The sequence below is a fragment of the Tenrec ecaudatus genome, chromosome 1 (assembly GCF_050624435.1).
Source record: "Tenrec ecaudatus isolate mTenEca1 chromosome 1, mTenEca1.hap1, whole genome shotgun sequence".
Classification (NCBI taxonomy): domain Eukaryota; kingdom Metazoa; phylum Chordata; class Mammalia; order Afrosoricida; family Tenrecidae; genus Tenrec; species Tenrec ecaudatus.
The window spans coordinates 86,498,038-86,642,216 of record NC_134530.1 but is presented as its reverse complement, the minus strand read 5'-3'; the positions used below and the strand labels follow the sequence as shown (position 1 = coordinate 86,642,216).

Sequence of the window (144,179 nt, the reverse complement as noted above, 5' to 3'; positions counted from 1 at the left end):
ACGGTCTTTAAAAGGCTTATTTAAAGATACATCCAGAGGCTACAGTACAGATGTAAGCCCACCTGGAATAACAGCTAAAGTAACTTTACTAGATCTTACCAATTTTTTTTATGTCATCCAATAGGTGGGCTCTGAGCATATTCCAAACAAGTAATGATGGCTTTTTCTTTAAGGCTGCTCCTGGTCATTGGTTCCAAATTTCTTCTAGAGCATTTTTTTGTTCTGTCTTCATCCATCCAGCCTTTAACATGTGCTCACACAGTAATTTTGGTGGTAAATTGATCTTTTAGGCAAGGTATTTCTTTTAAAAATAATGACAGGATGCAGCTTAGTTCCATTAGCCAAACATGATAGAACAACTGTAAAGTGGTTTTTATTTTCATTTCCTGTGGTTTTGAGAAAAATGACTTTTTCTCCTAAATTTGCCACAGTTCTGTTGCTTAGAAGATCAAAAGTCATGGCAGTTTCACCCATATTCCCAATATCTGCCAGGTCGTAATTATAAATCCTTCTTTGTTTTGTAATAAATGACTGGAATGACATACAGTAATTTTTTCTTCAAGGTCTTTTGGCAATTTCTGGGAAATCTTTGTTCTTTGTCTCAAACATAGGCCAAACCTATTCATGAAGTGGGTACACCATCCTGCTGACACAGCAAATTTTTCAATACCTGGTGCTTTATATTTGTCATCCTTAGCCATTTGTAGAGCACTTATGCAGATTCCCATGCGTGTTGCGCAGTAACCATTTTGACGACACTCCATAACCCATTTATGCAATTTACTCTCTAGAGACCCATAAAAAGACATTAAACCACAATGAGCTTCTTTAGCTTTAGGAATCTGTTCCAAGTCATCCTTCATTTTCCACCACTCCCTCACTTGCTTTTCATCAACACAGGATTCCCTACTTGCAATACTGTTATTGCTCTCTTCTGCTCTTGCCACAACCTTTATTTTGAAACCAGCCTCATATGACTGGCATTTTTGTTTTGGTTCAAGAGTACCCATTTCTAATAGGATAAAAAACAAGACTTTGAAAAATAACTTTCATGGTAATGCACCCCCACCCCCTCCCTCGGCCCTCCACCCAGCGATGTGTTTAGCCAGGAGGAGGGCGGGGGAATCTGTGAGGGTGGGGAATGCAGGATGTGAATTAACACAGAGACCAGAGGGGACAGATGGAGCACAGCCACAGAAACATCCTTTCTAGTTCAGCTGCCAGCGTAAGCATAAGTAAATCACTACGGGTGCTTCTGTGAATTGGCGCCATCCACGTCATAGAATGGCTCTGCAGTGTCAGCAGGGCTTTGAATGAACAGCAGAGAAACAGCAATCACCCATGAGATAATGGGCACTCATCCCATTACTTCAGGAGGCCCCAGCGAGATGTTACACCTCGCTGGGGTACCAGACCCATGTATAAGCCAAACCCCAGTTTTTCAGCATATTTTTTGTGCTGGACATTTTTTTGTGCTGAAAAACTTGGCTCATACACGAATATATATGGTAAGTTACAGAAAAATTGAACTTGACGGTTTCAGGAATTGAGTTTAGGATCTAATTCTACTTTGTTTATACTGATTTCTTCTGCTCATTATTGTTGATATAATTATTGATAGAAATAATTATTGGGAAGTTTGAAAATAGAGATTGTAAGCCTTGCCTCAGCCATTAAATTTTGAATCTTTAAATGAGTTTATAGCACTCCTGCAAAGAAGGTCCTGAAAAGATAAGCGCCACCCAGTGTCTTGAATGTTCAGGACATTCAAAGGTGAAAAAACTTGCCTAGGAGGCTGTTAACAGATTGAAGGGAAAACAAAATAGCATGCTTTGGCTTTTTGAATTTTGAACTAGTGGTTTGTGCTTGAGGCTGGAGAAATCTGGAACCATGAACAAATGCTCCTCTCTAGGAGCGAAGGTGAAAGGGAGTCTGTGGCACCCTGACATGCTTCCTAGGTGACCACCTGGATCCTCTTGTTGAGTGGAAGCGGGAGAAAAGCAGCAATGGGAGATGGGTTGAGTCTGGCCACTGACATCTGTGGACCTGGTTCACAGGGACTAGAGGAGAAGACAAGAGTGGATTGACTGGTCTGAAGTTCATGACCTAATCCAAGGGCCTAGGATTGTTGAAAATTTGTGACAGGCCCATGGTCTAAAGGCAAGGTGAGCAATGGACACCCTGGTGAGGCTAAGTGAGGCAGCCCACATTGAGTTGACCAGACCCCAAACAGATGAAGAGATGTTTGAGCCTGTGAATTGGTGCATATTGCTGCTGACTTTAGGGATGGAATGTCCTGATTAGAGTGCTTTTGGATGCAGATGTCACAGGTTCTAAGTAGAAAGAAGATGTTTCACATAAAGGAATGTGATTGTATCCTCAGAGCACTGGGTGGATGTAAGTGGCAGTATAAAATTTGGATGCCCCAAATTGGTCAGATAAAAGCATGAAGTGGCTGGCTTAGAAACTTTCATAGGTAGGGGAATATATTCATAGGATTATAGAATTAAGATGTAGATATATTTTTGTGTTGTTCACTTATAGAATATTATGCTTAAATGAGGATTTGGTACATATTAAATTGTATGTATTTTAGTTTTATCCTCTTAGGTACAGATATGATTTTACAATTGTTTTGGTTAAAAACTATATATGGCTAAAGAGTGGTGTAAAAGCGTCAAGTTGACAAGGGGTGGTCCATGGTGGTTACGAAGGGGTAGAGTCTAGCATGTTAATCAGGTAGCAGCTATGACCTCATTTGGAGGCACAAAGGAGATAAATAACTAATTGGAGGGTTGACACACTCTCTGCTTCATCTTCCTGCTGACAAGCCAGATGTGCTACGCTGATGGAACCAGAGGCCTGGGGTTGGAGGAGTCACCTGGAGACCCACACTAGCACTGAGATGCTTCTAGCATCATTGGATCCACAAGACTTTCCACCCACTGGCCTGTGATCTTCCTGCACTTTTCATTATTGCATGTGCTGTGTTAATCTGAAGAAAAAATTATAGACTGGTATGGGACATATGAGCAATATCAGACTTTTGGACTTGATCTGGACTTGGCTGGGATGTTTTCTTAATATACAATTACTCAAAAGAGGACCTGATACAAGAGGCTTAAGTGGAGAGCAAATGCTTTGAGAATGGTTGGGGCAGGGAATGTATGGATGTGCTTTATACAATTGATGTATGTATATGTATGGATGGTGATAAGAGTTGTATGGGTCCCTAATAAAATGTAAAAAAAGAAAAGAGGAGAAAAAATGATTAGGGCAGGGACTGTACAGATGTGCTTTATACAATTGATGTATGTATATGTATGAACTGTGATAAGAATTGTATGAGCCCTTAATAAATTGTTAAAATTAAAAAAAAAAAATATATATATATATATATACAATAACTCTTTGCTGTAAAGTTGTTTCTTATATACATATGAGTGTCTATGACTTTATTTCTCTAGACTACCCAGACTAACACAATGTGTAAGATGAAACTCACAGAAGCAGATCATTCACATCAATTTCAGAGGAAAATTTAATCTTGTTCGTGCTGTTACCTTTTCACAATAGATATATCATCCCATAGCTTTCTTGCTGCCATGATTTGTGCTGAGAAATCTGAACTTAGTGTTTGTTGTTAAGTCTCACTGTTAATTTAGAGCTAAGTCTTAAAAATTAAAGTTGAACAAACATTCCACTCAATAGGTGTTCAAAATATTCCTCCAAGATAGATGTACACAATAGCAGAACTTTCGATAGAAATTATAAACAAGGGATTCAAGATGATGACACATTTCTTGAAATAATTGTAACAAGAGATGAAACACAGCATTGCTAGTACTATCCTGACACAAAATATGATCATAGAAATGACTACCAAGAAGTAGAGATGGTGTAATCAAAGCAAAAACAGCTGAGTCAAGAGTAAAAGTCCTGTAATAGCTGCTTGGAATGCACATGGCATTTTGCTTGTTAGCTTTCTGTAGGGCCAAGAACGGTAACATCTGCTTATTATGAGAATGTTTTGAGAAAGTTAGGCAGAATTTTAGCAGAGACACATGGCAAAGCTCCACCACAGAGATTTTCTCCGCAAAAAACAATGCTCCAGCTAGTTCCTCTGTCTAACAAAGGGCAATTTTGAGAGAATTTCAGTAGAAATGCATTAGGCATCTACACTACAATCATTACTTGGCTCCTTCTGACATCTTTTTGTAACTTAATCTTAAAAAGTCTGTAAAGGGCACCCATCCTTTCTTTAGTTTCTAATGTAAAGAAGACTGCATTGACCAGATTAAATTTCCAGGACCTTCACCAAGGCCTGTGGTATTGTGGTTATGAATTGTATTGTGATCCTCATGCATTGTTCTGTGATCCACAAAGTTGGCAGGTTTGAAACCACCAGCCGCTCCATGGGAGAAAGACTGGGCTTCCTACTTCTGTAAATAGTTAATGTCTCAGAAACCCACAGAAGGTCACTATCAGTCAGCATTGACTTGATGGTGCTGAGTTTTGGCGAGGTTTTTGTTTGTTTGTTTGTTTTTTCTATTCTTTGGAGATAGACTAGCTAGGTGATATCATCGCTTACAAAAGTGTCCTGAATTTGATTGAGCTTATATTGAGAAATAAAGTTTTAATTTTAAAAATATATCTTTTATTCTATTCTCCATGAACATATTGACGTCTACTCATATAAAGACCAATTAAATATTAAATAATAACACTACAGTGTCTCAGAGACAAGAGATCCAGTTAACACAAAGATATATTACTCAAACAAATAACCAAAAATATAGAAACATAATAGATTTTTGAGAAAGAAATGACATTGTAACTATCTGAAAAGAAATTCAAAAGAAAGATATTTAGTTACGTTCAACAAATTGAGAGAAAGGTCACAGAAAACACAGAAACAATCAAGGAAAACACAGACAACATTTTAGAAAAATTCAGGGAAACATTACATAAACAAACTTATAAAATATATGCAAATTTAGAAACCATACAAATGCAAAAAACCAGAAACCCATCAGATTAGTAGTAAGAATGTGGTATCTGATAATGTGTTAGCAAAGGATTAGAACTGACTCAGTAGGACACAGAATTAATAGCAATCAGTCAGAGGAACAGTCAACAAAGAACAACAGCAAAAAAAAAAAAAGAAAACAAAAACAGCCTCACCATGTGGTATGGTTATTCCATCAAGAGGAATAACTAATGTGAGTTTGAAAATCCAAAATGAGAGGAATAAAACAAAGAAACAAACCAGAAAATATTGTAAAAGATTTTTTGGAAGAAAACTTTACTAATATGAAAAATTAGAAGATATACATTCAAGAAATTCAACAAATCACAAATAAAATAGACCAAAAGAAAAATCACCAATATGTAATAAAATTTTCCGAAACAAAGAAATAATTCTACAAGTAATTTGGGAGACATGAAAAAACACCTAGGAGTGAAGGCAATGAGACTAAGCTCTATCTTCTGAGCAATAAGTATGCAGTCAATAAGGAATTTGGACTTATACCTAAAACTTTGAGAGGAAAAATCCGTTTTTAACCCCTCAAAAATTGTATACCCAGACAAATATCCCCTCAAATATGACAGAAAAATTATGACATTTCCATTAGAGAAAATACTAGTAAATTTATAAAAACCTGGTCAATCATACAAGAAATACTAAAGGGAATTCTTCAAAGAAGTAAGAATAGAACAGCCTGAGATTGATGTGCATGACAACATCACCCAGAAATCAATGCAAAGATATAAATATCCCAAGTAAAATAAAACCTATAAGGCTAAAAATAAAGACATATCAATTTGTAAGTGAGGTCAATTACAAGCCAAAAAGAAGAAATTAATAGAGCAACTATAAAACTTACAGATGTAAGGAAGACAGTTAATTTTAGATAAAACAGAAATTAATAAAGTATAGGCTAACCTCATAGAAAGTTAATAAGCTTTATAATTAATATAAATATATATATATATGGTAAACATTTAATAAACATGAAAACAAAGAGATGAGAGAAATTATAAGAAAATCTATAAACAAAATTAATTCAGTGCAGAAATTTGTTTGTAATAAGGAAACCAGCAGAATGACATACACCAAACACACATCCAAATGAGGGCAAGAAATTCCTATCAATCAATAATATCACTGAAAGTAAGCAGATTAAATGCACCAGTCAAGAAGCAAAGAATAGCAGAATGGATAAGAAAACAGGACTCATCAATATGCAGTTTACAAGAGAAACATCTTAGACAGAAAGACAGAGTAAATTAAAATAATTAAAGATGAAAAAATTTTTTCAAGCTAATAAAAATCAAGAGTTTAGGAGTGGTGATATCAATTCATGATAAAAGATTCTTAGTCAAAACCACAATAAGAGCCATAGAACATTATACATGGAGAAATGGGTAGAAGAAACAGGAAAGCATGGTCATAATAAATTTCTTTACACCCAAGGAAAAAGATTTAAAATAAATAAATAAGACATTAACAGAATTGAAATAACAATAAAACAACTCCACAATAGTGTAATAGAACTTGTTGCTATTTCCATTGTTAGATACCATCATAAATGTGACAAAATAAACCTCAATAAATTTCAAAACATTGAATTAATGTAAAAACATCCTTACAGATCACAATATGGAAAAAATTAAAATGAATCAAATGGAACATCATGGGAGAAAATATCAAATACTTAAATACTGAAGAATAACATCTTGCTCAAAATGTATTGGATAATAGAAGAAAATCATTTTGAATACAACTTTTAAGAATCTCTTCGGTAAAATGAGAATGAAAAAAGATAATGTTCTAAAACTTTTAGATGTAGCCAAAGCAGTGTTCAGAGGGCAGTTGATGAGAAAAATATGTACACATTAACAAAAATAAGAACAAAAATACACACTTTTACTCAAGTTCTCCAAAAATTAGAAAAAAAGACCCCAAAGTAAGCCTAGTAGAAGAGACATAGTAAAAATTAGATGAGAAAAAATGAAACAGAAAGCAGGAAAACAGTGGAAAGAATCAACAAGATTACCAGATTGTTCTTTGAAGGAATTAATAAAATTGACATGCCACTGGTAAATTTAACAAAAGTAAAGAAAGATACAATACATATAACATGAATAAAAAAGAGATATATTTGACATCACAACAGAATCAACTGAAATCAAAAGGATAAATAACAATATTTAATTATGAATAGTGATTCCAACAAATTTGACAATCTAGAACAAATTGATAAATTTATAGAGATATACTACTTACCTAAACTAATGCAGATTGAGGTAAAAAAATCTGAACAGACCTAATGCAAAAGGAGACATTGAATAAGTCATAAAGAAATTTCCAATAATGACAAAAAGTCCTGGCCCAGAATGCTTCTCTGGAAAATTCTACCAAACAATGTACCTAACAATAATTCCATTCAAACCATTCTAAAATGTAGACATGGAGGGAATAGTCATAAATTCATTTTATTAAGCAAGAATAATATGTATACGAAAGCCAGGCAAAAGCCTAATAAAAATTACTACACAGCCACAGTAACCAATATTGTCTCATGCTTGTAAAACAGCAGAAACATAGACTTTGGAACAGAATTAAGAACACAGATCTAAATCCATTGACCTATGGACAGCTAATCTTTGCCAAATGCCTGGACCTCATTAAATGGGGAAGAGACTTAAAAAGGAAATTACACATCCATATTCCACATGAATACACATGCAAAGAGTATCAAAAACATTCAACTCAATAGAATGAAGCAATATATCAACAAATCATGACCCCATGGGAATTACAACAAGTATGCAAGGATGGTTCATCATTAGACAAGGAAGCAATGTAAGTAATTCACCAGATAAATAAAACGAAGAGCTAGAACTATATGATCCATGCAAAATAATGCATTTGGAAAAATCAAACATTCATTCCTGGGTGGGGGTGGAGGGGAGAAGCAGAAAGTCTCTCAATATAGTTAAAGGCACAGATGCAAAACAATAAAGGCAAGTATTAGTCTCAGCTGAAAAGACTGATGGCATTCCTCTTGCGAACCACCCTTTCTATTAAATATTGTACTGGAAGTCCTTGCCAATATAATAAGGCAAGAAAGGAAAATACAAGGAATCTAAATTGACAAAAATAAAACAAAACTATCTCTTTTTGTAGATAATATGATTCTATACATAGAACATTACAAGGATTATTAAAATTAATTGAAAGATTCAGCAGTGGCCAAGTACAAAATCAACATGCAAAAATAAGCTTAATTTCTTTACACTATCAAATAGACACTGAAAATATCAGGAAAACAAAACTATTTGTAATTATCACCTCCCAAATGAAGTATTTATGAATAAATCTAACCAGGGATAAGAAAGATCAATAAAAAAACAACAAAATAAGAGACTCAAAGAGATCTATATAAATTAAAGAATGTACTAAGCTTAGCTATAAGAAGATTTCACATTGTGAAAATGACAATAATACTGAAAATGCTCTACAGATCTAATTCAATCCTAATTCATATCCCATCAGCATTCTTTGAGAGATTGAAAACACTAATCACCAACTTGATATGGAAGGAAAGAGACTCTAGAGAAGCAAAGCTCTAAGTGGGACCTTACACTTCCCAATGTAAGGCCTACCACATAAGCATAGTAGTCCAAGTGGAATGATACTGGTATATAGAAGGCGCATAGCCCGATGAAACAGAATTAAAACCCAGACAGAAATCCACCTACTTATGGACAGTTAATATTTGACAAACACCGAACTCACTAGATGGGGAAGAGATAGTAGGGGATGTCAATATTTGTGGAAAAATTCTTTTATCATTTAATTGCATTTTTACACAAACTACTTGAAGCTATTTCATAATCTCTTTATCAAATAATGTTGGCAATATTGGATATTCATTTAAAGAAAAAATGAAACAAGATACATATCTCATATTATATACAAAAATAAACTCAAAATGGATCAAATAATTAAATTCAAAGCTTAAAATTATAGAAATCATAAGAAATAGGGACAAATTTAGGGGTCTTAATACATGGCATATGTATGACTCTCAAATATAACTAAAAGCACACAAAGGCAGGAAAACCAGCTAGATCACTGGGACCTCCTAAAAATTAGCCATTTATGAGTTTCAAATGATTTTGCCAAAAGAGTAAAATAGAATCCACAATATAAACCAAACTGGGGAACTATCATACTGGATAAGAAACTAATGTCAAAATACATAGAAAATGTCCATTCCTAAGCAAGCAAACGAACTAAAAGAGACCTATATTACAATTTTAAAATGGTCAGAAGACATGAGCACACCTTTCACAAACTACCATTCAGATGGCCAACACACGCATGAAGAAATGCTTGTGATCATTGTCCACTGTTAGGTTGTAAGTAGGTGTCTGTAGCACTGGGTTCTATGTAGCCCCTGCTGATTTATGGGAGAAAGATGAGGCTGTCTGCTCCCACAACTCTTAACAGCCTCGACAACCCAGCGAGGCAATTCTGTCCTATAGGGTCTGTATGAATCAAAATGGACTCAATATCAGTGAAATTTTTTGTTAGGTATTACAGAGTCAACTCTGACTTATGACTCTAAAATATTAAAGTGCCGATTTGTCCTACAAATGCAATGCTTCTTTTGATTTCCGGACTGCTACTTCCATGAATGTTGATTGAGACTACAAGTAAAATCAAATCCCTGACAGTTTTAATATTTTATCCATTTATCATGTCATTTGCATAGAGCAGATTGTTAATGATCCTTCCTCCCATCCTGAATGCACACATTTCTTTATATATTTTAGCTTCTCAGATTATTTGCGCCATCTATAGCATGAGTGAGTCTAGTAAAACAACATATGACAAATGGCATAAGTTGAACAAAAGAGGGTGGATATTGTGTAAGACCACTTTTTTTAAAAATCAAGAAAAGTTTCACACAAAGAGAAAATTTCTTTAATGGTTATCAGAGGTGAAGAGGTAAATTAGAGTAAATCATTAATTGGATATTAGACACATTAATTTGCGTATAGGGGAATGCAACATCCACAAAAAGAAAACCATACACCATAGTTCACAAAGGTAATATTCTATACTCTATCTTAGTTAGCTATCATTACCGAGTCTTCAAACCTTGTGAGAAGCCATCTAATGTGCCACTATTGGTCTCTCGCCATCTGTAGAAGGGTGAAGAAATCAAAGAACACAATTAATCCACAGGACTAATGGACCACATGAAATTCAGCCTCCATGACCCTGAAACCAGAAGAACTAGATGGTGCCAGTTACATTTCCAACTGCTCTGAAAAGGGTCACATTAGGAGGTCCTGGATCGAGGGGAAGAAAGATGTGAAAGAAAATATAAAATCACATGCAAAAAAGCTATGCTGAGTGGTCAGATGGAACTGGGTCCAACCCCTAGACGATGACCCATAGGCACCTTTCAGGCCTGAACTGACCTCCTTGGCTCAATTTCCCGCCCCAAAATAGGTAAATCTATAATATAACCATAGTAGTAGAGGAGGGTGTACTTTGAAAACAAGCAGCCATTTGATATCACATGGGTAACACTGACCAAGGACAAAGTCCAAAAACAGAAAGCGTTAGGAGAGCAGGAGGAATGGAAAAGGGAAGTACGGGAAGGTGGGATGAAGGATGTACATGGTAGAGCTGCAGTCAAGAACATGAAACAAAATGTGCAAGAACTGCTAATGGAAACTGATCTGCTACATCTATCTTCAACTAAATAGCAACAAAGTTACAAAAAGAAAGAACACCCTACTCTGACAGGAATGAGGTCTCATGAACTGAAATTGACTTGATTACAAGTGTTTGTTTCTCATTTGTTTTCTCAATAAAATTGCTATGATTACAAACCTGTTGATAAATATAACAAATTTAAAATAATGCCCAATTCAAAAAGGAAGGAGTTATGGTTATTAATATCCCTTTATGATTAGGATACTAAAAGTCATAAATGTTAACCTCAGTTTTTAATCCAAACCTTCCAATCTCAGAGTCAAACCACTACCACACAGCTTCTCTACAACCTTTAGAAATATTGGGCAGTAAATTATAAAGAGCCCTAAGCCCCTACCTGGCTGGACAGTGAACAGAATAGACATGATCACTTGTGAGGTCCTTTCAGCCTTAATAATCTGTGATTTTATGTTGTTGTTTTATGTTTGACAAATGCAACTCATCTGTGCCTGTAGGACAGAGTAGAATCCCCACATAGAATTCTGTCGGCTCAAATCTTTATGGAAGCAGGTTCTTTAGTCTGGTCTTCTACAGAGCCATGGGATGGGTGTAAACCACCAATGTTTTGGTGTTCACATTCAAGAATTTAACCATTTGGCCACCAGGCCTTCTGCGATTATATAGTTTCTTTTCTTTTTTTTTTAAACGAGTAAAGTGTCTAACAATCCAGAAGATAGTAAGTTAATGGCTGAAATGTCTAGAGTTCTATTGCTGTATGGTCTTTCTATAGTTTGGAACTTTTCTCTTTATAACCATTTCCCAGAGCCATTTGTTCTAACTACATTTTCCATTAAAGCTTCTTTACTATTATTGAAGTTTTAAACATGAGCTCCAAGGAAAACTACAAAGCTTTAAAGCCAGACATTTACAAACTTGAGTCATTTTTCTTCCATTTAGCTGCTGCATGACTTGAACAAGTTAGTTAACCTCCTCTGAGGATCACCTCTATCAAGCTCCTACAGTTTATAATTTTCTGGACACGGCATCTTTCTTATTACAAAGCTATCCTAACAACAGTCTTCTATATGTATCTGCCACAATGTCCTTTTTTCCAATGCAATCATTGATTAGTTCATATATCCTCTGATCAATCACTTTATTGTATTCATTTATTTTAGCACCTTGAAAATGGGACTAAGGAATTGTCGGTTTTGCTGGTCTCTTAAATGGAACTTATGTGTGCTCATAATTTATTTCCCTTGGCTAAGGGACCATAATACACCAATAGGGGCAGAAAAAAAGAATAAATAGAGCTGAAGCAAAGAGAGAGGCACAGAGCCAAATGTCAAAACATCTTATTCCATGGCTCCTGAGTACTTCAGAAGCCAGAGTACATTTCTACACTTGATGGAGCTCTAGTAAAGTTCCTCCTACTTATAACCAAGTGCCCGAGCTTACCCAGCAATTCAGGATCAGCTTCCTCATCCGTAGGTCAAGGAAAAGAAACTATTCCTTGCAGATAATTACTAAAAGTTCACTAGGTATTACTTCACTCGGAGCCTGACACATAGTAAAATTTCCAGAAAGAGTAAGAGCTATTCTTTGCAAAAGTGAGCTTACTTATCATATTGATTACTGCTTTATTGTTAAGAATTATATCACACGCATTTATTTTATTTAATGTACATTTATAATCATATACCATGCACCAACACTATGCTTGGAATGAGCTGTATTATCAACCTTGTTAGTTCATATTAAGTCAATTCCGACTTAAAGAGACCTCATTTGACAAGCTAGAACTATTTCATAAGGTTTTCAAGCCTGTAGTCTCTGGGCCTTCCTTCTTTGGAGCCACTGGATGAGTTGATACGACTATTAACATATAGAATTTACCATTGGGGAAGATAACTGAGCAAGAAAGAACGCTATGCAAACCAGTAATGTCAATAGAAGGAAATCAACTGGAGCTGGCATTTTACTTCCTCCAGCTCCCAAGGCTGATGCTATAAGGCAGAAGTCAGACATGCCTCCACCCTCCAGCCCTTTTGATCCTGTCCTAACACCAAACACCCCTCCTATGTCATTCTACTTCCATGGCTGGGTTCAATCATTTATTGCAATGACCACACAGACCTCACAGACAATATTCTTGATTAAAGTGTTTACTAACATGTTACAATTCAGGTGAGAAATGCTCAGGATACAGGTGTTCACTCAGGACAGCCTCTTTTCTGCCTTGTAAGATAGGCCTCTCTCTGGCCTTCAGCCTTTTGGCCTGGTCTGTTTTATTAGACAATATTACAAAGCTCTTTTAGGGCTGCTAATAAAGGCCCAAAGCACATACCACTCTGCTCTAAGCCTCAACCTGAAGACATTCAGCTCCAGCTCTGTTATTCAGCAAACCCAGCTCCACCAATTAAGTGCCTACAGGCACCCACTCCAGAAGCACTCAGCTTTTGTTGCCCAGCGGGCTGGGACGTCCACAGCTCTGTCTCGGGTTCTATGATTTTTGCAGCTCCTCTGTCACTCCTCTGGCAGGAAAGCTGCCTCCTGAATCAGGGAAGCTGAATGAGAAAGGATCTCCACCTTCAAAGGATGCACTCCACTTTTGATTCTTCTCTCTCACAGGGAGTGAAGCTGCCCCTCCTGCTTCTGATATTTTTACCCAACAAGATGGCAATCAGAAATACTCCTGTTAACAACCACTCACAGCTGATCTGGTCATATCATCTAATCAGCATCTTCTCCTACCTTCTTACTCAGACAAAGGCAATGACGAAAAGAGCTATACTAAATGGGTCATTACCTGGTAAGTACGTTGTAATTACTATTAGGCGTGGCAGGTGTTAAAGCTGTTGGCTTACTAAAAAAAATAAGTAAAGAGAAATTACTTATCTAAGGACACCAGAAATAGTTTCACAGCATCATTCACATTCACATTAACCTTGAGAAATAGCCAACAGGACCATCAGAAGACATTAAAAAAAAACCACCTTTGCAAAGGCACGTAAGAATGAAATACCATCAAAGGTTTGAGGAACCTCAGAAAAGCTGGTGTGGTTGGACTATTAGGTGGAAAGGAAAGGAGTTGGAAATGTGATTGGAAAAGTTAGCAAAGGCAGAACAAGGAGATATAACAAGGGGTACATTCTTTTAAGGAGTGTACCAGGGAACACTTGCCATATACCAAATGCCACTCTACAGCATTGCACATCACTTGTCTACTTTCACTCTCATTCACTAGGTCTCCGTACTTTCCACGAGGGCAATGACAGTAACAGAAAGACCAAGCAGCTTGCCTACACAGTGCTACGTGCAAAGTCAGGTTTCGGAACCAAGCATTAGGGTCCATAATTGGCCCATGAAAGCGCTGTGCTGAATGTTCTTATTTTTGTGGCACCCTGGAGAGGGTTTTAGGGTGAAAAGTATCTTTATCATATTTGTCTTTCTTCCAAAATTAGGCTGCCCTTACTCATCTTTTTATCTTCAGTCTCTCTTTAGCCATAAATATTACAGGCTTGGGTTCTGGAGGGGAAAACAATTTAACATCCTGTCATCTTTGTAATACACCAGTAGTCGTCCCTTCTCTATTTGAACAGAGACTTGCCTGCAAAATGCATCATTTTAATAGATATGACTAAACTGTTCAAAAGAGCAGTTCTTTATTACTTCCTGTTTATAAACTCATTCTACTTTAACTTATATGGGAAAAAACCAAAACATTGGAGACTTTTTTTCCTGCTTCCTTACTTTGATGGTAAATGAAAATCATGAAGTTTTAGGGGACATTATTTGGTTCCCTTATTACAGCTATTCATCTTTCTTCTGGGGGTGGGGGAAGAAAGCTGGCTCTATTGAATGGAGATATTTCTGTGAAATCTTCCTCTGGTGACTCATAATCTAAAGCTGTTGAATCCAAGGAAGGCAGATTTAACCACAGTATTTAATCTTATGCAGACATTTATTGCATAGCTTTTTGTTTTGCCTTGTTTAATATAAACCACTGGAGAGATGTTTCATGGTTATGTCATTTCATAAAGCACGGTGTGAAGCAGAAAATGCTAGATAAGAAAAGGCCATTCCTCTTTAAGAATTCTGTCATAAAACCTGCATTCAAGAAAGGACTTAGAGTCTTAAACAATGACATTAATGTTTTACTATTAACAGTATAAAAAACAGTGGCAAATATGGGCAGTAGAGAGAGTAGTGGTGTGGAAGTTTACCTCAAGTCAGACAAACATGCTTTTTTGGTTATTTTTGTTTTGTTTGTTTGTTTGTTTGTTTTCAGTTCTGACTCTCAGTTGCTATGTTCCCTTGAGAAAATTATTTATCCTAAGTCTCAGGTTCCTCATCTCTAAAATGGGCATAAGAGTAATCTTTGTTTCATAAGGCTACTGTGAAGGTTAAATGATATGTTAAATGAAAAGCTCTTAAAACTGTGTCTGGAACATAATCCCTATTCATTAAACATTAGCTACTTTGTTGTAAGTAGGAATATAATTTCTTGAGGATCTCTGGTGATGTAGTGGTTATGTATTGGACTGTGATCTGAAAGATCAGAAGTTCAAAGCAATCTGCTGGAAAAAGATGGTGCTTTCTATTCCTATAAACAGCGACATTCTCAGAAACTCACAGGACGGGTCTATCCTGACCTACAGGGTTGCCATGAGAGAGCATTGACTTGATATCAATGAGCTTGTTTCTTTTGTTTTTTAGTATAAGGTATTGAAATCTACAAGTCTTATCTTTCAGGAGCTCTAAATATCTTATCTAAAAATATTTAACATAATCTTCAAACCAAAATGCAGGACTGTGGAGTCAATTTCAACTCATAGCTACCATAGAGCATGGCGCATCACTACTCCTTAAAGATTCTGAGGCTATAAATCCTTACAGGAGCAGACAGTCGCATCTGTCTCCCTTGGTGAGAATGGGGACGGGGGGGGGGGGGGGGGAGGGGTGGAACCACCAACGTTGGCATTAGCAGACCAACACTTAACTCACTGCACCACTGTGCTAGTTGGGGTACTTTAGAGAAACAAATCCACAGAAATTCATATGTGTAAGAGAGAGTTTTATATAAAGGTTAAGTGCACATCAAGAAAACATCCCAACCCGATGCTGCCCAAGCCCACAAGTCCAACATTAACCCATATGTCTGACACCAATCCGCAAAGTCCTCCTCCATCTCACAAAACACACACAATGATGCCGACTGCAGGAGGAAAGCAAAATCAGTGAACCTGTAAACATCTCAGGGCTGGCAGGGGTCTCCACACGGCTGCTCCAGCACCTATGGCTGCATCAGGGGTAGGTCCATTCGGCTTCTCCTTGGGGATGTCTTGCAGGAAGTGGGCCTTGCCAGCTGAAGCAGGGAACTGGCTAAAGCAGCTCCTGGTCCAACCATCACAAAGCAAGAGATCTAAGAACTAGAAAGGCAAGGCTCACCAAGCCATTTTTCTCTCCATCCTTCAATTAACCCCATATGTGTTTATCAACCAGGTTGGCACAATAAATAAACTACCTCAATCCACCCCTTGCTAATTTGGCACCTGTACATAATTCTTTAGCCACACGATTGCAATTAAGTAATGCCTACATCTTAATCCTAAAATCTTGTGAATATGTTCCCCCACCTATGAAAGTTTGTAAGCCAACTACTTCATGCCTTTATCCCCCCAATTTTGGGTATACAATTTATATATTGCCCACTTACATCAACCCAGTGCTCTGAGGAGACAATCATTTTCCGATATGAAGAATCTTCATTCCAGGTGGAACCTTGTGAAGTCCGCATCCATAAGCAAAATCAAATCCGGACAGGCCATCCATGAAGTCAGCAACAATATGTACCACTTAACAGGCTTAAAAATTTCCATCTGGTCATGTTCTGTTCAACTCAATGTGGGCTGCCTCACTCAGCTCCACAGGGTGCCCACTGGTTGGTTGCCTTGCCTTTAGACCATGGGCTCTCACCAATACTCAACAAGCCTAGCCCCTCTTGCTAGGTCATGAACTTTAGACTTTTTCCCCTGTAAACCAAGTCCACAGGTGTCAGTGTCGAAACTCAACCCATCTCTTTATTGCTGCATTTCTCCCACTTCCACTCAGCAAGTAGATCCAGGCGGTCACCTAGCAAGCATTTTACCCTGCTCTCAGGCTCCCTTTAATATTCAGTCCTAGAGTGGAGTTTTCATCATGTTTCCAGATTTTTTCCAGCTTCTGACAAAGACCATTGGTTCCTGAGTACTCCAAAGCACTGAGTGGAGCTTTTCTTTTCAAAGCTTTCTTTACAAGCATGGTCTAAACCCATCCGAGACCAAATTGTAATGGTTAAAAGCAAGTGGGCTTACAAACTTACTATTTTCATACTTCCCATATTTTTCTCAGAAAACAACTGAGTAAACAGTGTGGCTTTATCTGACCTCTGGCTAGACAAAGAAAAACCACCCTGAGGGAGAGATCAAACCAATACCTTCTATCAGTAACTACCTCAACCGCCATGGCTTCATTTAGTGTTATCTCCACTTTAGGGACAATTAGATTATTTGTTCAAGGTCACTTTTGAAAGTGAAGGCACGCTATAAAAAAAAAAAAAAGATAATTTACTACATGATGGCTGGCCAGCAAGCTACAACAAAATGACCGACAAGTAATGGTGTCTGAGAAGCAGGCACAACTGGATTCAGGCTCTTTGCTCTCCCAAGCCTTCCTCCAAATGGCTCCATTCTAAGCTCTGCGTCCCTCCTTGGTGCCTACTGATGAAGGTTAATATGTGTTGATATAGATGGCTGCCGATAGAATCAACACTTAATGTCACAGTAACCTTAGGCAACAGATGATATCTTCCTCCAATATCTGCAGTACTGGTTATAAATAAGAATTCTGTTTGGCATACTTAAGCTATATACTGTGCTTAATTCTATAAAGCAGTAGAAGGGGAGGGACACTTTGATTGAGAGATCCCACAGAGACTTGGGTTAAGAAAAGAGATTCCTAATGAAAAGTGTTCTGTTCATAGAAAAGGATGGGAAATTATGTTGAATTCACAAAACTCCAGTAAGTCTCATACTCATGAGAGTCTTTTTCAGAAACAAATTTTAGTACTTAATTTTTGCTATATTCTCCTTCACTTGTTAATTAAAAAAATTAACAAGTGAGCACTTAATATAATCTGGATTTTTTACTAGATGTTTAAGAAATGTGAAACAAGAGAAGAAAATAAAAGGTCTTTCAACAGCAGTGTGTTGATTTCCAAGAATTTCCATACCATATCACCACAAATGTGCTGCCAGGCCTTGTCGAGTCAGTTCCAAATCATAGCAACCACATGTACAAGATGAGCCCTGTTCAGTCTAGTGCCTTCTTCACTATTATTCTTAGGTGTAATACAATTAAGGCAGCTACGGTGTCAGGCCATCACGGCCATGGGCTTCCTCTTTTACGCAAGCCCTGTTCTTTAGCAATCATTATGTCCTTCTCCAAGGACTGCTCTCTCCTGACAACGTGCCCAAAATACGTGCATTAAGTCGCTCCATCCTTTCCTCAAAGGAGCATTCTGGCTGTTCTTCCCAAGACAGATGTGTTGGTTCTTTTGAGAACCCATGGTACTTTCAATATTCTTCACCAAAACTTTAATTCAAATGCATCCATTCTTCTCTGTCTTCCTTATTCAATATCCAACTTTCACTTGCATATAAGGCGATTGAAAATACTATGGCTTGGTTCACATGCACCTTAGTCCGCAAAGTAACACATTTGTTTTTCAACACTCGAAAGAGCGTTCGTGCAGCAGACTTAGCCAGTGTAATGTGCCCTTTTGCCCCCTGACTGCTGCTTCCAAGAGCACACTGCCTGTGGATCCAGGGAAGGCAAAGTCCTTGACAACCTCAATCTTTTTCCATTTATCATGGTGCTTCCTGTTGGTCCAGTTGTGAGGACTTTGGTTTCCTTGCCATCGAGCTGTACTCCAGAGTGAAGGCTAAAATCCTTGATCTTCCTTCCCCAGCAAGTGCGTCAAACCCTCCTCACTTTCAGCAAGCCAGGTTGTGTCATCTGCATATTGATGGTGCATTCTTCTTTAGACAATTCAGCCTTTCTGATTATTTATGCAGCACAGCTTGACTGAATAAATATGGTAAGAGGATACAATGCTGACACACACACTTATTTTCTAATTTTGAACCATCCAGTACTCTCTTTTTCTGTTCATCTAATTGCCTCTTGCTCCATGCACAAGTTCCACATGCACACAATGTAGTGTTTGGATAGTCCCATTGTTCTTAAGACTATCTTTAGTTTGTTATGGTCCACACAGTCAAAGGCCTTAGCATAGTCATTAAAACACCAGTAAACGTTTTTCTTTTATTCTCTGCTGTCAGCCAAGGTCCATCGGCTACCAGCAATACGATCCCTTGTTCCATGGCCTCTTCTGAATCCAGCCCAACCTCTGGTAGCTGCCTGTGAATGTGCTGCTATAAGCGTTGGTGATAATACTCAATAAAATTTTACTTGAATGTGATATTAATGTAAGGTGACACTCCCGATTTTTAACAATTTATCCTGTGTCCCGCAGTGTTTTAAAAAGGTCCCATTTTTTGAGAGAACGCATGACAAGCTGGGGAATGGCGGGAGAACGGGAAGGGAATAATGCGGTTTTGGGCTACAATGTGGCTATTTTGCCAGGATATGAGTTTTATATTATTTTTGTTAATTTTATAATGTTAAACTTTAATAATAACAAATAATTGTTGAGAACTGACTATCGAGAACTGCATATCAAAGTTCGCATTGGTGATCAGTTGTTAGAATTTGACCACCATTGTTTGGACTTAATGAACAATTGCATTTTTTGGCATTGGCGACCACGAAAACATTTTGTAACTCTCTCTCAGACGATACACATTGTACTGCATGCGATGTCAACAAATCAGCGATTCAGATAATTTAGGTAAGTAATATTTATTTATTTCATAAATACATATATTTTCTTGAATTTAGGAGGCAGTACTCATAATATTTATATTTTATGCTGGTGGCAAAAAGTCTAGTGCTGGCCTTGAAAGTGACACTTATGACTTACATTACAGCATATTCAGAGGAAAAATAATACAAGTTAGTATTGCTATTATTTAGAAAGTAATATAGGATTAAAATTAAATTTTTAAAAATATAGTTACTTTATAACAATTAAGTTAATTTAATTTATAAACTAATAATAAAATATGTTTATGTAATTGTGTACCTACTTGCTGTGTTTTTAAGCAATATGTATATAATAATTTATAATATAATTTTAAATTATTTTTTTAGATTTTTAACATAATGAGTAAGAAAAAAGGCTGCAAATTCAATGATGATCTAAGAAGTGAATTTCTTTTTATTAAAAAAAACAAAAGCGATTACATGGGAAAATGTGAGAAATGTACTGGTGAATTTTCTATTTCGCAAGGTGGGAAAAATGATATTTCAAAGCACTTGGAGACACAGAAACATAAAAGATATTTAAATACTGCTTCATCTTCCTCCAAAATACAGGATTTTTTTCTGAAAACAAATTATGGAGATGAAGAAAATAAATTAGCCTTAGCAGAAGGACTTTTTTCTTTTTATGCTATTAATCATAATCATTCCTTCAGATCTATGGATTGTACATCACAAATTGTCAAAAGTTAATCAACAAAATATTTGTCTGCGCTAGAACAAAATCCGAGGCAATTGTGTGTAATGTGCTTTCCCCATATGCATTTTCAGAATTAAACAAAAATGCAGAAAAAAATAATTTTATATCCATATATTCTGATGCATCTAATCATAAGGATATAAAGTTATTTCCATCCATTATTAGATTTTTTTGATTCAGAAACTGGAATAAAAATTAGAATTTTAGATTTCGTTTCTGTGTCCAGTGAAACTTCTGAAATAATTTTCAGTTCCATTAGTAATATTTTGGGGAAAAAACAATTTTAAATATACAATGATTGCATATTGTGCAGACAACACAAATGCAAATTTTGGAGGAAAAGCGAGAAGAGGAACAAATAATATTTTTAATAAATTAAACAAAAATCTTAATCAAAACATTATTGGTGTTGGTTGTGCAGCACACATAATACATAACGCCATTCAAACAGCTGCTGATTTGTTGCCCGTAGATGTGGAAAATATTGTTATTAAAATATATTCTTTTTTCTATATATACACTATGTGCGTTGAAATGCTTAAAGACTTTTGTGAAACGGCAGAAGACGAATATCAGAAAATACTTGGATACAGTAAAACGCGCTGGTTAGCTCTTTTGCTAGCTGTCGAAAGAATTTTGAAAATATATGGTCCTTTGAAATCCTACTTTCTATCACAGGATAAATGTCCTAGAATTTATAAGAGTTTTTTGACAAAGAATCCTCAAAAATTTGGCTAGAGTTTGTACACAAGCAAGCATCTCTTTTTCAAAATGTTATAAAACTTATTGAAGGTGACAAAATTTTGGTAATCAAAGTAGCAAATGAAGTTAATAATTTAAAATTTCAGTGTCAAAGTGGTTAGAAAATAATTTTCTTCCATTAATTATCTGTAATAGTATAAGCCAGCTGGAAGAACAAGGTGCAATAAATCATGCAGATATCATGAATCACGTTAAAAAGTTCTATGGTAACTGCATAGATTATTTAGAAGAGTGGACGGTACATTACAATGATATTGAACATTTTCATTGGGTTACATTAAAACAAGAACTTAATTGGAATAATTTCCAAAAATCACTTGATCATATTACTCAAAATTTCCCATATAGTAATATTTCTGAAAATGATCTTTTTAATGAGGTATCATTATTAAAAATATATTGATAAGGAAAAGGTTAAATCTTGGGTATTAGCAAAAATCACAATAGAGATCAAATGGTTAGAAATATTTCATCATTTTGAAACAAAACATGTTTCATACAATAATGAACTAATAGTTGTGGAATACGCGCTGTCCTTACCAGGAACTAATGCTGCGACTGAACGTGGTTTTTCTACGGTAAATAAAGTGTGGACATCAGAAAAATCACAATTAAGTGTTGAGACTTTGAAAGCCATTTTATGTGTGAAATATAATTTAACAAATTCTTGTGAAAAATTTCATGACCTTTCAAACAACAACAGCAATCTACTAAAAACATTCACTCCAATGAGAACTATGCTGAGGAATAAAATAAAACAATACATAATCTTCATGTATTATATTTGTAAATTGTAGTTATGGTGAAATTTATATATATATACATATATATATTACAATACTATTTTTACATTCTATGAAAATTTTTGTTGCTCCATATAGACCAAAATTTTAATCAAGACTCCCCCCCCAGTTCAATGGTGTCCCACTTTACCAATGTTCAAATCTGGTCACCTTATATTAATGACAATGTGTATTCTTTTGGGTCACATTTCTTTGGGGTGGGTATAAATATTGATCATCTGTGGCACAGATGTATAAATGCATTCATTCTCCATCAGGTTCATCATCAATTTCTTGAGCCTTCTTTTGGCTAACGCTCTCAGTGCAGCTTGAATTGCTTCCTTCAGCTCCATTGGCTCTTGCTCATAACACTACCTCCTGGAATGGTGGAATGTTGACTTCTTCTTTTGGGTACAGCGACTCTGTGTATTCTTTCCATTACTTGTGATGCTTCCTGCCTCATTCCGTATTTTTACCCAGAGCAACATTGAGGATTACAACTTCATGCTTGAAAATGTTCCTGAGTCCTTTCCGTTTAAGCATGCTGAGGGTGCTCTTTCTTTCGGGGTTTCTAACTCTAGGTCTCCACACATTTCATTACAATACTTTACTTTGATTTCTAGATCGGCCCTTTGAACGTTTCCGTTTAGCTTTTACTTTAATATTTCTCCCTGTGCCTTAGGTAATGCTTTCTCACATATACTTTGGCCTTTTCTTTCTTTCCTGTCTTTTTAATTATCTGTTGTTTTCTTTGTGTTTGCGGTTCTCCATGGCATCCCACAGCTCGCTCATTAGGTCTTCTGGCACTAGTGTTCGATGCAGTAAATCAGATCTTGAGATGGTCTCAAAATTTAAGTGGGCTAGACTTTAGCTCATTTTTGTGATCATGTTTTCATTGTCTTCAGCTTCAACCTGAACTTACATATAGCAATTGATGGTCTATTTCACTGGCTTACTTTATCTGCTGATGTAGTCTGCCTCTCCAGGGTTCTTCTCACTGCAGTCGCCACGGCCTTAGCACCCACACCGACAGACTCGTCCTTAGCTGCACTGTGATTTGTAGGTTAGCGCACCATCTCCCATCTCATGCATCCAGAGGTGGAGCAGACAGTCACTGTCCCCCAAGGACTCACTCTCTAATAGGGAAACATGGGGACACGTTCTAAAGATACAGAGGAGAGAGACAGCTCCTGTTGCATTACTGCCACCTTGGTGAGCCTGCATGAATGAATCTGTCATGAAACACCTGAGCGGAGGAGGGGCATGTCAGAGCCCTGCTTGGGCAGACTGAGGTTTCCCTTGCTGCTGTGGCCAGTGCTTCCGGAGTGCAGACGTTAATGAGTTAATGGGGGTGATGGAAAGTAACGCCATTTAGAAGCTATTCAAGTAGCCTTAACCACATCGAAAGTCTTTGGCACATCAAGCAATGTGTTCTGAATTGAGTCCACCATTAACTCATCTCTTTTTAGACCTGTGTTTGTTTTTCTACCTTTTACAAATGAGGTATCTGAAAAGGAATGGAAGGGATTTGCCCAAAATCACAGTGTAGACGTCTGGATTTGAAAAGGTGGCTTATGGACAACTGTTAAAAGGGAACTTAGGTTTAAGAGAAAGCAGAGACACGCGTGACCAAAAGGGCAAGATAGATCCTTTCATGAAAAATAGTCTCACCTCCGAGGAAGCGGTGAGGCAAGAAGTTAACAGCATCCAGACTAGGTCTGCCTGTAAATCCCAGCAGCGGCTCTCAACCTTCCTCCTGCGGCGACCCTTTTATACAGCTCATGTGGTGAACCCCAACATAAAATCACTTTTGTTGTTACTACATCACTGTCATGTTGCTACTGCTATGAATCGGGTGACCCCTGTAGGGTCGTTCAACTCCCAAAGGGGCCCTGACCCACAGCTGAGAACTGCCAAAAGGCCCTGCCTGCCTCTCCCTGGGTGAATAGAAACCTGGGCCCGCCCAGCAACAGCCCTTGCGTCCTTAGCGACCCAGACGGACCCGCTGCCTCCTTCGAACCCGCCCAGTGATTGGCGGGACGCCGGGCTCCCAAGCCCACGCCCCCAGCCCCGCAGGTTTGGCAAGTTTGGGTGTGTGGGTTCCAGGGTGAAGCGCGGACTGCAGGACTGGAGCTGCCTGGCTGGGGAAACGGCGCCTGAGCGGTAAGGCCACCAGCTGTTTTCGCCCAGGGAAAGTCAGAGCGGGATCTGAGAACCAGAGGGTTCCAGGCGGCTTCCCAGAGGTTGCACACCCCGCTGATGGGTTTGCTGAGACGCGGGGTTATGGGGAGGGACGCTGGTCTAGCTGTCAGACCAGGGACTGGAAACAGCTCTGCTGCCCACTCGCTGTAGCTTTCGCAATCTGTGAAGTGCACGTCTGCATTCGAAGGGCTGCTAAAGGCTCGCAATCTCTGAGATTCTCTGCAGCGGAATGGGCAGCTGTGGCCTCAATCACAGAACTTCGAAACTTCCCTAGACATCACACCTGTTCCAACACCCATCGCCCCTCAGGTAAGGAACTCGAGTTCCGATTCCTTGAATTGCTGCAGAAAGAGGGGACATGCAGCAAACGCCCCACGGCACTCCTAGAGCCACGTTATCTCATTAGCTTCACTCAACCCCTGAGAACAGAACGAGAATTATCCTGATTTCATACCTGAGGATATGGGCTGAGCACTGACAGCTGAATAAAGTCTTACAATATAGGAAAGTAGGAATAACTAAGCTCCCCGTCATTCGGCTCTAAAGACATCTCTGGTAGAATTCTCACTCATGCTACCTACTGAGTAAGTCACATGATTTCCTTATGTATGGTCTCTCAACTGTAAAATAAGAATTCCAATCATAAGTAAGAATGTCATATTGACCTACTTATAAAATGCCAAGTGCTTGTTCATGGTACCCTCATTGTTGTTGTTGGCATGGATGCTGCAGTTGTCTGGTGAAAAAATCACGAAGAATGATCTATTTTTTCCCCCATTCCCAAGAATTTCAAGAAGTTTCTTGTGAAAGGAACATGTCTTCGGTTTGGAAAACTCCCTATGGATCAGATGCCATGCCTGAGATGGTGGTGAAAATCATTGGAAGCAAACACTTTCGATACTTTGTGGAGTAAGTTTGCTATTTGAAAAATAACTGTGTTGTTTGAATAGTAATGAAATTTGGGGGTTTTTTTGTTCTTACATTTAAAACATACCGTTTATGGAATATTAAGTCATTAATATGTAAGAGTAGAAGTAAAATAATGTTGCTAACTTCCATGTGTACTGTTTTTCTGATGTTTTTCATCTTTATAATTCCCTATATTCCTTAATTACTAGAGTTGATTTTCCAAATAGATGGGAAATATGAACGTTGTGACATTTATAAATACAAATGGAATATTGCTGCTTTTTCTCATTCGGCTTGTAATGTAGTACACGTAGTAGTTTGTGTGGGGAGGGCTGTTAGTTCATTTGTTTTGAATAAAAGGAATGGGATTAATGATGCATCACACATTGTAAAATTTTCACTTATTCATATTCAATACCCCTCTAAGCTGGGCTTCTCATGCTTTAGTTACTTTAGCTGTTATTTCTTCCCTTTGGCGCTCATGGCCATGTTCAAGAGAGGACAGTCACATCTCTCTAAAATCCACTCGATGTGTGGTATAGCATACAGTTATCTCTTCCTTCCAGCTTTTGGTAGTTCACAAAAATGAGATAAGGTAGTATACCTGCTTTTCATTTAGTTGCATCCCATGCATTTCCTTCTCAAGTTATTTTGTTTGGTCTTTCCTCTGTTTCTAACAAGAAACCCACAGATGAAACCACTAGGTAAAAATGAAGGACCTTGCACTATTAAACAAAAGCACACAAACCAGCAGTTATTAAACCTAGGTATCATGAGAAACATCTGGGACGTCTGTAAAAATAAGGATTTTTGCAGTCCAACCCCAGAGATCTTGAATCAGATTATGGAAGATAAGGTTCATCGGAACTGCAGTTGCAAAAGTTGGAGAGAGGCAGGGATCCAAAGAGTGTCCTTTCAAACACATGAGGTAAGGCTTCCTAAAAAGATGGATGAGTGTCAGTGAAACCCATGGTTTCAAAGGGACTTTCTTTAAGACTTCCTCTGTCCGCTGTGAAATGATCTCTAGGCAATTTCACTGAAGGTGAGCAAGCTCAGAGGAGCCCGAGTCATCTCCGCCTTGTCATTTCGTTCTTGGGGTGGGGGGGGCGGTCAATGAAGAAGGCAGCCTGCTATTTACCTCTTCTTCTTTCCACAAGAGAAGGCTAAGGGAAGAGGGGATTGATTTAGGGATAATGGGGGCCGGTTACCTTCCTAATTTAGATTCCTGTGAGAAGAACCCATTGCTCCCAGAGAGAAATAAAAGAATAGGCGTTGATGAAAATACAAAGATTGTTGGGATATAGTTTGGTTTTCAGGACAGGCACTATTGAATATGCTACCAGGGATGTGCCTTTTTATTAAGGGGATTTGCTGGCTAGGCTTTTAGGGAAAATGTGTCCAGAAGTGAGAGTATTTGGTTAGAGGAAGAGAGGAGCTAAATAAGGATATGAGTTTAGCTTTTCCCTGTTCTCATGGAGATTTCTAGAGCCAGGTCTTTGTTCAATTTTATACTTAATTATAAAGCCGAGAGATGAAAAATTCAAATTAAAAATTAATTGCAGCCACAAATAAAAGAAACTGCAGTTGCTGAGTACCACTATTTCCCACGTATTGACTATTCCATTATCTGACATTCTGAATGTATGACACAGTCAAAAATCCACTATCCAATTAATTTGCTCATTGACAGTGTACGTGTAGCAGTGATGAACAGAGATGGGATCTGAATGTCACACTGGCTACATTTTGTTATGATCGTTAAAGGGTAGGTGCTCACTTGGCTCAGCCATGATTCTTAGTGGTTTGGCCATCATGAAATGCTATGCAATTTGGCAGTTATATAACAATATATTCATCCTCCATTTCATGATCTAATGTGATCATCCTCCATGTTTTGATTGACAACCTGCTCCGTAGAGCCTGATCACGTTGACTAATGAAGAGCGAGTGTAGCATGTAAGCTTTAGAAGGGCGCGTTGGTTTTCTCATTTGCATCATCCACCAACACAGACGCCAAAGCCAGTGCTACAGTCAACTAGCAATGTCTGCCACAGCACAGGAACAAGAACTGAGCTACGTAGCACAGGAGTCCTGTACCTGGGGTCCTCATAGAGCTTAATGGGTTGATTTTTAAGCATATTCTGCTTGCTGACATTGGAGGAACTAACCTTTCTCACCTCACATTCTGCATTTGTGAAATGGAAGTAAGATCTACATCTAGTACAGATGCTATGGGGCTCAAATACAAAAAAAAAGTACTTAAAACACGGTCCTAGTACCTCATACAATTCTGCTAATATTGTTAAATCATATATTTCCAAGGATTTAACACATAAAAAAATCAAATATCTCTATCCAAAATGCTTGCCATCCCTTTCATAGTCTATGCCTGGGAGGCAGATCAGCTCTGCTTTGTAGACAAGGTAACTAAGAAACTGTGATTACGCAAGTGTCTATTTCAAGATCGCCTAGCAAGAAAAGTCAATAGTGTTAGTTTGGATTCGCCTATGCTGTACTCCTTCTGCCTTGAAAACTACAATACTACTTTACTAATCCCATTGTTTCAAAAGTTGGTCTTACATAATTCTATGATGCAATCTCCAGCTTCATTTCTATCACCAAGGCCATATTGACCAAATACTGATCTTTCATAGTTCTTTCCAACTTTCACGTTTCAATCACCAATATTCACCCATGCATATTAATTGCATGTTTGATCAATTTCAGACAGGATAAATTGGTAGGATTCTTCAGTGTCTTCATCATTGGCTTTAGTGGTTGATTCATACATTTGAATACTAACTGTAGTAACTGGATTTATGTGTAGGCATGCAGATAGTAACCTGTAAGGCAGGGCTGTACTTCAGCACAGACCTGAAATGTTATTTTGATGCTGCCATTCCTCTTGAACTTGTCATTCTCAGTACAGCAAACCATACTATTGTCTGACTCAAAATGACCAATACAAATCAATTAGCTCACTAAGACCTAGGATATTGACATTTTAGTTCTATTTCATTCTTAAAAATAATTTTATTGGGGGCTCCTACAACTCATCACAATCCATACATACGTCCATTGTGTCAAGCACATTTGTAAATATGTTGTCATTATCATTCTCAAAACATTTGCTTTCTACTTGAGCCCTTGATATCAACTCCTCATTTTTTCCTTCGCTAACCCACTCCCCCATCACCCATGAATCCTTGATAATTCATAAATTATTATTTTGTCATATCTTACACCATCAGATGTCTCCCTTCACCCACTTCTCCACCGTTCATCCCCGGCAGAAGAGGTTATATGTAGATCCTTGTAATCTGTTCCCCTTTTCTCCCTCACCTTCCCTCCACCTCCTGGTATCACCACTCTCACCACTGGTCCTGAGGGATTCATTTGTCCTGAACTGCCTGTATGTCCAGTTCCTATCTGTACCAGTGTACATCCTCTGGTCCAGCCAGATTTGTAAGGTAGAATTGGGATCATGATAGTGGGCGGGGAGGGGAAGCATTCAAGAACTAGAGGAAAATGGTGTGTTTCATCTCTGCTATACTGCACCCTGACTGGCTCGTATCCTCCCCGCAGCCCTTCTGCAAGGGGATGTCCAATTTTCCACAAATGGGCCCTGGGTCCCCACTCTGCACTCCCTCTCATTCACAATGCTATGATTTTTTTTTTGGTCTTTTATGCCTGATACCTGATCCCTTCGACACCTTGTGATCACACAGGCTGGTGTGCTTCTTCCACTTGGGCTTTGTTGTTTTCAGTTAGATGGCCCCTTGTTTATCTGCCAGCCTATAGGATCCCAGATTCTATATCTTTTGACAGCCAGGCACCATCAGCTTTCTTCACTGCATTTGCTTATGCATCTATTTCATTTGTAATGGCTTCCAATTTTTCTAGATTCATACTTCATACCTTTCACTTTCCAATTATTAAATGAGAAGAGCTGTTTCTTCTCATTTTAATTATGCTCTTCGGCAAATAAAGCTCATGATAGCTTTACTCACGAAACACCATTAAGGTTGAATCTCCTTTGAGGAGACAGCTATTCCCTTGTCATATTTTCAGTGCCTGAGAACATCATTGTTAGTGATGTATCCACTCCAGTGCCACTCCTTAATTTTCAGAGGCTGATCCCTTAGAAGTGGACTATCTATTTCTTCTTCCTAGTGTACTTTTAGTATGGAAGTTCCACTGAAACCTGTTCTTCACCAGTGACCCTACTATTATTTGATACACTCCTTGCATAGTTCCCGCATCATAGCAACACTGCAAGCCATGACAGTACGACAAACTGACAGACAAGTGATGACAAGGTCCTTCTAGGGCCTTCAGAGAGTAAATAAATCCTCCCATAGTTTTTACCATAAAACTCCCCCGTGACTTAGCCTCCAATCTTGTCATACTCAAGTTATTCTTCTGCAGCTTGCTACTCAAAGTGTGGTATGGGGGCTACCAATCTAACTTGTTTGAAATGCCATATCTTAGAGCCCTCCCCATTCACCGGAATCTTTATTTTACTCAGAGTGCCCGATAGGGTCACTGTGAGTTGGAATCAACTCAATGGCAGTGTGTTTGGTCTGAGTTTCTGGTGATGTTCATACACATTTTGATTTGAGGAGCTTTATTCTCAATTAGTCCTGGTAGGACAGTGAGTTAAGCATTGGGCTGCGAACTGCAGGGTTGGCAGGTGGAACCCATCTGTCACTGCACAGGAGAAAGATGAACTTGTCTACTTTTGTGAAGATCAGTTAGTTCTACTTTGTTCCGTAGAGACCCAGTGAGTCCGAATAGACTAGTCACCACTGGGGTTTGGTTTGGTATCACAAGTAGCCATCATACCCTTTCTAAAAGAAAAATCTGATCATGTCACTCCTCTGTCTAAAACCTTCAATGGCTTCTCATTTCTTTAAGAATGTTTTTCATAACTGTCACTTTAACAAGCCTCTTGAAGTTTTCTATATCTTTAATGCCATCTCTCAGAGATGGAAGCTTAGTGATGTTTCCTGACTACCATGGACTAATACTACTTATGAGGTCCCATGGCACAGTTAGAGATTATTGCATACTATGATCACTGTCCGTACTTATCTGCTCACTTCTTATTTAGCTGAAAATTCTATGTGCATAGCTATATTCTTGGCACTAAGTAAAATTCCTCTATGTAATCAAAGCCTGAAAACTAAATTGGATGCCCAAAGAAGGAAGATCCAGACAGACAACACATAATTGTTTCAAATAAATCTAAGTTCAAAGATCCATGCTACTAAAATGACATGCTACTAGTAAGATGTGTTAACACACAATCCTGAGGTGTGTTCTTTATTGGCTCCTAGAGAAAGGAAATGTGCCAGATGACAGGAACCAAACATTCTCATAAAATAAGAGTGCATACTATTACCACAGAACCCAATACTTGTAGACAACCCCTAGCAAAATTACAGGCCAGTGGATAAAGTAGTTATGAAAACTTTAAAATAAATGTGATGATAATCAAAGGCTGACATATTGACTATGAAAAGATTATGCTAACTTTATCCATTCTCTTTTTGATAGGTTAACTTCACTCCCTTAACTAAAAAAAAAATGATAAAGATGTAGAATTTATTGACTTCAATCAGTCATTTTACATGTTTTTCTCATAAATTTTTTAAATACAGTGGAGATTTAGTGAATTTTCATTGCAATCATACAAAACATCTAGTGATTGAAAGCTTGATATAAACACAAAATATGGAGGTATGCGTGGGTTGAGGAGATTTGTGTGTGCTTATATTGCAGTTCCCACCACTTGTCTGTCAGTTTGTCATGCTGTGGTGGCTTGCCTATTACTATGCTGGAAGCTATTGCATCAAACATTTAAAACTACTCGGGTCACTCAAAGTGAGTGGGCTTCAGTATAGCTTCCATTACAAGAACAACCTAGAGAGGAGAAATAGGCTGTCCACTTCTGAGGGATTATCACTGAAAAAAACTTATTAATAACAGCAGGACATTATCCTATGCAGTGCCAGAGGATGAGCCCCGTAGGTGGGAAAGCACTCGCAATAGAACTGAAGAAGAGCTGCCTTCTGAAAGGAGAGTTGACCCTAATGACATAGATGGACTAGAGCTTCCTATACTTTCATCTTCTGATGAGGCATGAATCATATTGTGAAGAAACAACTATAGACATCATTAATAATTGAAACATGAAATGTACACAATTTGAATTTAGGAAAATTGGAAATCATTAAAAATGAGATGGAATTCTTAAAGAAAGGACAATATCCTAGGCATTCATGAGGTAAAATGGGTTGTATCGGCCATTATAAGTCAGACAATCATATGGTTTACTAAATGGAGAATGACAAATTCAAGAGGAATGGCACCACATTTATCACCAAAATGAATATTTCAGGTCTATCCTGAAGGACAGACCTTCCCGACAGGATACTATCTTCATGCCTACACATAAATCCAGTTAATACAACTAGTATTCAAATGTATGTATCAGCCACTAAAGTCAATGATGAAGACACTGAAGAATTCTACAATTTATCCTGTGTGAAATAGATCAAACATGTGATTGAGATGCATCGATCATTATTGGTGATTGAAACGTGAAAGTTGGAAAGAACTATGAAAGATCAGTATTTGGTCGATATGGCCTTGGTGATAGAAATGAAGCTGGTGATAGCATGATAAAATTATGCGAGACCATTGACTTCTTCATTGCAAATACTTTTTCTCAGCAATATAAGTAAGGTCTGCCCACGAGGAATTCACCAGATAAAATACCCAGGAATCAAAATGAATACCTCTGTGGGAAGACTTTGAAATCTGAACTGAGTTTAGAGAGCATCTAACAAACAGATGTGACATGTTAAACACTAATGACACAAGATCTGAAAAGCTGTGGGAGGACATCAAGAACATCATACGTAAAGAAATAAAAGGTCATTTAAAAGAAAGAAAGAAAAGTGGGTGGCAGAAGAGATTCTAAACCTTTCCCCGCAGCATAGATCAGTTAAAGCACATGGGAGAAATGATAAAGTAAAATAACTGAACAGAAAAATTCAAAGGGCAATTCAAGAAGACAAAATAGAATGTTCTAATGAAATGAGCAAAAGCCCAGAGTTAGAAAAACAAAAAGAAAGGACATAGCATATCTTTAACTGAAAAAATTCATGACTCAAATTGAAATACTGAAAAATTCTATTGGCAAAATACTGAATTATGCAGAAGTCACCAAAAGAAGATGGAAGAAAAACACAAGAGTTATTGTGCCCCAAAGAACTGGTTGACATACAACCATTTCAAGAGATAGCATTTGATCAAGAACTGATAGTTCCGAAAGAAGTACAAACTGCACTGAAGGCATTGATTTAAAAGGGGGGGGGGTGTCGAGGAATTGACAGCATATCTATTGAAATGTTTCAACAAGCTGATGAAGTGCTTTCTAGCATATGCCAAGAATGTTGGAAGACAATAAACCGGCCAATCAGCTGGAAGAGATCGGTATATGTACCAATTCCAAAGGAGAGCGACCTGAGAATCATAGGATGTAGAAATTATTGAACGATGTGATTAATATCACATGCAAGAAAAAGTTGTCTGAAGATTATTTAACAGTAATTGTAGTGGCACATTAACAGGAAGCTGCCATCAATTCAAGAAGAGACCATGGCATGGAAAGTGTCATTGCTTACACCAGATGGAACGTGACTGAAAGGAGGGAATACCAGACAATGTCTGCTTGACTGGGCACAGGAATTCGATGTAAATGACCATGCGAAGGAATTCAACTGATTGACTATTGACAGGAATCCCACTTGGTGAATCATAACAAACTCTAGAGAGCTTGAAGAGTCCAGAACAGTCCATTGTGCTCATGAAGAACCAGTACACACACCAAAGGCAGCCTTGTAAACTGGACAAGGGACTATTGTGTAGTGTAAAATCATAAAAAGGTATGCATCAGGGTCGTGTTCTTTCACCATTTTAATTAAATCTATATGCTGAGCAAATAATCTAAAGATGGGCTATCTGAAGATTGGAGAAAGGTTTATTAACAATCTGCAATAAGTAGATGACATGACCAGGATTACTGAAAGCAAGGAGGACTGAAAGCCCTTGCTGGTGAAGATCAAGGATTGCAGCCTTCAGTAGAGATTAGAACCCAATGTAAGGAAGCCAAACTCCTCACAATTGCACCAATAAATAAAGAATACTGTATATACTCGTGTATAAACTGAGTTTTTCAGCACAAAACATGTGCTGAAAAACTGGAGTTTGGCTTATACATGGGTCATTAGTACCCCAGCAAGGTGTAACATCTCGCAGGTGATTGCCATTCCTCCCCTGTTCATTCAAAGGCCCACTGACACTGCAGGGCTTTGAATGTTTGTTTACTCACATCTAACCAATCAGAGCCATCCTATGACATGGACAGCTCCAATTCTCAGAAGCACCCGCAGTGATTCACTTACGCTGGCCGCTGAACTGGTGAGGATGTGTCTGTGGCTGCTCTCTGTCTCTCCCCACTGGTCTCTGTGTTTATTCACATCCTGCATTTTCCACCCTAGGCTTATACTCGAATCATCAGTTTTTCTGGTTTCCCAGGTAATAATTAGGTACCTTGGCTTATACTCGAGTCAGCTTATATTCGAGTATATATGGTATATCAAAATTGTAGAAAATCCCTTTTGCTTGGATTCACAATCAATGCTCATGGAAAAGGCAGTCAAGAAATAAAACAACAAATCGCACTGGGCATTCTACTACACAAGACCTCTTTAAAGTTTCGAAGAGCAAGGGTATCCTTTTGAGGCCTCAAAAACAAAAATCATGACAGTGAGTCAATTCTGACCACAGCGCCCCTACAGGGCAGGATGGAATTGCCCCTGGGGGTTTCCAAGAGTGTAACTCTTGATAGGTAGAAAAACTCACCCATCTCCTACTGTGAGGACAAGCCATGGTATTTTCTATCATCTCATGTGCTTCTGAAAGGTGGATATTGAATAAGGAAGGCACCAAGGAAGATCGCAGGTGCATTTAGATGATAGTGCTGGTGATGAATATTGAAAGCACCATGGACTTCCAGGAGAATAAGCAGATCTATCTTGGAAGAAGTAAGAAGAGCAAGTTAACCAATATTGGTGGAACCGAGGGAGGAAAGGCGCAGCGGTCGGAAATGAAGTCAGAGAGTCCAGCAGAGCTCACATTGTGGACCACTGCTTGGGCCACCGTAGGAATTTTGGATTTTATTTTATGAAGAGTGGAAGAAAAATGAGTCTTTCTACTCCTTTAAAAACGTACAGACCCCCCAATAAAATGATTAAATAAATAAATAGAAACATACAGTCTCAAAAACTTAGAGGGACAGGTCTAACCTGCCCTATAAGGTTGATCTGAGTCATAACTGACTTGATTGCAGTGAGTTGGTTTGCTTGTTTGCATGTTTGTTTTCATTTTATGTGGAATCGGGAGCCATCTAACATTTGAGAGAAGATGCTATAATCTAATTTATGTTATCTTTGGTTGGGGTGAGGATGATGAACTAGGATATGAGTAAAAAGAGAGAGACTATTTAAGAAATCATTTGGGGGATTCAAAAAAGAAATGCCTTTCTCAGCCTTTCAGTAAGCCATTCCAGGTCTTACAGAAACCCTGAAAAAATCGTAACTTAAAAATTCAAATACGCTACTTGGATTTTTTATTTTAAATTAAAAAACCATACTTTTTTGCTTATATATTTTTCTCACAGCATAATATTTTATCTCCATTAACTTATGTCTTTAAACCTGAATAATAGTGCCAGAGCAAACAGATATGCACATTTTTGAAAAAGTTCAAATTAATGAAATAATATTGAAAAAATATATATTTCTCTTATGTACTTCCTATCACATTAAATTGCTTCTTTATTAGTTTCTTAGAGTGGGTTAATTATTATTCCAGGCATGTGGAAACGATAAAGAACCATTAGCTACTGGTTTTGGCATCTGTCTCTAGGAGCAGAAATAACCACAAAACTTTAAGTAAGAGGATGTGGCATTATATGAATAAATATCAAATGTGTGTTACAGGAAGTGTATGTCAATGTTAGCCATTGGGAAAACCAACCAGAGAGAGAGAATAAAGAAGCACTTTATAAAGATTATGCAGAGCATCTTCCTGAGATGAAGAGTGACAAAGAATAGAGGAAAGGAGCATTCGAGTAGGGCTGCAGTATTTACATTAGGAAACATGCATAGGCACCATCAAGATTCCACAGCATGTCGTTCTTGCTCGCTGCCTTTGCGTCAGTTCCCACGCATTGCAAGCCTGTGTACAACAGAACAAAGTAACCGTCCAGTCCTGCGCCCTCTTCACAGATGTTCTCATGTGTGAGCCCATCCTGACAGCCATTTTCCTTACAGATGAGCCCTTCATCCTCTCTGGAATGCCCTTCTGCCTCCTTTTCTTACAACCGCTATGGTATATGTAAAGCTGCAAAAGCAGCCCCCGGCCGCATCTGACCTCGGCTGGCTTCAGTGGGGAGGAGAATTCATTTCCACCCCAGCCTAAGGCTGACTTTCGCCAGGCAGAGGTCAGACATGCTCCAACCCTCTATCCTCTTTTCACTCCATTCTGACGCCAGCCATGTCCCACAATGCACTCTACTTCTCTGGTGGGTTTGATAATCCATTGCAGTGCCACACACAACTTACAGACAATACTAGTGGGAGTTTTTTAGGGAAGCTAACAGGGGACCACACATAGTCTTCGGTTAACAGCAGCATCCCTTCTCAGCCTTTCAGTCCCTTGGCTCCTTGGCCTCTGTCTCAGTGGGCCAGGAAGTGAAACTGCTGTTGTGCCACACTGTCTCGCAGTCTCAGTGGTGTAGTTCATCCACCCTGTCTTGGCATGGCTTCTTTGCCTCTGTCTCACCATTTGAGAGTTATTTATCTCACACTCTAATGTGGTTGTTCTCTTGATGATCCTGAGGTCCCCTACTTTTTCTGAGATTTCCTCACTCTTAAACCCACTAATCCCCTCGATGAGTATTTAACACCCTCTACTTGCATGGTCCCCCCAGTCACTCGGTGGAAGTTAAAAAACTTGGATCGAAGAGTCATTCCAAGTCATCTGATGTCACCCCACAGTCCCTTCCTAGAATCGTTTTCATCTCATTTAAACAATCTGGGACAAAACTTCTCTAGGCTCCTATACATTTAAAAATATTTCTAATTTGTCCACGTATCATGTGATACTATAATCTTCTCTCTAAATACCTGCTTCTTGTATTTAATTCTCATATCTTTGACGGCAACATTACTTGATATGGTTATACTGAATGCAGGCTGAAATCTATACTACGGAAGTAGTAATAAAAAAACAGAAAGTAGTAATGAGTAGCCAAAGTGTAAGGCAGGTGTGCATAAGCCGGCCAAATCCATGGTGTGACCATATCTATAGGCACAAAATTACACGTCAGAAAGGCGGTTGCAAAAAAGTAGGCATGCTGGGATGCTATTTTGGAAAAAATAATAAATCATACCAAACCATACTTACTGATTGAGTTGGTTATTAATTTTGCAGCCAACATCCCTAATTTTAAAATCATTTGTATTCGGTGAACCAGTGCATTGTGAATGTCATGACAAATAATCTTGCATTATTTTTATTGATTTCAGAAGTTGGCTTGAATTTATGCAGAATTAATAGACAACTTGGGAGATTACTTTAGGAATTTAATGAATCCCTTGTTTCTGGAAGAGTACAAGCCAAGAATGAATGGCCAATCACCTCAGTGTTTTATACCTGGACTTAGGTCTAAACTGGAAGATAAATTGTATGCTTTTATATACAAGCACACCATGTCTTATTGAGCTTTGCTCTCTGGTGCTTTGCACATACTGTGTTATTTACTTCTTATATTTGCCTTTTTTTTTTTTTTTTTTTGCAAATTGAAGGTTTGTGGCAGCCCTGTGTCTAACAAGTCTATCAGAGTCATTTTTTTCATCAGCATATGCTCACTTCATGTGTCTGTGTCACATTTTGATAATTCTCACAACATCTGAAACTTTTTATTGTACTATGACTTTCACATGTAATAGACTGCGGCAAAGCATCACTTTTGTATGCACTGAAAACTAACTCAATTTATTGCCTTTCTCGCTGTGGCCTGAAGCTGAGCCTTCGATATCTCAGCGCTGTTGACCCTGTTGTTGAATGATGGTTATAGATTCAGGATGTCAGATAGGGCAATTGTTAAGTTCTTGGCTGCTAACCAAAAATTGTTGGTTTGAACCTACCTGAATCTTCTAAGGGAGAAAGAGGGCTTCTAAAAGATTCTAGCAAAGAAAATCCCATGAGACAGTTCCACTCGGTGTCAAATGAATGCGCTGGAAGTTAGCAATGATTTGTACATTACTATGTGAAACCAAGGAGCCATGTAGAGGAGCAAGCTCAGATGTGGAGCCAAATATACCTGAATATGAATCTTATATCCCATAGCAAGATGAACTTATAAAATATAGTCTCTTTGCTCATCCATTTGTTCATCTGTATAATAGTCATCTTAAGATCTATTTTGCATGACTATTAATGGCGCGGTGCTTAGCAAAGATCCAATGGTTGGAACCCAACCACCACTCCACATAAGGAAAATGTGGCAATGTACTCCTGTGAAGACGAGAGCCTTAGAAACCCATAGATAGATAGTTCTACTCTATCCTTTAGGGTTTCTATGAGTCATAACCCAACAACAATGGCCTCGGGTTAGTTTACAAATATGAGCATTTAACATGTTAGCTAGTGTAATTACAATACTGAAGAACTGATTCGGGCATGGGTTTGAAGTTGGCTTAAGGGACTTCTAAGGACATTTTGAGAACAAAAATTCTATGATGGTAATGGTATGACTCCATGGTATGACTCCATGACTAAAAACAAACAGAAAATCCTGACACTTTATCACAATACCATTTGCTACATGAGTACAAGCTTCACATTTCAACTTCCCCATGGAGTTTGGTGAGATGTTCAGCTGAAATGCTCTCCCCAGTTGTATTTCATATTTTATTATGGTGTCATCTTTTTGAAAAAGTCTGCTTATGTGGATTCTCTCTTATTACCTCCAAATAAGAACATGCTTTCATTAACTGCAATTAGATCCTCATTCACTGCGTTGGCATGCTCTGAGCTGTCTCCTCCACAGGGCTCGGGGCCTGTTGATGGTGCTCAGTTGGAGATTGGTGGCATTGAGTTGCTGCCAAGGCTGGCAAACCTTTAAGATGGCATCTGGTGACCTTTTTGCTGAGCCCCCTGGGCCTTCCATTTGAGATTTTATGCTATCAGCAGGGGTGCAATCTAAATCAAATGTGAGATCTGGTGAGTCTGAGATGCAGGGGAGGCAGAGCCAACAGGGAACCCCTACATTGCTTTGGGCAGAGGAAGCTACTAGAAGCTCTTGCAATGTTTCTCTCTAACCTTGAAACTCTGTGTCCTAAATAGAGGGTGACACTAAAAGGCTGGGTTGCAAAAGGAGCCCCGTGTGAGAGACGAAACAATTGGACAGTTTTCTCTGCATTTATTTATCATCTGGCAACACAGTAATCCTCTCAATCGTTCTAGTTCTTGGATGACACTAAACTCACGGAGGCATCTGTGGGTGCAGCCATGGAGGTCAAAAGTGCCAAGTCAGGTGCTAGCTGTGTCTTGCTTCCAACATGGTATATTTTTCTTTCCTTTGCAATGGCAGATTTCTATTCTCAGTTAAGTAGGCAGAGAGCATACCAACATAGAAAAAAGAACTGTGAGTTTGTGAACAACTTAACAACCAATGTGTGTTGACGAATTGTTTGTGCTAAAGACAGACACATGCCGTTTCTCAGCTGGGGAGTCATTTTCATGATAATTTTTAAAGTGCTATGGACTTTTTTTTTAGCAGCTTTTACTTTGAACAGATTTAACAAGCTATTTTTGGTTTTACATCTACTGGGGCTGTTTTAACAGACAGGCAGACACGCGGATACATTTTGCATTTCTTAGGCAGTTTTGTCCTGAGACTGCCCACAAAAAGATTTTTTTAATCGTTGTGGTATTTATATGTGTAATGTAACATTTGCCATCTCAATATGCTTCACATGAATCATTCAATGACACTGTGCTATCATGTTGCGTAGCTGTCATAATTACCCACCTTGTAGGGCATCTGGGTGCTTCCGTTAGTTAGCATTCTCGACTGTTAACTGAAAGGTGGGAGGTTTGAGTCCATCCAGAGGGACCTTGAAAAAAAGTCTAGCAACCTACTTAAAAAAAAAAGTTCCCACTGGAATACAGTGGAATACAGTCTCGGTACTCGGGTGCACTTTAGGTTACCATGAGCTGGAAGCAGGTTAACTTTTATTTGTATATTTATAAATATAATACAATGTTTGCCAAGTCATCAGTTTTCATTGTACAATTTAGTGCTGTCAATTACATTCATCAAGAGTGCATCCATCAGCGAAGTCTTTGTTTCAGTAAACATAATAGCACCCTCGTGCTTTGCTCCAGAACAGAACTCCCTCCCGGAAATCCCATCTGTCTTTGTCAAGCCTCAACCTCTTCCCTCTCTTCTAGCCTCTCCTTGTCTCCAGCTCGGCGCCACCATTGGGACTGAAATGTATGTGAGACCCTCATATCTTCAGGAATAATCATAATTAAGCCCTCCCTGAAATTTCTCATCACACTCCAGTCTTTTAATTTCTCTCTTCTTGCAGCCAAACCTCCTCACTTTATACTACCGTTTCTGTATACGTCTTTGTCACTTTCTCATTTTCTATTCTTTTCTGAACGCTCATCAGTCTAAACCTGTTTCCTGAAGTGGGTGATGCTGCCCCCTCAGAGCGGGGTGGGGGTGGGGGTTCTGGGACAAGCGGTGGGTGGGCTGCCAAAACAGATACTTAAGTCTTTACTCTGGATTATGGGCTATAGTCTAAAAGGTGTTCATTGCCAGGGGGCTGGGTTCCGTCTCTTCTGAAAATGGGGTGGTAAGCCAAATTAGTCTCGGGACCAATGGTCTCTAGACACTTTTTCCACTTTAAATCCCCTTACCTAGATGTCTAACACCGACCTATGGCCAGATCCAGAGGACACTTTCCAGAATGTACCTTTCTCAGCAGCATAAGGCATCTCTCTGGAAGCACACACTTTGCTTCCACGCAAAGACCTTCTCTCCTGTTTGTTGTTTGTTTGTTTCTTCCTGCTTCCTTGGCCTTTGCTCCTCAATCTGATATCTCTGATCTATCTGATATTAGGACATGTCTTCCCATTGCAAATCAATTGTTCCTCAAGGATCATTCCTAGGTGTTTTCTTCTTATTTTAAAATAACCAACTGGGTTACTCTAAAAATATATATTAAATCCGTGCCTAGAGTTTGCCCTTATTTAAATCAATGTTATAAAATATGAGAAGGATTTTTTTGTCTTTTCTTCTTATTTCATATTAAACCTAAATGAAAGAAGGCTAAGTGGAAAAAAAATCTTAGGGCGAGTCGATTGGGGAGAAACATTGCAGAACCGGGGCTGGCAGTCTGCTCAACTTTCTTCCTTTTCCACTTGGAAAAGAGAAAAATTATAATTGAAAAGGCTGAAAATACTTGTCAGAGTTGTTATTGAGAAATTTTGTAGAAAAACTTATTAAGAAATTTAGAGAATTTTTTTCAGACCGCCCGTTATTTACAATCAGAGTTTTGGAACAGGGGAACACATTGTCTTCATGAATATGAGGAAGAGGTGAAAGGAAACGATAAAGCCCGAGAAGATAATAATACGGCTCCCCGTGGCAAATGGTCCACAGACAAATACCGAATGTTTACTTCTCCATTCCACCACGCGACCCAGGCGGAGACCCCCACGCTGTTACCACTGCCCACACCACCGGGCTAACTGCCCTTTACTTGGACAGCTCAGGATAAGCCTGGTGTGCCCTGTGAGTAACAGAACGCGACCTTGTTTCTTCACAGAAAGGAAAAGGAGAATGTCAATGACACTCAAGCGGCACTCCAGAAACCAGTGACTGCTAATGCAAAGCAGATGACCAGAGGGTCCGCCGGCACCACTGCCTCGGGTGCTCGGCAAGCCAACTGCAACTCTGACGCCGTGGAAGAGGACAAGATCCCAGAGAGCAAGCAGAAACTCGTCCTAACAGGAGAAGTCAACGGCAGACTGCTGGACAGCAAAGTGAGTGGCAGGAACTACCTGAGCTGTTTCTTGACCAAATTTGGTGGGAAAATGCAATTAGGAAGGAAATAAAGGCTCACACATATACATACTTTTACAAACGATGGTGAACATATTACAATGGCAAATAGAAATGACACCCATTGGGTTTCCAATCTACAAATAAACTTTGGGGTCATTGTGTATGTTGCATCTTTCGTTAACTATTAATTCAGTTGACTGATTCTTTCTGCCGGTGGCTACTTATTGATAGAAGAATAACAGTGACACAGTGAGATGTCTCTATGCATACAAATTTGGAGTGAGTATTTAAGGTGTTTGTCTACTTAACATTCAGAAAGCAATCGTTCATTTTCAAAATGTAATGCAACCAGGTCTCCATATTAGAAATATTTTGCCTTCAAACTCTCTTGATAGAAATGCTCATATATAGCACCCTTTCTTATTAAGAATCATCTGAACAATCCCCAACAAACTAACTTAATAATGATGAATCTAGTGGTTGGTACTTTTTAATTAAAAAGTCAGAATTGCTACAATTGGAAACTAGGTCCAAATCAAAACAAAACTAATGATTCATTAATAACAAAGTACCATATCCAAAAATTGCTGAAAATGCAATTAAACGGATACATAGAGTAGGCGTTTTTGCAGTGTTGCCAACATTAAGTGACAGCCAGATATTTTAGCAGAATATTGAATTAGAGTCTGCAGTAAACTGTAACATAACTATTTTTAGTTTATGATTTTAATAGCCATTACTAAATCGCTCAGATACTATCTAGTCTTTAGTCAAATGAGAAACTGAAAGTCTATAAATTTGTGATCTTCAGCCCACAGCTCAAACTGTACTTTGAAAGATCTAGCTGACACTGAGGTTTCCAATTATAAGAGAGTTTCTCACTGGGTCAGTGATCCAACCCACCCTGGAATTGGCCTCTTAACCCACTAGGGTTGCTTTCACTTCTCATAATAAATGCTTGCTTTTACAGTTTGGTTGGGACAGTCGGAATGTCTAAAATGTCTGAGTTCTTCCTTAACTATGGCCCTGATATTAGCATGATTTTGTTTCATCAGTAATAATATTATAAGTGTGAACTATTTTATTATTAACTAATTGCTTTTAGATAAGTACCATCATTTACTCCTTGGACTAAGCCCTGTGAGGTAGGTGGGGTCATAATTCCCATTACCATATCACAGATGATTAATTTAAAACTGCTCAAAAGAATGGGAATAAGATGCTTGCCCTACTTTAACTTCTTTCTTTTTTTGTTTACGTATTGGTATTTTTAATTATAAACTTGTAGAAATTTTAGAAAATGGAAGCGAATATAAAAAGAAAGCAGTAAAACTCCACCAAAGAGAATTGCTGTTAACATAGAGGTTCGTTTTCTTCCTTTCTTTTCATCATGCATGGACATATCGAATGAGGAGCCCTAGGTATGAGGGTAAGACAAAAAGTTGCTGCAATGCATAGAACACTTTAAAGAAGATAAAAATATGAAGCCATCATAGAATCTACCTACAGATTTCTGAAACCAGTGTTTCCATCTCCTTTCCCAGAAGAATGCCATGCCTTTCTCTTTACAGCATGTCGAAAGGACAGCCTGAGCATCCTTGAGGGACAGTAATCCTGTTACTGTTGAATGTTCTTTGAGTTCGGGAAGCAAACAGATATCGAAAGTGGCAAAAATCAAGGTTGCGGGCAAGATCTACAAGGCTGTGGAGTAGGTGCTGTAAGTCGTCCCAGCAAAATTCCCAGAGGACTGTCCTTGATACTTTCAAAAATGGGCAGGAATATCATCATGTTCAAACTCACTGCCATTGAGTCCATTCTGGCCCACAATGACTCGATAGGGCATGGTAGAACTACCCCTGTGGATTTCTGAGACTGGAGTAGAAAGCCTTGTATTTCTCCAGCAGGTAGTTTCAAACTGCTGACCTTCGAGCTGATGACCTATGAGCCCAAGGAGTAACCACTATGGTGGGGGAGGGAGGGGTGGAGTGGAATAATTCCTTGGTTCTACTTTCCTGGTTTTTGTTCATCAATACAGATTTCCATTTTCTTCAAATTTCTTCCTAATAAGCATCCATGATCTTCCTGTGTCCTTTTAGAAAACCAAAGCTTATCTCTGAAATCAGTCACATAAGCTCCTGAGTTTTTCCCTTAATTTTGATCCTTCCTCGAGTTTAACTTAGAAGTCATTATTCTGAGTGAAATTGTCTACAATCGAAAACTGATTTCAGAGACATAGCTAAGCATGCTTTGTTGGGGAAAAACGGCAGATGCCTATGGATTATGAACCTGTGAACTATGAAGTAACAATACTTCTTTTTAACTTATCCTACTATATTTATTTTGTACCCTGTCCAATTCACTTCTTATTAGGAATCTCCATCGCCAGCCTTGGCATTAGAAAAGTCATTCTAAGCATCATCATTAATGGTTTTATGAGCTAAGCCTCAGTGTTAACACTTAAATAGAATTTACCATATGCCAGAGAAAACCTGGTAGCATAGTGGGTTATGTGTTGGGCTGCTAACCACAAGGTGAGCAGTTCAAAACCACCATCCACTCCATGAGAGCAAGATGAAGCTTTCTCCTCTCATAAGGAGTTATAGTTTCAGAAACACACAAGGGCAGTTCTACCTGTGCTTCAGGGTTACTATTATTGGGAAAAGACTTTAAGGCAGGGAGTTTTTGAGTTTCCTCTATGTCAAGCCAAGGCTTTCTACTCCTGTAAACAGGTACAGTCTTGGAAACCCCACAGGGCTGTTCTACCCCTTCTTATTGAGTCAAAGTGATGCAGACATATTTCGATAGCAGTGAGTCTGGTTGTGGTTTTTGAGGCACTGTTCAAAGCACTTTATGATTGTACTACTCTCCAAAATCTAGTGTACTCAGAAGACTCGTTATCTCCTGTTTATGGACAAAGGTACTGAGAAACAGAAAAGTCAACTACCTCACCCAAGTCATAAGGCTGGGATGTGTTAGAGAGCCAGAGTTGAAACCTAGAATCTAAGTTCCAAATCACCTGTTTCCATTCCTTTATTTGACTGTACCATGGCTCATGTAACCTTATTTACCCTTTTTTTCCCTTATAGATAGAAAACTATTGCTTCACACACTTTCAACCACATCAGGCTCCCCTTTCCTGCCATAGACTTTTTCATTATGAAAGCATTTTCCCAGTCATGATAATGGATAGCAGACTCATTAGATAAGGTGTTCTTAGACCGCCATCACAGAGCTAGTTCTGCGATTCTAGAGCAAGCTGATTTGTCCTTCCCCACCAAAAACTCAGCAGAGTTTCTTATGAGATGCTCAGTGGGACTAACACCCCGTCACCAAACACCGGAAAGCCTCATGGAAGGTGGGGGACGAGCTAATTGGTTCTGTCTGCTGGGTGTATGGTGCCTGCTTGCCAGATGGCAACCACAATTGCATGGTATAGAGACCCTCATTACCACCTTGACTAAGTGGTAAATGGAATTCTGCTGCAGTTAAAAGAAGAAAGGCATCTGAGCTCCTTCTAGATCCTTATCCCTTGCACATGCTGTACATGAAAGTAGACTTCCTGCCTGGGAGCTCACAGGCAATCGCCAGTGTCTGCATTTGCTCCACAAAGGAGGCTGCTGATAAAGCTAGTTTGATGCTGGGGTGTGTAACCCTCTTTCAAATGACAGAAAAATATTGAAAAGCATCATTTGTAGGAAGTAAGTGAAACTGAAAGTGTTAGGTTAATCAACCATTTCATTATGTAAGAAGGATAAGAGATATTAGAAATCATCAAGCACAAACCTTCACAAATGAAGAATGTGAGGATTAGACAGCTGAAGTGAATCGCCCATGGTCCCACACACCAACATACACAGAGCACCCTCCTCTTCTGAGGGCTAGCCCTGCAATCTTTCTGCCTCTCAAATAGGCTCCTTAAGGGGAGATTTCTTGGGGCAAAATGTTTATATTGTTTTTTTCAGAGCCATCAGCTCTGTAGAAAATAAAAAAGACTGTGTGACTAGCAGCAAACTCGGCAGCACATTTTCAAAAATAGAGTGTGCTTTTTGCAGCTGGCAGCATGAGAACGAACATGTTAGTGCCTTCATTTTAACCACCATCACAGTGGATTGACACAGTGTGTTCTTTTCAAAGCCTTCCAGTCTGCTGCACCTTGCTGCTCTCCATAGTAGCCCTGGGAGGTAAATGGAGGCAAGCAATGTTATCCCCATTGAACAGATGAGCAGACAGATTTCAACTGCATTTCTACTGCAATTCAGATTCAACCTGTTCAAAGCATCATTTTTGCTCTTACTCTTCTTACTGTAGCCCGTGTCTCACTGTCACCCCACCACTCTCCCAGATGCATCAGAAAGAAAACTTTCTCTTCTTAATTCTAATATCCAGCCAATCACTGGGCCCTTCACATTTACCTCCTTTTGGGCTTTTAAAAATGTTCTCTTCATGCGATGAAATTTTGGCGTGACAACATGAGCTCCCTAGTGAAACTGACGATCGCTGTAAGGGAACACCGTGTAAAGCCCCTGGGAAAGTCCTGGTGGGTGACGACGAGATGAAGAAGCAGCTATTCAAGAGCATCTCTGGGAATTCAGTAAGGCAGATGAGAGGAATGGCATTTGAACCAAACTGAGCCCTGTCGTCCCTGCTCCCAGTTCAGTGGAGACTCCAGGTAGAGTCTTTTTCCTTTTTTGAAACCAAGCTCCTTTATTAGGACCAGATGGATTTCCTTCAAAATACGGGTGTTATGTTTTTTAAGTACTCAGGCAGATGTTATCACACGTGGCATGGAAGGTCACCTACACCTTCTAACTAGTCTGTGAAGAAAACACACAGGAGTAATGTGAAACCAATTAAAGGGTCTCGGGCCTTGCTGTTTCCCCCCTTTTTTAATCATCTTATTTGAGGGATGTACAGATATTATAATAATCCATAAATCACTTATATCAAATAAACTTGTACATATATTGCCATCATTATTTTCAAAGCATTATCTTTCTACTTGAACCCTTGGTATCAGCTCCTCTTTTTTCCCTCCCTTCCCACCCTCCCACCTTTGTGAACCCTTGATAAATTACATATTATTATTTTGTCATATATTACACTGTCCTCTGTATCCCTTCATCCATGTTTCTGTTACTGTCCCCGTCTGGGGGATGGGATGAGGTTATACATCTATCATTGCTATTGGCTCCCCGTTTCTCCCCCTCCTTCTCCCTCTCCCTTTTCCCTCATGCTATTGCTGTCCCCGTTACTATTTCTGAAGAGGTCATCTATCTGGATTCTGTGTCAGAAGCTCTTATCTGTGCCAATGGACATACACCGGTCTAGCAGGGTGTGTGAGGTAGAACCAGGGTCGTGGGAGTGGGGGAAGAAGGATGAATGACCAGAGGACTGCCGTGCGTTTCATCATGCTTTACTGCCAGGGGGAGACTTTTTCAATAGCATCCAGAGCACTCTCTTTTTCGGGATAGTCCAGTGCCCTCACTCATGGAACGGAAGCTCTACTTGAGTGCATCATTGTGGGCCCCTAATCACTATTCCACTGGCTGATGAGACAGTGCTTCAATGCCAAGGTAGGCAAGTCAAGGGAACCCTAAACTCCTGCCTTTATCCTTGCCCCCGCACAGTGCTCAGTTCCTTAAGTAATGGAGATGTCACTTAGAATGAAGCTGGCTTTTGTCCCCACCCCTATCTCTAATGCCCAGGCTCAGATATTTTGCCTGAGGAGGGAGAGGGGCCATAAATAGATTGTTCTTTTTCTGCTTTCAAAATAACTGAATTCAAGCCTGAATTCAAGGTCTCAGGGATAGTGGAGGTGGTGGTAAAAGGCAAAGGCTATGTGGTGGCAATGTTTGGTGAACACTAGACTGCCAACCACAAGATTGGCAGTTCAAACTAACCAGAAGGTCCTCAGGAGGCAGATGAAGCAGTCTGCTCTTAAAAAATGTATATCTCTGAAGCAAATATGTGTTTGCTATGATTCACAACTGACTCCATGGAAGTGGGCGTGGTAAAGGCCGAATGGGAGAAGAGAGACCAGGGACTAAGACAACTGAAATGAGTCTTCCGGTGATCATAACAAAAATCCTAAAATGACCTCAATTTAAAGAGTAATTTATGCTCTGAAGTTTTATTGCACACAATAAAGGAATCGGCTAACAACTAGTGGAGTGCAACAGATGGCCATAGTCACAGAAATGTAGAAGAGATCCCTGCCATGGCCATTGTCGTTACAGTGTGACTGTGGAAATACCCAAAGTTGTATCTCCCCCAGGAGCAACATCAGAAGTTGAACATGCACCAAGAAACCATTTGTCTCCTAGTTGTTTCCAACTTGTCGTGCTTCTATAATACTCAAAACCCACTTCCATCTATTCCATTCAGACCACGGCAAGACTATATAAGGTTCCCAAGACTGTAAGTCTTTATGGGAACAATGACCTTCTCCCACGGCTCTATAAACTTGATTTGCCATCAAGTCGCCAACTCAAAGTGAACTGCCCCATGGGTTTCCAAAGCAACAGTCTTTATAGAAGAAGGTAGAAAACTCCTTCTCCCATGGAGCTACTAGTAGCTTCTACCTTTAATCACTGTGCCATCAGGGTTTGAAGTTGATCAGACTGGGGGTGAAATATATTTCACTAAATAATCCAGTCAGTCATTAAACAAATAAACAAGTAAGTACCAAGTAAAAAACAATAGAGAGGCCCAAAGGAGAAATTTGATCAGTACCCAGAATTTCTACAGTAGAAAATATAATTTCTAACAAGGAAGAATTACAAAGCATGCAGATAAACAGGAATGTGGCACAATACAGGAGGGTGGGGGAATGGATAGCACAAAGAACTTGCCTGTCACATAGATCAGTTGTCTATCAGAAAATAGAGAGAGAGAGATAAGACTTTAAAGTAGCCATTGTAAAATATTCATAGAATTAAAAGAACATATGATTAAAGAAGAAAGGCATGATGACAATGTTGCATCAGATGGAAACTATTACCTATTAATTAGAAACTATTAACCATCCAATTATTGATATGGGATAAATTTATTTTTTAAAACTGGACTTTTTAGAGTTGAAGAGTACACTAATGGAAATGAAAACTTCACTAAAGGAGGTCCACAGTAAGTGTGAACTGGCAGAAAAGAGAAGTGAGCTTAAAGACAGATCTGAATGCAATACAAAAATGACTGATACAGTTTTTATTATGCAAAGTTCCAAAACCTACAACAAAAAAGTGCATAAATATATGACAAATGGGAAGGGGTAGTCTTCCCTTCCTATCATTCCTTCCTATCATAGACACCTCTCTCTCTCTCGCTCTCTCTCTCTCACACACACACACACACACGTACACACAATATTTACCTAAAATTAAGAAATAGTATGATAAATATTCCTTAAATTTATAAAAATATGCCACCTTTTTCTAAATAAGTAGACTCTTACTAAGAATCTTATTAATTGTATCTTAATATAAGTTAGAATTTTTTTCATCTATTCAATTGGAAAAAGTCCAGAAATCTGGCAACATATTATATTGGAAATTTATGGGGAAACAAATATTCTCTTGTATTGCTAAAGGAAATTTTAAAGGAAAAAAGCTTTGAGGAAAGAAATTTGGTAGTAATAAATAAAATATTATACCTATTTTTAACATGAAATTTCCACTTCAGTGGAACAAATGTTAAGTGATTGTGCAGAAACTATTCAGTGCAGTTTTATTTAAAATATCAAAATACATAAAACAACCTAGAGGTCCACTAAAATGTAATTGTTTCAATAAATATAAGGTACATCTACACAACAAAGTACTATGAAATTATAAGAAGAAATTAAGAGAGTACACAGATAAGATAGCAGCTTAGTCAAAGAAACCAGGCCACCATCCTACAGGAAAAACATGAGACACCAAATGAAAGAGAGACAGATCTAAGACAGTCTTACCCTGACCAGCACACAGGAGGATATAGAATTGGATCGAAGAGAGAAGCGAAGGATAAATTGAATAAAAACTATCAACAAGGAGCCATGAGCAGGTGAATGCTCTCCCGGCCAGCCCAAGGCCACACAGTCATCTTGTGACAAAGCAAGCAGCATCCTTGGGAGAAGAGTATAGGAATCCCTAATAAGAGGCAGGTAAAATTGGACTGAAGCAAGATGAGCAGAGCAGCACCACATTTAAGGAAGGAAAAAAATGCAGGAAAGCAAATGTGAACTCCAGAGATGCATGTGACAGAAAACCAACACCAAACCACACCCTGAGGTTAAGATACATGAAAACATCACCCAGATATCAACCCAGAAAATGAAGTCTTAAAGTAAAATAAAATCACCTAGCTGAAAACAAGGAACAGTGATATAAATCTATAATCTACCATCATCTCAACAGAAATGGGAATGAATGATAAAATATTAAAATGTTCTTATAAAGAGAAAGTCTAGCTGATACAAAGAAATAGTAGGCTGTTTTAACGTTAGTAAAATAAAGTCACTCTTAAAGTAACCACAAATATATCTAATAAATTTACTCACAAAATACATGAATAGAAATACAAAAAGACCCAGTAAACACAAGTTAAATAAAAGCAAGGGCAATGCGTTGACAATCCATAAACAGAATTCAGCACAGAGAACTAAGTGGGGCAAATCATGAGCACTACATGTGCGCATGCACACAGTGTAAGAAGATGACAGCAGTTAATTTATATCTATTGATAATTACACCAAACCAAAATGATTTAAATGCACCAATCAAGAGACTGGGTACTAGAATTTTTTAAATGATACATCAATATGTTGCCTACAAGAAACACATTTTAGACATGAATAGACTAAACATTAAAGGGTAGGAAAATATATCAAGGAAACAATACTCAAGAAGAGTAGGAATGAAATATTAATTTCTGAGAAATAAACTTTGAATCAAGCTCCATCATAAAATGCAAAGATAAAACACATGTTTAATGTATCAATCTATAAATATAATTCATATTTACACACAAGTGACAGAGTTCAAAAATACAAACACAAATTAACAGAACTGGAAAAGAATTGGAAAGTTCTATAATAATAGTAGCAGACTTTAGAGAGAAATTCAACAAAGATATCCAAAGCTAGATGACAGCCAATCCATTTTACCTCATAATTCTTTTGCGAACTCTTCTTTTGAGAACACTTAACCCAACAGCAACATGGTACACATGTTCTCCAATGGGCGTGGATCCTTGCCCAGCACATCCAATTGTGTTAAGCCAGGTTGGCTAAAGAATCAAATCCAGTGACCCTCATGTATGGTTAAGAAAAGGATTTCTATCTAGAAGTAATTATATATCAAGAAAACATCCCAGGCCAGTCTAACCCAAGTCCATAAATTCGATACTAGTCCATAAAGCCCTCTGCAGATTCATGCAGCCACATCCAATGATAGAGAATGTGGGAAGGTCACAAGCCAGTGGGTACAAAGTCCTGCGGATCCCAGGTTGGCAGAAATCATGGCAGGGATCCAGCAACTCTGGTCAAAGCAGAGAGAGAAGGGAAGGTTCCCTGGGCCCTCTTTATGAGAAGGTCATGCCCACAAGGAGGCACCATCAGACTGTGACCTGATTGATAAGTTGAATACCACCCCTACGCTTTTATCTAGCTTCACGTTGACAAGAAACTATGTAACTACTAGCCATAGAGCTAGCCACAGTAAATTCACAAAACATCCAAATTATACAAAGCATCTCCTCAGATCTCCATCCCACAAACTAGAAATCAACAACAGGAAGATTAAGGAAAAATAAAGAAGTTCAAGGAAGCCAGATCACACCTTGCTTTAAAATGACTGGGTATGATAAGGATTTAAGGAATTTAGTAATTCTTAAAATAAAAGGTGAATTAAAACAAAGCATTCTAAAATTTTGGACACAGAAAAACAGGGGAGAATGTATACCAATAAATAAGTATAATAAAGAAGAAAGGGCTAAATCAATACCTACACCTTACAACTCAAACAAATCAAAAAGAGCAGCATAAGTAGTCCACCGTCATCAGAAGGCCTGAAATAATAAATATTAGAAAGCAGTAATCTAATAAAGAAATAATAAAGAAGGCGAGAAATATGTTCTTGGAAAGGATTAATAAAATTGACAAATCACTAGCCAAACGGACAATGAAAAACAAAAGAGAGAGAGAAGATATAAATACAAAAAAAAATTAAAAATGAGTTGATGGACTACATTAGAAACATCGAAGAAACTCAAAAGCAGAAGGAGGAACACAAGTTATTTAACATGTTTCGCCACCACAATAAAAAAAGACCTGACCAAGACGATTTTACTGGAAAGCTATAACAAATATTCAGAGAAGATTTGAATCAATTCTGTGTACTCTTGTGGCACATAGACAATAAGTTATTCATTTGATAAAACCAATATAAGCTTGATATTAAGACCAGTCAAAGAGATGACTTAAAAAGAAAATTATGAAGTAATATCCTTCATGGATATTGTGACAAAATTATCAACAAAACCCTGCTTCATAGAATACAATAGGTATCAGAACAACAATGACAAGTCACAGCCAAGTAGAATACATACTAGGAATGCAAGGATGGATTAACATTAGAAAATCAAGTAATATAATTCCCTGTATTAAGAAAGGTAAAGAATAACTTGATCATCTCATTCTACGTAAAAAAGGTATTTGAGAAAATCAAACACCCTTTGTGGAAAAAGCTCAGCAAAATAAGAATTGAAGTAAAATTCTGTAACATAATTAATACGTATATATAATATCCAACTATATATAAAATATCATATAGCCAACTCATTGCTGTTTAATAGATTTTGACTGATGAAGACTTTATAGGACAATGTAGAACTAACTGCCTCTGCAGGTTTCCAATACTATGTACCTCATCTCACAGAATTAGAAAGCCTCATCTCCCACAGCATGACTGGTTGTTACAAATTGTTGACCTAAGATGTAACTACTACACAATCAGGACTCCTACAAAACCAGGAGCAAATATTAGTCTCCATAGTGGCTGCTCTTGGGTGCTGGTGAATTAGTTCTGCTGCAGTCACCATTCATTCTTTCTCAAGGACTGGCGGTTCCGAATATCACAGCCAATGAACATGAGATGAAGCCTTGCCATTGCTTTTGAAGAGCGTCCTGGTTGTACTTTTTCCAAGACACATCTGTTTGTTCTTTGGGGAGCACATAGTTCTTTGAAAATTCATTGCCAGCAACACACACCAAATACACCAGTTCTTCTCTGGTGTTCCTTATCTGTTATTCAGCTTCCCATCTTTATCGAACTACTGAAATGAACATGACTTGGGTTAGGCACGCCTTAGTCATCAAAGTGGTATCTTTATTCTTTAAAGAAGTCTGGAGTAGATTTCGCCAATGAAATGTGTCGTGTGATTTCTTGACTGCTACTTTCAAGAGTCTTGATTCTGGATCCGTCCTGATAACTTCATTTTTTCTTTCATTTATCCTGAGCTTACACTTTGGTACAGTTATGAGGATTTATGTTTTCTCTACAGTTACTTTTCAACTATATAGAAGCCTTTATTCGTGGATCTCCATCAGTACCATGCATCAAGTCCTCCTAACTTTTAGCAAGCAAGGTTGCTACCTATCGTAGGTTAATGAGCTATCCTCTAATTCTGAAGCTTTGGTTTTTGTCAATGCCTTCAGTGCAGTTTGAACTTCTTCCTTCAGTATCATTAGTTCTTGATAAAACACTACCTCCTAAAATGGTTAATTGCCAACCTACTCATTCAGGAAAGGTAGCAGGGTCTAGCCCACTAGAATTTTATTGGGAAATCTTAACCAATCCACCCACACCCCTGATCGTTTCTTCCTCAGATCTCAAAGAATATTTAAAGAAAACACAGTTTGAGTGCCTCAAAACCAAACCAGACTCACTGAATCCATCTGGACTCACACCAACCTACAGGAAAGAGTAGAATGTGTCCCTTTGAGCTTCTGAGACTGTAAATCGTTATGAACGTAGCAAGTGTCATATTTCTTCCTTGGAAACCTGGTGGAGTTGAACTTCTGACTTGAGATTAGCAGACCAAGCCGTAACTCACTGTGCCATCACGGCTCTGTGGATGAGTCCCTAGGGGATTAAAAAACAAAACAAAGGGTGCAGCTTTCTCTCAAGAAGAGTTAGAGAGAGGTAAACACTGCCTTCAGAGTATGTAGACCTACCTAGAGGGTATGTTGAGAAACACTGGTGTTCCATTTTAATTATTTTTTGTTTAATGAAGAATTCTGTGAGTTTTGTAGGAATACTTTGAACTTACTCTGATTTTTTGGCTTTGATTTCACACACTAAGTTTGTATGCCCTCATAAAAATCTAAGCAAAGGGAAATAGGTGATCCTCCTAGGAATGATGTGAAGAATGAAAGCTGTAATGTGTTTTAGCTATTTTGTCCATTCTGAAAGTATCCTATGTAGTTATTTGTTATTCTTTCTGTGTATCTCCTATGACTCTATATTGAGCACTGCTGACTTACAGCGTGGAAAACATGGATATATTTGTTGCATGAATAGAGAAACTAAAAGTCAGAGATGTTAATTATCTTGTTCAGGTCAAATGTATGCTGTGCTCTAGATTTCTCCTTTTACTGATATAAATCATCATTGGCTCTTGCTTTTCATAAGAAAGGTGTCAAATAAGATAAAATATGGGAATATTCCTTAAGAATCATCCTATGAGTTCATAAATTTCCATAATATTCTCAAAATCTCTGATACTACCGGTTTCTCCTTTGCTTTACTTTAGAATCATAAAATATTATTTAGAGAAGACACAATAATCTCAAATGAACCGATCAATTCTACGTTTGTGACATTAACTTAAAAGTATAATTATGAATGAAGCACAGAGATTTAACATAGAATTAATACCTTTCTAGGGGTGTTGGGATTTTCAATTTCTCTAAGTGAAAACAAGTCCTTTAAAGATTGCTTATAAGTACAATGGCATTCAGTGGAAATCAGGAGTACTCTTTGTACAAGACAAGTAAACACATCAATTACTTATTTCACAATGGATAGCTGAGGTATGGAAAAAGTTTCCAAGCACGGCTAAAAATAAAAAGTTGATATTTTTTCTCAAGCAAATTAGATCAAGGTTAATATGCTCTAAAAATGTTCATTGGTTCATAAATGAGCTCATGTGTTAAAGATGAAAAGAGAGAGAGATTTATGTGAAACATTTGAATAAGATTTTTGAAAATATAGAATTAGAAAAAGTTAATATTTCCAAATTGATAGTATGCCTAATGTGATTATAATGATTATTTTTACAAGTTAACATAATATCATAAGTAACAATTTGAAATTTTACATAATATTTATAAAAATATTTAAACAATTTGTTCTAACTCTTCATTATCTAAAAGTTCATGTATAGACACCTCTAGTAAGAAAAGGATCCCTGGGGGATTGCAGCTAATCCTTGGAGTGTTAAGTGCAAGGTCAGCAGTTTAAGACCACCAGCGGCTCCCATGAGAAGAAAGACAAAGCTTTCTGCATCACTAAGAGGTACCATTGCTGAAACCGCCCAGTGCACTTCTACCTTGTCCGGTAGTGTCCTTGTAAGTCAGAGTTGCCTTGAAGGGAATGAATATAGTTTGGGTGAACGACAGAAAGGGGCACCTTGGTGGCACAGTGCGTTGTGCATTTGGCTGCTAACCACAAGGTCAGACGCTCACAACTTTCCAGGAGAAAGATGAGGCATTCAGCACCTACAGTTACACCACCGCCTGTCTGTCAGTTTTTCATTTTATCACACTGGAGGGGCTTCTGAGCTGCCGTGAGGCTGAGAGCTATGTCACTGGTATTTGAGATACAGGAGGTTCACCCAACGTTCAGTACAGCAATGTAAGAACGGACTACAAAGAAAAATACGTTGTCGGCTTCCGAGGAACGAGCCCCTGGAAACCTCCTGGCTAGCACGGAAGCACCGTCACACACTGAAAGCTCAAGGAGAAGCAGTAGAAAAGGGCCAGAGACCAAGCCAGAAGCTTAGGCCCTCAGGTCGGAAGGCACCAAAAACATTCCTCAGGAAGAGCTGCCTTCTCAATGTAGCGTAGACCTTAACGACTTAGATGGAGTAAGAGTGTGAGTAAAGCTTTCTGGACCTTCATTTGCTGAAAGGACAGGACATAAAATGAGAAGAAAAGGCTACAAACACCAATGACTAATTGGAATGATGCATTGCACTGGGCTGATAAGACCTCTTAAACGTGTTAAAAGCAAAAATGTCACCATGAGGACTAAGATGTGCCCGACACAAGCCATGATATTTTCAATTGCCTCATAAGCCCTAGAAAGTTGAACATTGAATAAGGAAGACTGAAGAAAAACTGATGTGTGTCTTATAGTGCTGGCAAAGGATATTAACAGTATTGTGGACTACCCAAAGAACAAACGCATGTCTTAGAAAATGTACAGCCAGAATGCTCCTTATAGGCAAGAAGGGTGTGAGTTTGTCTCAAGTACTCTGGACTTATCAGGAGAGACCGAGTCCCTTCAGAAGGACTTCATGCTTGGTAAAGTGACATGAAAAGAGGAAGGTCCTTGACAAGATGGATTGCCCCTGTGGCAGCATCGGTGGGCTCAGGCAGGGAGCACTTGTGAGGCTGGCACAGGACCAGGCAGTGTTTCATTCTGTTGTGTATACGGTTGCTATGGGTTAGACCCAACTCTGTGACACCTAACAACAACAACAAGACAAATGTTATCACTGAACGCTTCTCTGCTGCCATCCACCGACTGAAGACGTGCCTAAGTATATTGTCCTTGGACGACATCTGTGCGTAGATGAACAGGAACCTAAGCGGCACCTCCTTTCTACTTTTCCTCATCTGTGAAGGCTACATAGTAACCACATGCTTCACCTCCATCTTGGAGGACAAAGGATACAGGCAGTGGTGGAATTCTACCAGTTCACATGAGATCTTTAAAACCTGTACCTAATTTTTGTTTTCTTAAATTTTGGTGAACAGGTTGTTAAAATAGCGCCATGATCAGGGTTCTCTCTAACATTCTCTCTGGGCAGCCGCCCAAAGTGGAAATCACAAATTTAGATTCCTTATTCTTTGTTTTACACAGTTTTATTGGCACTTCATTCAATATCATACAATTAAATATTCCAATCATATCAAGAAGAGTAGTACAATCACTACAACAATCAATTTTGAACATCATCTTCTTCTTGTACTCATTGTTATTCCTGTAATTCTTTTTCAATTGTGGCAAAAATGCACACGACAAAATATTCCCAATTCAACAACTTCTTCAGTGCCATTGATTATACACTTTGTGTTGTACAACCATTATTGATATCTTTTCCCAAATTATTCACCACGATTAACATAAACTCATTTCCCCTTAACAAATACTCTTCCTCCTTCATCCATGGTAACCACTGGTCAAGCTTGTTTGTTTGTTGAGTAGTTATCTTGGTATAATATTCATATATCATACACTTCCATAGTTAAAGATCTGAATATACATCATCCAATCAGATCCACTGCTCCCTCCTCTCTCCCACATTCATTGTTTTCCCTCAATCTCCCCACCAGAATCCCATCCTCTTGCATCAATTACTGACTCTATGCATTTCCTCCTTCTGTGCTTCATAAACTTGGAAATCTAATATAAACAATAAAAGTAAAAAACAAACAAAAGAATAAGATAATAATGATGATATAAAGATAAAAATTAAAAGTAAGAAAGAGACAACTACCAAATAATATTTTTAAATAATTAAAATAAAATTTTAATATTTTATATTTAATTATAATGTATTGTTAAATTATAATATTCTAAATAATATTTGAAAACCTGGAGAAGAAATGTTCATCATGGAAAAGCAAAAAATATTTGAGCAGAGAACAAATTCAGGTTAGGTTAAAAAGGTGGTCAACTGACCAATATCATATTATACCATGATTTAATATAGCATAAATAAATTTACAATGTCTGTCTGATAGTAAGGCTGTTCTAATAAAGCTTAATCTGACTGGATGCTCTGCAGATGGATTTTGGGTTCACACTGTCCTCCATTGCCTTCTACACATCGGTGTTCACAATTTAAGCTCTAATACTCCTCCCTCCATCATATTTGGATTTTGATGTCATCTCTGCATCATAGAGGCTGCTGTACTTCTTCAAGATGGACTTAGTTGACCCCTCACATAGATAGCTAATTGTTTGAATGTAAATCATAAAGACCCCAATCATTATTCCAATTGATAGCCAGGCCCCATCTGCTTTCTTCACCACACTTTTCCGTGGACTCTTCACTTCAGTAATCTCTTCATGATGGTGAGTATCAAGCAGGATCTTGTTATAAGATGCAACTGTTCTTGGATTGGGGCTAGAATTACAGGGGAGCCCTGAATAAATCTGCTTGTCCCTTATGTCCATTATGAATGGATCTGGTTTACTTTGGTGGTCATATTGTAACAAAAACAAAAAGCTGAAAGAACAACAAACACCAAACCAAATCAAACAAAATAGAGAATAATTATCCATCATCCTCCTTGGGTAGAAAGCTATTTTAATGATGACATCAATAATTTTTCCAATGGCCTAGAATTTAAGGTACTGCTGATATGAGGAATTTATGCGAGTGTAGTACAACTGCTAACTGCAAGCCAAGAATTGTTGCTTTGTACAGATTGACTTCTTAATTGATTGAGCTCTGTTTACATCGAGATTGGGATTGGGGCTGGGGGAAAATTTTCTGTATCATTTCTTACAAGGGCACATCCTCGCTTTCTAAGATTAAAAGCTGTTATATTAATGCAAGGGGAGCATTGAGATACTAAATATATGGTGGTTCTGGAGACCCTTTCACTGGACACCCTTTAATCCCACCCAAGGTCCAATGACCTCCATTTCCACAGTCCTGCAGAGGCCATCCTTTCCTTCACCTCCTATTGGGATAGCTCAGTCCTAAGTACAGGTAGTTTTGAGGTAGGGTCCAGTTCGTTTAGTCGAGCTTACATGTTAGGTCCTTCTAGTGTGGCCCTTGGGGATGCCATGTTCCTTGTAAGGATAGTGTCTAAGTTCATCTTGACATGCTGCACCAAGGGTTGGGTTGAAACAAACTTTGAAGTCTCTACCCAGGACCATAGAGCTGGATTTATTCCCATTGGTTCTCTACAATCATTGTGTAACATTCCTTCCAGATGTGAGGTTGCGCCTCCCACGTCCCACCATACCCACCACAGAGATGTCAATGCCTCCTCTGAAATGTAAACGGTACCCTCCCCGGGTCATAACTCGATTTTCCAGAAAGGTTCTCCTCTCATTCTTGTAGAGGACCCATGATTTTGTCGCGGCCTTTTCTCAATGCTACATAGCATCCAACAGATAGTCTCTCCCTTCTATCCTTTCTTGAGTGAGTGACCCCAGCCACTGTGTCTCCTCTTTTGAAGTGGTTCTTATAAAGTGCACTAAAGGGGGTGATATATGGTTCATGTCCAGTAGATATTCTACCCTTTTTGGTGGGAATTGATATCCAGGATTTGTTTAATTTGTATTTCTCCTTTTAGCACTGGACTCATGTATAAAACATTTGTCCTTTAGTGATGCACTTACTTCACTCCACATAATGGTTTCCAGGTCCTTCCATGTCATGTGGTGTTTCATGCTGTCATCACTGTTTTCGGGGCTGCATAGTATTCCATTGTGTGTATGTACGATAGTTTCTTTATCCATTCTTCCACTGTTGGGCATTTGGGCTGCTTCCAATTTCTTTCTATTGTGAACTGTGCTGCTATAAACATGTGAGAGCATGCATCCACTTATGTTGTGCTTCTTATTTCGTTGGAGTATATGCTTAATCGTGGTATTGCTAGACTAGATTTGTGTAGGATTTCAATTCCTAGTTGTTTTACGTATCTCCATATCATTTTCCATAGTGCTTTCATGTATTCACAAGTCCACTAACAGTGTATACGAGTTCCAATCTCTCCAGTCCTCTAAAGCATTTGTTGTTTTCTGGGTTTTCTTTTTCTTCCTTTCTTTCTTTTTTGAATTGGGCTTGCAATGTGGCTGTAAAGTGATATGGTGGTATTAATTTGCATCTCCTTGGTGGCCAGTTATAATGAGTATTTTTTTCATTTGTACTTCATTTTTGCTGACCTGTCTAGCCATTTGTACTTCGTTTTTGCTGACCTGTCTGTTCATGTCTTTGTTCTCATGCTTTAACTGGGTCATTTGTTAATTTCTTATTGAACTGTTGTAGAGTTCTGTATATTTCCATAGTTGGACCCTTGTCCAATGAGTCCTTGATTAAAAACATTTTCCCAGTCTGTGGGATCTAATTTTCCTCTCCTAAAGAAGTCTTTTGATGTATCTAAGTGATATAATTTACATATAAGCATCTATCTTGTCTTCCGCAATGTGTGCCTCCTTCGTTATATTTGGTAGTCTATGTATGAACTGCAATCAAGCCTTTAATTTGTTTCAACTTAATTATTGATTATCCTGATAGCTTTGATTTTGTTTTTATTGTGGGGTGTGTGTGCCAGGTATTATCTAGTATTTTTTCATTAATATTTTAAAACTTTTATGTTTCTCTTTTGTGGTTCTTATTTAAATACTAACTGCATGAAATAATAGAGTACCTTTTGGTATATCTTTTTTTTAATACTTAAAATGGTCGTTAGGCCAGCAAACCAGTTGTTAAATTATTGGCATCCCACTACAGGATAAAGGTATTCAATACCTATATAAAATCCACTGATGTCTAGTTGATTCAGATGCTGTGACGCTATTGGGCTGAGAACTGCTCCATAGAGTTTCTGAGGCTATAAAACTTTATGGAAGCAGACAGCCTAACCTTCTTCTGGGGGAGCAGCTGGTGGATTTAGACTGGTGACCTTTCAGTTAGCAGGCCACCATTCATGCCCCAGTACCACTAACTCTCTAAAACCATCTGTCTCTTTCTTTTGTGTATACATCCCTGGGATTTTCTAAATCCAGTTCCTGCAATCTTCTTTTTCTTCTTCTTCTACTCCTTCCTTAATCAAATCTAGATACCTTCTCGGTCTATATTTAAATGTCAACTCTTCCAGTAGGTCTTACCCAACCACCAAGCTCAGATTAGCTGGTCCCACGGCCAGTTCCAATAGTGGTACTATTACAATCTGTGATCATGCTTGCCTGCTGTGTCTTCTGCCATCTGCAAGCTCTGTAAAAGCTTGTTCAATGATGACATAGCAGTGTCTACTCCAAATCAGGTAAGATATAAATATGTGTTAAATAAAGTCATAAAGTGATTTAACTTCTACAAGTCTTTGCTTTCCAGATGTATAAATATACTAGTATTAGTACACTTTTATTTCAGTAGCTGTAAGAATTAAATGAAATGACATGAGTAAGGTTATAGGTGATGCCTCATACAGAGTATGTGCCCAATCAATTACTGCTCATTCTTTTGTTTTTTAAATCATTTTATTGGGGGCTCATACAACTGTTATCACAATCCATGCATCCATCCATTGTGTCAAGCATTTTTGTACATTTGTTTCCCTCATCATTCTCAAAAAATTCGCTTTCTACTTGAGCCCTTGATATCAGCTCTTCATTTTTCCCTTCCCTCCTCACTCTCCCCTCCCCCATGAACACTGGATAATTTATAAATTATTATTATTTTGGCATGTCTTACACTATCCGACATCACCTTTCACCCACTTCTCCGCTGTCCATCCCCCAGGGAGGAGGTTATATGTAGATCCTTGTAATGTTCATTCTTAATGCCTACCCTAGAATGCTGTCTTTCCTGCCCACTCTAGAGAGCCTCTTTAAATATTTCTTAAAATGTGCCATGAATCTGAAACATATGTAGTTTTCTATCCATACAGATGGATTAGTCAACATGATTTTCAAATGAATGCAATCAATTTTCATTTAGTCGTAATTGGGCCTCCTTTGGTTGTCATTTCCAGAGCAAGAGAGAATGGATTTTAACATTGATCCTTGTCTCATCATTCGTCCTTTTATATCCTTCAATAACATTGCTTTTGGAATATTATACTATTCTGGGCATCTTAATCCTCTATCCCACTGTTGACAAGGCTTACATTCAATTTTGCTGCATTCTTCAAACTTGCTGATTAAATCAGCTGAAGGATGTCCTTATTTCTAGTAAATGCACTATATTTTTCTCTATATGTGGGATTATAAAGAGACTTTTCCCCAGCTCTTTCTCCCCCAAAGACATACCAAACATTAGGGGCTTTTTTGCCAGCATATGATGGGAGGTCAGATGCTTACAGATGTCCTCCCTGAAGGCAGTCATTTGCCAGACAGGTAGGGATGCTCCCTGCTGTTAAGGACAATGGGTTACTTCTCCCTAAAGGCTTGTGACCATTAGCTTGGTTCCTGTAGGTGGGGTTTACACCCTACTGATAATGGTTCCATGGAGATCCAGAGTACAGGTCAAACCTGCTGAGTGATATCCAAAGTTAGGCTGCCATCCTGAATCTAAGATCCGCCCTTCTTGTCACATGTTACCCCCAATCCCTCCTCTTCCTATTGCATGTATATCCCTAGATTATCCCCTCATTGCTGTATAGTAGAACCCCTTCCTGTGACGTATGTCTTTCCCTGTAATGGGTGGGCTTGCACTCCCTTCAGAGGTATATAGGCCTGGGTTAGCAATAAACAATTATCTGGGGCTCCACTCGTGGCTTCTCATTGGTTCCCCCTCTCATCTCCCATCCTCACTCCCCTGTTCCCATTCCCCTTGTCCTCCTTCCCTTCCCTTCTCTCCATGTAGACCACCAAGTGGGGCTCCACCAAGTGGGGCTGAGTTGAGCATGCTACCATGAAATGTGTCTGACTCCATTATTTCAGTCTCTCTTTTATCTCTCATGCTGTTTATGACATTAGTGTAATATGTATATATCTCAACCATACAATTGTACCTATTGAACCCATGATTAGTGGTGGGGGTCTGGCACACCTCCCAATCACATCAATACTTCATTTTTTGGTCACAGATACTTTTTATCTGATACACAATGAAACACTACTTAATTGTTAATGCTTTACTTATTAATATTTTTTCCAAAGGTGGAAGCCACAAAATCCTGATATCGGTTTTGAAAGAAACTTTCTTCTTTGGGGATCAAAAGGCCACATTAAGTCAGCCTAAATTCATTTGGAACTGGTAGTATGTTTTAGGAAACTGGTTGGCTCACTTGTATTCTCCCTTAATATCTCCCCTCACTTCTGTTCCTTGGTTTCATTTGTCTTGGTATCTTTTCTAATAGGCAAATGTCCACTGCAGCTCTGTACCAACCGGAGACCAATCTCTATCCTACATCCATGGCCTTCCCAGGAGAAACTTCAGAGACTGGTCCTTGGAACAGATGGTGAGAGGTGGCCTTGACCAACCTGAGGTGTGTATACTAAGACTTGTGGATTGTTTCTCTTGTTGATGAAGGGTACTATTTGCTAACAGTGAATTTTGATGTGGAGAGAGTGATGTGACAGGGCACACCACATTTCCCTTGGAATTCTAGATTCAGCCAGCCTGATGACTTTCCAGGAAACTCCCCCTGAGCATCTTACAGACTAACTCCTGGGGTCTCAACTCAACTCTCCTTTCTCAAGGGTTCCTGCACGCAGGAAGGACCACGTTAATCATGATTACTTCCACAAAGAGCTGGACATTGTCTCTAGTCTTTCCCTTCCAACTTCGGACCTAAAGAGCCAGATCAATACTTCTCTAAGACGTTATCCCAAATTATCATTAGCCATAAAAGTTAGTTTTAAAGACACATTATATAGCAGACTTCTCATGGAGTAAATCAACTAGCTTGCCATATTCCTGGTGACCTTGTTTGTGCCAGGGCAGAACTATGATCCAGGGGATCGGAGTGATCTTTTTTGAAATAGATAACCACCCTTTTCTTACATCATACCCGCATTTGGCTACAGATCAGATCATTGGGATACAGTAGGTGTTCTAAAATAGTGTGCTTCCTTTCTTTGCCTGAAGGAAAAAGTCTGAAACATTGTAAACTAATGGATAAGTCCAGGAAGAACCCTGAGCTTCAGGTGGTACCAACAGTGCACTTCTTTTGCTTGCATTCGCCCTAAACCATCTCCCTGAGAGCCAGCTGGGTTGATGTTCTCCCCCTCACCTTCTCGTTTGTGTTAGGAGAGCTGCCAAAGACCCAGCAGAACAACAAGAGAGGACAATTTTCTTCTTTCTTTGGTCAGAAAAGAACTCAACTCAAACCGCTTGAGTTCCAGCTTATTAGACAAGATTCAGAAAGATCTGAAGTCTCTGGACCCCATCTCTTCAGGATATCTTCTCCAATCTCAGATAAGCCATCTCTTCTTGAGGCTTGAAGTCCCTCTGAAATTACCAACAATCAAGATTCTCTGCCAGAGATTTTTGGGGAGAAGTGCTCCTGAAATGGTATGGTCCTCATGCTGTGTTATGGATTCCTTTTGTTTATTTCACTTGTACATACCCCAACCCAAAATCTCATTACTCTGTCATTGATTTCAAATCATAGAGACACAATAGAATGAATCTATGTGGTTTCTGAGGCTGCACATTTTTATGGAAACAGATAATTTCATCTTTCTTCCATGAACAGCTGGTAGGTTTGAAGTGCTGAACTTTCAAAGAGTGATTCAATGCCTACCTCACTGCTCCATCAGAACTCTAGTTTGTATACAGCAGGATAGCCGATATGAGAAGGTGCTTCTTTTTTTAAGAAACTGACTTTACAATTGAGTCCTATGTTAAAAAGTCCATTTATATTCATATATGAAAATACCCTATAAAGATGAGATGCTCATCTAAAAGAATATGCCAGAGTAGGAAGTAGATTTGACTCTCTTATTTAATTCCTCTTTTAAGACCTTTCCTGCCTCAACTTTCATCTTTTCCTTTGAAAACTGTCGGGTCCGTTGTAGGTTGATGCTAATGGGCACAGTTGAGTCCACTGAGTCCAGTTGCAATCTGACTTCAGGGCTTGACTAAGATCTAAGATATTCCTAGAGCATTAGAGATGGGAAGTAGCTTCAAAATTAAATTTAGTATTATCTCTTTACTATTTGGGAGATTAGGCCCCAAAGGGACAAGGGACAGGGACTCACTCAGAGAAACCTGGAATTGATGGGAGACCCAGGACTGAGACCCAGGTCCCCCAATAACAAAGTCACACTTCCCCAGGCACTGAACTTCTAAGAGTTCACACTCAGGAAGAAGGAAGCAGGCTCCAAAGGCAAGCATGCTCAGGGACTAAAGGAGCATAGAAACAAGGCTAAAATAGGGAGGAGGAATGACAATGGGTGGATTATTAGTAGGCATGTGTCCATAGCAAGGTGACAGACAAAGAGCACAATCCTCAGAAATGAAGGTCTATGCTTAAATCCACCACCATTAACTATAGTATCAGGCCTGCCCTCCCCACGCCACCCATTGCCCTTGAGTGGATTCTGACTCATAGCAACCTTCTTTAGAGTTTCCAAGGCTGTAGATCTGGTAAAGAGACAGAATGGAATCTTTCCCTTGGGAGTAGCTGGTGGATTTGAATTACAGGTCTTGGGGTTAGCAGTCCTGCACTTGTTCAACATCACCAACAAGCCACCTGTTAGATCAGTTATGAAACCTCCTAGAGGTATTCTCAAGATTTATGATATAACAGTTCCAAAGGACCAATGGCCTCTTCCTTGCCTGAGAACTGATCTATTTATATCTATATATGCACAAAATTATATATATATAGTGTAAATATATAAATGTCCTGGTAGTACAGTGGTTAAATACTTGTCTGCTAAGCATTAGGTTGGTATTTAAGACCATAAGCTGCTCTCAGGAGAAACAACCTTGTGATCTGATCCTAGAAAGACCACAGCCTCAGAAGCCATGTAAACATAATACGCAAATATGTATAACAATATATACATATGTTGGGAGACTAGGATATATGTGTGTGTGTATGTGTGTGTGTGTGTATATATATATATGTATATATATATAGATATATGCATGCTATTAGCTGTCATCAAGTCAGCTCCTACCCATAGCAACACTATGTATAATATGACAAAACACTGCTTGGTCCTGTGTCAGCCTCACAATTGTACCTATGTTGCAGCCCATTGTTGCAGCTGCTGTGTCAATCCGTCTTGTTTAAGATACTTATGGGTTTTCCCTTACCATTTGTCCTTTTTCAGGTATTGGTCTCTCCTGGCAATGTGTCCGAAGTACATAATCTCACCAGTTTTGCTTCCAGGGAGCATTCTGGCTCTACTTCTTCTAAGACAGGTTTATTTGTTATTTTGGCAATTCATGATACTTTCAATATTTTTCACCAGCCCCATAATTCAAATGCATCAATTCTTCTTCAGTCTTCCTTATGCAATACCCAACATTCTTTTTTAAATTTAAATTTAATTTTTTATTAAAAGATAATTTTAATGGCGACTCTTACATCTCTTGTCACAATCTATACATCACTGGCATCAGGCAAATTTGTATATATGCCCCCTACCCTTCTGATATCACTATTACCACTCCTGTTCCTGGATTCCGTGTGTCGTAATCTCCCATCTCTTATCAAAACCTGTGTACATGTTCTGGTCTAGTCTGAATTGAGAAGCAGCACTGGGGGTCATGGTAGTGGGGGATGAGGAAGTCTCAAGGAACCAGAGGAATATAGTGTGTTTCATTGATGCTTTACTGCACCCTGGTGACTCATCCCTTCCCTGTGGCCCCTCTGTGGGGAGATTGTTCCACTGTCTACAGATTGGTTTTGGAGATCTGTTCCAATCCCCCTTGTTCTCAACAATATGTTTGTGTTTGTTTGTTATGTGTCTGCTGATGCCTGTTACCCGGTCCCTATGGCTCCTCATGATCACATTGGCGGTATGCTTTTTCCATGTGTACTTGTTGCTTCACTGATGAATGGTAACTTGTGTACCTTCAAGCCTTTAAGACCCCAGGCGCTATATATTTTAATAGCCTGGCACCATCCGCATTCTTCACCACATTTGCTTATGCACCTGTTTTGTCTTCAGCAATTGTTGGGACAGTGAACATCTTACACTGCCTATTTGTTCAAACAAAGTGTTCTTGTATTGAGGGAAGGTATGAGCAGAGGCCCAAAGCCCATCCCCTACCTCAGTGAATTGCCATATAAATACATGTTCATAGGCCAATACCTCTATTTTTGTGGATTAATATATTTACATATGTACACCACTATGTTTATACCTCTATCCATTGCTCTGCTTCCTGTTTCCTTTTACCTTCCTCTTGCACCACCATCACTTTCCCCTTATTTCTGCCTCTTGGTACCTCCTCTTAGCTAATTTGCTATTGCTCCAATACCCACCCCCCACCCCGGATCCCTATCTCCTCCTTGTTATTGACTCTAAAACCCTATTTGTTACCCTGTCTGTGATGCTGCCTGCTCACTGCCCCCAGGTCTTCCTGGGACTGTTGGTCCCACTGCATTCTCCTCGGGCAGTCTTCCCATGCTTATGTTATATAAGTAGGCACACCTACTATGACATAGTCCAAACTGACTTAAAAAAAATTGAAAAGAGAAAATGAAAAGAAACAAGAAGAAAAAAAAAGGGAGGTGGGGGGAGAGAGAGAAGAAATATACAAAAATCCCGGGTCTGTTCGCTGGCCTTCATAATGGTCCAGGAGTTACCCTCAAAGGCTTCCTAGCTTTGCTTTGCTCCAGCTGCTGGTCTGGTTTGTTCCCTTCTTGGTTGGCCCCGCTGTAGGGGGCTCAGACTGCACTACCTTTCCACCATGGGACCCCAGAAATGTCCTCTGTCACAGTCTGCTCCAGTAAGGGGACAACGTGATATGAGCTGTTGTCAGCCACCCAGTCCCCTCTGTGTCCCATTACTTTCCCACAGGGACATCATCTTCCAGACCTGGTGTGCCAGTGTGAGGTCCAGTCTGGCTCTCTCTTTCTCTTCTTCCTTTCTGGTCTGTTTCCGTGTGGGTGTGGCATGCTGGCCTCTCTCCCCAAACTGTAGATTTAGAACACTACCTATTTAGAACCTACCTATTTCTATGGAGGGGTCAGTTTGATTCTGGTTGGGGCCAACCCTGTAGCTCTCTCTTTTCCTGCATTCTTCCCTGTGGCCACGTTGTCCTCATGGTTTGGTGCACCATGGTAGGGTCTGCATGCTCACTCCCAATTCTGTGGAGACAAGACCACTACTCTCCCCCTGGGTGGGTTAGTGCCTTGCTTCCTCCATCATCATTTCACTTTTGCCTCACCCTTTTTCTCTCTCCCTCCTTCCCCATTTTTGTGTTGGACCAACCTATGCCTCCTTGGGTTTGGTCTAACCTCCTCCTGACTCCCTGTATCTCAAACAGAATGTTATGATATAGGTGACTTCTCTTCTACACCTACCTACTGTGCTGATTACACTTACATCAGGGTGCTCCTGCTGTACCTCTCCTTTTGTGATTGGCTGACTTTGCTTAGCAAAATTTCCTCCAACTCCTATGAAAAGACGTGTTTCATGTGCTTATCAGTGCTTTTTAGTGATGCATAGTACTCCATTGTGTGTGTGTGCCAGAGTCTATTAATCCATGTATTTACCGATGGAAATTTAGGTTGTTTCCAACTCTGTGATTGTGCCACAATAAACACTGGAGTGCATGTGACTGGCTGTGGTTTATTTCTTACCTCTTCTGGCTATATGCTCAGGAGTGGGATAGCTAAGTCATAAGTAGATCAATTTCCATTTTCTTTCAGTATCACTAGATTGCTTTCTATATCGGCTGTACATATCTACAAGACTATCAGCAATTCCTATCTCACCACATCCCTTCCAACATTTGTCGCTTTCTGATTTTCTGATTTGGGCTAGCCTCAAATGTGTTAGATGGCATTTCATGGTTGTTTGATTTTCATTTCTCTGATGGCTAATGATCAGGAGCATTTCTTTGTATATTTATTGGCTACATAGGTCTCCTCCCTAGTGAAACTTCTTTTCAGTTCTTTTGCCCACTTCTTCAAAGGGTTAACTATTTTCCTCTTTTTGTGGACAAGAAAGGTATTGTAGATTTTCATAATAGGCCCTTTATCTGTTGTGCCATGGCTAAAATTCCTTTCTCAGTCTGTGGGTTGCCTTGTTAACCACTTGGTAAAGTCTTTTGATACACACAGGTGTTTTATCCTTAGTAAATCCCACTTGTCAATTTCAGGATCTCCTGTGTGTGTACCCTGCCCTATTTCAGTTAATCTTTGTATTCCCTAGGCCAAGTTTCTTAGGTTTATCCCAGTTCCTTCACCAATGGTCCTGATAGTTTGGGGTTTTAGTTCTAGGTCCGTCATCCACCTTGAGTTTGTTCTTGTGAATGGGGTGAGGTAGACATCTTGTTTCATTTATCTACATGTGAATTCCCATTGTTTCCAGCACCACTTGTTAAATAGGGCCTCTCCCTCCCACTCAATGCTTGGGAGCCCTTGTCAAAGATCAATTGTCTATATGCTGATGGTTCTATTTTTGAGTTGTCTATTCTTTTCCATTGGTCTGTGTATCTGCCATTACGCCAGTACCACGCTGTTTTGACCATTGTGGCTGTGTAGTAGATGTTGAAGTCAAGTAAAGAGAACCCTCTGACTTTTTCCTTCTTCTTGAGGCGTTCTTTGCTAATTCCGGGCTTCTTCCCCCTCCATATGAAATAGATAGTCAGTTTTTCCAATTCTTTGGAGAGTTGTTGGTATTTGAATCAGGGTAGCGTTAAACCTGGGTAGGATAGACATCTTTACTCTATTGGGTTTTCCAATCCATGAGTATGGGATATTCTTCCATTTGTGGAGGTCCCTTTTGGTTTCCTGTAGTAAGGTCTTATAACTTTCCTTGTATAGATCTTTGTTGTTTTGGTTAAATAAATACCTAGATATTTCCATTTGTTCTTGCCTATTGTGAATGGTACTGCCTTCTTGATCTCCTCTCCGTGGTCTTGTCTGATGTATATAGCAAACCAATTGACTTTTGTTTGTTGATTTTGTATCCTGCCACTCTTATTAATTAATAATCCTCTATTGCTGTCAGTACTACGGTTGTGGAGCTTTGGGGATTTTCAATGTACAGAATCATGTCATCTGCAAATAACAATAATTTCACCTCCTCCTCTCACAACTGGATACCTTTGATGTCCTTTAATTGTCTTATTTTATTAACTAGGACCTCCAGTATGATAATGAATAGAAGTGGGGATGTTAGCTGTCGGCTTTTTGTCGATAACTTGTATTAACTTGAGGAATTGATCGTCCATTCCTATCCTCTTGAGTGTCTTAATTAGGAATGAGTGCTGGATGTTGTCAAATGGTTTTTCTATGTCAGCTGATATTACCATGTAATTCTTATACTTTTTCTTATCAATATGGTGTATAATGTTGATGGATTTTCAGATCCCTGCATCCCTGGGATGAATCCTACCTGATCCTGATGGGTGAGGTGTTTTATATACTTTTGCATTCTATTGGCCAATATCTTGTTGAAGATTTTTGCATCTATATTCATTAGAGATATCGGTCTACAGTTCTCTATTCCTGTGGGATCCTTGTTCTGTTTGGGTATCAAAGTTACACTAGCTTCGTAAAATGAGTTTGGGAGTTTGCCATCCTTTTCTATGCTCTGTGGAGGATCAGTGTCAGCTCTTTCCTGAATGCTTTGTAGAATTCTCCTGTAAAGCCATCTGGTCTGGGAGTTTTTTTGTTGGTAGCTTTTTGATAACCATATCTATTTCTTCTTTTTCTATGGGTTTGCATAGGTTCTTGACCTCTATCTGGAATAGTCTAGGGAGGGATTGCTTTTCCAAGTATTTGTCCATGTCTTCCACATAGTTGAATTCATTATAGAATAGACTTTAATAGTACTTTCTGATAATCCTTTTAATCTCATTAGGGTCTGTTATTATCCCCTCTGTTTCATTCCTTATCCTAGCTATTGTTGTTTACTCTTTCCTTTCTTTGATTAGGTTTGCCAACAGTCAGTCAATTCTGTTGATCCTTTCAAAGAACCAATTTTTGCTGCATTAACTTTCTGCGTTGTTCTTTTGTCTTCCCAGTGGTTCAACTCTGCCTTGATTTTTATTATTTATTTACTTTTGCTATTGGAGGGATTGTTCTGTTGACTCTGTTCTAGTTTCTGGAGGTTTTGTGAGAGTGTATCCATTATAAGTCTCTCTTCCTTTTGTTATATGCCCTTCTGGCTAATAAGTTACCTCTGATGACTGCTTTCACCATGTCCCATAGGTTCTGACATGTTGTATTCTCAGTCTCATTAGCTTCCGGAAACTTTCTGATCTCCTTTCTAATCTGGGTCAGTACCCACTCATGTTGCAGAAAAGCATTATTTATCCTCCAATTTTTTGCCCTTGTTTTTCTGGGTTGTTTTTTTTAATTGATCTCCAGTTTATGGCATGGTGATCTGAGAAGGACATCTGCGTAATCTATATGTTTGTATTTACTCAGGTTTAACTTGTGTCCCAGCATGTGGTCTATTTTTGAAAATGAGTCATGTGTGCTTGAGAAGAATGTGAACTGTTTTTGCATTGGGATGGAAAGCTCTAAATATGTCTATTAGATCTAGTTGCCTAATTGTAGTGTTGAGCTCTATAGTTTCTTTGCTGAGCTTCCTCCCCAATGACCTATCTTTCTCTGAAAGTGGTATATTAAAGTCAACTACTATAATTGTTGAATCTGTGATATCTTTTTGCATGTTTCGAATAGTTTATTTGACAGATTTCATGGGTCTTTGATTTGGTGCATAGATATTTATTATGCTCACCAGTTATTGGTTAAGTGACCTTTTGAGCATTTTATAGTGCCCTACCTTATCTCTTTTTATGGTTTGAACCTTGAGATCAGTTTTGTCTGAGATTAGGATTCTGACTCCTGCCTTTTTTGAGTTGCCGTTTGCCTGATATATCTTCTACCAGCCTTTTATTCTTAGTTCATTCTTGTCTGTGAGCTAAAGATGTATTTCCTAAAGGCAACAGATCAATGGGTTATATTTTCCAAGTCAGCCTGCAAGCCTTTTTATTTTAGTGTAGGAGTTAAAGCCATTGATATATAGAGTTATCACAATCTGTGGATTCATTGTTGACATCTTGTGCCTTTTGTTTTGGGAGTTTCCCTATTACCCTTCTTATCACTGTACTGTGTCTTTGTGGAGGGCTTCTGTATTACCTTCTTTTCCCTCTGAGGCCATGTTATCTTGGTGATTGTTATCACCTCGTTGGCTTCTGGTTGTAGTTGGGTGATCTGATATTCTCCTGTTTGTGCTTGATGGATGGTGGTCTTCTGGCCATAGAGAGTTGGCAAGGCTTTTTTGCAGGGTTGGGTGTCTTTAAGTTTTTACTTCTCCTTAAAGACCTTTATCTCTCCTATCTTACTAGATAATTTTGCAGGGTAAAGGATTCTAGGGGAGGTGTTTTATCTTTGAGTTTTTGGAAGATATTACTCCACTCTCTCCTCCTCTTCATGGTTTCTTTTGATAGGGCTGAGCATATTCTTACCTGAGAGCCATTGTAAGTTACTGTCTTCCTTTCTCTTGCTGCTCTTAGGATGTTCTCTTTTTCCTCAAAGTTGGATAGTTTAATTATTATATGTGTTGGTGAGTTTTTCCTGGGGTTTAGTCTAATTGGTGTCCTCTCTGTTTTCTGTTTGAGTGACTGATTCTCATTCATTAAGGTGGGAAATTTTCTTCCAGAAATTCCCTTGTTACTTTAGCTGTTGATTTCTTCAGTGTGTCTTTTTCCACTAGGCCAATAATTTGGATGTTGTTCCTCTTCATAGCATCTGTCACTGATCTCAGCGTTTCTTCTGCCTCTTTTGTTATCTTGTTTGATTGTCTTTCTCATTTACTAAGGTCTTTCTGATTGTCTTTAAGATCATTGATGTAGTTCTCAGCCTCCTCTAGTCTGTTCATGAGATCCATGATCTTATATGTAGCTTCTGCTACTTCATCTGTTAGCTCTTGTATTTCCCTTTGGTGCATGGACTTCATCCCTTCTATGGTGGACTTCATTTCCTGTATCATTGCATCCTTTGTTTGTGTAGCTTCGCTCATTGCCTGTATTACTTCAAGCAGTCTTCTGAAAATTTCTTTTTGTGGCATATCCATGTCAGATTCTTCTATGAGCATTGTTAGTTCTGTTGTGGTGGTTTGTCTTTCTTGTTTTCTTATTGTTTATGATATTATGTTGTTTATGTGATGGTTTTGAAGAGCTGGATGCCATGTTTCTGGGAGACCAAGAGGCCTTGTGTTCTTCCTCTGTGTGACTGACAATAGTGTTCTCAAGGGTTTCCTGTGGACTACTATGGAAGTGGGTAAGACTGCTGTGTAGGCAGGTGCCACTCAGTAGTCAACATAGATATGAGGTTGTGTGCACCAGTATGGACACCTATGGGAAACTCAGTTTGACTGGTAGATAGCTCCCAGTACAGTGATAGAGCTGTTGGGGGCCAATGGGTGGTGGTGGCCCTGTTGGGGTCTTAGGTGGTGTGGCTAGTGTGAGCTGAAGAGCTCCAAGAATCAGGCTGCTGCTTTCCTGGGTTCTGGAGCTAGGCTAAATTTGGGGGAAAGATACCCTCTGGACCAGGGATATACTCTCCACTGTTCCACTCGCTACATGGGCTGGGAGGGGACAGTGCTCTGGGCTGGGAGTGGCAGGGTCTTACAGAAGCTACAGTGCTAGAGAAATGGTTGGCAGGGATTGTGAGTGCCACCCATGCAGACAGAGACAGGCTGGGGCTATGATGAGCTGAGGCACCCTGGGAGTGGTAGGGGCTGTGCCCCCATAGACATGGCAGATACAACTCGTGAGGTGGGGTTGGTGGGTGGAAGTGACCCAGGTACTAGTGCTGGGTGTCCCCAGCTGCAGGTGATCAAACGTGCTGTGGGTTAGGCCCTGGGGTCCTGGGTGGCTGTTAGGAGGGTCCAGAGCTTGGGAGAAAGGTGCATCTTTCCTGGAAGGGAGCTACAAGTGGATAGTTGCTATGTGGTGGTAAGGCCCAGCCTTGGGGAGCTCTACGTGATAGCTGTCCAGTTCCTGAGGTGGCAACCAGGCCAGGGGGAGAGTGGGGCACACTGGTAGCTGGTGACGGAGGTGCACAAAAGTCATGCAGCCAGCAGGAAATCCATGGTATATGGACCTAGATCTCTAGGACCTGGAAAAAGGCAGATGCAGGGAAGGACCATCTCCCAGGCAGGTAGGCCCCCTCGGGTCTTCATGGGGATTTTTCCACTCACCAGAACACTTCCACTTAACCTCACAGACACACCAGAGCTCCCCATATGGGCTGCTTACCTGGGTGCCATCTTGAAGCTCCTCCCAATATCCAACTTTCTCATTCTTAAGAGGCAATTTAAATACCATGTTCTGGGCCAGGTTTATGTTAGTCCTCAAAGTAGCATCCTTACTTTTCAACACTTTAAAGAAATCTTGTGCAGCAAATTTACCCAATGCAATGTGTCATATGATCTCTTGACTGCTGCGTCCATGAACATTAATTGTGGAAAAATGCAAGGTTAAATTTTAGATGATTTCAACTTTTTATCCATGTTGCATGATGTTACCTATTGGTCCAGCTGTAAAGATTTTTGACTTCTTGACATTGAACTGTGATCCACACTAAAGCCTGCAATCCTTGATCTTTATTATATATACATGTGTGTGTGTAATTCCAACTCATAGTGAGCCTATGTAAGGTTTCCAAGACTAAATAGTGGAGCAGACAGCCGCACCTTTTCTCAATAAATGTCTGGTGGGTTTAAATTGCTGGCTTTGTGGTTATACACCTGAACACCTAGTCCACAGTGTCAAAATTTTAATATTTATTGAATATATAGAGAGCTCTGATGCTGCAATGTTTAAGCACTTGACTGCTAACTGAGAGATTGGCTGCTCAAATCCACCCAATGGTTCCTGTAAACATTACAACCTTAAAAGCCCTATGGAGCAGGTCTATGCTGTCAAATGGGGTCACTAGGAATCAAAATCAACTTAATGGCACATAATAACAATTATAGGAGCCCTGTTAGCTTAGTGGTTTTGCATTGAGCTGGATTTGAAAGGTCAGCAGTTCAAAACCACCAGCCACTCTGCAAGAGAGAGTTGGAGCTTCCTCCTCCCATAAAGAGGTACCGTCTCTGAAGCTCACAGAGGCAGTTCTACTCTGCCCTATAGGGATGCTATGAGACAACATCAGCTCGATGGCAGTGAGTTTTGGTTTTAACACCAATTACATTATCTACAGGTATAAGTGAGTGTGTATATGTTTGATGGAGTAAACACATGTCTGATAGACACACCTTATTTGCTGTGGGTGTGCCATCTCTTCTAACTCACATGACTCCATGTGTGTCAGGGTAGAACTGTGCTCCATAGGTTTTCAGTAGCTGAAGTGGATCGCTATCTCCTGAGGTAACTCCAACTACCAACTTCTAATTAAAAGAACATGTTTACCCTTCTTTGTGCCACCTGGGAAACCATGTAACACATACATAGATATATTTTATATATCATACATAACATTTATACCAAGTTTTATGGATAGATGATAGGACTAAGTTATTCTTCAGTAACAAGCTTCCAGTGTTCGAGTCTTAAAATAGTGTAAGTTTTTTATATTAAATTTCTACAAGTTTCATGTGGGCTCTTCTCAGCTTTTGTCATGATCTTAGTTTCAAGGGCAAGGCTTATCAAGCAACCAGTCTGAGATGGTTTGGCCCCTGATGGCAGAGGGGAAGAAAGAACTCCCCTGGCCTGACACTACACAGAGTGCACACACCATGTCTGCCCACAACTTATTTGCTAGAACGAGTCACGTGGATCTGACCACAAGGCATCCAGATTATATCATCCTTCCAACTGTCCAGAAGGAAGAATAATATATTTCCAAGAATTTCACTAATAATAACCATGCTATATTTTTAAACTAGTTATAAAACTTTTAATGTTGAAAGTCTTCCAAATGCGTTTCACCTTGGTAGATGTCTTTCCCTCTCACATACGTTTGAAGGAGACTGTACTGTTTTTTTTTTAATTAATTTTCAGGTAAATTATGAAAAGCTACTTTGGTTTTTAAAAGTGGTGGCCTCAAATGACGCAGAGCCAAGCAGAACAGTTGTGGACAATAAGCTGAGGAGAACCCAGAGTCCTACCAACCAGAATCAAAGGTATTTATCTCCAATTTGAGAGGTATGTGCACTTATAAGGTCGGCAGGGATCTTAGATGCCAATTGCTGTAAAGCCTTGATCAATGTAAAGTCACTTTTCTCCTCACCCAGACTTGGTTTATGCTTTTAGTTCGCTCTATCTTGTATACAGGCCTGCTTAAAAAGCAAGGAGCTGTGACTGAATGTGTCTTAATACCGAACATGTGTGTATGTGTGTTTTAAGTGATGTTTTGTGCTTTCAGGGAAGGTTTACACATAAACTTGTGTTTCCAATCAGCAAGTTTTCACAACTCCTTCAGAGGCATTGGTGACATGCCCCACAATGTGTGGCCATTCTCATTATTTCTGTGTGAGTCATCGACTGAGCATGTGTGTTCTTTGGGGGTGTGGTGGGAAAATGGGAAACGCTAGCTCCCAATAACAAATGATGATGAGGTGTAGCAGATCCCTTCAATAAGGTGTGTTTCTAGAAATGCACTCTGAGTCAGTTAATGCCAGGGTTACAGGGAGGAACATGGCAAACTTGAGGTTCAGGAAACAACTCTCCCTTCCCAAGTGTAACTAGGATGGGATGGATATCATTAGAGAGAAGGCAAAATAAAACATGGTGTTGTTTGCTCATAGAAGGGACAACATACAGCGCTTAGGACGAACACAGCCTTCTTCACCAGATGCCTGGGCTCAACTTCTATCTACACTACTTAACTGTGTGACGTTGGTTACGTAACCTCTGTGTGCTTCTACTCTCCCATTGTAAAACGAGCATGACAGACGCCCTTTGGGGATTTATTATGAACAGTAAATTTCTTAATAATTGCAAAGATCTTAAAAGTGGTTTTTGGGACATAGTAAGTGCTCTATAAATGTGTTCTTATTTTAAAACTTTCATTTCAGAAGAAACTCCTCCAATGATTGTTTCCCTTGTTAGTTGCCAACAAATTGATTCCAACTCATGGTGACCCTATGTCAATTAGAATAAAACATTGCTCATTCCAACTACATTCCTGCAGATCATCGCTAAAGTGTAGGCTCTTGTGGTAGCCACTGTATCAATCCATTGCATTGGGGGTACTTTCAGACACATTCTGGTGGAACTTCTTCCAAGACAGATATGCTCATCGTTCTGGAATCCACGATATACTTAATATTCGTCACCAATTCGTCTCTGGCATACTTCAAAGGCATCGATTCTCTTTTCTCTTCCTTTTTTGTATGTGTGCAACAGAAAATATGGCTTAGATCAGGTGTACCTTAGTCTTCAAAGTAGCACGAAGGCTCTGGTGGTTGATCTTCATCAGAGAATGCTTCAAGTCCTCTGTGCTTTCAGCCAGCAAGGTCATGCCATCTGCGTATTGCAGATAGGTAATGAGTCTTCTTCCGATGCTGGTGCCTTATTCTCCTTCCTGTCATCCAGCTTCTCAGGTTATTTATTCAGCACACAGGTTGATGAAGGACAACTCAAGGATATAACCCGAACTCACACCTTTTCTAATTTTAAAACATTCATTATTTTATATTCCATTTGAATGACTGTTTCTTTGTTTATATGCAAGTTCCACATGAGCAGAATTACATGCTCTGGAATTCTTATTCTTCTCAATGCTATCCATATTTTTTATGATCTACATAGTCAAATCTTTACACATAGTAAGCATCTTTCTGGTATTCTCTGATTTCCGGTAAGATTCCCAGGTTTTCTGAATTTGTCTTGAGTTTCTGTCAATTTCCTTTTGAAGTACTGCTACAACTATATTTTGAATTATCTATAGCAAAAAATTTACTTGTGACAATAATGATATTGGTTAAAAATACTCTCATTTTTTATCGCTTTTCTTTGAAAAGATCATAAATATGAATCAGTTACCATTAGTTGGTCCGGTAACAATCTTCCAAATATCTTGACATTTATGTGGGGGGCGGGGCGGGGGGCTTCACAGGCTGCATCTGTTTGTTAAAACATCTCAATTGGTATTTCATTAACTTATGAAACTTTATTTTGTGCTAATGCTTTTGGACTTCTTCCTTCAATACCATCTGTTCTTTATCATAGGCTACCTACTGAAATGGTTGAACTTCAGTCAATTATTTCTGATTCAATGAATCTGTATATTCTTTGTATATTAGACAGGGTTCTCTAGAGAAACAAAACCAGAATGCTAATTTCATATATATTTATATAGCTAGATATATAACATAAGAAATACACAGTTAATTAATCTATAAAGCAGTACCAATGGCTCAGGGCAACTCACTCCTGTGAGACAGCTGTGAGACACTGCCATTCCTTCAAGTCTTGAGGCTGCCAGGTAGTCCTCTGTAGAGTAATTCAGGCTATCTGGGCACAGGCAACAAACAACAAGGCAGGTCACCAACAGTCAGCCACATGACATGGTTTGACAGTCCCCAGCTCAAGAGATGTCAGTTCCAACAGTGTGGCAAAGCAGGTCTTGATGGAATCTCAAATTACAGTGACACAGTTCATGGGTTAGGTGTCCCACAGGAAGTGTAGCTTGCAAATTGAGGCAAAGAACAAGCAAGGCAGCCGCACACTGGTCCGATGATCAAAGAGCAAGAGACAAGCGAGGCGAGGCTTGCCAAGCCATTTATCTGTCCACCCTTCAATTAATGTCCCATGTGTTCATTGGCCATGTTGGCACAATAAACCCACCTATCACACTTCCCATCTTTTTTTATGCTTCCTGTGTTGTTCAATATTTTGTCCATGGAATAATATTTCAACTTAAGTCTGTAATTTTTCTTCAGTTTTTCAGCTGAGACGTGTCAAAGTATTCTTCCTTTTGGTTTTCTAAGTCCAGGTATTTACATATTTCTTTATAACACTTTGCTTTGTTTCCTCAAGCAGCATTCCCTTTGAAATCTTCTGTTACTTCAGAATTTCTTCCTGTTTCTTTCTTCCTTGTCTTTATAATGATATTTTGCTTTCTTCATATATGATGTTCTTGATGTCATCCCTCAACTCCTCTGTTCTTCAGTCATTAGTCTTCCATGAGTCAAGGTTATTTTTGTGAGGAGTTCTAAATTCAATTAAGTTTGTACTCAAGCTTGTACTTTGGATTTTGTTCACTTGGCTTTAACGTGAACGTGCATATGAGCAACTGGTGGTCTTTTCTGCAGCCATTTCCTGCTCTAGTTGATTGTGAGCTTCTCCATGGTCTCTTTTCACGGACGTAGTCAATTTGATATCTTTATATAATGAGTTACACATGTATAGGTACCAATAGTGCTGTTAACAAAGATATTTGGCATGAATAAATCATTGGTCTTTAAAAATTCTATCATGAGATCTCTCTTATCTTTTCTATCATGGCCATATTTTGCAACTGCTGATCCTCCTTCACGGTTTCCAACTTTTGTATTCCAGTCACCAGTAATTAGAAATGCTTCTCAACCAAATGCTTGATCAATTTAAGACTGCAAAACATGGTAAACTTTTCTTCATCTTTGGCATTAGTGGTTTGTGTATAAATTTGAGTATTAGTCATAACACGTTCTTCCTTGTAGGCAGATGGATATTATCTTATCACTGATAGCATTACTCTTCCAGATAAACCGTGAAATTATCTTTTTTGATGATGAATGCAATACTATTTATCTTCAAGTTGTCATTCTCAGTGTAGTACACCATGTGATTTCAATATGCCAGAAGGGTCTTCCCAATTATAAATAGTGACGCCACGTGACATTGGAGTTAAATGCCTGCTCTTAGGAAACAGATAGAATTTTCTATTAAAATGTCCCTGAACCAAGAGTTGGACTTGATTTCTTTCTATGTGTACTCTATTCCCTTTTTATTGTGATATTTTACTCATGAAACAGTAAATTCCAATTGCTTGCCTAGGCACTCTTTGCTAGACATAGCAAATCTAGAGATTGGCAAGTCCCACAACCCCCCATATCATAGTTCTCAGAAAATGATACTGCAGGAGGGTATGCTGGTTAAATATCATTGTGGAAGTAACTCTCTTGGAAGTCACTAACTCTGGAATGTTTTACTTGCCAGCACCAGCTTTCATATACTACAAACCAAGACATTGTGGGCCTGAGAGTCGGCACTAGGGCACATGGCCGCTCTTTGCAGACATTGGTCTTATGAGTCCAAGACAGTAGGCCTTTCCTGTCCCCTCCCCTAGCTTAAGTGCCTTTGGATTTAAACTAACAGTGTTTTCCTTTCAGATAGTCATTGAACTTGTAATTCTTTACATGACATTTGAGATTAAGAACAGCATCTTTCCTGGACAACTCTGTGTAACACAGTTCTAGCATAGTTCCTGGCCCACGGCAGATACATGAACATATGTCTTCATTTAATCCATACCTCAGTGACATAGTAGAGCTTGTGTAACCTCATGTATGTCTAGATATCTGTTCTTTAACAGCAACCACAACAACATCAAAAACAAGGTACATACTGAGACAATTTTGAGCTCATCAGAGATGTTATTGCTTTATATGAACCAGATATGAATTTGTAGCAGTGCAGCATTGATAGTCTGTCAGGAATCCAGTCATTCTGCTACTTAATATGCTACTCAGGAAAATGCCCTCCTTCTGCTTTTTCAGGTAGAGCCTTTAATGGGACGGCTCTGTGGTGTGTTTAAAAAGGTTCCAGCATCGCCAGTGGCAGTGGGGGTGGCAATGGCCTCATCATCTAAGTTGGACCAGATGGAATAAACCCTTGCAGCAGACCCTCCAAAAGACCCCAGCAGCTGCAGTAAATAGGTTCCATATAATACCTGCCCATCCGGTGCTCAGTGTTCTCAGCCGAAAGCCAAACCCTGGGTGGATGCTGACCCCCAGAAACTTGTGTTGCAAAAAAAAGGAAGGAAACCACGGGCTTCAAATCTGGTACAGAGACCAATGATTGACAGGCATAGGGTCATGGTCCTCAACAGAAAAGTGAGGCTAGGGAAGCCGATAGCTAGCATTTTCTTTAGAGTGAAGGTTTGACTCTGTCCAGTGGGCTGGATAATTTCCTAAGAATGCAAAAAGACGTACAGAATCTGGGCGACCAACACAAAGACAAATATCCATTATTCCTATCCTGTTTCAAACTTTTGGAAAACATTATACATTAAGTAGTTCTGAATAGTATACTTTTTCATCAAAGCTACAGTGAAAGTCGCAACGTTAAGAGAAAATACAGTAGGATCCTTAGTAAAAGTTACGACCAGTTTCTGGTAGAGTCAATTCTAAGTCGTGTCCACCATGTTTCCCTTATAACAACCTTAAACTAGCATGGTGCATTTGTTTACAGTTAATGAACCATTGGAGTCTGGTGGCACCATGAACTACTAATTGGCTGCTAATCAAATGGTAACCAGTTCGTATCCAGCAGCAATTCCATAGGAGAAAGATGAACCTGCTGTAATGCCCCCACCCAGAATCTCAACACCAAACTCATTGCCATCAAGTCAATTTCTTTCTTTTATTTTTTAAAACATTTTATTGGGCTCATACACTCTTATCACAATCCATACATACACACATTGTGTCAAGCACATTTGTTACCATCATCACTTCTTTCTACTTGAGTCCTTGGTATCAGCTCCTCATTTCGCCCCTCCCTCCCGGCCTCCCCTTCCTCACGAACCCTTGATAATTTATAAATTATTATTGTTTTGTCATGTCTTACACTGTCTGACCTCTCACTTCACCCACTTTTCTCTTGTCCATCCCCCAGGGAGGGGGTGATATGTAGATCCCTGTGATTGGTTCCCCTTTCTACCCTACCCTATCCTTACCCTTCTGGTATCCTTACCCTTCTGGTATTGCTACTCTCATTATTGGTCCTGAGGGGTTTATCTGTCCTGGATTCCATGTGTTTCCAGTTCTTATCTGTACCAGTGTATATCTTCTCGTCTAGCCGGATTTGTAAGGTAGAGTTGGGATCATGATAGTGGGGGCAGGTGGGCAGGGGGCAGAGCATTAAAGAACTAGAGGAACATTCTATGTCTCATCGTTGCTATACTATACACCGACTGGCTCATCTTCTCCCTGCAACCCTTCTGCTAGGAGATGTCCATTGCCTACAGATGGGTTTTGTGTCTCCACTCCACACTCCCCCTCAATCACAATATGATTTTTTTGCCAAGTCAATTTCAACCCTCAGAAACCTTAGGGACTGATTCCACTCTGTCCTCTAGAATTACTAGAAGCCAATCAAATTATTGGCTGTGGGTGGGTGAAGCCACACATACTGGTAACAGTTAACCCACGCAGCTATTAGCCAAAAGATCAGAAGCCCACCCAGAGGTGCCTTCAGAGAAAGACCCAGAGTTCTACTTTAAAAAACCAGCCATTGAGATCAGTGTCTGGCTGGACCAGAGGATGTACACTGGTACAGATAGGAACTGGAAACACAGGGAATCCAGGGTGGATGATCCCTTCAGGATCAGTGGTGTGAGTGGTGATGCTGGGGGGGTAGAGGGAGGGTGGGCTGCAAAGGGGGAACCAACTACAAGGATCTACATGTGACCACCTCCCTGGGGGATGGACAACAGAAAAGGGGGTGAAAGGAGATGACAGACAGGGCAAGATATGAAAAAATAATAATTTATAAATTATCAAGTATTTATGAAGGGGGGCAGGGAGGGAGGGAGGGGAAAATGAGAAGCTGATGCCAGGGGCTTAAGTGGAGAGCAAATGTTTTGAGAACGATGAGGGCAATGAGTGTACAAATGTGCTTTACACAACAGATGTATGTATGGATTGTGATAAGAATTGTTTGAGCCCCTAATAAAATGATTTTAAAAATAGCCATTGAAAGTCCTATAGACAGAGTTCTATTCTGACACATGTATTATTGCTCTTAGGCGCCGACTGGTTCTTATCAAATGGTTTTCTACTCAGAGCAACCCTATGTACAACAGAACGAAACTCTTTCTGGTCCTGCTCCATCCCCATGTTTGTTATATTTGAGCCCATTGTGGTTGTCAAGGGTCTTCCTTTTTTCATTGCCCTTCTGCCAAGTAGGATGTCTTTCTCCAGGGACTGGCTTCTCTTGATAATATTTCCAAAGCACATGGCATAAAGTCCTGCCATCCTTGTTTTTTTTTAAAACATTTTATTAGGGGCTCATAGAACTCTTATCACAGTCCATACATATACATACATCAATTGTATAAAGCACATCTGTACATTCTTTGTCCTAATCATTTTCTATTTTTTCTCTTCTCTTTTCTTTTTTTCACATTTTATTAGGGACTCGTATGACTCTTATCACAATCCATACTTGCCCTCTCGCCATCCTTGTTTTTAAGGGAATTTTGTCTATACCTCTTCCAAGACACATCTATTTGTTCTTCTGGCAGTTTTTGTACTTTCAATATTTCTCATTAGCACTGTGCATCCATTCTTCTTTGGTCTTCCTGAAGAAAGGTCAGTATTCACAAGCATACAGCGTCATTGAAAACACCATTATTTGTGTCAGGCATACCCTCCTAGTCCTCAAAGTAACATCCTTATTTTCAGCACTTTAAAGCGTGGGTAAACAGTGTGCAAAACATTTACCCAAAGCAAGATGTCTCTGTTCTCTTGCCTACTGATTCCATGGACCTTGATTGTGGATCCAACCAAGATAAAATTCTTGACAACTTCAAACTTTTCTCCATTTTTCATGATATTATGTATTAGTACAGCTGTGAGGATTTTTGTTTTCTTGCATTACAGTAAGGTGCAATCCACACTGAAGGTTATAATCCTTGATCTTCATGAGCAAGTGTGTCAAGTTCTCTTCACTTCCGGCAAGCAAGGTTATGTCACCTACATATCATCGGTTGTTAATAAGCTTTCCTCTAGTCCTGATGCTGCATTCTTCTTCATGGAATCCTGCTTGTCTATTCTTTGCTCAGTATGCACATTAAATAAGTATGGAGAGAGGATTCAACCCTGACACACACCTCTCCTGATTCTGAACCACGTAGTATTCCCTTCTTCTGCTCATACAATCTCTTCTTCATCCTGCTTTTATCTTTCTGCTAGTCTCTGCTTTCAGCCAAGATCGAGCCGACATGGGCAAGGATACCCTTTGTTCCACATCTGCTTCAGAATCCAGCCTGAATGTCTCTGTCTGTACTGTGGCAGACATTGTTAGACGATCATCAGCAACGTACTTGTGTGCGATATTAAGGATATTGTTCTTTAATTTGTGCATTCTCATTCATTCTTGAAGCCATGTTTGTGGCTAATGCCTTCATTATAGCTTGGTCTTCTTCCTTCAGTACCATGGATTCTTGATCCTTTGAAATGGATGAATGCCAGCTAGTTCTTTTTGGTATGATGGCACTCTGAATTTTTTCCATCATTTTTGGATGCTTCCTGCATCATTCAAAATTTGTCCATAGAATCTTCAAGTATTGCAATTTGAGACTTGATTTCTTTCTTTAGTTCTTTCACTTTAAGCTATGCTGAGAGTGTTCTTACATTTTAACTTTCTAGCTTTCGATTTTTGCCCATTTAATTATAATGTTTCACTTTGTCTTTTCAAACTGCACTTTGAAATTTTCTGTTTATGTCTTTTACATCATCATTTCTTCCATGTCGTTTAGCTACTCTATGATCAAGAGCAGGTTCCAGAGTTCCTCTGACATCATCTGTGATCTTTTCTTTCTTTCCTGTATTTTTTAATGATCTTTTGCTTTCTTCCTGGTGGCAGGAGGGGCCCTTGTGGCATAGTAGTTATGTATTCAGGTTGCTAACTAAAAAAGATAGCAGTTCAAAACCAAGGGCTAATCCAAGGGAGAACAATGAAGCTTTCTACTTTCATAAAGAGTTAGTCCCCCACAGGCAGTTCTACCCTGTCCTATGGGAAGTCTAGGAGTCAGAATAGAATAGAGAGCAGTGTGCTTTGCCTTCTTCATGGATGCCCCTGTGAGTAACTCTTTTTGTGGGAGTAAAAAGCCCTGTCTTTCTCTTGTGAAGTGGTTGGTGGTTTTGAACTGCTGACCTTGCAGTTAGCAACCCAATGTGTAACCACTGCACCATTGTTGCTACTCAAAAGATTTCTTTATAGGATCATCAAAATCAACAATTCCAGGTGCTGCACGTGACTCCTAGGAAACAATAAGGGGAAAAAAACATATAACCCATATTTATCCGAGTAATCTATTAGAAAAGGAAGATTTTAAACAATAAGCAATAAAATTATGCAGTTATAATTGAAGGAGACTTAATAATGAATAAAAATTGTGTGAAAGAGTATGTCAGGCTGTGCTATCCTGAAGCCTGGTAGCTTGAAATGTAACATTGGTAGCTTGAAATCGGTAATATTGAAATTATTTTCATCAATAAAATTGGTGATGCTATAAATCGAGATATTTTCTAGGAGAGTTGGTTGTAAAAGGTTTACCAGCAAGCCACAGAAAAGAAACTAGTTTTAGATAGATGTTGCTGGATATTACAGAAGGTTGACATTTAAGTGGAGACTGCAGAAATCAGATAAAGCTATACAGAGAAGAATTTCAGTAGTATCTGGAGGAAAAATTACATTTGAAAGCTCAAAGAGTCCATTTTTCAAGATAAGTCGTTACATTGTTATAACACATCGTTCTGTTGTTTTTCTCCTGCTATTTAAAGTACAAGGAGTCCTGATGGTGCAATGGTTACGTGTTGGGCTGTAACTGCAACATATGCAGTTCGAAACCAACAGCTGCTCTGTGGGAGAGCAACAGCTTCTACTCCCATACCTCCCATAACAAATTACAGTCTCAGAAGCCCACGGGAGCAGTTCTATGGGGTCACTACGAGGTGCCTCGAGTCGATGGCAGTGATTTTTAAGTTTTTTGTTTAAAGTATATCTGTGATATAAAGGATCTTAATAATTTTGCTTATTTGCATACAGGAGAGCAAATAAATAATTGCTTCCAGAACACTTTTGGTTTTATAAAGACAAGAAAGTCATCAGGACTTCCACCAATATAGAGTCTTTGGTTACAGAGGTCTGATAGGGTCTACCTGACTTTATGACAATGAATGAGGTCTGGAAAGTTGGATAACTATCAGATCAGGCGCTACCTGGTGGTGCAGTGGGGACGCACTGGGCTGCTAACTGAAAGGCCACCACAGAAGTGCTCTTTTAGGGGCAAATGAAGTTCTCTGCACCTGCAAAATTATAATCTTAGGAATCCTAAGGAGCAGTCCAACTTTGCCCTATAGGGGTTGCTATGAGAATGAATTAACACTGTGGCCATGGGTGGAATCAGGAATTGTCTCGACTTACTTAAGAAAATAAAATCAAGCAGATAACAAAAAAAGATAATACAGTCATTTATAATTGTCCTCTTAACCTGAAAATCAAGATCTATAAAAATGAATGATCAGTTTTGATCAGTTGTAGACAAACTTGCTGGTGTCAGTGGTGGGATTCAAATAATTTAACAACTGGTTTGTGGCCTTAAAGACCATTTTAAGTATAAAATTATATATAACAAAAGGTAGTTTACTATTTACTAGAGTTAGTACTTAATTAAGAATAGTAGAAGAGGTACACAAAACTAAATTATGTTATAAGAAAGTTTCAAAATAGTAATTAAAAAGATTTAATAATACCTGAAAAAACAATAAAATTTATAGTTAAGGTATTTCCATATTACTTCTTGATTGGCATCCTCAAGTGCAATATTCTTTGCTTTATCCAAGCATCATCGGCTGTGTAAATTATCCTTAACCATTTTTTCACTTTAGGAGTAGAATCCCATTCCTTTAGAGATAAGCCAATTAGACAATATTAGACAATATTAGAAACAGACAACTTCTCTGATCATACTATGTTTATCTTTGAAAAAACCCTTTCTGTTTCTACCAAACTTATAATTGTATAATTCACTCATAATATCTCTTAGGAATTTGAGAGGTAGCAAAACGCTGACATGAATGATAGCCTGTTACCCTCTGATTGCTTTTTTTTCCTTTATCTACTATGCTTGTTTACTGACATGACAAATGCAAGGGAATAAAAATGTAGTATGTCATCAAAAGTATAATGAGTTTTATGAAATGAATAGATGCATATGATAAATATGGTTCCATCTAATTTGTTATACCTATGGACAGAATGAAAATTACCATGGGCACTTAGAATATGCTGTTGTACAGATCAAGGTTTGAAAAAGAGTAAGGAATATAAATTTGTGATTTCCACATTGGGCAGCTGCTCAGCTTCCCACCTTTGAGAGAACCCTAATTACAAGAGCCATTTTAACAACCGCTTCATCAAACTAAAAATAGGTATTGGTTGAATCCTACCATTGGCTGGTGCCTCCTGGAGAAGTGATAATAGGTCCACTAGGATGGGACAGCCCGGTTAGTCTACAAAATCTCCAAATTCAATCTCCTGACCAGATTACAGAGATGTAGAAAGAAGCCTTATTTGATGGATTTTTTAAGTCACAAGGGTGGGACAGAGATGATGCATAATTTCCTTGTGTAAATTATTTTTTGATAGACTTTCTCTCTCATCCAATCAGCACTTCACTCCAAAACTCAAACTCACAGTCAAAAGTGAACAAGAGCCTGTTAGAGATTTTGAAGATGGCTCTAAGGACAGTCAACTGCAAATTCAACATAGACAACCTCAATTTGAGTTTTCGAAAAGAAGATCGGTCATTCTCAGGATGCCTCCCTCCTCCAAAGGTACCCAAAATTAGATCTCAGATATGTTCATCCCTAAAAAGCTAGTTCAGGGTATTGAAGCTATAGACATAAGACAAAGGTGTGATATATATTCAACATATCAATTATATGATACCATTGTTTCTTTTTGATATTGTAGAGAAGCAAAACAATGTAAAAAGGGAATTGTGAATTGCACAAAATTAGTGCCACAATCATTTATGTTCAATTATATTTTATGACAGCAGCTGAGAATATTAAAGTACCCAAATTATATTTCACAACATAAGACAAATATTTTCTCAAAGCAAATGTCAATTTTATAACTACTATTCCAATATTTAATATGACCATTTTAAGGATTGATAAATTTACTGCTCGTAGAGAGTATCATGCTGTTTAGAATATTGTCAGTGTAAATAGGTCTCAGGGATGAGGCTTCAGAGGCATATTAATTTGTGTATCTTCTTTCAGCAGATGTACAGCAACACTAAGGCTACTTCACATACAGGTTAAATAATAATTATCACTATTAACACAACTCCATTAAAATTATTTCACCATCTCTTTTTATTTGGCTCTTTCAATCTGCCAACCACTGTGCTAAGTACTTTCCTTAAATTATTTCATTTAATTCTTGCCAAATTAATACTTATAAACTACCACAAAATATAGAAAGGAAGTACCATTTCCATTTGACAAATTAGAAACGAACAACAATGACCAAAAAAACCACTTGAACCTCAGAGACATTAAATTGAATCACCCAAACACCACATAAAGGCAGAATTTAAAGCCAACGAAGTACTGGAAATTGAGAACCAGTTTTAGAACTCCATTCAGATAGAAGCTATCTGGAAAATTCCATTCAGTCCAATATAGAAAAGTTCAAATTCCAGCAGGGTAAAAAGGAATGGAAATCATGGAAAGAAATATATTCTATAGGAAAAATTAGAAGATACCTTTATCTAGGTATGTAGGATTGGACTTGTGGTCAGAGATTTTAGAAGAGTAAGGACGTGTTACTAAGAAAACAAGGACGAGATGTATGAAAGCAGGCTTTTATTCTAGAGCAAAAGTGGCGTTCTTAGCATTGTTGTTTACCAGGCCACTGTGCTGTGCAAAACCATGTTATTGTATGTATGCATGTCACATGTGCAATCATGCTTCACTAGAGAGAAAGGTAGAGCGATCAATAAAAGATAGTAGTCCACTATTGTAAGTGGCTTTTACTGGGTTCCTGAGATGAGTAGGGACAGACCAAGAATTAGCAATTCAAAAACCACACAGCACCATTTAGAAGGCTTAAATGTTCTTCAATGATATTTGTAGATTGCTGTAGAAAGGACATGAAAATTAGAATATTTTTACTTCAACTCCTGAATCTTAGACTTTTCATCTGGAAAAACTGGGTTCAAAATATCTACCTCCTGTTGCTTTTGCAAGGATTAAATTAGATAATTATATGAAAGCACTTAGCACAATATCTGACATAAGGCACTTGACAATTATTACTTTCTTTTCTTTAAAAAAATTATCTGATGAGTTTTTTCTCTCACAATAGCCTAAGGAAATAAGATCTTTTCCACAGTGAAAACATGATACACCAACCTATCTGAGGAGGCCATGAAGGTTCTTCCCCTTATAGCTTGTCCTGAAAGCTTAACTTTGTGGTTCATACCCAAGGAAATGAGACACGTCTTCCTTGAAGCCGGTCTGCCTTTTTTGAGGCATCTGGCATCTCTTAAGGCATCTGGAATTCACTCTAAGTATATTATGGTTCTGGGAGGCATGTAAATAGAATTCTGATTCCCCAGAAAGTGAGGCAAATTGAGGCCCAAGGGACATTGGATAGAGAAGCAGCAACCGTCACGCCCCAACGTCCTTGCTCCAGGACATAGGACTTCAGAGTGAATGAGAGAAAAGCCACATCTGAGCGGGATGGGTACTTCCTTTAGACCAACGTTCTTAATCTCTTTGAGATGTATGTGTGTGTGAGTTTGGGGTAGGTAGGTGGCACACACCGTAGGCCATTTGGAGTTTCTCTTGAAACCTCTGTGTCCCCTCCTCAGAGAGTGGAAGTGGGGTGTCTGTCCAAATCATCACGATTTCAGAGGATTTTGCAGATCCTTTGGAAATCAGTTCAATCAGTAGAATCTTGAAGGACTTTTGACCAATGAAATTTTGACCACATACAAAGACCAATTCAGAAATGCATCCAGTATCGGTCATGGTTTGTCCAGGAAACTCACCTATCCTGTTCCACTTATTGTGTTTGATGCCGTGATAACTTCTGGCAGGGATGCTGAGGCAAAAATGTTATTAACTACTCAGACTCTTACCAAAGTCAGGTGCAGATTCAATAGGGTTATGTGTTGGGCTGCTAACCACAAGGTTGGCAGTTCCAAACCACAAGCCACTCTGCAGGAGAAAGAGGAGGCTTTCTTGGAAATCCCACAAGGGTGGTTCTACCCGGTCCTATAGAGTCACTGTGAGTCAGTCTGTCCCTTTGGTTGATTTTGTGTGGCTGTGATGTTTCAAGCTATGTCACTAGTATTTCAAATACCAGCAGGACTGGTGAGTCCAAACCATTCACCTTTTAGATTGTAGCAAAATGCTTAACCACTCAGTCACTGAGGATCCTTTTAGATCATCAACCCCTCCCAAACAATTCTAAGATCCTTCTTATAGGAGGCATAAGCTAAGTCAGATGACTCGACATCTAGTTATTCTTTGCTTCACTTGCACACAGCCTCCTGAGAGGAGGGCATCTTTTTACTAACTAATCTGCTTGGTTCATTCTTGATCACAACCTCAGCAACTTGTGGCAAGACTCCAAACATGATGGTGGTTTACTTAGTGAGCTATTATTGTAAAACATTCTAGAGCTTGGCAGGTTTCAACTTTTTATGTATCTGCATCCCTAACTGTATGTACCAGGGAGTACACCCTCAAAGCTATATTTTTTTTTTTTTATAAAACAACCTTATCACCTTCAAAGTACTCTCCATTATACTTAATACTTTTGTCAAATCTGTGATTCCATTCTTGGAAACATTTTTACAAACTTATCTCTCTGCATAGCTGACAGAACCTCCCTCATTTTTTTCTTCACCTCTTCTACATTGTCAAATAGCTGTCCTTTCATGTCCCTCTTCATTCGCAGAAACAAAAAGAAGTTGCATGGAGCGAGGTCAGGTGAGTCAGGCCCTGTAGGCAAGAGGCACGCTGTTTTTTGCCCAAAACTGACATATTAAGATGGCTGCATAAGCAGTTGCATTGTCATGGTGGCAAACCAGTCCTCCATCTGCCACAAATCATGTCTTTTGGGTCATTAAAATTCGCTGAATCCAGCTCTAAGACAGCCCTGATGACTTCCCCATCTCTTCAATGGCCTGCCGTCAATCTTCAAGCACAAATGCATGAGTTTTGCCAACATTTCATCCATTTGGGAAGTTGACAGTCATCCAGGATGAAAATCAACATTTCACCTTTTTTGAAATGAAATAACCACTGGTACACTTGAGTGATTCCCATAGTGCTGTCCTTGTAAGCTGTGTGCAACATCACAACAATTTCTGTGGCATTTTTCCCAAGCAGCAAACAAAAATTCACAGCCACATGCTATTCTCTCAAATCAGCCATTACAAGAAAACAAGTTCGAGCAAAACTGCTTTCATGAAAAAAATTCACTGTGACCAGAGAGAACCTTCCCAGGCAATGCCACTGGGTGCACTAAGTCAGAGTGAGTTGCTCAAGGCTGGCCTAGTGGGGAAAAATGCGTACAATGAAAGCTTTGCCCAACAGAGCTTTATCCGTATTTTTTTTTTGTTTAGTACCCCTGGTATATACTCTTGCCTAAATGACAAAATTACTTCTATTAATTTGAATTATTTATCACCTCCAATACCATAGCCATCTTTCTGATCAATTTAGTCTATTTTAATATTTGATAAAATAATCATTCAATGGAGGTGAAGAACAAAATGTGTTCTGTCTCACAGTCTGGAGCTTAGGAACTCGAAATGAGGGAGCCAGTAGGACCACGCTTTCTCTGTCAGCTCTAAGAGAGCCTTGTATTTGTCAGCTTTGGATAGCCCCAAATATTTCTGGGTGTAGTTTCATTTTTAGAAGTGACTTCATATAGCATCCTTTCCGGTGTGCCCTCGTCTCCATTTGTGTTCAACCCTTTCATAAGAGACTACTCAAAAGGGAATAAGACCCACCAGTATGACCTCCTTAACTTACCTGTTTTTATCATCAAATAACAACTTTATATCCAAACAAGATCACAGTTGCCAGTAGATGGGTTCAGATTTTGGCTGGGGGTAGAGGTTGGAAACAATTTAATCTCTAATCCTTGGAAAAGATGTATGAGTACAGTGATGTGGTACAATGCATATGGAAGTATAAGTGGGGAGGGAGGAAGCTCAGTTAGTGTCTTTGTTCCACTCTGATAAGGAGCGTTTTGGTGTTTGTTTGTTTTTTTGGAAATCAGGTAATTACTTTCTATTCTGACTCTTAGTGATCCTACAGGTCAAAGTAGAACTGCCCCATTAGGTTCCCAATCCTGTAATCTTTTCCAAAGCAGACCGCCACTGCCCTTTCCCACACAGACCAGTGGATTGCAAACCATGTAACCACTGGGCCACCAACCTTCATTCTGTTGTATTTAGGGTCACTATAAGTCAGAACTAAGTAAATAGCACCAAATCACAATTGTTACTGCGTGTCATTTTTACAATGATAGCTGCCATTTACTTTAGATTTAGAAAAAACATTTATTTATAGACAGAAGGAACTATACATAATTATATATATTTAATAAAGGTCATTATGAATATTTAAACTCAAAGGATTTGAATAGCACTCCTGAATAATGCTAAATTGCTAGGCATGTCCTGTACATGTTTCATTGCATCCTCTACAATGATCAGCAGTCATTTCTTAGCAGCCATCAACCAATCTGTTTCTAGGAAACCTAATGTACTATTTCTAATCTGCTCCTCATGTTAGCCTGCAGCAAAACTCAGTGTTGCCAGGGGAAGTAAGCTGTTTTTAGAATAACCTCTTCATATTGTTTTTGAAAAATATATCAATATGTTCAAATCATGGGGAAAATGAAATTTTATTTATGGAGTAAAATGGCATTAATATGATCAATATTTCTCTTAATCACTGAATTTTTTGCCAACCTCCTTTCATATGCACTCACCATTCAGTGACTCCAATTCATTCATTCATTCATGCCCTCATTCACCCATATTTTCATTTATACAACAATTAAAACATTTTTTATTGGAAGCGCTTACAAATGTCATAGCATTTCATAGTTCAATCACATCAAGCAGTCTTGTGCCATTTCTGCCACAATCCATTTCAAAAGACTTTTTTCTTCTTGCACTCCTTAAGATTAGTTTCCCTTTCTCCCCTTCCTTCCCCCTAACCTCCCCAATTAACCCTTATTTCTGTATGTATGTATTTGTGCCCTATCTTACCCTATCCATTCTCTCCTTCCACGTATATGTCTGCTTTTCCCTCCCCTTAAGTGGGGTTGTACAGTCATGCATACTCTCAGCTCTCCCGCCCACCCCCTGCCCATATCCTCAGGGTTTTCATTCTGAAGTCTGGGAATGCAAGAGTGGACAGATTGATCACCATGCTGCCATCAGCTAAGGATGTCCTCCGAAGCTGATTCAATTCAGTAGCCACAGGCAGGCGAAGACAAGAGCTCTGCTCCGGATCTCCAGCCTGCTCCAGATCCCTAGCCTGTTGCAGACCTCTGGCCTGCTCAAGGGTCTCTGACCTGCTCCAGATCCCTAGCCTGCTGCAGACCTCTGGCCTGCTCAAGGGTCTCTGGCCTGCTTCAGATCCCTGTCCTGCTTCTATCCAACCATTATTGATTTCAGCTCTGTGCTAGGTAATAATGGTGGTAAGAAAATGAATACAGTGGAATACAAGCCCTCAACAAACAGTTTTCTTGTAGAGAAACACAACTGACAAACATACACTCAGCTTGATGGGCATATACAAGTAAGTACTAAAGAGTATATAATGTCAAAATAAATACATGCAATTTTTAGAAAGTTACATGTTCTTTCTCATTCATTATTTGCACATTTTATTTTTAGTTTCCTTTGCTTACAATTTTTTTGACTGCTAATCTTCTGGAAAACATGTATTCATCTTTTGAGTTCAAAATCCACCTCGATCCACCTTTGTAGCTTCCCTGCATTAGTATCCAATGCCTAATAACGTATGAAGAATTCAAATGGAGATCAGGCACGATTCCCACCAGAGAGAAGGAGACAATCATCTAGCTACTGTACTAAACCAGATGAAATGCACTGCCATCAAGTCGATTCAGACTTAGAATAACCCTATTGGACATTGTAGAAACCCAGGTTTCCAAGGCTGGGATCTTTGTGGAAGCAAACCCCACATCTTCCTCCTGCAGAGAGCACCTAGTGTTCTAACCCACGGTCTTTCAATTATGAGCCTAGCTGTACTGTAGTTATCATTATGCTACCTCTGTACTCAACTCCTCCCCAAGTACTACTGCTGCTATTTGGTATAGTAATATTCTCTACGACTGTTAAGTGTGGTCCAAACGCTAAATTAAAGTTAGGCACTTCTTTGGCTATTCCTCTTTCTGTGGTACTTTTTTCTTTATTTCATTTCTTTATTTATTATCTTTATCTCATATTAATTGAATACCTGCTAAAACATGGGCACTATTATTCACAGAATATTTTGTGTATAAACTAATTTGACATCGGAAGATTTAGTAATGTCCCAAAGTCACACAAGTCACAGGCAATATATCTGAAGTTCAAAGTAAGGTCTTTTTTGCTTCAATAGCTACACGTGTAACCAGAATGCTTATCACACAACTCATCCTACCATAGCCTTAAAGTTTCAATATATCCAAATCTAAGTATTACCAACTCAACAATCTGAGATTAAACTGATGTATTAGTCAGACTGAAAACATATGAAGTACTTGAGAATCTACAATGACACTTTAGTCGTTCCTCCAATGAATATTTGCTGATCTCTAGAATAATATGCATCATTTATTTGTTATAGAACACTGATGAAGTCATTTATCTCTCGAATTCTTTATTTCTTTTACATAAAATAAAGATATTAATGTTAGTCTAGCAAACATCCACCCCCACCCCCCAATAGGATTGTTCAGGTAATCAAAGAAAGTAACACAAAAAAATTCTGTGATTTACCTTATACATGTATTATAGATAATAATATATTTTAAGAATTCCTACTCCTTGTCCACCTATATCATGGTTGATAAAGATGCTAAAATCAACATTTTAATTACCAGTGACTTCTATGTAATAAACAATATTTCTGTGTCTAGTAAGTGAAATTTCCTTGATTGTGATCACAATGTTGGGCATTCTTGTCTTAAGGGATAACCTAATGATAGAATGTGCTCCTTGATACTAATTCTGACTCAAAATCATATAAGTTTTAGTTATGGAAAGACTCAAATTTCAATTTCGTTCTTGTGAAACTTTCTCATTTGCAGGTCAGAGCTATATGTGGGAAGCATGGAATATATTTGACTTTGAGTCTTCTTGAAACATTGCTTAACTATCAAGATTTGGGTTACCAAAATGAAATAAAGTAAGTTGAGTTTTTGTGCACATAGTCTGTTAAGGTACCAAACATAGAACTCTGATTTTAGGAGAGTGATAGAAGTTTGATGCAGGAGTCAATCAGCACCATCACTTAAAGGTGGAGTTAATAAATCTTGATTATCATAGAATGCCTTCATAGAATTATCATAGAATGGCATTCTATGATGCTCACCTACCCGACACACTGCAGAAGACAAAGCAGGTAAATAAGCAAATGTGGTGAAGAAAGCTGGTGGTGCCTGGCTATCAAAAGATATAGCGACTGTGGTATTAAAGGCTTGAATGTAAACAAGTTGTCATCTAGCTCAGAAGAAACAAAGTCCACATGGAAGAAGCACACTAGCCTGTGAAATCATGAGGTGCCGAAGGGATCAGGTATCAGGCATCATCAGAACCAAAAATCTTATCATAGTGAATGAGGGAGGGAAAGTGCAGAACAGAGACCCAAAGCCCAGTTGTAGGCCACTGGACATCCTCTTACAGAAGGGTCTTGGGGAGGAGACGAGCCAGTCAGGGTGTGATGTAGCAACAATGAAAAATACAACTTTCCTCTAGTTCCTAAACGCTTCCTCCTCCCCCACTATCATGATCCCAATTCTGCCTTACAAATCTAGCTAGATCAGAGGATGTACACTGGTACAGATAGGAACTGGAAACGTAGGGAATCCAGGGGGGATGATTCCTTCAGGACCAGTGGTGTGAGTGGCGATATTGGGAGGGTAGAGAGAGGGTGGGGTGGAAAGGGGGAACCATTTATAAGGATCTACATGTGGCCTCCTTCCTGGACGGACAAAAGAAAAGTGGGTGAAGGGAGACGTCAGGCAGTACAAGATATGACAAAATAATAATTTATAAATTATCAAGGGTTCATGGGAGAGGGGTAGTGGGGAGGGAGGGAAAAATGAGCTGATGTCAGGGGCTTAATGGAGAGCAAATGTTTTGATATGATATGAATGTACAAATGTGCTTGGCACAATGGATGGATGTATGGATTGTGATAAGAGTTGTATGAGCCCCTAATAAAATGATTTTATTTAAAAAAGAAAGAAAATGATGATGGCAACATATGTTCAGATGTGCTTGACACAATGGAGAAATGCCTGAGAAAATGAAACAGATGAAGTGAGTCCTACAATTTTCACAATTATCAGCCCAGAAAGAAGAAATCTGAACAGAGACCTGAGTTGATGAAATAGAGAGTACAGTTCAGGGAGACCATGAAAGCTTGTATTCGCAGTAGCAGAGAAGGAAGAGACAGCTCTGGACATCTGCAGAGTTGTCTTCCAGTCCTCCTGTGAGGGTTTTTTGGTTTTGTTTTGCTTTTAAGTGAACTCCCCAAATCCTTCCTTTTATCCTATGCTCTTTTTTGCTTTATTCCACATACTTATCAACTTCTAAGGTATGTCTAATTTATGGGTATATTATGTGTGCTGTTATTGTCTGCCATTTTCTGATAGATCAGAAAACGAATAGATCATGTAACTAAGTCCATGACCAGCAGGTATCCGGGTCTTTCCTCACTGACACATTCCAAGAATCTATCGCAGTGCCTAATGCATGTAGCCACTCGATCATATTATGGAGCTTAAATTAATTAGGGAGTTGAGTATCAAAATATTCTCACAATTGCATTCTTCATAGACCACACCACAAGAATTCAATTTGGAAACCCCACTAAATATCCCAGACTTTTCCTTAAACACACCTGTTGAAGATTAAAGAAACGAAAATACTTCTATCGACTTAAGGCTGAAATGCTCCCATATGAGAAGCAGATGACTGCTATCCTAAGGTTATGGATTTGGGAGTCATTGGATTTTGATTCATTTCGCTTCCTTTTTAGGTTGCACAATATTTGGCAACATACTACTACCATATATTGCCATTTTCAAATTCTCTTTACTTTTGAGGATGTACATATCAGTCTTGCAGCGATAGTTTGGCCATATGAAAGAGCATTAGTGTAAGTTTTGCCTTATGCCCAACTCTCATTGTTTTCTTTTTAAAAAAAACATTTCATTAGGGGCTCATACAACTCTTATCACAATTCATACATATACATACATCAATTGTGTAAAGCACATCTGTACATTCTTTTCCCTAATCATTTTCAAAGCATTTGCTCTCCACTTAAGCCCTTTGCATCAGGTCCTCTTTTTTTCCCCTTCCCTCCCTACTCCCCACTCCCTCACGAGCCCTTGATAATTTATAGATTATTATTTTGTCATATCTTGCCCTATCCAGCGTCTCCCTTCACCCACTTTCCTGTTGTCTGTCCCCCAGGGAGGAGGTCACATGTAGATCCTTGTAATCAGTTCCCCCTTTCCAACCCACTCACCCTCTACTCTCCCAGCATCGCCCCACACACCCCTGGTCCTGAAGGTATCATCCACCCTGGATTCCCTGTGCCTCAAGCTCCTATATGCACCAATGTACAACCTCTGCTCTATCCAGACTTACAAGGTAGAATCCTGAAAAATATTCAGTCACATAAAATTTTAAGTAGCATAAGTGAACACATGTATTTCTGTCTGAAAACCTTCCTATGTGTGCATTTTTCTTTTCTCAATAACTCACTGCCATCGAGTCAGTGCTGCTGCATAGCAACCCTCGAGGACAGGCTAGTACTTCCCTGGGCATTTATGAGACTGTCACTCTTTACGGGACTAGAAAGCCTTATCTTTCTCCCAGGGAGTGGCTGGTGGTTTCAAACTGCTGACCTTGTTCCTAGCAGTGCAACACATAATCACCAAGCCACCAGGTCTCCTGTTTTAAAATGGCATTTTAAATGCTATACCATTTACTTCATTAATGATGTTATTATTAAAATTATCAAATGCCCTATGAAGGTTATTTTTATTATGTCTCAAGAAACTGATTATGTTGGTTCTGAAATGGACCAGGATTATGTATATATATGTGTATATATATATATATATATATATATATATATCACACAGATATACCAATAGATTTTGAGTTTGTACTCGATTGAAAGCCCTAATCTAAGAACAATTAATTTTTATCGTGTGGTCCTGCTCAATACTTGCCCTCATGCAGTGATCACTGAATATATTGGTTCTATAGCGCTTATACATTGGGTTGTTAACATCAAGTTCAAGAGTCTGAAATCACTAGCTGCTCCTTAGGAGAAAGACAGGCTTTTTACTCCCGCACAGAGGAAGCTCTACCCTGCCTTTAAAAATCGCTGAGTCAACATTGATTTGATAACAGTGAGTCTGGGTTTTTTTGTTTGCTGTTCGTTTATAGAAAAATGTGGTGGAGAAACCAGATGGTTCCCTGATATCAGAAATAATGGCGTGTGGGGTCTTAAAAGCTTGCCTTATAACAACCATCCATCTAAGGTGTCAGCTAGCTCTGCATGAAAGAAGCACAACTACTAGTGTGATCAAAGGATTATTCATAATGAAGTTAATTATCAGAAGAGGGGACTGTATCAGAATTTAAAATGCAGGTTACAGAAGGCTATGGTGACAGTGAAAGGCCAAAATCCACAGATAGGTCCCACATATGGATTAAGTTTAGGTGGTATTCCCCTGGTCCCTTAACCAGAGATGTCATAACCCCATCGTGACACAGAATGCATTGAAAAGTGGATTCTTACAGCTGTAATAAGGATCAAATTTTCTATATCTATTATAAATGTTTATTTTATATAAATTTATATATATTCGTGTTATAAATATATAGTATATATTTATATTATATATAAATATTTTTTTCAGTAAATGAAACCCAGGGCTTATTTACATATAGGGATAGCAAGTAGAACAAGAATTTCAAGCTGGGGGTGAGGGGATGCAGGAGAGGGGCCAGCGGGTAAAAGGCAGATAACATCAAGGAACCCAAAAGGAAATATTGTGCTTAGAAACTGATTATGGAAGTATGGTAAAATTCTGCTTGACTTGATTGAGTGATGCAATGTTATGACATTTGTGTTTATGCCCAAATAATAATAAGTAAGTAAATAAATAAAACGGAATGGGTTTTGGGTTTACACTACATCCTAGCTCCAACTTAAGAACAGTTAGTTCTTACATGGTGACCCTGATTAATACTTGACCCCAGGAAGGGAAAACCGAAAAGATGGGTGCTGTAACAAAATGTGGTGAAGGAAATAGATGGTCCCCAACTATCAGGTAAAATAGCAACTGGAGTCTTAAAGGAGTGTTTTCAAACAAGCAGCCGACTAAATAAGATGTCAACTAAGTCCACATGAAAGAAGCACACCATCATCAGTCACCGAAGGATTGCAAATCATGCGATTCGAAGCTGAAAGGAGAGAATAGGATCAGGGCCTAAATTGTGGGAATTCAGTTTGCAGTGGGCTGTGGTTGACAGTGGAAGGCCAAGATCCAGTTGTGGAACAACATAGGAAACAAGCCTCTGGTGACCTCCCTCTGTCCACAGTTGAAGGACAGGAAGAAAGTGGTTCCTAAATAGAGGGCATTTGAGAGCTGAGTAAAGTAGATCAAAGGCATACATTTGACTCGAACAATTAAAATTTGGTCAACAGAACTCCCCTAAAATACATGCTGGACCTGATCTGATGTCCACATTTTTCTGTATTTTTTGGTTTAGCTTTTGTTATGTATATTAGGGGTATCTCAGAGGAGTTAGCTCATTGGGAGCCAGCCAGCCTCTTGAAGTTGTGTTATTATATGTTTCTTTGGTTATTGGTGTATGAAACCTAGGAAGATGACTGTACACAGATAGCAAGTGGAATAAGGCATTCCGAGGGGTGTGTGGGTACAGGGATAGTGACAGGGGGGAGGGTAGAAGACAGCAAGGAGTCCACCTAGAAAAGAAATACTTGGAAACTGACTGTGGTAGCAAATGTATTATTCTGCTGGATGTGACTGACCTATGGAATGATATGGTGTATCATTCCCCAGTTAATAAGAATAAAAGCTTGGTAATGTAATCATTTTTAAAGGAGATAAAAAGTTAACACCTTACCATTTTTCTCCTTTTGACTAATTTTTAACTTAATCCACTTTTTAGTATTTTCTGCTTTCTTTTGGATGAGGTTTTTGCATTTTACTTTATTGTTGTTGGCATCTTTTTTGTATTATTTTCTTGAAATGAACTTCAAGATACGTAAATCTACAGAGATACTAACCAAATGAATACTTTCTTAAGGCTTAAAGGGGAAGTTGGGGGAAAGTGGTGGTCTAATAGTGGACGCGAGAATGAAAAACAAAACAAAAGAAGAACGAAAAATAATGTCTGAAATTATTGTGGTGATGAAGGCACAACTCTCTTTTAATATATTTAGCCCACTGAATTGTATGTCAATACAGCTGTTTTAAGAGTAATAGAGGAAACAAGAGAAGGATAAAGATTAAGAGGAGAACGAATTGATGAATAAATAAAACGAAGGAGTTGAGCCTCGTCAGTGAATTCCATCACCAGAATTGCACAGAGATTTCCTTCCCCTGAAAGTCGGAGTGGGCAGGATCAAGAGAATGCGTAATGAAGGGGGAAGTGAGCTAAGAAAGAGAAGCCCCGGGCAGAAGCCTCCAGTTCTGCATTGAGGGTCACAGACTGCCAATCCAAAGGCGGTGGAAGAGAGAACGCCTCAAAATGCACATTATTCTGAGGGCACAGGAGCGCTCCATCAGATATGTGTTGATTAACAAATTGTCAGTTAAGAATTCTGAAGCTGAGATTCCAGAAATCTGAGGTCTAATAATCAGAGCATATAAGAGTACATGAGGTCAGACTACCCATCATCATACACATACTCTCTCGCTCTTTCCTGGGCTGATCAGAGAAGTACCTGGTTTCTATAGTCACCGTTGTTGACCTTTGTATGTTCAAGGGCATCAAAACCATGAGACCCAATGATGAACTTCACTATGAAGAGATAAACCTGTTTTGTTCTTAAATAGCTATTGGCTATATTTCCCTTTGCATCAAAGCCAATCCGTTAAGGATTTTATATTCAAACCTATATCCTTAAGCGATCAAAGATGCAATTTAGACACACGTTTTAGGAGCGGAACACACGAATCATTATTTTAGTACATATTGTCCATTAATCTGCTGTTCAATTGGGAACCCATTTGGTATGTAGCTGCTTGCTAATTAGCAGGATTCTAGTGCTGAGCTGCTTCCTGATTAAATGTCCTTTAAAATCAATAAAACATCAGGAGGGATTATGGTGATGTGGGATTAGCCCCATCTAGCCAAACAAAATGAATTGCGTTCCCTTCTTAAACTGTCACTTTGTAAGCTTGTTGAGAGGAACAATTTTGCAAACCCTGTTGCAAACTTTGGCTTTTGTGTGTCTTGTTACTGATTTTTGTTTTGTTTTAACATTGGGATTTTGTTTTTGTTTTATCCCCCTCCCCCCCATTTGCCTACCGATTAGCAATGATGCTAGTGAATGATTGCCAAGGTAAGACGATTTTGAGAAAGACTTGATTACAATTTCAAATCTCTGCTCTGAATCACTCTGATACAAAATGAATTCAGGTTTGTTGGATGCAAATGATTATTCCTGTTCTTGGCCAGGAACATATAAGTCAGAATTAGCATTTAATGTTTCTGTGTGACTTTGCAATAAATGGTAATTGAGGAGGGCAGAGAGAGAACAGGAGGCAAAGTAATACTCTAAAATTGTGTTGGCAAAATTAAATGCTTCAGATCCAGTATAAAGCACATGCACAGAAGCCAAATTATGTTGGGGAAGGGAATAAGTGACAGAGCTGCTATGGAAGCTTCCTGAATAGAGTGGAGCAATTGACAAAGCCACAAGTAGGACTTATCATACACATCTGGCCCTTTATTGAGAGTGCAATTAAGATGAAAAAGACTGGTTTGCTAATCTCAGGAACAACCAGAGGATTTTAGGAGATAAAGGAATCATGAGGTGTTTGATTCAGCAATTAGATTTTAATGGCAATGGGAAAATTGTTAGGCAGCAAGCTGTAGGAGACGTGATGTGGATCTGCCCATTGGTTGGGCCTTAGAATCCAAACCTGGCTTTTGAGAGTTTAATAATTACATTCCTCTCTTCCAGGATCCTGTAATCCACATTGACTGCATATTCTAACAATAATAATCGTATTGTTGTTGATAAAATTGTTGCCATTATGAGCCAACATTTATATAGTGCTTACTCTATTCCAAGCGGTATTCTAAATCTTTTGTAAAAGTTAGCATTTTTAATTCTTGCAAGTGCCCTGTGAGGAAGGTGTTATTATTTTTCAAATTAGGAAACTGAGGCACAGAGGTAGAGGAAGGCTATTGTCTAAGTCGTTTGCAGAGTCAGGATTCAAAGGTGGATGTTCTGATTCCAGGGTCCTGGTTCTGAATTTCTACACTGTGCCATTTTCCCTGTAAACCCTATGAAAGCCAGCTGAGAAGGGGTAGCTAGACACGGATTTGAACACACGGCCTGAGTTCCTGAGCTTTCCCTGAATCCTTGGGTTTGGTGCTTACCTTATTTTCCCACTGCTGCTGTAACAGAACTATCGCACAATGGGTGACTTTAAAAGACATACGTATATAATTTTTATTTCTCACATCACAGTGTGGAAGGCTGGATATTTACACCAGTTCTAGGGAAAGTCTCTCTCCTTATCGGCCCTGGGGGAAGATGCTTTTCTCAACTTCTCTATCTCTGGCGTTCCTTGCTTCCAAGTCTTGTGGGGTGGTCTGTCTTCCTTAGTTTGTGTTTGCAGATCCCTGTGTCTAGGCTGCTCCCTGCAACTCAGAAGTGAACAGAAAGAGGACACACCCTACCTGGGCCACAGCCTCATTAGAATAATCAGAAAAGCCTATTTCCAAGGAGAACCACATGCACAGGGGTCATGCTTAGGATGCCAACAGGTACTGGGGGTCGCTGGGTATAATTCATTTCTTAACAATGCTGAGCACACTTCCAGATTTTCAGAATTCAGCACTGCAGGCTCTTTCCTCCAACCCCCAGGAGGATACAAAAGGAAAGACCTTTAAGGAAGGTATGTGCCCAAGAAGTTCAGGGACTGGGGGGCAGCTTTCTCATCATTAAAATCCTTCCTCCCTTCAATGGTCAGTCTCAGAAATCCATGGGCAGTTCCACCTGCTCCATAGGGTAGCTGTGAGCCGGCATCCATTCAATGGAAGTGAACTTGGCTGTTTGGTTTATCACCCCCATAACCTTCCTCTCTGCAAAAGACAGTAGGGCCTCTGGAATCAGGGAGATCTCACACTGGCCTCGGGAGCTCGGCAAGTTTCCAAATTATTTGATCTCATCTGGTAAATGGAGAAAAAGGAGTCTTTTGTCTGGACTTGAGAACGTAGGCTCTATGGCTTATGTCTATGTGCTTCTCGTAGTATAAATTAGGATAAAAGGGCACGGAGGTGAAAACAAAGAGGCTCCATTTCAATGACTACCTCGGCACCTTAATGAAATGGCATTGTAAAAATCAAGTTCCCACCATTAGGGGTAAGGAGTTAATTCGCGTGCACCAAGCACACCCCAGGCCCTGGCCTGCTATCCATGGGTTTTAGCACTCCATGAACCCCAAACACCGAAAGCTAGTTATTTAAATAATCATTTGACATATGAGTAAACTGAAGTTCAAAGGCGTTAAGTAAATTGCTTGAAAGTTGGACTTAATTTGGATCTTCTTTGTTCATTAAGGCTAGCAGTCTCCTCCTTGTAATATATTCTGTATTCCTCAACTGAAATGCAAGATCACAGTATTCTGGAAGATGGCTGTAACGATGTTAGTTATGTGCCATTGAGTCATTCTGACCCGTCGCAGCCCTGTGCACAACAGAATGAAACACCCCCTCCATCTAACATCAGCAATGCTATACCTTCTTCAAATTCTGAATTCTGCCTGAAACGATGCAGCTTCCTATCAGCGTTCAGCAAAGAAATATACATGTGTGTGATATTGATATGATTCTACAATTTCACATTCGGCCAGGACACTTTTCTCTGGAACTGGAAAAAAAAATAGAAGCCTTTTCGTGGTCTTTGCCCAGGTAGCTGTCTTCCAGGTTTCTTGGCAGACACTAGCAGTGCTTTCAGTGCTTCCATTGAATGTCAAAACATTGCGATCGGTGTTCTGCCAATTCCTGGAATTTTGATTTCCATGAATGCCTTGGTGCAGCTTTCACTCCTTCCTTTAGATCTTGATCATATGCTCTCATGAAATGGGTGAAATTACCAATTCCTTTGGCTATCTTGACTCTGTATCTTCTTATCTTCTTGTGAAGCTTCCTACATTGTTTAATATACTGTGCAGTGGGGGGAGGGGGAGCAGCTGATAGCACTGACCCCAATTGAGGGGAGCAAACAACAAATTTACCCATATATGGATATATTGGATGGTGTAAGAGGCAGTAAAATAAATAAATATAAATGAGGGTTCCGAGGGGTCGATGCAGGGGAAGGGAGGGGATAAAGGGGAGCTGATATCAAGGAGTTCAAGAAGAAGGAAAATGTTTTTAAACTGACTGTGGTAGCAATTATATAATACTGCTCGATGTGATTGAACTATGGAATGTTATGATATCTGTAAGAACTCCCAATAAACTGATTTTTTAAAGAAAAAAAGAGAATCTTTTAGGTTTCGATCTCAATGTTGACATGATTTGTTAATTCTTCCTGCATGGTGGATGCTGCTCCTGTCTTTCCTTGTCAGTTTGGAAGCTACTGACCTTTTCGTGTCTCACCATGATATTGAACTTTCTCTTCTCAAGCTTCCCTTTGAAAATTCCCATTAGGCTCTGTTCCTTCAGCTACTCAATGATTGAGAGCAAGGTTCACGGTCTCTCGTGGGATCAACTTTGATCATTTCTCTCTTCCTGTCCTTTAAGGAACCTTTGCTTCTTTGTGTCTGATGTTCTTCGTGTCATCCCGCAGCTCCTCAGATCTCTCAGTGGTGTTTAATGAGTGACATGCATTCTTAAGATATTTTTTGAAACTGAGGTGGAATATGCTTAAGCTTGTATTTTGGCTCTCATGGAATTGTTTTCATTGTCTTCACCTTCAATTCATATGTGAGAAATTCAAGGTCTTTCTCATAGTCAGTCTCTAACTTTGTTTGGCTGATGATCTTGAGTGTCTCCATTGTCTCTTTCCAAAGATGGAATCAGTTTGATTTCTGTGTATCCCATCTGGAGGAGTACATGTGAATAGTTGTCATTTATAGTGTTAAGAAGAGGTATTAACAATGAAGAATTCACTGGTTTTGCAAAATTCTATCATGAATCACTAATTTTATTTAGATCACCAAGGCCATATTTTCCAACTATTGTTTCTTCCTCTTTGTTTCTAATATCTTCATTCCAATCACCAATAATTGTAAATGCACCTTGATTGCCTGCTTGATTAATTTTAAACTGCAGACATTGGGAGAATTCTTTGATTTTTCCCTCACTAGCTTTAGTGGTTACTGTGTAAATTTGAATAGGAGTTATATTGACTAGATTTCCTTGCATTCAGATATACATTATCCAATCCCAGACTGCATTACAGTTCAACATAAATCTTGAAATGTCATTTCTGATGATGAATACAACATAATTCCTTTGAATTTGTCATTTCTGCCACAGTAAACCATATAATTGTTTGATTCATTTAGCCACTCTATATCAGCTCCCTAAAGACTAAAAAAAAAAATCAATTTTTGTGTGGTCGATTGTATTTTTCACAATTTCCAATTTTTCTAGGTGCATACTTTTTACATTCCACGGTCCAGTTATTAATAGAGGTTATATCATTCTCAGTTTGGGTTATGCTTCATCTGAAAATGCAAGTCCAACAGGTTTACCCCATCCGTGTCATTATGGTCAATTCTACTTTGAGAAGCAGCTCTTCCTCAGTCATGCTTTGGATGGCTTCCAACATCATCTCTCACACACACTCTATCTGACAGTGTTCTGCTTCATGAGTTTTCAGTATCGGGCAATGTTCTGCTGCTCTCCGTAAGTTTTACTGTGGACATCCTAATCCTTCTTTATAGTCTATTCGTTCTCTGGAAACTCTTCTGAGATCTGTTCACACTAGTATTTGAAACACCAGTGACATAGCTACCAGCATCATACTACCATGCAAGGCACCACAGTACTGAAAACTGCCAGATAAGTGGTGTACCTGAAGCTTAGTAAAGAAAATTATATATAATAAAATGTATAGTATAATATATATTTATTCAATATATGTGAATATATAATATATAAATCAAATATAATTATATATTATATGTTATAACATATAATGTATAATGTCTTTATATATAACTATATCATATATAATATAACATACTTATTTTGATATAATATTTTGTATTTATATGTGTGCATACATGTAAAATATATATTATATATAATTATATATTTAAAATGAGAGGGTGTGTATATATATATATATATTCTCACCTAAAACACAGAAATACTGAAGAATATGAAAAAGGAATCATCAAGATAAGCAAATCTTTGAAAATCATTTGCTACGGATATTAAGGGAAAAACTAGAAACCATGGTGGTTTGGGTAGAATGAAGGAAGTTGTAGCTCTCTTCTATTTAATTTTGAAAGTAATGCGGTAATGAAGAAAATTTAAATGATGCCAGGGTAAAATTGAAAGACGTAAAGTGAAGATGAAGAAGTTAGAAGAAGCTTTGGAAAATATAATGGTTTCAAGGGATTTTTTAATGTGTAAAAGAATTAAGAGATTGGCAGTAAAAAATAAAATGATCATTAACGTGCAGGGAAAATCATACCTAATGTCAGACTTAAGAGGCTCAGACCAAATCTAGAGGAAAAGAATAGAGAATAAAATGATAGGTAATAGAGTGAGAGCAGATGCAATCACCCTGATATGGTAAAAGGAGGTGGGAGGGGGGCAAAACCAGAAAAGCTGAAATAGAATTAAAATGAAAGTTATAACTGAATAAAATTCCTAGGACTAGGGGAAAATAGAACTCACTGCTTATAGATTGAAAGGACTCGGTATAGTTTAAATTTAGAAAAAATATGTATCCACATCTATATGGATAATCTATTTTTCACTATAAAGCCAAAAAATATTCAATGATGTAGGCCAGAAGTAAAATAAAATGAAACAAAACCAAATATATAAGGCAAGATTAGTTGTAATAGAGCAAAAATCAGATTGGCCTCAGATTTCTGTAATAATAAATGTCAGAAGACACTGGAACAGATTCCATGGAGTTTCAATAGGAGGAAAAATGTAACTGAAGCCAAATTACATTATTGTGTAATGCCATGTAGCACAAGGATAAAGAATTCAAAATTTGGACTCAGTCAGCCTGGGATTGGATCCTGATTGCTCCATTGATTGTATGCCCTTTAGCATGGTATTTCTTTTAATCATTTTCATAGGATGGTTATTTCTAGTAAATGGGATGATATACATGAAGTACTCAGAAGATTCACTAAAGATGTTTTACTGGGTAAATTCAATTGAAGTTAAAATTTGAACTGGGGACTACCAGAGTGTGAGTCAAACCCACAAACTACCCTCGATTTCCTGATTCCAATGTGACTTTAAAGGTTTGGAACTCCCTTCTCTCCCTCCCCAACCTCAAGCATTTTACCCCCTCTGATTAAAATTACAATGTTTATTATGGCAACCAACATCTATTCAGACATTTAACTTGCTATAGCTCTATGCATGTCCTAGGGCAACAGAACAAAATATAAGTGGAAGTAAACTTTTACTAGAAGCATCTTAAGGATTTTATTGATGACATAATTGTACCTGATACTCAATCAAGCAATGTGGGACAGCCTTGCTAGAAGACGCAGTGCACCGAAAAGCAGATGAGAGCTGACATAGTTAGGTTATAATGTAACACCTTCATTTGTCCTCCCTTGACCCATCTTAAATTTGTTCTAGTTATTTATTATTTTCTGCATTCTTTTGGATTTTCTGTGTTTCATTTTGTCATTGTTTTTATTGTTGTGAGGGGAGGGATGCGCATGCTTTTATTGATAGGAGGTACAGAATAGGTTACTCTAATAAAGACAGAAACTGGGTAAGTAGTTTCTTGGTGGTGGAGTTGGAGAGGCTCGGGTGAGTGGGGAGCTAAGAATAATGAGCGCAAGAATGAAGAAAATATTCCAACATTCATCATGGTGGTGATTGCCAGACTTTCAAAACTATGCTTAACTATAGACTGGATGGTATGGTAATTATATGTTAATAAGGCTGTGAAGAAGAAGGGGAAGAAAGGAGTGAGGTAGGAGGGTTTCTGATGACAGTTTTTCCAGAGTCTAATTCTCAAAGTCTCTATCTCAAAGTCTGAACTGTGCTCTGAAAAAAATCATTCACTGTGTGTCATGAATACATTGCTGTGTAATGAATAAATATCAACGATCAGAGTTCTTCTTACTGTTGTACTGTTCTGTTAGTTTACTAATGGGTCAGAGGCATAAGCTTTCTTGAGGCCCTGGAAAGAAATTGCAGGAGATGTAGAAAGCAGGAAATTATTCCATTGCCGTCCACTTCTAGACTTGTGCTCCTATGTAACTTATTGCTAATCTTCCTGCAGGCTGATAAAAAAATATTGTCAAATGTAAATAAATTGAAGCTATCAATGACTTAATTCAACTTGGATCAATAATCGATATTCATAGAAATAGTAATCAAGATATCATATGATGCATCACACTGAGCAAATCTGATGTAAAAGAACTCTTTAAAGTTTTAAAAAACAAAGATGTCCTTTTGAAGACTGATTTGCCTCACCCATGCTATAACCTTTCCAATGGATTTTGTAAACAGAAGCTAGACAATAAACAAGGAAGAAGAACTAATATGTACTGTGATTCTGGCAGACGGTACAAAGCATTCCAAGACCTGCCAAAAGAAGTGCAATCAAAATACTCCTGGGAAGCAAAAATGACAATACTTTGGTTCACTTAATTTGGACAAGTAATCAAGAAAGATCAGTGGCTAGAAAAGATCCTTTGAGAAGTGGAGGCTCAGCAAGAGTGAGAAGAATCCTCAATGAGACAGGAGGCCGCAGAAATGAATTCAAGTACATCAGTGATCATCCAGGTGGCCTGAACCAGGTAGCATTTCATTCTGTTACTAAGTTGCCATGAGACAGAGCCAAGGCCATGGCAACCAATCATAACAATATTCCTTGAGAATGATATATTTCCAACTCTCTCCGGTCTATCTGCCTGGACTTGTAATATTTAACATAGTCACGAGCTGTCTCATTTGTGGCATTGCCACTCCTGTATGCCTTGTCTACATGAGAGCCCAAGGGATAGGACACTCTTAGAACCATGCTTTAACTGCCCATCAGAGGAGCATATCTGTGTGACAGAGAACTTTCCTGACTTGCAAAATCAGGTAGAGGAAAATTTTAAGATGTAGCAAAACAAACCAGTTACATATCTAATGAATCATTTTTTATTTCAGGAAAATAGTCACATGGAAGTAAAATGCCTTTAAAAAGCGAGAATCTTCTCCACAACTGATTCTTTATTTTTTTCATGATTTCTGGAGAGCAAGAAGAAGAAAATATTTTCACCACTTGCACTTTTAATGCTAGCAACAGAAACTGCCTTTTGCTAATATAGCACACACAATTTTTTGAAGGCTGTGCTATATGTCATTTGGGAAAAATAAAACCTCAGAAAAGACCAGAATAAAGAATTGATAAGAGAGACAGAAAGAGAAAAAGACTGAGAGACGGCAACTTAAGGCAAGGTAGATCACAACTTGAGCTATGAAAAGGGGATGTGGCTTTTATTGCGCAGTCTGTCTATACCGTACTCAAGAGAAAATAGGTGTGTTATTAATAGAAGAAGAATCCCTAGATAATGCAAATACTGAACGTGCTCCTCTGTTAACCAAAGGATGAGGCTTGTGTCCCCTGGATGCACTACAAAAGGGAAGTCTGATGGGCTACTTCTGAAAAGTCTGCCACTGAGAACACAGTTCTCCTCGGGCACACAGGAAGCCACCGTGAGTTGGAATGAACTCAACAGCCACTGGCTTATTATCAGGAGAAGAAAGAATGGATGCTGGGCCAAAATAACTGATTTCTAATACTGATACCATGCCAAAGCGTTTTTCAGCTTTAAATAACTCCCTGATTAACTCACCCCCATGGCTCAACTTTCAATCAAACAGTAGACAGGTCTATAAAGTGATCAATAACATCAGGGAAGTTTGCACTCATTATAGCAACCAATCCTACAAGATCAAAAAAGGCAGCATTTCCTCAGGGATAAAGCTTAAATGGCCAGACAAGACAGAAATGAAGGACAATTGGAGTTGGTAAATACAGGGAGCAAGTGGGAAGAGAGATATTACATTATGAAGATTGCAGTCAATATGACAAATCAAAATGTGTGTGTATGAATTATTGAATGGAAAACCAACTTACTCCATAAATATTCATACAAATCAAAATGATAAGTTAAAAAAAGAAAAGAATGGGGCTCTCTGATTTTCACATAAAAATGTTTTAATCGGTGCTAAGTCATTGTGGTGTGTTGTTACTTTATGTGATTTCATGCCTCAGTTCTTTGAGAAAAAAGCTGAGGACATATTTCTTTAAATCTTAGTGTGTTGCCTTTTGCCGAGTTTTCTACACCACAGGGTTTGTTATTTTTCTCCATACTGCTTGGCATTTCCTGGGTAAGCTGTAAATGATTTGTAATTTGATCGATTTTTGTCTGGCCGTGGCCTGCAGCCTGTTCTATGATGGCCATGCACCTTGCAGGAATTGGTCAATAGGCTTATGCAGACCAGCACAGCATATTATGTAAATGAGTACCTATTACCTACTGAGAAAGGGTTCGTCCATTTGTGACCCTGCATGAATGCCAAGACGTGAACTCGATGCGAAGTTTGCTATGTATGCAGCCATCCCGCAAAATGTGGACCGATCGTAACAAAAGGAAGAAAGAAGAGAGAAGAGAGAAGCACAGACAGAGCAGGAAAGGAACTTCTTCAAAGAGCTGGAGTACAAGTCAAGGGACATCATGCTAAAGACAGTAGGCAGTACTTCTTACGCTTGGGAAGGCTAAAAATATGGTTCTTGAAAATAGAAATCTTCTAGGAAACCTAATACCTATTTCACAACCTGTTCTCATTTTTATTTTATTGTTGATGGGCAAGAACAAGGAAAACGTTCGACCACTTTCTGCTATGTTGCTAGCAAAAGAAATTGCCTCTTGCTAATCTATGTAGGAGAGGCTATGAGACTAAGACTGGAAGAGAGAAGGTGTGTTGTGCGCCTGAGGGATGAGCCACCAAACACCTTGGGCTAATCAGCCACACGTTGTCTGAGAGGATGCTGCCAACATGTTGAGAGGGCACTCAACATGATAGCAGAAGAACGGCTTTCTACCACCAGAGCCCACCTTAAGGAGATGAAGGAAGCAAAGACTTCAGGACCTTCGCTTCTGATGAGGTATGACTCAAAATGAGAAAAAAAGGTTGCAAACATCAGTCAACATGAATGTATGAAGTATGAAACCAGAAAAAAATCAGTAATCAAAACTGAAATGAAGAACATGAATATTGATATCTTAAGCATTGGCGAGCTGAAATGGACTGGTATCCACCATTTCTAGTGGGACAATCAAAGTTTTTACTGCGATGAGAATGAAAACCTCAGGTGTAAATGTCACATTCACCATCAGAATGAATAGTTTAAGATCTCTCTTGGAACACAATGCTTTTTATAATAGGGTACTGTCCAGAAGACTGCCACAAAAATAGTCAATACAATTATTCAAATTTATGCACAAACCACTAAAACTAATGAAGAAATTAAAGAATTCTATTATATTCTTCCATCTGAAATTGATCAAACGTACAATGAAGGTACATTGATATTTAATGGTAATAGGACTGTAAAAGTTGGAAACAAAGCGGAATGCTCCACAGTTGGACAATATGATTTTGGTGATAAAAATTAAGCTTGATGATGTGTGATAGAATTTTGAAAGATCAATGACTTTCATTGAAAACATTCTTTTTTAGTAATATGTACATGGCCCTCACCTTGGGGAATGTGTAGGAATTAATTTGACTACAACCATAGAAAGAGACCATGGAAAAGCTCAATTCATCAGCAAGGTCAAGAGGGTAGTATGATACAGGCCACCATTTGCTTATATGTGAATTCAGGTTGAAGGTGAAGAAAATTAAAATAAGTCCATAGAAGAAAAATAAAACCATGACTATATGCTACTTGATTTTGAGCACATCTCAAGAAGATATTTAGTACATTGAGCTAATGACCAGAGAGAGTTGTGAGATAAAATCAATAACATCATACATTAAAAAAAACAAACTCACTGCCACCAAGTTGATGCCTATTCATAGTAGCCAGAGAGGACAGGTTAGAACTGCCCCCATGAGTTTCAAAGACTGTGACTTTGTATGGAGGTAGAAACCCCCATTTGTCTCTTGTGGAGTGGCTGGTGGTTTTGAACTGCTGATCTTGTGGTTAGCAGTCTGATGAGTCACCACTATACCACGAGGGCTCCTTAAAGAAAACAAAAGGTTAGTAAAAAATGCAGAAAATTTTTAAAATCTGGATATAAAAGGATACTCTGAAATATGCATATGAAAGTAGAATAACTAGAGAAAATGGAAGAAATGAGAAAATTCCAATGGGAATTTCCAGAATACAAAGTGTTAAAATATAATGTGCAAAGAACTCAAGATAGAAAACCACAGGGAAAAACATGAACAGTATTTCTCAAGCTGAAAGAAATGAAGAAAAAATATTCAAGACAAAATTGAAATACTTAAGGATTCTATGGGCAAATACGATGCAGGAACATGAAAAGAAAGAAGGAATACACAAGTCACTGTACCAGAAAGATTTGGTCAATGGTCAACCATTTTAAGGAGCAAGTGATCAAAATGAATGATATTGAAGAAAGTATTTCAAGCTCCACTATTATTAAAAAAACAAAAACAAAACCATAGACATTGAAGGAATGTAAGTTTAAATGTTTGAATAAACTAATAAAGCACTGGAAGCACCTATTCATGCCAAGAAATTTGGAACACAGCTAGCTAGCCAACTGACTCTTGAAGGGATCCATAATTGTGTCCTTTTTAAAGCAAGGGGCCCAACCGAATGCAGAAATTATCACATAATGTCATTAATATCAGATGCAAGTAAAATGTGGCTGAAGATCTTTCAAAGACTGTTGCAGCAGTACACCCACAGGGAGCTGCCAAAAATTCAGGTCAGGTTCACAAGAGAACATGAGAAATGTCATGACTAATGTCTGATGGATCTTAGCTGAAAGCAGACTATACCAGGAAGAGGTTTCCTTGTGTTTAATTGATTATGTAAACGCATTTGGCTGTGTGGATAACAAACCATGGGCAACACTGAGAAAATGGGAATTCCAGAACACTTGGTTGTGCCCTTGTGGAACATGTACAAAGGCCAAGAGGCAGTCATATGAACAGAACAAGAAGATGCTGCATGGTTTAAAATTAAGAAAGGCATATGTCAAGCTTGTATTTCTTCACAACACATTATCTCTATACGCTGAGTAAGTAATCTGAGAACTGGGACTGTATGAAGAATAACGTAGCATCATGATTGGAGGAAGGCTCATTAACAACCTGTGATATGCAGATGACACAACCTTGCAATCAGAATGAAAAGGACTTGAAAATTTTACTGAGGAAGATCAATATACTGTAGCCTTCAGTGGGTTTACAACTCAATGTAAAAAACAAAAATCCTCACACCTAGATCAATCATTTCTTTTTAAATGAAGAAAATTGAATTTGTCAGGGATTTCATTGTACTTGGATGCACAGTCAATGCTCCTGGAAGAAGCAGTCAAAATTAATCAAACTATGATGCGTTGGGTTTAGTATATCTACACAAGATTTTGTTGAAGTATGGAAGAGGAAGATGGCACTCTGAGGATTAAAATGTGCCTGACCCTGCCCATGGTGTTATCTGTTGCTTCAGATGCATGTGAAAGTTGCAAAACTAATAAGGAAAAGTGGAGACGAATCTGTCCCTTTGAATTACCGTACTGGCAACTCCCCCAACTCCACTGCCATGGAGTTAATGCTGACTCATGGCAACTCCCCCAACTCCACTGCCATGGAGTTAATGCTGACTCATGGCAACTCCCCCAACTCCACTGCCATGGAGTTAATGCTGACTCATGGCAACTCCCCCAACTCCACTGCCATGGAGTTAATGCTGACTCATGGCAACTCCCCCAACTCCACTGCCATGGAGTTAATGCTGACTCATGGCAACTCTACACAGGGTTTCAGAGACTGTCCATCTGTCTGGAAACAAACATCCTCTTCTTTCTTCCAAGCAGCCACTTGTGAGTTTCAGCCACTGACTGTGTGGTCAGCAGTGGTGTTAGCAAAGAATAATGAAATTACCCTGGACTTCCAGAATGCACACATCTGTCTTGGAGGAAGTATAGCCAGAATACTTCTTAGAAGCATAGGCGATAAAACTTCATTTCACTTACTTGGGACGTATAAAAGAAGACCCGTCCCTCGAGAAGGACTCCATGTGTGACAGAGTAAAGGGTCTGGAAGAAGAGGAAGACCCCCAACAAGAGGAAGGTCCTCGATCTAGAGGAAGCCCTGCAACAAGGGGCTCAAACGCAGCAACTGTGCAGAATGTGCGGACTGGATAGGTTTCCTTCTGTTGTGTGCAGCAGAACGAGGAGGAACTCAGCTCATGGTCCCAAACAACGATGAATGTATTTTACTCGGGGACAATAAAACTTCAGAAAGGACCTTTTTTTTTTTCTATTTTCAATTTTAAAATTACATTCTTAGTCCTCCTTAGCATTGAGATTCTGAAATCTATTTACTTCTCTTTATGAGATTCAATTGCATGATATTTGGAAGGTGGAATGGTGAGCTGGCAAGGATTTCATTTATTCATTTATTTTGAAATTGTATAATGACTTTTTAACCTGGGAGGCCTAAGTGTTTATATTTTTTAGTCATTGGCTTCATAATTATGGAAACTAAGATATCAACCAGATATTTGTAGAGCAAATTACAGAGATCTGAATCTCCAACACCTACATTAGTTTTGGGTGTGCTTAATTCCCTAAATTAAAATTATTTCTAATAAAAATGCATCAAATTTTCTTTCCCATATTAAACCCAAAATGATACCAATATCAAAAAGCTCTTTTAATATAAACGGCTTGGTATTAACTTGGCTTACAACCACCTTCTCAGCAAAAAAATTTCTCAGCAGCCCTCCTTGCATTTAACAATTGTTTTAGATCATTCCAGTGTCCCCAGTGGGGGGTACAATCCACTTTGGCAAACACTACTCTAGGAAAATGATAATGATGATCTGATCAATAATATCATGTGTTTGTCATTAAAACTACTGTTTTTTCTTTTTGAGCAGATGGCAGAATTTTGTTGAGCTGTTGAGCAAAGCTTTCTCTGATATGTCTTCTGATTTACCGACAGGTGAGCTGAGTTATTTTGTTGCTTTAGGCAATGCTACAAGACCCAGAAAAGTGCTAGCAAAGATCTTTTGATTACACTCCATACGCCTAGTCATGCTCCCATTGCCTAGAGCTGTCTTTGGTCCTGCCCCTGAGCTTGAGTAGTTTGCTTGTTAGAGTCGATGCAATTCTTTCCTTATATGTAAATTGTTCACCAGCGAAGAAGAAAAAGTTGAAATAAGAATTGTTTTAATGACCAAAATTTTAGGCCTGTGGGACCAGCTTTGCTGTTAGTTACCATCTACTCAATTCTGACTCATGGTGGTCCCGTGTGTTACTACATGGACCTGCCCTTCAGACTTTTCTTGGCTATGGTATTAATGGAAGTAGATTACCAGGCCCAAGTATTGCTGGGTGGCTTCTAACAGCCAACATTTAGGTTAGCAGTCAAATAAATGTTTTGTGACCTCAATTGGTCCATAAAAGTTTTAATTGTCCAAATTCTGTTTCATCATGTTGTGTTCCTCACAGCAGTCCTTTAAGACTAAGGCAATTCACTTATAGAAGAAGTTGCTGGTATTGTTTTTCAGAATCTCAGTTGCATAGTTCCTTAGGGTTAGGCCCAGTTCCAAGCCATAGTGGCCCTACATACAACAAAATGAAACACTGCCAGACCCTAAGACACCTTCACACATTTCTTTAGGTTTGAGCCCATTGTTGCAGCCATTGTCAATTCGCTTTGTTGAGAGTATTTCTCTCTCTCTTTGTTGTTGTTGCCCCTCTACTTTACTAAGTGTGAGGTCCTTAGTACCAAGCATGATGTCCTTTTCCAGGGACCGCTCTCTCATCACAACATGTCCAGAGTAGATGAGATAAAGTCTTGCCGTCCGCACCTTCAGGGAACATTCTGATTTTACTTCTTCCAAGAGAGATATGTTTGTTCTTTTTTCTGTCCAAGGTACATGACCCATACTACCTTAGATTAAGAATATCACCCCTAGGTACTTATCCTAGTGATACCTCATACAAACTCCCAAGCAAACAAAAACTTCAAAGACTTTAAGTAAGTATATCTAGCGCAGCTTCCCCTCATTCCCTCTCCTTCCCACCTCTTTAAATGTTTTGGACGTTTGCAAAAATAGACATAATGACAGAGTTCTTCAGAACTCAATTAAATTACAGTACAACTATTGTTTAAGTTCTCTGCAGCTGTAAAAAAATAACGTGGATGGACTGATACCGGACGATTTCCAAGGCACATTATTTAGTGGAAGTATGAAAATGAATTGGGCAAAATATTTAGCAATTAGCACATTTAAAATATGACAGGTGAAAAAATATGCATTGATATTAATCTGCTGTAGTAATTGCTCTATTTGCTGCATCCATCAACCATTCACTGATTGTTCTTTGGGTCAAAATACAAGGTGCTAAGAGAAGGAATGGAAGGGAATCCTGTATAAGTCTGTATTCAGGCAGAAACAAAGAATTCTTGCTAGAAATTTCAGTTAGAGGAGATTCACTGCTCAAGATTGATTATCAAGGTGTTAGAAACTGTGTTAGTCTGGTAGACTAGAGAAGCAAATTCATAGACACTCATATGTGTATAAGAAAGAGCAGGAGAATATTGAGAAAACATCCTAGCCCAGTCCAAATCAAGTCCATAAGTCTGATATTAACCCTTATGTCTAATACCAATCTATGGAGTCCTCTTCAGACTCATGAAACAAATGCATTGATGCTGAATGCAGGAAGGTCACAGGCCAGTAGGTGAGAAGTCTTGTGGATCCAGTGGCAGTAGAGGCATCCCAGCACTGGCAAGGGGTCTCCACGTGGTTGTTCCAGCTCAGGGCACTAGCATAGTTCCCAGTACCTTGTCAGCTGCAACGTATCCCAGGAATTGAGCAGAGAGATCCTGTCTCCTGCCTCCAAGGAGGAATACCAGATTTTCCAGAATCCTCGGGAGAAGGCCATGCCCACACAAAGGCCTCATTGTCTATGACCTGATTGACAGGCTAGATTCCACCCCTTCACTCTTAAGCCTCTCAAATTGATTATGTAACTACCACAGTACATAATCAAAAAAGAGTGAGAGAGAAAATTTTGAAGTAGCCTAAATATTACTGTCAGAAATAGCTCTCATACCTAAGCTTGGGGACCATAGGAAAATCTAACGATATGCTGCTACCACACAGTTGGTTCTAGGATCTCTGAGAAGATGACAAACAACTGTAGAAAGGATTTCTGTAAGAATGTCATATGGTTCTTGAACCTCAAAGGGAGAGCCACATAGGTGGGACTGACCACCTGGGGGACTGAGCATAAGGGAGTGGTTGGTGCTTCCAGCTCTATGCAACGCCCATGTGGTCAACACTGGATGACTGAAAGCCCTAGGGCTGGCGCTAGGAGTGTTGACCAGCATGGCAGTATACGTCCCTGATTCTGGAACCCCGGCATGAAAGAACCGTGCATAGAACTGGACAGGGGTAAGAAGTAACTGATAAATATCAATAAGGGCTCAGGTTCTCATGCCATGATGCATACTTTTAACAGTAATGTAGAAAGACAGGAGAAATATTATCAATAAATGTTAACAATTACTAAATATATAAACCAAACACTTTCTCTGACTCATAATATGGAATAGGAGGAAAAACTTTCAAAATATGGGTTAAAGTCTCTCTTCCACAACGAAACAACCACCTATATTTTACTTCGCCTTGACTCATTTTCCTCAGATGTGAAGTGGGCAAACTAATAATAATAGTAAAATAAAAGGAGGGAGTGAGCAAAAAAAAAATGGAATCTTTGCATTTGATCTCATAAGGTGATTGTAAGTGTGATAAGGAAGTTTTTTTTTAATTTGTTTTGTTTATCAGACAATATATCACAGTACAAATCAAGGTAATTGTTGTAGTTGTATCGCTATGGTTACAGTGCTATTATGATAGCTTACTGATTACTTAATTAGTAATGACTTAATATTTTCCTATTTCTATAATTCAGAAGCTGTGACGATGAAATGCTCTTAAGCACTCTATAAGGCAGTTCATCTGTTCTAGAAACCTATAAGTAGACCTTGTAAAATGGAAGAGGGGCTATTATACAGAAATTAAAGAAAGCTTTTTGAGAGCAAACAAAGAATGTGGTAGTGGGGAGGGAACATAGAACTGATTGTAATGATGTGTATACAACTATTTTTAAAAGTGACTTAATTATGGAAGTGTATGATTTCTGAATTTATATCAAGAAAATTATTGAAAAAAAAACCAGAGCTGACCGATGGTTACAATGCGTGAAGGAGGAAGGATTTTTGCTGAGGGGGCATTGAGTTGATGTCAATGGTAGTGGAATAATTTGGAAAAGTATATCAGTATGGTTGTACAACTCAGAGAGTATAATCAATGGCACTAAATTATACATGTAGAAGTTGTTGAATTGGAGGATGATTTGTTGTGTATATCTATGCTACAATTAAAAATAATAATTACATTATAACAATGAGTAAAAAGAAGAAAAATGTTCTAGAAATGATTGTGGTCATGTTTGTACAACTCTTCTCGATATTGTTGAACTATTGAATTGTATAATATGTGGATGAAATGCCAATAAAACCGTTTAAAGAAAAAACAAGGACTAACATAAAGTAGGTCGTGGATTTTGAAATAACTATAATTAACCTGTTCGACAAATTATATGACATGATAGAGAATTTCAACAAAGAATTTGAATTTCTATAAGAATCAAATGAGACCTAGTACTGAAAATACAATAACTAAACTTTTAAAGTTCACTAGACTCTTTTAACAGAAGATTGGGCAAGCAGAAGAGAGAATGAGTGAACAAGAAGATATTTGGGTAGAAAACACACAGATTGAAGCATAAGTGACCAAAGAGCTGGGTATGTACAGACAAGTATATGAGACATCTAGGAAAGGGACATACTAATACACATGGAACTAAAATGCTAGCAGGATAGGAGTGAGAAAACAGAGCTAAAGATATATTTGAAAATTTTCAAAGAATGATGAAATCTTCTATGTAAGAACTATCATGTGTTCCCATAAGAACAAATACAAATCACATCACACTGAGGCATGAAATGACAAAACTTCTGAAAATCTGTCAAAGAAAATTTTAAAAGCATCAGTGGGGAAAATAGCACATTACTTTCAGTGAATCTGTAAAGACTGATGGCTTACTTTTCAATAGAAAACAATGAAATCATATATTTAAAATACTTAAAGGAAATAACTGTTAATCTCAAATTCTATATCCAGTAAAATTAAACTTCAAAAGTGAATGCATAGTAAAATCATCTTCAAAGGAATAAAAAGAATTAGTCATTATTAGAAATGTAATAAAACTATGTATACGATATGTGCCAAGTTTACTGCCATCAAGTTGATTCTGATTCATAGTGACTGTATAAGACAAAGTAGAATTGTTGTTTTGGATTTTGAGACTATAAATCTTCACAGGAGCAGAAAGTCTAATTTTTGTCCCATGGAGTAACTGGTGAATTTGAAATTATGACCATTTGTTTAGCAGCCCAACACATGGTGGCCAATGCACCAGGGTGTATAGGTTTATTTGCATGGGTATGTTATGGGTATGTGTACGTGTATGGATATGGATATATAAATTCCATTTTCCAACAAACTATTAAACCCACATATATGTAAATGAAACCTGATAACACAACTAGTTATGTGTTGGGCTGTTAACCACAGACTGGGGGTTCAAACTCATAGCCATTACATGGAAGAAAGATTTGCCTATCGGTTCACATAGACAGTCTCAGAAAGCCTAAGAAACAGCTTTATTCTGTCCTACACAGTCTCTGTTAATTGGAATTGACTTATCAACAGTGTTTTCCTTTTGGATGTTGTGTGTGTGTGTGCGTGCATGTGTGCGTGCGTGTGTGTATGTGTGTGTGTGTGTAGTCCTGGTGGCATAGCGATTACATATTGAGCTGTTAATTGCATGATCAGCAGCTTGAAACTACCAACTGTTCCAATTGACAAAAATGAGGCTTTCTATCCTGTAAACAGTTATAGTCTCCGAAATTATCTATGCCGTATATACGTAGATGACATATAAATATATATACATGTGTGTGCATATGTACATGTGTGCATACATTTATATGCATGTGTTACATGTATGAAAATATATGGATATAAATATGTGTGCATGGATGTATGCAAATATACCAATATAAATATATTTGCATGTATGTACATTCAAAAATATTTATGTATGAATTTTATATGTACATACATGCATGTCTATATCTCTATATTGTTATATATGTATTCACTGTCATCCAGTGGATTCTTTCTCTCACTGTGGTTGTCATTTGGAACTGCTGACCTTTCTGTTAGCAGCCCCGTGAGTAACTCACTATACCACCAGGGCTCCTTCTAGAAGAGGCATCTCTTAATTTCAAAGAACAATGATTCTAAATGGAAGCATGGAATAGAGAGAGGGATAAGAGAAAGGAAAGCAGCTCCAGGGGCCTAGTGATTAATACTGTCCTGCTGTCCAGAGGGTCAGGGATTAGAATCCACCAGCAGCTCGGCGGGAGAAAGACGTGGCAAGGTGCCTCCTTAAAGATTGACAGTCTTGGGAACTCTATAGGATAGCTGGCTCTTCTCTGTCTGCAGGGTTGTTATGGAACTGCAATGGATTTGTTAAAGGGACAAGGAAATGGCAAATCTGAATGAATGTTGACTGAAAATGTAAAATAATAGCAATAGTAATATTAGTATAATTATGAGTTCAGATATAAGTAGGACTGGTATGCAGACAACTCTTAAAAAGGAATGGTGAATAGGATTTAAATATTCTAAAGACCCTGAACTTCTCAGAAAGTAGTAAAAGTATAAATTTGGATTAAACTCTAATGTGTCACAGATGCTTGGCTTCTGGGTAAACCTTAAAAGAACACTAAAGGATGTACAGCTAATGAGGTAAGAGGTGAGAGACAATGGAATAATTGTATAAATACTTTTTCATGGAGAAGAGAGCCAGAAAGTAGAGGGAAATAGTTAACACAGACCAGGGTGGGTAAAGAAAAAAATAATAAGATATTAGTCTTAAATTCAACGATAACAATAGTTACATTAACTCGAAATGATTCAGTTTAAATAGATTAATTTCTAAAAAGAAAAAGAAAGCAAAACTATGTTGCTAATGAAGTCATCCTTTAAATATAAGAACACCAAAATTTGAACATTAAGGGAATAAAAAAAGAAAAGATGGTTACTCTATTTCTATCCAATCAAGTCGATATTAAGGTATGGAAAATTACTAGATATAAGAATATTTCATTAAATGGTTTCATAAAGTGTCAATTCCCCAGGAAATCATAGCCAATCTAAATCTGTTTCACTTAGATGATGTCATCTCACATAGACAATGCGGTGCTGGCAGAACTAAAAGGAGAAATAGGCAAACCTTTAACCTCTGGGGGAGCTTTCAATACGCTTCTCCATAAGTGATACAACAGCAGCAGACGGAGGACCGTTGTGGAGTCTGACTCCTGTGCCTTCATGTGCTTCAGAGCAGAGCTGGGCTTCATTGGCCACAGGACCGTTGCCTTTCAAAAGCGCTGGATAGATTTGAACCGCCTATATTTTCATTAGTAACTTCAGGGTGTGCCTTCCAAGGATCAGAACACGAGTTAAGGTTTAAACAATGTGATCAATGTAACTATAGGGATTTATATTAAAAGCCATTCCCTCTCTTGAGAATAAAGATCCAGATATTCTAAACAAAATAGTAGCAAACGATGAGTTACAGCAAATGTTCGAAAGAAAGCTAGACTCCATTTGTCATCGGGAAATGGAAATTAAAACCACCGTGAGCCCAAATGTAGCAGGCACTTCCCAAGTGTTTGCTAAACTGACGAAAGAAAATATGTTTCACATGTGGAACATATTATCTGGATTTGCTCGGGGCCATTCCTAACTGTGGAATCCATGGGTGGCACAAGGGCATACGCATTAAACTTCTAGACTAAAGGTTGGTGGTTCGAACCCAGAGGCACCTCAGAGCACAGGCCTGCTGAGCTGCTGTAGACAGCTCCCAGGCTTCACCTCTCCCGGGAGCAGTTTTTCGCGACATACATGGAGTCATTGTGAGTCAGGATTGTTTTGATGGCAAGGAACACACACGCAAAACACAATCCCTAACCCAGCCTGCTTTGGTTGTCTTAAGTAACTGACTCTCTTGTTACCTCTGTCTTCTCATCTGTCAAACTGGGTTCATGTATGCCCCACGGCTAGTCCTAAAATGAAGTGACAAAGCATGTGGGAAGTGCCTAGCATTTAAGAGATAGTTAACAGATATTCAGAGAGGCATTCCCTCTCACAAAGGCATCATTCAGTAGACCCCACGAGGCCGGACGCTTTTATTTAAATCAGCTTTTTCTCGACTCTGGCTTCACTTTAAAAACACCTAGGGAATTGTTTAAAAGTACTGACTGGGTCTCTACCCCTGGGAGGTTCTGATTTAATTGGTCTACTGCGAGGCCTGAGCAGCGGCAATTTTTAAAGCTCCCCAGGTGGGTCTAATGTGCAACCAGCACTGGCGAGCAGACCCCTGATTTCAGTCATTAACTGAAGACCCCTGATTTCAGTCATTAGCTGCCAGGCAGGGGGAAGGCTGCCTGTGTAGCCACCAGAGTCCACTGGAAGCCCTGTAAAACCTGGCCCTTCCAACACCTGGAAAACTCTAGAAGCCAGCTTGGCATATTTCCTCCAGCACAAATCTTCAACTGGCAGACTAGACAGATGGTTATTATTTATCCTTCCTGCTGTGTGAGAAAGAAAAAAAAAGAATTAGCTCTGCCTCAGTTGGGATTTTCAAACCATTCCTACATGTGTGAACGATTACCGTTTTATATGTTTATAGGTATTAGGGAGGCGAAAGGGAAGTTTAACCGAGACCAGGAGGACTCGCATGCATTTCCTCCTCATGGAGCTTTTTGAAGTTGAGGCAGAAAAGAGATCTGGGCTGCGACAAGATCTGGTTCTAGATCTTATTTTAAAAGGGATCATGCATGTGAACAGTGCCCAGCAAGATGCCCGGCTCATTGTCAGGGATGCCCTTGGGGGAGCTAGAGTCGCTTAATACCCTACCATAGGGACAGCACAGCAGCGGGTACCTATACTTATATGGAGCATTTCTCCGTGTCATAAGTTTTTATACGGTCTTTTTACTTTATTCCCACAATGTTCCTTATGTGGCTGTCAGCTTCTCCTTTCCACACAGGACACAATTCCCACCTGGGGGGCAGTGGGAACAGAGAGCATGGAAACGAGCACTCAGGTCTACCGGACACGGCGGTCAGCGCCCGCCCTTTGCCATGTATGCTGATCGAGTCCATTAACTCTCAAATTCTTCATCTCTGAGTAACTCGAGCCTTTTGTCACCCACAGTAAACCAGAAAGCTTTGTTTGTTTTTTAGCATAGGGGGTGGAAGCAGCAGGGATCAGTGCTACTAGGTAATGTTTGATTCTCATGATAACTTAGATTTTGGCTAATTTGCTAAGATCTGTCTCCAAGTGGCTGCTCTAGCCGGCAGCCATTGTGACCTTCATCAGTGACTATTATGATTCACTGTGGTTTCCTCCATACCGTATTGGTTTACTCCAGGTATACACCTGTGTTCTGTATGGGGCTGGGGGAGGGTTACTTCATGACACACTCCATCCTTCTCTAGGGATTGATCTTTCCTCGCCTTGTATCCTAAGTAAGTGAGCCAAAGAAAGTCTCGCCATTCTCACTTCTCAGGAGTGTGTGCTATTTATGGTCATTGTCATTGAAGAATGACTTGCAGTGGCTATTTCACATCAACCTCCCATGTGTGGGCTCAGTCAGGTCAGGAACCCTGTCTTTCTTCTTCACCAGTATATCCTCACCAGCTCACGCAGTTCCAACCACATAGCAGAGTCTCAATATATTTTTGCCTGACTGTGTAAGAATGGACCAGACTGTATGCGGTCAAGGGAAATTGCTTGGGGTGGCTTTCCTGTCCGTGGTCTTGTAACTTCCACCAAATGATTGGGTGAGAGCAGGGTATGTGACCCTTGAATCGGGGGACTTGTCAATTATCTTAGAAACGTGAACAGAAATACCTATTCCCATCAAGAAAGAAGAGCCACCAGCAGAGCACATGTGAGATCACAACAGAGGCAGAAGAGGTGCCAGAGGCTGTGGCACTGAGAGCTGAGGAGCAGCGCAGAGACTGGCAAACAGACTGGTGTGATTCCCAGGAGTACAGCCGAGTGCCTTCAGGAAAGTGACTGGCTTTCAGAACACGCTGCCCTGTGGGCACTTTGTAACACTTGCCTAAGCAGGGCTCAGGCCGGGGACCACGGGGCTAGATGGCCCAGGACCAAAGAAAGATAGGCCTGCCAGCATGGCTGAGAAAAGATACTGTTGACCAAAGAGCTGTATTTTTTCTACTTTGTGACCTGATTGCCTCTAAATGCACCCTAGTGTTGTCTGTGAATTGTGTGTGGTCATTGCAATGACTTGTCCAACACAGTAGAGAAGTGGAGTGTCATGGGAGGGATGGTTATCAAAAGAGGATTGAGAAGGATGCAAAGTGGAGGCATGACTGACCTCTGCCGCATATGAATCATCCTTGAACAGATAGGAATTTTGATTTCTGTTCCCCCATGTGTAGCTAAAGGAGGTCAGATACAGCCCCCATGCCATGTCTTCCCTAAACAATTCCATTTTTTCTTTCTTCTTCAGGAAAGAAGGGGAAGGAAGTCCCTGCCACCCCAGTGGAGCCTGAAGCCCCTGAGCTCCCTGAAAGCAAAGTTGAACATGTGGTATGCACCTGGAGCTACAGGACTTGGGGGAGGCCCTCAGAGATAACTGGGCCTCCTATTCCCCGAGGCGCGGAGGGGTCCTCCCCTCTGGGTGTCTGCTTCTGATCTAAGCACTCTATGCAGACCAATTTGGACTTGAACACTCTCCAAAGGCAGAGAGCTGAGGCAGTGGAAGCCTCCTAGAGCATGGCACTGCCTGTTAGAGGGCCTGCCATCTGCCCCAGGCAAGGGCCCAGCGTCATCTACGTGGGTGTCCTTCCATCCACTGCCATCAACAATAAAAGCTTGTGTGAGATAGATTTTGACATTTTAAATTCAGCTTCTAGAACCAAGAGTGACCTTTCTCCCAGACATCACACTTTAAAATATAATGGGCTCTTTAATTAAAAAACACACACACACACCCTGGCAAGTCTTTGAAATTTGTTTTAATATTTCCAGCACTCAGCCAAGAGAAAATGCAGGCAGAATTGAAAAACAGCCTGAGTTTCTCTGTTGTTGTTGTTTTTTTGAATACCCGGATTAGAACATAATGCTTCTTAAATGATGGGCGGCCTCTCCATGCACTTCACACTTTGAAATATTTTAGAAAATAGTCTCCATCTTGGCAGGCCTCTTGCCACGCAAGAAACAACAGCAACTGCTTTTCTCCTTGAGTGTTAAGTGTGTTGTGAATAAGATTCTAAAAAGGAAAAAACACTTTGCTCTTTTATTTCGCCCCTTGTTTGAGGTTATAACACTATCTCTGTAATAACGCATTCTTCTCACATCCATTGTCCCACTTTTTTAGAGAGGGAACTAGAAGCAGGTGACTGATAAAGCAACAGTCCTGCTGTCCAGTAGCAAAGTGTTCATTCATCCACATTGTCAGTCATGTTTAGTCTTAAGAAATCACTACAGGCCAGTCACTAACCACATGTGGGACACATTAATGATTCACTAACAGATCTCTGGTGAGGGAAACAAATAATCCAACAGACAGTAAAGGGGATGCAAAGAAACCTCCTTTGCCTACTCTGTGGCTGGCAAGAAAGGCTTTGCACGAGAACTAAAATATGAGCGGGGTCTTGAAGGATGTGTAGGAGCTCAACTAATCAAGGAATAAATAGCCAAGGGTTTAATAATAGAGAAATCAATGTGTGTGCAGATCTGAAAATGGCATGGTTTTACCTAGCTAGAGACAAAAATGGATAAGTATTACTGAATAGAAGAATTACTGAATTCAGAATACAACACTGGGATGACATGCAAGAATGAGAATACGAATGTTCCTACTTTGCCAAACAAGGAATTTAGACTTCATCCTGACACAGTGGTAACAGAATATTACCATGTGTTCAGTTTGTCAAGAGTCCTGGGGGAGCTGTCAGGTAAAAATGCTAGGCTGCTAATCACAAGATCATCAGTTCAAGCCCACGAGTCATGTTGTGAAACAAAGAGGGGATTGTCTGCTCCTGTAAAGACTTGCAATCTTGGGGACACGATATAGGGTTGCGATGACTCAGAATCCACTCGATAGCAGTGAGTTAGTTGAACCTAAACCAGATACAAACAAATCCCATTCTCTTGTCTTTTGTGATTAAAGGGAAAATTATCTGCTATGCTGTAAAACTGTCTCACATAGAATTTTCTAAAATAACACGCCAAAACATTTGCAAGTGCTCATTTACCTGGAAAGAGTATCTAAAGCTGTCATCAGATTTCCAAAGTGATACAAAACTCTAAAACTATATAAAAAACATTATTCTAATGTACTACATGATGACTTTCTGCTCTTCCCCAAATGGATTTTACCAGAGTAATAGTATTACATATTAATTCCTTAAAACTCGTTGGTTGTTGGTTATCTATGTAGGTGCAATTTCCTAAAGCACTAGCTTATTCCAAACAAAAGACATTTGTTCCTTACATTTCCCAGCGGCAACTTAATCCACATTTGTTAACTAGCTTAAAATTTGGGTTCTTATTGCAACTAGTATTCTTTAAAGGTCTGGGAATCTTACAGTTTATATATGAGAAATTTAAGAGAAAGTTAACCACGTTGGAGAGATTCGGTCACTTCACTTGAGAGTTGATGGAGTGTGATGGTTTGCAAAAGTTCCAGGAATAATAGTATGTTCTATAAGCTATTAGTATTTGGATTTCAATTGCACTGTATTAACAGAATCAATTCTACTATAGTTAAGTGATTGGACGTTGCTGCCATGTTGATTCTGACTCATGGAAGCCCACGTAGTTCAGCATAGAATTGTTTCCTATAGGATTTTCAGTGGCTCGAATACTTGGAAATAAATCACCAAGCTTTTCTTCTGAAGTCTCCCTGGTGAGTGAGATCTGTCCCCATAAGGGAACATCTCCTGTTACCTAAAGACAGAAATTCAAGAGTGAACTAAAACCAAGGACCATGGGGTGGTGGTGGGGGGGGGTGTCTCCCACAGCTCCTCTCTTCTTGTTGTGGTCAGCGTCATATACCTTTTCTCAATCTCTCAGAAAACCAGTCTTGTCTCATTTCCAGTACACAGGGAAGGACAATGAGCATCCATGTCTCTAATTTTCTGGTGATCACTCACAAATATTTCCAAAATTCAAGTACAATGAACTTGTTGACCCATTTTGTTTAGATTCCCAGATTTGAAATAAGTATTTACAGCATGGCAGTTTCCTCAACCAACATGTGCCTCAGAAAGAGGGCCATTCCTGGAAAAGCGATGCTAGATCGATAAAACAAGAGATGTCCGCTGTCTCTACAGGGTAGGTGGCAGAGTGCCTCAAGTGACATCCAGCAGGGATTCAGGAGTCTCATTTATTCTTAAGAAACAAACAAAACATTTATTGTGCCTCTTCTATGTAAAAGCCAAGATGAATTGGAAATGAGATCTACCCTAGAGGGCCTCAAACTTATTGGCTTCCTACCAGTGTTAACTAAGTACCCCACTGGCAATTAAAGACGTGTTCTATAGCCCACCCTCCAGGATAAAAATCCAAGTCTCTGCTCTTACCTGTCATTTGCACTCCATCCCCAACCTGCCATGGATTGTCCCAGTGCATCTGGGGTCGGGAATCACCCACTTAAGTAAACACTGGTGTGCTCTGTGAGATTCTAGTCTTTGTCTTCCATTGACTGTGTGATGTTGTTAAGTCACGTCCACTCTCTGGGCCTCAACTGTCCTTTGTTAAGATGAACAGGTCAGACAGAACTAACAATGCTGTCATGACCCTTTATATGAGCTTAGGAGACAAGGATAACATCACTATTGTTTATTCACTCTCTGGAAAGAATCTCATCCTCATGATCCACGGGTTTCCACACCCCCCCCCCAAGAAATTTATAAACACTGCCTGAAGTCCATGTCTTATAAATCCTACTAGTGCGAAAAAGAGGAGAGCATCATGATATGTCTCCATCCGTCACAAATTCTCTTGCTTAAGTTACACACGTCAGAAATGAGAACTAACTAAACCACGTGATTTCAACCTTTCCAAACCAAAACTCAACACAGTATTTTATATCCCGCCACACTTGGCAGATAAGGACCTATTTCTCTGAGGACTTGAACCACATCCCCAGCTTTACAAAGCCAGGCCTTGCAATAAATCTTGCTAGTTGTGTGGCCTCATCTTTGGCCAGGAAACTGGAGACGCTCTGGGTGGTGGCCACATGTCACTGCCAGTGAAATGCTTGTATTGTTTTGGTAGAAAACCCCAGAAGAGGAGCTGCAGCCAGAAAGTCCCCCTGCTGAGACCTTGACCATGAAAGATCTGAGCTCTTTGAAGATCAGACCAGTGTCTCAGCCGTTTGTGGATCCCATCAGGAAGAATGAGTCCGAAGAATGTGAAGCATGGATAGATAGGTTCCGGAAGCTTGAAAACGCACTCTACTTGTGTGATCTGAGAAACACAGGTGAAGTATAAGCTTTACAACTGGCATGGCTTTCTTTGTGTCTTGTAATCTAAAAGTAGACAGCTCATGGTTTGGGTTTTTTTCAGTTGCTGAATAAACACAGCTCGTCTATAAACCATGTGTCCGGCACTGTGTAAAGTACAATAAGGAAACACAATAGTGAATGCAACATGAATCCTTCCCCCAAGTTGCTTCCATGATCTTTACCTCCTTTTTTTAAATCTTCCTTCCATGCTACTGCTAGTGTCTAGTCCACAATTAAATCCTCCAGTTCCTCCCATGAAAATGCTCCATGAACAGCCTACTGTAAAGAAGGATGAACCCTTTCTTAAAGCAAAATCTGTTTCCGATCTCCCTGATCAATCTCTTTTCTTGTTACTGCTCTTCTCTCTACAGGCCCTGCACAGCCATGATCAATAGCTTGCCTGGCTGCAAATGTACCCAGTCTTCTCGTGTGTCTGTGCCTTTTCTCACCCTCAGCTCCCCAGCTAATGGAGCTGCCTCTCTATCCTCCGCCTCACCCACCCCCTGCCAGCTCTCCATTTCGTCCACCTGGCTAATTAATGTCTAAGAATCTTTTATGTTTGAACTCAAGCACTGCTCTTCTGAGACTCCCTTGATTACCCTAGAGAGATTTATGCCAACCTTCATCTGGCCTCTTCTGTTCCTTTAACATCCATGATTGTATGTGATGCTTTTTTTTTTTTAATTTGGAAGTTTAGTACTACCTCGACCATGTGTAGTTGTTTGCTTATTTGTGTGTTTTAATCTCAAACACCTTGAACAATTCTACCCTATGTTTTTGAGGGAGCGAATGAACGTAGATTTTAAAAAATCCAAGACAGAGGTGCTAAATGCCATTAGAGTGTATGTGCTTGGTGGACTCTTCAAGCAAGGAGAATTCTTTCTCAGTAGGGTGATTAATGGGAGAAGGCTATATTAATATGAAATTGATCATTAAAGATAAAATGTAGTTTATATACACAGAAATGAGCTAGAGAGATCTTTTTGTCAAGGAGCGAAGTTAATTAAGCAGAGTGGTAGATACATGAAGCTCAATTCAAAGAGCTCTGTTTGGATAGACTATAGACTCTTAAGAAGAATATTAACTGTTAGATTTGGAAATACAGCATAGAGGTATATCTTGAGAAATCTTAAATGCCAGACCAGAGAATTTGGACTTAGCTGAGAGTTTCCAAGCAGAAAAAAATACATGACGAATCTGTACTTCTGTAATGACAGGATACAACATATGAAGGAGCCGTGAGAGACAGTAGCAGAGAAAGGGAGGTATTGTAATGTCCACGTGAGAGAGAACAGTGTCCCGACCAGGTTATAGACCTGGAGCACGGAGAGCAGGGGCAGGCACAGAAGTACATGGACCGAGGCTGTTGTAATTAATCAGTTACTCTGGCTCATGAATAGTCCATTTACTCATCTCATTTCCAGTGCTCTCCACAGGAAGCAAGCATGTGGATATAGTAATGTGTATCTTGTCGTTCGCAGTGTGTGTGTTTGTTCCCCTTTTTGTTTTATTTTGAGTTGCTTTGGATTTCCAAAATAACTCAATTCTAGACCACATGATGTGTAGCTATTAGATCAAAAGGCTTTTAATAATTATGTCGAAGCCAAAAACTCACTGCCACCCCAATAGGACAGGTGGAACTTCCCCTGGGAGTTTCCGAGACTGAAACGGTTTATGTTTATGGGAGTAGAAAGCCCTGTCTTTCTCTCGAGGAGCAGCTGGTGCTTTGGAACTGTTAACCTTGCAGTTTGCAGTCCAAAGCGTAATCACTATGCCACCAGGACTCCTTCTAGCAAAAGGGGAAGGGAACCCCCTACAAAATGAAGTGAAAAGACTCATCGAGCCCGAATTAGATAGGCTGTGTTAAATATGTGTTCTGAGTATAGCATTATGCTAGAGGCTGAACCAGTAGTGAAACCAGAAAAAAAAATGAGCCAGCTATTGTCTAGGGGCTCTTTCTTGAAAGCTTGCAGTCACTTTTGAATATGACATAGAGATGGGCAGTAGTTCAATGTCAGTTTGAAAAAGAAAAGACACACAGACAGAAAAAAACAGTTTATAACTGAAGACATGCATGCGCGCCAGAGCCCAGAGAAGTTCACAGCCTAATGTGGGCTGGGGTATTCAGAGAAGTCCTCGTGGACGTGGAAGAATTTGAGCTGGCCTTTAAGAAGTCCACTTTGCATAGTCGGCCAGGGCATTTGCATAGTTGGGACGCCATCTGCTGCACAGATTAGAAGGGAGAGATTGGTAAGACGGGGACGGGAGTACACAAAGACTAGAGGCTTATGTTGTGTTAACAACATAAAAAACGAATTTACTGCCAGCAAGACCGTCTCACTCATGGCCACCCTAACTGGTGATATCGAGACCCTATTATGAATCGTGAGGCCTAAGACTGGACATTACTCTCTACCGGGTTTTCTTCAAAGATTCAGCCAGAGGAGAACAAAATGGACGCTGAGATGGGTTATTTGGAGGAGAGACAAGGGGAAAGGAGATAAATGTTATTGAAATAACCTTGTATCTAGATATTCAGATCAAGACTGAGATAGGAGAGTAGTGATACATTTTCATGTCCCCTCGGCCGCCCCCCCAAAAAGAAGAAAGAAAGAAAAGGAGACAGAAGAGGCATCTCTCGAGCAACGAGGAGCCGTGTTGGTGGTTAATGGATCATAAACTCCGTTGCCAAGAGACTCCCTGAAGATTGGGACTTTTCTCAATCATGTGAACTGTTCTGAGGAAAAAGAATTTTGTTGACTTTGGAAGTAGATTCCATTATATTTGGAATGTCTTCCCTATGATCTCCTCACTGTTTATGCTTGTTTTCTCTGTTTCTATGAAATCCATTAGACCTTACCAACCAAAATGTGTCAACTAGATCTGGGAAGGTCTATTAACCATTTTAATGAGGAAAAGGGATTAACTGAGATCATTTTTCTGGTTTATTAACCACAGAATTTAGAACAGTAGCAGGGCCCCATCCTAGTGTGGGACAGATACCTACTTTGCCCACTGATGAATCACTGCACTTTATTATGTGTGAAGAAATATGTAAGCCAGAGTGTTCTGATCCAGAGTGCAGGCAGACCATCCATCATCCATCAGTATTTCTGGGAACCAATTCTGTGCATATTCTCAAGTGAGAGTTGGTGAGTAAATAGCCTCTGGAAAGGGAAAAGAATTTCTAAAGAAAGAAGACTGGCTGGGATCAATATTAGGTGGACTTGAAATTTTTCCCATGAACTAAAGGCTGAACAGGAAAAAGTTCTTCGTAGTTCCTGAAGATTCCACCAACATTCAAGACCAGTAGTTGATGTTCTCCAGGCCCCTTCCCCACCTATACAACAAGACCCAATGAAACATACTTCCAAGATTTAAGAAAGGATCAAATTAAATAAGAGATTTGAAAGGTTTTATAAACTGTGAAATGAAGTAGATTGTTTTATTTTGACTCCGATGCCAAAAGGACAGGCTTTGTAACATGAAGATGGATTGTAAGGGGGGTGGGATGCAGCTTTTCTGGACATCCCCTACTGACGGAGCCAATTGGACAGATACAAATTCCAGTCAGTGATCTTACGTTCGAAACTCAGACTCCTCTGCCTGTGGGAAAGTTAGAACACAGTGTGCCCGGTGGTGACTCCTTGATGTGTTTTGCATCATTGCTTTTCATTTTTAATGAATGCAGAATAAAAATGTCATGAATTTTAATAATGCATTATTAAAATGCAGTTTCTATTTTAAGAAATATTGATGAAATAAGTATTTTAGATATCCTATAGTAATACCTGCCTTTAGTGTTTACTAATACTGAACACAATGCTAACCACTTGATACAATAATTTGCACACCATTTCATTGTCCCTATTTTGCACTTGAGGAAACTGAAGCTCAGAAAGGTGGAGTACAGTTCCCCAAGTCCTACTGTCAGTAACATATTCCAAAGCTCATGATTCTATTTCCAGAGGTAAGGCTTGGGGAAACGCCCAGAAGTCTCACATCCAGGAAGGACTGAGAGCAGTCGCCCAATCCAAAGAACTTCAAAGATGCTCAAGCTGGTCAGTTTGAAAGAAGAGGATTTATATGGAAGAAAGGGTCAACATTTTAGTTAGTAAGATAAACTGAAAACACCTCAGGTGAGGGAGGGAGGGAGGGAGGGAGGGAGGGAGGGTATGAGGCCTGGTAGCTAAGTTCTCAGCCACTACCTATCAGCAGCTGTGGGAGGAGGGCGTAGCCCTCCCACTCTCCCCTCCAGGGCTGCCACGAGAGGGAATCCACTCGGCAGCAACGGGGAGAGGAGAGGATAAAAATCGGGAGTCCACTGGCACACAGCCCACTGTTAAAAATACCCATTAAAGGGTAGTGCTGAGGCGGTGGGGGGACATTGAGCCCAAGTCTTTGCACCCTAAAATACAAAGACAGAGAGACGGCCAAGGTCCACCCCATAGGACTTAGTAGTACCTTTCTACAAAATGGCCAAGGGATTGCTTCTGGATTACCAGAGAAGAACAAACTGCTGCAATGACTGCGAACATTTGGATGGGCAAGGGAGGAAAGGACATCATCCCAACAACGTACACCCCATTTTACGGTAAAAGACATCGCAAGGCTTCTCTTGGATTCTCTAGCCTAGGCCTCCATCTGAAATTCAAAGAACACGGGTGGGGGGAAAGAGGATCGTTGTTTTTGCAAGCTCTTTCTCCCTCGTTCTTTTTTGTAGTGGTTAAATGCACGGACTTGAACAGCCTTGAGCACATGTTAACATCTCTATTCCTCAAGTGTCTTTCTCTGTAAAATGAGTTTCTAGAGAATGCGTTCATAGTGATACAATGCTTGGAGCATGCCTGGAACACAATTCAATTTAAATCCGCATAAGCTATTCTTGTTATTGCATGACAGTTAATCTTCTGCAGTTCTCATCTTCCCACCTAGTGATGGGATTCGTGGGGTTACAAACCATTTATTTGAGTCCCTATATTCTCTATCTATCTATCTATCTATCTATCTATCTATCTATCTATCTATCTATCTATCTATCTATTCCCAAGTACAGTATAAATCCATAGCATGGAACTTACGGAGGAGTTCTTGATTTTTGCGAATGCGGTATTCTGCACTTAAGCTCTTGGTTGAAATGGGAATCTTCCTAACCTCAACATCAGAAAAGGCAATGTTGTCAAGAACGTTGCTATTCGTATTTAGTAGGTAGAAAGGGCACGCACCTCTGTGTACCTACCCTTTGATGATAAGGCACACCAGCTCTATGACACAGATTCAGGCTCCAAGCCACAAGAAGTTATCTGGTTCACCTGCAGTCACAGCAAGCAGGGGTCACAGCAAACACACTTCCAGAAGTGCATTTAAAATGAACTATTTAAATCTTGCATGTTTATCCACATGTTTGCCTACCACAACAAGATGGAAATAAACCAGAACAATTAAAAATTGTTTTTAGCAGGCACCCACCTGTTTTTAAAAACACCCTTTAAGGCTTCATGGCTAGGAGAACCAGCTTAAATAGCCTTAGAATTGATCTACAGATTTCAATGCCCCTCTTCCCCCGAACCACCCCCAGATTTCCTCCTGAAATGTATATGTATATTCAGGACTGTGAGTATGACTTTTAGGGTGCTGCCTGAATTTTAAAATGTAAATTGTAAAAATATGACCACTTGAGCATTTACTTGGCTGTCATTCAACAAGCTCCCTGGGTTTTCTAACCCTTGCTTTCTCTTTTCTCTTTCAAAACCTCCCACCCACCCACCCCAATCACAGGACTCCTGGAGAAGGAAAGAGCCAGACGCCTCATTCACAACTACAATCTCATTTACAACCTGTCCCTGAGCCCTCTGAAAATCAACCAGGCCTTGCGGAGATTTTGTTTGGGAGAAAATATGCTCTTGGAGCCAGCGCTGCGGTACTTAAAAGAGCTATGATAACAAGCCCATATTGTGTGAACAGATGTTTCACTTATCTCCCTTTTTACCCAGACACGTGTTTCTCAGGCCAGTGGGGTAGTATAGTGGTGGAGGCATTGTCAGAATAGATGCTCTTGACTTGGAATTGGCTTCTGGCTATGAGGCTGGCTCATGAGATGCTTGTAGTGATCAGAGAAAACAAGGTTTCCAATGTGCAAAAGCCCAGATACATGAAACCCCTTCTATTTTAATAAGGCTGATTATTATGGCTTTTACTGCCCCCCACCCCACCCCCTACACACAGCTGATCAAGCTGTTTTTCTGTAAACCCATACACTCCATGGAGTAAGCACCATAGTAGATAAAACTCACCACAGTGGCTAGCACACAGTAGGCCTACATACATTGCTCTTGGCTACGTAAGAAAGCCCTGCCCCTAATTTCCATTCCAAGAGGGAGTTCTCGTTATAAAGGAAATACATGGATTAACAATATATTAATTTAATGTTACAGAATAGAAGCAGAATTGTATATAATAAGAGTTTTCCAGTGAAATTTTCTAAAAAGACTAGGTCAGGGTTTTCAAGGATTCTTTACTTCCACGGATCAGGAAAACCAAGTACAACATCCTACATGTCCTCATAGTTCTTCTGTCCTTAAGGTCCTCCCCTGTCTGGCTCCTCCCACACAGCGCATACTTATTCATGCATGGCAGCATACAGGTGGTTGTGTGCGTGTTGAAGTTCCGTTTGCCTGGAGTTACAGAGGCAAAGGTCTCCCCGGCACCACCACTAACACTGGATGAGCTGCATACTGATTTTCAAACTGGTATGGAAGTGAGAATGAAGGAGTTAGTCAAAAGAAAAATCAAACAGAAAGGAAAATCATTTTATATAGTGAGATGTCTCATGAAATCATATAGGATAAAGGAAAGCAGAACATTTGAAGAACAAAATTGTTTGGGGACACAGGAACACATTAGCTGTGGCATCTTCTAGGAGTCCTGGGGATTCAGGAGGGAAGCACTTAATGGTTAACTGAAAGGTTGGCAGTTTGAACCCACCCAGTAACTCCATTGGAGAAACACCCAACAATCCTAGTTCCTTAAAGAATACAGCCTAGAAAATCCCTAGGGGGCAGTTCTACTCTGTCTCATAGGGTTTCTATGATTTAAAAACACTTTGATACCACCTGAAAAGTTATGATAGCCTTAATTTATCATCCTCAAGTTACCAGGCTAAATACTTCTTTAGGTAAACTGGCTAGCCGCCCCTCCCCCCCATCATCATCCTAAAACCCCTGAACATTCTAAACATGGCTAATAAGACATGGGTTTCTCATCCCATCAACATATAAAATGGGGACAGTTGGAATAATAGATCCAAAATGTAATACACACCAACAGCTACTTTGTTGCTTTGAAGTTGGGCTATTTGTTTTATTCAACAGTGACAGTTCTCAAAACCAAGTCCTTTCAACAGATAGGGAAAATGAGGTTCAGAGAAGAGAACTGCAAGACAGCTGTTGGGTTGTTCAGTTAATCATTAACCAGAAGGATAGGTTCTCAAAAGGCACCAGTGAGCTGGCTATGAGCCCCGAGAGGGAGTTTCTATATAAAGAGGCCCTACATATGAATATGGGATTATTAGAGTACATCATGAAGTCCTGAAAGACAACAATTTTATCTTGTCAATTTCTTTATATTCACCATCAGTATAGTCCTTGATAGGTAGCTTCAGCACTCACAAATTACATTAATGATGGGGACATTATTTACACAGAATACAGCATGATCGTTTCCCCTGAAGCTGTTTGACCACAGGCCATGTGTGACCTATATTCTGACATACAGAATACCTCTAGAGTAAGGCAATCATGGTCAGGTCTAAAGCCATAGTAACCTCCCAGACATACATACACAACATTACTTCTATGGAGAGTAGAAAAAGATTAGGCTTGAAAAGCAGCCAAAATTTAACCCTGGCACTTAATGGGCTGTCGTCTTGAAAAGGTACCAAATCTCCCAGGGCTTCAATTCCTTCACCTTTAAAATAGGAGCACCCATCTCTTTTCTACTTCACAGGAAAGTTCTGAATGCTGAAAGCAATGCCATTTGTATGTATATGAAGAGTACTTTGCTTAGGTCACTTCCCCTAGCTGTAATCATTGGGGTAGCTTCAAAATAAATAAATGAATGCATAAATAAAACCTTTCATCAATGGCCTGTGTGGGATGTCATTACCACAGTAGAAACAAATTTTAAGATGATCTGCCTTCTATAGCAAATGACAATTGCCTTTGGGTTTTGTTGTTTTGTTTTGTTGGTTTTTTTGCCTGGATGTCTTCACTGCTTCCCTCCCCCCCCCAAAAAAAAACTCTGTGTGTTCATTTCCCACACTAATACATTGATAAAGTAAATACCCATTAGCTTTTTCTGAAGTCAGAGAGAAAGCGTCCTCATCAATGTGACAATGTGAAAGTAGACATTGCGTGAAACCTGGCTGTGAAACAAGAAAGTGGTATGAAGCATAAGTAGGGTTTGCCTAGGCTTCAGTTTATCTTTATGATCTCTTTGCTGGGACTTCTTCTTGGTTAAATTATAGAAAATCTCTTTTGTTTCCCTCAGATCAGTGATGTTCTATGGCTCCCATGATTTATCATTGAGAACTAATAAACACTGAGCCAAGAAAGCATGTTGTCTATGATCTTGAAGTTTTCTCCAGCAAACTCTTCATAAATGAGTGCCTGTCCGCCAGTGATTTGTGAACCTCTATTATGCCCTGCAGAGACGTGATGTGCACTGAGCCTGCCCGAACTTTCTCAAAGTCTGAGCCTTCACAGATAGTAAGAAGCCCGAAGGCTTAACGGATGCTGGATCTCAGCTGCTGGCAGGTTCCTTCCCAGCTGCGTGATCTTGAACAATTCACTAACCTTTTCTGCTCTGATACTCCGTACGTCACGGAGTCATTCATGTAAGATGAGATAATGTGTGAAAATGGTCCAGCACTGTGTGTGGCACTAGACATGCTCCAAAGCGGACCTAGATTGTTCCTTTATTCTTACATAGTATTTCACTTTACCTGATTCAGTAGGTCGAATCGTTGAGTGTCTTCATCAGGTACGGATATAAGGAAGCCAACAGTTGGCTCACTCCCAGGTCCTGGAGGGCAGAAACCAAGCCTTTCGTATTCCCGTCCCTCCTCGCTCTTACACTAACTCCTCATGAGAAACCAGCTGGAAGGGCCCTGCTCCCCGCTGTAGAGGTTCTTGCCTAATGACCTAGAGCTAATGAGCGAGCGAGCAAGCGAGTGAAGCAGGATTTGAACCTGCTGCAGAATCCCGTGGCACCGAAACAACAAACAACCATTCAATTATCTTTACTGTGTAAGATGTGTCTTCTGCGCAAGTCTAGAGTTAACTCCAAGGTCTTTCTCGTCTGTGTCTTCAACACAGAGTCATGATCCTCCACCAAGGGACTCTGGTAAATGCTGCTGAATGGAGCCCCCGCCTGAACATTTCGGGGGGAAACCCACAGCTTTCTGCTTCTTCTAGCTCTCCCAGCTTCATCGCTGCCTACTGGCCACTATAATAAAGGGTGTTTTCCGGTGGCTTTGACGTGGGGTGTTCACACAACCAGAAGCGTGTCTGTCGTGAAGGTGCTATCCAAAGAGTTTGCTAAGTGCTCCCCGACTCCTCGGAGGAATTTCCCAAGTTCATTAAGGGAAACAAAACCAGGGTTTGATATTCTAATTGGGATCAGAAATTGGACCGCTACAGAGCTGGCCAGAGAACTGTGAGGCTCCGAGGACAAATGCTGCCCTTTCTTCTATAGCTCTCCCTGCTGCCACCTCTTGTGAGAGCCCCAGTGCTCCTTAGCAACAAAGCAGGGTGCCCAGAGTCCAGCCAGGGTGCCTCCGGAATGCCAGCAACCCCTCATTAGCATACAGGGCCATCATCTGCCTCCGCAGTTGGCTGCGGGACTGTGCAAAAGGCAATGGCTTAGGGAGGCCCAGCATTTCACACAGGCTGTTGGGGGAATGAGAAGCCTCCACAAAGAGTTTCCAAACAAAAAGCACCAATGGTATTTGTGGAGCCATCAGACTGCCTGGGGCACAATATGGCTCTGCCTCGTCCAAATGTGCTCTCCCTGGTCTCAAATGAAGGCGTGGTGGGGCCTCACCAGACAGTTCTCGGCCCCAGTTGCAAGCGCATGGACCATCCTCCCGCCTCTCTCCTGTCCAATCTCTCTTCAGCCTCTGTTGGTCCAGATTGTACAATGGGTGGACGACAAGTAGCAATGGGAGGGATACCCAGAGGAAGGGGGTGACTGAGGGTAAATGGTCAGATGGCAGGATAATCCTGAGCAGATGGTGCTGCTGGGAAAGGATTCCAGACTGAATTCACAAGCAGATTGTTCTCTGACAAAGGCCTACTGAGACTGCTTTGGTGGAGAGCAATTGGTGCTTTGTACCAAACTTTTGCTACAAAACACACACACACACACACACACACAGACACACACACACACACACACACACACACACACACACACACACCGTCTTTCACATTTACATGAGAGAGACACTTCACTCAGATTCTGTTTTGCCTAGGGCAACCTCTGGGCTGTATCTTCAAGGAAACCATAACCAAGATGCTGGTGGAACCAACCTTAAAGAGAATTTCCTTCAACCGCTGTGCTTAATCACCTTCAGAGATGGGGAATCTCGCTACTTGTCATCTTTTCTTTGCCTGATGACTCCAATGTGTTCATCCAAAATCAGTCTGTCTTTTAATCTCTTTTCTCCCTCCCTTGGGACCAAGGGATAATAAATGTTGATCAATTGCTATAATAATAACACACTAATATTGCTCCTGCTCCATCAAGGCACTGGGGCTTAAAACAAAACAAAACATGTCTCTCTCCTACAGAATTGACTAGGTGTGGGGAGTGAATTAAAGAAAAGAATGTATAGGGAAGGAGAGAAAATTATATTTGTCTACCGCTTAGGATGATGAGTTAGATTTTTCCAGGTGACGAGAGAAAAGGACTGAGCTTTCCACTCCCATAAAGAGTTACCGTCTTGGCAGTTCAAAGGGACACTTCTATGCTGCCCTATAGAGTCACTGTGAGTTGGTATTGATCAATGGTAGTTGAATTTGAAAGATGAGAAATTAGCTTTCTAAGGAAAGGACAAGCATGTGCAAGCTGCATCGGCTCTCTTTTTCACCTAGTAGTGTTTGATAAAGGATCCCTGACAGCATAGTAGTTTACACAAGACAGTGGTGACAAGCTGCCAGTCATTGTGTGGGAGGAAGATGAGGCTTTCTGTTTCCACAGAGATGGACAGTCTCAGAAACCCACAGGAGACGTTCTACTCTGTCCACATGTGACTCAATGGCAGTGAGTTCGTGTTTTAATGTTTACTGTTTAATGTCATTCCCTCTTTCTGTCTCCCAGACTCACATACACGCATCATAGGTTACTCAGCCTCCAGGAACCAGAACCGGATCTTTGACTTTGACCCATCATGAGCACAGGGCCCAACAGGAAGTAGCCAGGGACAGGTAGGACTGTTACCTGAAATATTTATAAAACTAAGACTTTAAAGCCTCTATTCAATGATAGTAACTGCCAACAATGGTAGCTATGGCTCTTCCCTAAAAACATCGGGCAGTTTCAAAGATCGGACAACGTCCTAACCATAAAAGGTAGTCATTCGTGTTTCCCTGCGTGGTGATTTTATTAATTGTCAAAGTAATTGCTATTCAAAACGTGTTTCCTCTCCTTTCCTAGTGAATGATTTTTCCCCACCTCATTGATATCAGGGGTGGCCTGTGACATGTGACTTGATACCAACCTAGGCACCCCGTAGCTTATGTTAGGCAAAAGAATTAGGCTTTCGCCGCAACAAAGCACAGTCCTGTTCTGCACCACCTTCACTGTTGTATTTGAGTCTATGGCTGCAAACGCTGAGTGAACATTGCTCATTAAGCACTGCCCTCTTTTGCACTGATCCTCGGTCTTAGCAAGCATGATGCTCTTCTCCAGAAATTGCTAACTCCTGATAAAGTCTCATCGTTTTTGATTCTAAGAGACACTCAGGATTTATGTCTTCCAAGATAGAATTGTTCATCCTTCCAGCAGTGCAGGATATCTTACTATTCTACACTAACATCATAGTTCAAGGGCACCAATCCTCTCCTCCGCCCCTTATTCATTGCCCAGCTTTCCCATACATTAAACAACTGAAAATATCATAGCTTAGGTCAGATGCACCTCAGTCTTCAAAGGGATATGTTTGGTTTTTGACGTTTTAAAGCAGTCTCTTGTGGTAGATTTGTTCAAGAGAATATATTGTTTGATTTCCTGACTGCTGATTCCATAGAGTTGAGGATAGATCCCAGTAAAATAAATTATTGGCAATTCCAATCCTTTCTCCACTTAACATTTGCTGTCTCTTGGTATAGTTGTGAAGACTTTGTTTCTTTAGATTAAAGTAAAATTCATAATGAAGGCTGTATTCTTTGATCTTCAAAAAATGTGTTTCGAGTTCTCTTTAAGCAAATGGATATATTGTCAGCATATTTCAAGTTATTAATTAATGAACCTTCCTCTAGTCCTAATGTCATATTTTTCTTAATATAACCCATCCCTTTGGATGATTTGCTTAGGATGCATTTTAAACAAGTATGAGAGGACACAAATGCAGGACACATCTCTCCTGCCTTCAAATCATTCAGTATCCCCGAGTTCTGTTCAAACACCTACATCTGCATCTATATAGAGGTTCTATGAGCACAATTAAGTGTTCATATAGAATGCCCATTCTTTGTACTGTTACCCATCATCTGTGGATGACTGGCACAGTCGAATGTCTTTGTACAATCCATAAAGTACAAGTAAACATATTTCTGGTATTCTCTGCTTTCAGCCAAGATCCATCTAACGTCTACAATGATGTCCCTCTTCCATGTTCTCTACTGAACCGAGCCTAAATTTCTGGAAACTGTATGGTTGCAACTACTTTCTAGCAAAATTTTACTTGCGTGTGATAGTAATGATTCTATTCTATCATCCCCACATTCTACTGCGCCACCTTTTCATGGGATGGGCACAGATGTGGTTCTCTTCCTGTTTGTTTCCAGGTAGGAATCATCTAAATTTCTTGACAAAGGTCAGAGAGAGCTTCCAGCACTGCATCGGTTTGTTGAAACATTTACATGTTACATTCCATCCATTCCTGGGGTTTGTTTTTCATCCGTGTCTATGAAACATAGAACTCTCTTTTTTTTCTTTCAATTCCACAAGTTCTTTATCATACAATACCCCTTGAAATGGTTGAATGCCTAACATTTCTTCTGATACAGTGACTGAGTCTTCCTTCCCTCTTGTCCAATACTGCCTGCATGGTTGAATATCTTGTCCACAGAGTCCTTAATATTATCATTCTGAGATAATACTATCTTAATATTGTCATTGAATTCTGCTTTAGTTCTTCCAGTTTGAAATGTGCCGAGTTGAGTTCTTCTTTTTTGGTTTTCTAACCCCAGACCCTCACCGTGTTTCATTAAAATATTATACTTTGTCTTCTAAACGTGCTTTGATATCTTTTTAAAAATATATTTTATTGTGCTTTGTTGAGAGTTTACATAGCAAATTAGAGTCCCAATTTCTATACATATTCAATGACATTGGCTACATTTTGCACATATTTCAGCATTTTAGTGGTTATTTTGATAGAGTATTCACAAATCATATATCTTCACGGTCAATTCACTTTTTTAATTAATAAATCTTTTTATTGGGGCTCATACAACTCTTATCACAATCCATACATACATCAATTGAGCAAAGCACCCTTATACATTCGTTGCCCTCGTCATTCTCAAAATTCACCTTCCACTTGGGTTCCTGGAATCAGCTCGGTTTCCTTTTTTGTTTCCTCTCCCCCTCCCTCCCCGCTCCCCCCTTCCCCCTGCGCCCTTAATAGTTTATAAATAATTATTTTATCTTATCTTACATTCCCTGGCATCTCCCCTCACCCACCTTCCCATTGCCCATCTCCCAGAGAGGAGGTTACACATAGATCTCTAAGATCGGTTCTCCCTTTCTACACCCCCTTCCTTCCCGGTGTCGCTACTCCCACCGCTGGTCCTGAGGAGTTCATCTGTCCTAGATTCCCTGTGTTTCCAGATCCCTACTGCACCACTGTACATCCTCTGGTCTAACCAGGTCCACAAGGTAGAATTAGGGTCATGATAATTGGGAGGGGAAGAAGCGTTCAAGAACTAGCGGAAGGTTTTGAGTTTCATTGTTGCTACACTGAACCCTGAGTGACTTATCTCCTCCCCACTACCCCTCTGCAAGGGATGTCCAGCTGTCTACAGATGGGCATTGGGTCCCCATCACGCACTCCCCCTCATTCACGGTGATGTGATCCCCCCCTCCCCCCACCTTTGTTGTTTGAGACCTGGTCTCCTCTGCCCTTCATGATCACCCATGTGGGTGTGCTGCTTCCGTGTGGGCTTTGTTGCTTCTGGGCTAGATGGCCACTTGTTTACTTTCAAGCCTTTAAGTCCCCAGACGCTATATCGCCCAGTAGCCGGGCACCATCAGCCTTCTTCACCACACTTGCTTATGCACACATTCGTCTTCAGTGTTTATGTGAGGAAGGTGATGACACAATGATTGATTTTGTTCCTTGGTGTCTGCTACCTGGTCCATTCAACACCTTGTATTCGCTTAGGCTGTGTGCTTCTTCTCTGTGGGCTTTGTTGCTTCTGAGCTAGATGGTCGCTTGTTTGCCTTCAAGCCTTTAAGACCCCAGATACTATATCTTTTTGATTGCTGGGCACCACATTTCTTCACCACATTTGCTTACACACACGTCTGTCTTCAGTGATCATGTCGGGAAGGTGGGTATCATGGAATGACCGTTTAGCTGGGCGAGGTGCTAGTGTATTGAAGAAGTGTGCGTGAGGAGGCCCAATGTCCACCTGCTACCCTACTACTGAACCTATAAATATATGCACATGGGTCTATTTCCCCCATAATCATAAATATATTTACATATGTACATATCTGTATTTAGGCTTCTCTATATGCACTTTGCCTCCTACTCCTTTCCTCTATTTCCTTTCGCTTTCCTCCCGTCCCACTACCATGTTCAGCTTTCATTCTGGTTTCAGTAATTCCTCTCAATTACC

General features: G+C 39.4%; 1 protein-coding gene across 1 annotated transcript; it reads left to right on the top strand.

The window, feature by feature from the left end:
• The first annotated feature begins 24,989 nt into the window (after nucleotides 1-24,989).
• C1H1orf87 (chromosome 1 C1orf87 homolog) lies at nucleotides 24,990-134,990 on the top strand. Its single transcript, XM_075534599.1, has 11 exons — nucleotides 24,990-25,084; nucleotides 41,065-41,281; nucleotides 62,611-62,739; nucleotides 63,504-63,767; nucleotides 75,411-75,532; nucleotides 87,016-87,181; nucleotides 94,713-94,810; nucleotides 115,232-115,296; nucleotides 125,046-125,125; nucleotides 128,822-129,026; nucleotides 134,830-134,990. Exons 1-11 carry the CDS (start codon nucleotides 24,990-24,992, stop codon nucleotides 134,988-134,990), a joined length of 1,602 nt encoding a protein of 533 aa, XP_075390714.1.
• The last annotated feature ends 9,189 nt before the right edge of the window (nucleotides 134,991-144,179 follow it).

Excerpts from the sequence above, each read along its gene's own strand:
- C1H1orf87 (XM_075534599.1), top strand. The coding sequence starts at position 24,990 with ATGTCTTCGGTTTGGAAAACTCCCTATGGATCAGATGCCATGCCTGAG. Across the intron at positions 75,533-87,015 it reads CCTACCAACCAGAATCAAAG|CACTTCACTCCAAAACTCAA; the intron begins GTATTTATCTCC and ends TCATCCAATCAG. Across the intron at positions 125,126-128,821 it reads AAAGCAAAGTTGAACATGTG|AAAACCCCAGAAGAGGAGCT; the intron begins GTATGCACCTGG and ends TTGTTTTGGTAG.